General features: G+C 46.1%; 7 protein-coding genes across 13 annotated transcripts in view; 2 read left to right on the top strand and 5 right to left on the bottom strand.

Annotated features, from left to right (window-relative positions):
* The window catches only part of LOC133118930 (aldo-keto reductase family 1 member B1-like), a 10,163-nt gene extending 9,090 nt beyond the window's left edge, over positions 1-1,073 (bottom strand). For both annotated transcript variants that reach the window (XM_061229234.1, XM_061229233.1), the window contains exon 1: positions 924-1,073. In XM_061229234.1, coding sequence (XP_061085218.1) covers positions 924-989 — 66 coding nt within the window. In that variant the 5' untranslated portion in view covers positions 990-1,073. The remainder of the gene's footprint in view (positions 1-923) is intronic.
* A 13,702-nt stretch (positions 1,074-14,775) lies between these two features.
* On the bottom strand, positions 14,776-20,435 carry si:ch211-59o9.10 (uncharacterized protein LOC561841 homolog). Its single transcript, XM_061229227.1, has 11 exons — positions 20,310-20,435; positions 19,170-19,361; positions 18,482-18,554; positions 17,492-17,870; positions 17,150-17,268; positions 16,470-16,553; positions 16,273-16,375; positions 16,019-16,134; positions 15,682-15,803; positions 15,445-15,544; positions 14,776-14,910 (listed from the first exon to the last, which is right to left on the bottom strand). The coding sequence occupies exons 2-11, from the start codon at positions 19,355-19,357 to the stop codon at positions 14,842-14,844; spliced, it is 1,353 nt and encodes a 450-aa protein (XP_061085211.1). The 5' UTR covers positions 19,358-19,361; positions 20,310-20,435; the 3' UTR covers positions 14,776-14,841.
* LOC133118919 (myosin-binding protein C, slow-type-like) lies at positions 19,576-74,871 on the top strand. 2 transcript variants are annotated; one of them, XM_061229220.1, is made up of 32 exons: positions 19,576-19,650; positions 39,683-39,709; positions 41,521-41,565; positions 47,788-47,838; positions 49,221-49,262; positions 50,141-50,263; positions 50,669-50,817; positions 51,910-52,027; positions 52,112-52,163; positions 53,760-53,816; positions 56,077-56,243; positions 56,668-56,800; positions 57,402-57,410; positions 58,332-58,456; positions 58,633-58,738; positions 59,036-59,202; positions 59,623-59,788; positions 59,903-60,009; positions 60,924-61,060; positions 61,874-62,033; positions 62,516-62,620; positions 62,778-62,966; positions 63,058-63,192; positions 63,635-63,802; positions 64,223-64,311; positions 64,523-64,718; positions 65,646-65,785; positions 65,901-66,060; positions 66,495-66,631; positions 68,668-68,854; positions 71,262-71,295; positions 73,865-74,871. In XM_061229220.1, the coding sequence occupies exons 2-31, from the start codon at positions 39,688-39,690 to the stop codon at positions 71,273-71,275; spliced, it is 3,456 nt and encodes a 1,151-aa protein (XP_061085204.1). In that variant the 5' UTR covers positions 19,576-19,650; positions 39,683-39,687; the 3' UTR covers positions 71,276-71,295; positions 73,865-74,871. The 2 variants fall into 2 exon arrangements, with proteins under 2 accessions (XP_061085204.1, XP_061085205.1); XM_061229221.1 differs by lacking the exon at positions 71,262-71,295.
* On the bottom strand, positions 23,493-28,067 carry LOC133118934 (ADP-ribosylation factor-like protein 1). Its single transcript, XM_061229240.1, has 6 exons — positions 27,951-28,067; positions 26,546-26,683; positions 26,120-26,201; positions 24,925-25,036; positions 24,450-24,628; positions 23,493-24,126 (listed from the first exon to the last, which is right to left on the bottom strand). Exons 1-6 carry the CDS (start codon positions 27,952-27,954, stop codon positions 24,096-24,098), a joined length of 546 nt encoding a protein of 181 aa, XP_061085224.1. The 5' UTR covers positions 27,955-28,067; the 3' UTR covers positions 23,493-24,095.
* A 2,381-nt stretch (positions 74,872-77,252) lies between the features above and the next one.
* On the bottom strand, positions 77,253-96,108 carry gnptab (N-acetylglucosamine-1-phosphate transferase subunits alpha and beta). 3 transcript variants are annotated; one of them, XM_061229216.1, is made up of 21 exons: positions 95,813-96,108; positions 93,883-93,968; positions 92,905-93,024; positions 92,172-92,222; positions 91,312-91,514; positions 89,809-89,873; positions 89,399-89,533; positions 87,868-88,029; positions 87,015-87,194; positions 86,512-86,682; positions 86,212-86,335; positions 85,795-86,010; positions 84,487-85,529; positions 84,034-84,233; positions 83,683-83,902; positions 83,172-83,285; positions 82,900-82,985; positions 82,581-82,679; positions 81,514-81,681; positions 79,870-79,960; positions 77,253-78,680 (listed from the first exon to the last, which is right to left on the bottom strand). In XM_061229216.1, the coding sequence occupies exons 1-21, from the start codon at positions 95,942-95,944 to the stop codon at positions 78,609-78,611; spliced, it is 3,738 nt and encodes a 1,245-aa protein (XP_061085200.1). In that variant the 5' UTR covers positions 95,945-96,108; the 3' UTR covers positions 77,253-78,608. The 3 variants fall into 3 exon arrangements, with proteins under 3 accessions (XP_061085200.1, XP_061085201.1, XP_061085202.1); XM_061229217.1 differs by lacking the exons at positions 91,312-91,514; positions 92,172-92,222; positions 92,905-93,024; positions 93,883-93,968; positions 95,813-96,108 and adding an exon at positions 90,124-90,145; XM_061229218.1 differs by lacking the exons at positions 91,312-91,514; positions 92,172-92,222; positions 92,905-93,024; positions 93,883-93,968; positions 95,813-96,108 and adding an exon at positions 90,091-90,105.
* A 1,758-nt stretch (positions 96,109-97,866) lies between these two features.
* dram1 (DNA-damage regulated autophagy modulator 1) lies at positions 97,867-106,693 on the top strand. Of its 2 annotated transcripts, XM_061229236.1 has the most exons (7): positions 97,877-98,489; positions 99,940-100,007; positions 101,588-101,730; positions 103,685-103,862; positions 104,382-104,428; positions 105,347-105,445; positions 106,427-106,693. In XM_061229236.1, exons 1-7 carry the CDS (start codon positions 98,359-98,361, stop codon positions 106,469-106,471), a joined length of 711 nt encoding a protein of 236 aa, XP_061085220.1. In that variant the 5' UTR covers positions 97,877-98,358; the 3' UTR covers positions 106,472-106,693. The 2 variants fall into 2 exon arrangements, with proteins under 2 accessions (XP_061085219.1, XP_061085220.1); XM_061229235.1 differs by having other exon boundaries at positions 97,867-98,489; positions 105,347-106,693.
* A 1,093-nt stretch (positions 106,694-107,786) lies between these two features.
* On the bottom strand, positions 107,787-115,037 carry LOC133118932 (WASH complex subunit 3-like). Of its 2 annotated transcripts, none has more exons than XM_061229238.1 (7): positions 114,898-115,037; positions 114,697-114,795; positions 114,526-114,591; positions 114,264-114,398; positions 112,227-112,322; positions 111,355-111,419; positions 107,787-110,828 (listed from the first exon to the last, which is right to left on the bottom strand). In XM_061229238.1, exons 1-7 carry the CDS (start codon positions 114,946-114,948, stop codon positions 110,741-110,743), a joined length of 600 nt encoding a protein of 199 aa, XP_061085222.1. In that variant the 5' UTR covers positions 114,949-115,037; the 3' UTR covers positions 107,787-110,740. The 2 variants fall into 2 exon arrangements, with proteins under 2 accessions (XP_061085222.1, XP_061085221.1); XM_061229237.1 differs by having other exon boundaries at positions 112,227-112,325.
* Between the last annotated feature and the right edge of the window lie 27,312 nt (positions 115,038-142,349).

The raw sequence follows: 142,349 nt of genomic DNA on the forward strand, positions 1-142,349 counted from the left end.
GGTGAACCCACCTGAACAGGGCGTTGTAGTTTGTTATGACTGCAGATTAATTATAATAATCACAGAGCTAAATAAGGGACCATCAACCGTCCCTTATGTATCGAGGCGGATCTGTGGCTCCCGGCGGAGGGAGAGGTTCGGTGGGCTCATCTCCTCCAGTTAATCTGCACAAGTCGCACACAAACGGCCCGATTTTACGTAAGACCATCAGCAGGAGAAAAAAACTTTCAGCACGAGCGAAACCAATACCACTCGTCTTCGTTTTGCACCGATAAAAAGCTAAAAAAAAAAAAAACTATGGCCAGCCTTACAAAAACAGAGAAACGCACAAGGATCTATTTCATTGTGACATTGTTCACTGCAAGCAACCCCGCCCAAAAACGAAATCAGTGTTACATTCTTGAAAAGATCCTTACAATAAGTTTACACGCATTGGCATAAACTAAAGAACGAACGGTTTACTATGAGTTTATCCAAATTTGCTACAGTATAAGTAATATGTTAGTTCTTAACAAATATATGAACTAATGAAACAAACTAACTTATACATCAATGAATTCATGTTAGCAACTTCATTAATGTATGCCAGTGGACGTGCACAGCCTACGTTACTCCACTGGTCAACTCTTTCGGCTAAATCCCTGGTTTCGCTTCTGTCGCAGCACAGCGAATTTTGCAGTTACCACCTGCGAAGTGTCACTCAGTCAACGCGGCAATGTTTCTCTCGAAAAGCGATGGAGTGGACCGGGACAGCAGCTAATGTGTACATGCAACCCGTATAAAAGCCAACCATTCGCAAAAACATGCGAGTTATTTTAAAAAAAATGTAAACCCAGATACGGTTACAGTTACAGTTAGTTACATTGGCACTGTAGGTTTTCCCAAAGCGGCCGGACGACTTTCAAACTTGGAAACGGACCAACCTTCCATGTTCCGAGACCGACAATCGGAATGTTTGCCCCGGTGTTCAGTTTGACGCTCAAGGCCATAGTTAAATTCCAGGAGAGCGACCTGAACCGACGAGGCCTGTGTTCATTTAATTGTGACGGAGCTCACAGACACGACCGCACATGTATCATATTTCTGGCCATATGGAGAGCGCTGGCAGCCTTGCACGCTCATTGGACTTTAGAGGTCATCTGACTATTTCCATAAGCAAATCCCCTAGTGAAACTTCACATCCATTTATTTTTATTATTATTATTATTATTATTATTATTATTATTATTATAAGATATATTTAAAACTAATTTCTAAGTTTCCTGAACAACAAAATTACCAGAAAAGACAAGAAAAAGCTATATGACAATGAACACATTTAATTTGTTCTTCAGCAAGGACACTCCCCCATCTGGCCCTATAGAAGAATTGGTTGAAGAATGCTGCCTCAATCTCAGCCCTGAAGTCATCTCCCTCCTACAACCGGCAGAATGCGTGGTGCCATTTGCATGGTGCAGCGCGAGTCCTGTGGACAGGTGTGTGTCTCTGCAGCTCAACTTTGAATCGGCATGACTCGCCCACAGCGTGGGTTCTCAACCAGGGGCACGTTCAATCGGAAAGCGCTTCGCTACGGTTCCTGTGTCGAGCGATACCATACGCTTTCCCGAGAATGTCAGAAAACGCTTCGTGATTGAACGTGCCCAAGATGGGGCGACCTTTCCGTTCTTTTGATCGTTCTTCTCTCGGTCTCTCCCGGCCATTTCTTCCTCTTTTCCAGACACTGCGCGCTGAGTCCAATCCCTTATTCTTCTCCTCTTTTTTCTTTTTCTTGCTCCCTTTCTTGGTTCGGGATAGGCGAGGAAAAGACGACGTAAACACAGAGAAATTGAGAGCGTCAGTTGGAAGCCACCTCAGTTACAGACGTGGGAGATGGGGAGAGGTGGACCCACAGGTCAGTTGCAGATATGGCAGATGGGGAGAGGTGGACCCACAGGTCAGTTACAGACGTGGCAGATGGGGAGAGGTGGATTCACAGGTCAGTTACAGACGTGGCAGATGGGGAGAGGTAGATCCACAGGTCGATTACAGATGTGGCAGATGGGAAGAGGTAGATCCACAGGTCAGTTACAGACGTGGCAGATGGGAAGAGGTAGATCCACAGGTCAGTTACAGACGTGGTAGATGGAAAGAGGTGGATTCACAGGTCAGTTACAGACGTGGCAGATGGGGAGAGGTGGATTCACAGGTCAGTTACAGACATGGTAGATGGTGAGAGGTGGATCCACAGGTCAGTTACAGACGTGGTAGATGGGGAGAGGTGGATCTGTGTGTACGTGGCTCTGTGTATTTGTACGTCACTCTGTGTGTGTGTACGTGGCTTTGTGTGTGTGTACGTCACTCTGTGTGTGTGTACGTGGCTTTGTGTGTGTGTACGTCACTCTGTGTGCTTGTACGTGGCTCTGTGTGTTTGTACGTGGCTGTGTGTTGGAGACACTTTGTGTGTGTATGTATGCAGGGGGCGGTGGGCTGTTGCTGTTGCTTTGGGCTTTATTCCCAGACATCCGACACGTGTCTACAAGTGCTTTGGTAATAGAGCAAAGCTCTTTTGGCTTGCAAATATATTTGAATGGGTTGTTTGGCTGTGCCCTACCTTCAGAATCTGTGCCGTGTAGCCCAGTTGGGTTTTAGTGTGGGACTGCTGACGGTCATTGGGAGACGCTTTAAGAGGGAACTGGTAAGAAGACAAACTAGACTTTTTTTTTTTTCCTCACATTGATTCCGCTGTCAGTGTAATGGTCGATGATTCGTGAAGAAGCTGAATTCTCTTAGCAAGGTCCAGGAAACTGTAGACTGACTGAAAGCACTGGTCATTTATTCGACCTAGATGCTGCAAGACAAGCAAAGGTAGTGTGAAGTAGGTAAAGGGTATGTTCGTATTTGTAACTTTAAATATCTTTTGTTTATTCACAGAATACTGTTTATTTAAAGGTACATTATGTAAGATTTTTGTATTAAAACATTGTTACATGGTTATGCTAGCGGGGCATATACTGAGAGTGTATGGTCATGCTAACGACACATATTCTGAGAGTGTATGGTAACGGTGTTAGCACAACTCACAGTGGTCCATCTAACAATGAGTCAATGAGATCACAGAAATGCAACGGGACCCAACAAAATCTGGGTGAAATATCTTTTATTTTTATATATTTTTTGATGTTTCAAACTAGACTAGTGATTATGCATTGTTGTTGGTGTTCTGGAGTGGCTCAAGGTAAATGCACTGGTCAGCTCAGTGGTCGAAAGCCACCATGTTGCTTCGAGATTTTTCATTCATCTTTATTATGTTCTCTCCACTATTTACAACTTCAACAGCACACATTTAGCTGTATAAAGACCGGATTGTCAGTTCAGTAAAGGGTGTCTGGTATAAATAACACTATTGTATCGCTCACTGCATCACCGCTGTTCAAGAAAGCACTCAAAAGTTTTTCATATGCTTTGATTTTGGCTGGATGCGGAATGGCGAAGGTGTGTTTAATTCTCAGGGTCTTGCTGGCTGAATGGAGCCCATAGCAGAGAGGCAGAATTCTCAGGAGGAGCTCTGTGATGTCACAAAGACAGAAGGTCAGTTATCAGAAGAGTACACTTGTCACTCATTAACTCATTAAAGAGTCAATTCTTTTGCATTGTGTTCTAGAACACCATTGCGGTCAGTTACTAGTCATGATTGTGACATCAGCATTAGAATGTTCAGTTAACCTTCTCAACACATATTTGCGACCTCCCCCTTAAAGGCCCACGCAGTAATTTCCACAGAATGTTCGGGTGCTTTTTGAGGAAAATTACTCAGATGAAAATTACCTTGGTGCATCGTGGTACTCATAGTATTTAACGTCTTGCACTGGCATCTCGGACGACAGACTATACAGTCTCCCAACCAGATCAGAAAAACATCATGAATCGAAACACAGAATCTGTTCGCAAAACCTCTCTCACCTGACGATTTCAAGTCAATCGTGCCCAAATTATTTTTGATGTCAGAAACCAGATTCCAGTTGACCAATCCGGAGGTGATTCAGGAGGTTTAAAAAAAAAAAAAAAAAAAAAAAAAAAAAAACCTGGTTCAGAGTTTCGTTTCTGTGGTTATCCGATTGGTTGTCACAATCGGGCCTCACAAAGTGTGAGAGGGCATCCCGGCTTAAAGGAGGGAGAGTACTGGCCTCACACCTCTCATTGACAGATCTTTGTATGGCTCTCCTCACCTCTCTCAGCTTCCACAGATGATACCCCTCGACCCTCTGAAGACGTGGAAGGCAGCTCTAAGGAAGACCAACACAGGCAAGTGTGCTCCAACCACACGCTCACACTACCATCATTATCACTGTCAGGCAATAGGAGGTGTTGGTTGCTGAATTCGGAATAAGACTCTTTTACTTTTTTTTTTCTAGTTTGTCTCCATGTGGTGCAGAGACTGAGGTGAGTGGATTGTGGGTCACCCGTTTGTTTGTTTGTTTGTTTGTTTGTTAAGCCTTTGGAGAGTAGTGTTTTTTGGGATGTGTCCTCAAAATTCTCATTCGGTGTTCTAGAACTCCAATTACCAGCAGTGGTGATTGTGACGTCAGCATTAGAGTGTACAGTTAAGAGCATTCTAATCACACATTTTGTGACCTCACACTTTAAAGGGTTACATTAGCATGAATGAGTAAAGGCCCCATCCACAGCCAAAACGATAACTATAAATTATCCTTAGTTTAAAAAATCTAGTGAATGGCCACAATTATAATGACAGCAACAGTGATGAATGATATCAGATCACTTTCAGAGATGTTTTCCAGCCGCATGAGCAATGAAACAGCCTGTCCAAACCCATCCAAATTTACAGGGTGTCAGAATGGCACATAGCCGAGAGACTGCTTGTGGGTGGCGGGGGGGAGGGCTTGTGAGTCTCATCCGAAAGACGGCACAGTACAGTGCCTTGTGGGTGGCGGGGGGGAGGGCCTCTTTCAGGGCACGCTGACGGTGGGGTTCCCTCCCGGGTCAGTCACAGGCGTTCCACCTCCGGGCCGGACCTCTCCGGCGGGACCTGGCCTCCCTGGAGCAGCGGCTGCAGTGGGAGGAGAGCCGCCGTGACCAGGAGGAGGAGGAGGTCAAGGAGGAGGTGTCCCGCAGCCAGGCGCTGCTCCACGTGAGGGGAAGGGCTACTGAAAGAAACTGCTCAAGCTATGATGTGAAACAGCTGGTAGCTTAGGCATGCTGCCAGCACTAGCTTGGCTGATCAGCTCAAATCCACCTAGACCAGCTTCATGATCAGCTCAAACCCACCTAGACCAGCTTCATGACCAGCTCAAATCCACCGAGACCAGCTTCATGACCAGCTCAAATCCACCTAGACCAGCTTCATGACCAGCTCATATCCACCTAGACCAGCTCCATGACCAGCTCATACCCAACTAGACCAGCTTAATGACCAGTTTGGCCATGCTGGTTGACCAGCTCATATCCAGCTAGACCAGCTTAATGACCAGTTTGGCCATGCTGGTTGACCAGCTCATATCCAGCTAGACCAGCTTAATGACCAGTTCATACCGCATATTACAGCAGGGGGGGAAGCTCGAGGTATGGGGGTGGGCAGGGTCTCAGACGTCAGGATTAAACAGAGCGCAGCGCTCCCTCTCTGTGTTTTGTGTCGGAAGAGGACCTGACAAGGCTTAGGAGACCGTTCCACAGTGGAGGGATACTCAATCTTATCCAGAGTGGAAAAGGGCCGGTGTGGGTTCAGGCTTTAATTCCCAACAAAGCAGCTGCACTCCTGATTCTACATATCGACCACGAGGGCCTTTGCTAAGGACCTTGATTAGTAGAGTCCGGTGTGTAACTGCTTGGCAGGAGGGAAAGCCTGCCTGCACACCGGCCCTTTCTAGGTTTGATTGAGGACCCCTGCCTTTGGGGGTATCTGTGGATGTCCCCTCAACACCCCCACCCCCCTAAGCACTGGCCCCCTCACCCCCCTTGGCTGTTGCAGACGCTGGTGCCCCTGTGTGAGCAGAAGCACCAGACCATGGAGCTGGTCCAGAGGCTGCAGAGGGCCCTGGGCCTCCTGCCTGCGGCCATGATGCGCATGTCTACCCGCTCTGAGGGCCTGGGAGCCATGAAGGAGGTGGGCCCTGAGAACTCACTGTGTGTGTGTGTGTGTGTGTGGTGTGTGTGGTGTGTGTGGTGTGTGTGGTGTGTGTGGTGTGTGTGGTGTGTGTGGTGTGTGTGGTGTGTGTGGTGTGTGTGGTGTGTGTGGTGTGTGTGTGCGAGCGTGCATGTGAGCGTGCATGCGAGCGTGCGAGCGTGTGAGCGTGCTGACCTGACTCTGCTCCTCAGGAGAAGCGTATCTCCCAGGAGGTGGCGGCCATGTTGCAGCATGTGGAGAGCCTGAGCAGGGTCTGCAGCACGGAGCACACGGAGCTCCAACAGTCTCTGGAGGAGAAGGAGAAACCACCCCCCGAGAAAGGTACTGCTGACACACACACTATGCACACACACTCACACTCATACACCACACACACTACGCGCACACACTCACACTCACACACACACACCACACACATACGCACACATGCACACACACGCACACATGCACACACACATGCACACAGGCACACACACACACCCACACATATTAAACATTACTGTACAATCACTCAGCACACACACATTACACATTACACATTCCAGCCCTGGTAAAATCCAGCTTTGACCAGCTTGAAATTACCAGCAACCAGCTGTTCCAAAACATAGCTTGAGCTGGTCAACCAGCTGCCAGCCGTTTCAAAATCTAGCTTCAGCTGTTTTTTCAGCAGGGAATACAATCATTTAGCGCACACACCAACACACAACTTACAATGCAGTCACTTTTAAACTTATCCAGAGCAATGTACCGTATTGTGAACATCCACGTTACTCTTTATATTTTGAAGTATCACCAAAGTGCATTTATAATCATTTATAAGGGCCTTTAGGGCATGAAACACCTTTTAGCACATGCTAAACCAATAACATGACCAATAATTAAATGGTCATACTATTTGTTTTGCTCCAATCATTTGTTTTGTTATTAATTGCGTGTTCTAAAAGGTTTTGCTTATGCAAAGTAAATCAGGTGGCAGCACGGATTGTGCAGTGGGTAGCACTGCCGCCTCACAGCAAGGAGGTCCTGGGTTCGAATCCCGGTCGGCCGGGGCCTCTCTGTGTGGAGTTTGCATGTTCTCCTTGTGTCTGTGTGGGTTTCCAATGGGTACTCCGGTTTCCTTCCACAGTCCAAAGACATGCAGGATAGGCTGATTGGAGAGTCTAAATTGCCCATTGGTATGAGTGTGTGAGTGAATGGTGTGTGTGCCCTGCGATGGACTGGCGACCTGTCCAGGGTGTATTCCTGCCTTTCGCCCAATGTATGCTGGAATAGACTCCAGCCCCCTGCGACCCTGTTCAGGATAAGTGGGTTAGGATAATGAATGTTGAAAAAAAAAGTAAATCAGGCCCTAAGTTTAATATTAACTTAACAAACAACAATTTGTATTGTAACTGAAGATGCACACAGAATGAGACCCTGCTTTATGACTAGCTTGGTCATGCTGGTTGACCAGCTAGACCAGCTTTATGACCAGCTTTACCAGCTAAATTTGTAAGTGCCAATAGGTGGCCATCTTCCCTCTGTGAAATTATCCTCAGTGCAGTGATGAGGGCACTGTACTGAAGTCCTGACTCACTCACTGGGGTCATTAAAGATCCCACGACACTCTCCGCAAAGAGTCAGGGGTTCCCTGGTGTCCTGGCTAAATTCCCAACCCTGGCTCTTTCAACCTGCCACCTAATCATCCCCCGATTCAACTGACAAATAAATTGTACTCTCCCTCTCCGCCTTAGCTTATGCATGTTGAACGTTCTGGTACAAAATGGCTGCCGCTCCATCACCCAGGTGGGTGCCACACATTGGTGGCGGTTGAGGCGGGTTTCCTCATCACCGTAATGGGCTTTGAGTGAAAGCTTATATGTATCTTTCTTTTTCCAGATGATTTCAGCAGCCCGCAGGCGGCAGGATCTCCGTACTTCACGGTCAGTAGCATTCCCATTCCCAGCATTCCCGCTTCCCTCTGTGTGGAAGACCTTGTCGGAGAAAAAGCCTCAGGAAGTTCAGGACGGCTGATCCGTGCTGGGTGGCCAGGAACACCTGTCCTTGTGACCGTACTCAAATGAACAACCTCTGCATCAGGGGTGTCAAACTCCAGTCCTGGAAGGCCGCTGTGTCTGCTGGTTTTTGGTGCGTTTCAGCACGAGAGATGCATTTCAAAGTCTTTCATTGGCTAAAGGCCTTAATTGGCTGCTGATTGACAGGAAACCACAAATACCAGCATGCACTGCTGCCCTCCAGGACTGGAGTTTGACACCCCTGCTCTACGTCATAGAACAGACTTTACTTAGGTTCTCAAGTGTTACACAGAAGCAGACAACGACCGAGACAGAAGCAAAAGGAAGGACACACGTATCCTTCAGTCTTCAGCTGATTGAGCACAGTGATCTGCGCGCCTTCTGAGGGGAGAGCTAGATCCAGCATAACGTGTGCTCACTCACTTGTAAACAAAACAACCAGCAGAAGATGGAAGGATACATGTGTGTTCAGCGGTTATAGTTCCAACCGTCAAACTTCTCCAAAAACAACGACTCTTTGTTCCCCGTACGTGTATTTCAGATACACATGATACCTTGTGTAATTAAGACAGCTACGGAGTTGCTGGAAGGTGTATTTCTTCACTCTGAAGGAGGGAGGCTACTGACTCCTATGGGCGTCAAGTCCTTATGCTAAGCTAACATCATGCTAACATGTAAACCGAGCCAGTGAATGCACAAAAATTAAAATGAAATGAAACATCTCGTCCAAGTCTGGGCAAGTCGGAAAAAAGGTATTTCACAAAATGTTGGTGTATTCCTTTAAAGTGCAGACTGACAGCTTTAATTTGAGGGTATTTACATCCATATTGGGTGGTCGGTTAGGGAATTACATCCCTTTCATACGTTATATATATATATAACGTATCTTATAACGTATCATATATATATATATATATATATATATATATATATATATATATATATATATATATATATATATATATATATATATATATTCCGTCATCTCTTTGTCTCTCTCTCAGTGTGAAGAGTTTTACCATCTATCTGGAGAGTTTCTCCATCTCATTCTCTCTCTGTCTGTGAAGGAGTTTCTGCCTTTTTTCCCTTGTAGCTCTGGGGTCAGGGGGACGCTGAGATTGATCTGGCCGGGCTCAACAGGAGGAACACCTGGTAGGGCTTTACCTGGTAGGATTGGGCTTTACTTCCCCTTCACAAGGAGGGCTTCCTTCAGACGAACGCAGAGGGAGTCGGATATTTTCAGATGAATCCACTGCCAAAAAATAATACATCCTGGAATGATGATGTACCGTTATCAGGATCTGCCAGCTCCCTTGGGGAGTCATAATCATATACGTTCCTGTCATCGTCATGTTTAATGTAAATCATAATCAAGACGTCATCATATACCATAGGGTTTTTTTTTTCCAACTTGTATCTTTGCCTAAACTGTGACATCACACCTTCTGTGACGTCATCACTGTGACGCCGTTGCAGGAGAGGAGCAGGGTGGAACGCCACACAACCCGCTTTGCAGCGCTTGATCAACTCCTCTGCCTGGATGGAACTGAACGAGTCCTCTCTGATAAAGAGGTAGGAGGAGGGGCGGCCTGTAGCGTAGTGGTTAAGGTACGTGACTGGGACCCACAAGGTCGGTGGTCTAATCCAGATGTAGCCACAATAGGATCCCCATAGCCGCTGGGCCCTTGAGCAAGGCCCTTAACCCTGCATTGCTCCAGGGGAGGATTGTCTCTTGCTTAGTCTAACCAATTGTAAGCATGTAAAATTTATATGTAATGTAAGGAGTCACCATGGCTACAACTCGCCACTCCACTCTCAGGCTTCCCTGCTGAAAAAAAAGAAAAAAAAAAGCTCAAGCTTGGTTTTTAAGCGGCTGGAAGCTGGTTGACCAGCTCAGACCAGCTCCCTGCTCAACATGGTTTGACCGGCTCAAGCTTTGCTTTGAAACTGCTGGTAGTTGGTCATTTCGAGCTGGTCACAGCAGGGTCAAATGAAACACTGGTGCTGACATGTGACAAAATCCAGCAGACACTGGGGTCTCCGGGACCCGGTTCTGACACTCTGAAGTGGGCGGGTTCAGCTGCGAAACTAATTTTGAAGCTACAAGTCCACTCAACAAACTTGCTTTCTAAACCTCCCTCTAATTTTCACTCGGATGCAGTTGCGAAGGGGAACGTTTCAGCTGTCCGCTCGCGACTCCTCACCCGTCCGCCTGGGTGTGATCCGCAGGTACGAGGACCCGGACTTGTCCCCGGCGGAGAAGGAGGAAGAGGACGCCAATGAGAACTTGTCCAGGCTGACCAGGCTGCGAGGAAAACTTGTGGCGTTCGCCAAGGCTGCCAGGACGTGCGTGAAACCTCGATGCTGGCTTTCTGTTCTGGTCTGGCATGTCCTTGGGGTGGAGGGTGGGCGGCTGCCAGCTGCCCGAAGTGCTTCAACTATGTCTTAATGTCAAGAGTAAATGTTCAGTGTAATAATATTGTTTTAAAGGGTTTAACACATAAGATGACAAGTTATAGCCCCAGAGTTTCGTTAGCCCAGTGTCGTTAGTCTCCCAGCCTCGTGTAACTCTCACAACGAAACTTTAACTTTGAAGCAGTTTTTCCCAAAAACATGGTTTGGCGGCACTTAAAATTAAACTGGATACAACTCCCTTGATATCTGGAGTACAGCGATAACTTTGATATTGTTAGAAAGTTTAAATTAGTAAATTAGTAACACAATGTTTTGGGGTCAATGCGGCTGATTTCAATAGAGCAGGTCACAATTTAAGATTTAAGATTCATTAGGATTCCCATTAGCTGATGCAAAACTTCAGATACTCTTTCTGGGGTCCACACAAAACATAATAACATGACAAGAGATGAGGCACTTACAGACAAAACAACCACATGAAATAAAAAACAGAAAAAGTATAACTGACCGTATTCTAACTTGCAAACATTACGATACAGTCGTGTTAAAAAAAATAGCAGTACAACACGTCAGTAACCTGATGAACCACTGTTATTAGTAGTAGTGATATTTCTGCAAGGCAAATCATTTTACTTGTAGATGTAGTAGTGTAATAGAAAAACAACAGACCCAACTGTCATGACATGCACGCTGCTTGTTTTGAGTAATTGACTCATTCATTGAAAGGGGCGTGTTCAAAATAATAGCAATATGGAGTTTAATTTGAGAATTCATTCATTCTGTGAAAAAACAGGTGTCATTAATTGTCCTTTATTAAGGAAGAAGGGAAGCAAATGTTTCACACATTGTTCTAAAATATATTTCCTTCTGAAAGTAAAAACACAGTTCAAAACATTGTTTGATTAAAAGCTTGATTGGAGAGGGGAAAACTTATAAAGAAGTGCAGCAAATTATTGGATGCTCAGCTAAAACTCAAATGCTTTAAAATGGCAACAAAAACCCGAAACACGTGAAAGAAAATGAGCAAATACTGTTGAAACGGATCGAAGAATAGTCAGAATGGCAAAGATTCAGCCATTCATCAGCTCCAGAAAGATCAAAGATGATCTAGAATTACCTGTAAGTGCTGTTACAGTCAGAAGACATTTGATCGAAGCAAGAAGCCCCCGTAAAGCAGATTAATATTCCTTTTCTTTGATTCCTGTAAAAGAATAATGCAGACTTGATAAAATTGGTTAATACTTTGATTTGGAATTGAATGTGTAATTTTGAAACATTTGAAATATGGAACTAAAAGCTATTAAAAAATAGTTTCACTTTATTCACTTTTTTAACTGCTATTTATTTGAATAAAACTGTACATGTTCCTATTTGTATACACTTATATATTAACATATTAATATATATATATATTAATATACCGTAAATGTCAAGAGTTGGAATTGGAAGACCATGAACTCCATGAAAAGTTGAACATTCTAAGTCAGACTAGGTAAGGGCGAGCGATTCAGATAATGGACAAAAAAAAGAATAAAAAGTATGGGCTTGGTATTGGGTCTTGGCTCTTGTGAATTCCATGCCAATTCCAGGAGGTTTCACCAAAGCGCCTCTCGGATTTCTTTCCTTTTCTGTGATGGTAGATAACGAGATATAGATACATGAATTTCTCTGGGTGTCACGATGAAGAATGCATCGCGTTCATAACTTTGGAAGGAAAAGCCCTAAATCTGTGAAGATTTGTATGTGCAGGTGATGTTATACGTAGAATCCATATCCAGCCATGTATCTACTAGTTTAGGAGCTATCTGGCCCTAGAAATGCACGTTTTTCACTGGGGACCATTTTTAAGGGGTCCCATCTCCAAAAGTGTAGCAAGTATAAATAATCTGAGAGCACTTTCCCATTGTGTAACAAAACATTAGCTGAGATATGACCCAGGACAAAATTGAATTTCACCCGCCCCTCAACTTCAGATACAGTATGTTGAAGTTACATCCTTAATCAACTTTTCCAGAAAGAATTAGCTTTGGTACTCTGTGTATTTTGTTTATACACTTACAACTATCCTAACTTCATACACCTGTACATCCTTCCCCTCCATCATCTAAAATTAAAGAGTCTGATTGCAGTTACCAGTATAGCCACTGTGGACTATTCCACTTTTAAATAGGGGTGTCTATTACTGCCTAGATCCTTGATCAGCTTAAATAATCTGTTTATTGGGTCTTATTCTTGAGTATGAAGCTCAAGTTTTCAGGAATTGTCTATCAACAAAAAAGAGAAAATCTGAGAGGCGCTGTGGCTCAACCTCCTGTGCTTGTCATGCATTTCTGCCACATCGTCTTCCACCTCATCCTCCCTCTCTCCCTCTCTCCAATGTTCTCACACCGTCCTCCAGGAGGGACAGCGGGGTGTTGCGCATGGTGCGGGCGTTCCCAGCGATGGTGCGGGACCGGAGCAGCTGGGAATGGTGGACGCCGCTGGTGCTGGCGGTGATGCTGGCCTCGCTCCTCGCTCTCCTGGGAACGCTGACGTTCCGGCCCGCCGTGGAGACCGCTCCGGCCGGGAGCGCCGACTCGTGGCGCTCGGTAACCGGTCGGCCCGGCAACCGGTGATGGGGGGGGGGGTGAAGAAAGTGACCCAGACACTCATCCAGAATATTCTTAGCGTGAGAAGGGAAAACCATCTCAACCAATAAGGTCTGCCGGCCTTGAAAAGTAAGGTCTAGTGGTATAGTATAGCACTATATAACAGGTATAGTGACTGGTTCTTTACCATACAAATCTTGCAGTAGACTACTTCAATAGACAATATTTCAAAGGCGATTTAGAAGTAATATTTCAAAGCAATAATTATTATTTTTTAAATCTTTTTCCAGGATAAAAAATGACAAATGAGCCTACTGGTGTTTATTATTCAGTATATTATTATTCAGTTGAAGTTGAATTACTGCATGTGTAATATACGGGATCCATTTGTTCCTTTTTCCATGTAATCGTGTAAAAGCAATGAGTTTATATCCAAACAAAGGCCCAGATTGACTTTGCTTGTGCATGTTTAAATTCGCCCAATGTATGCTGGGATAGGCTCCAGCCCCCCTGCAACCCTGATCAGGATAAGCGGGTTCAGATAATGGATGGATGGATGGATGGATGTTTAAATTTGCCCAATGTATGCTGGGATAGGCTCCAGCCCCCCTGCGACCCTGTTCAGGATAAGCGTGTTAGGATAATGAATGAATGAATGCCGGTAAATTAGTTTTGTTGGAATATAGTTTTCCCGAAATGAAACATTTGTCTTTAATGTGTGTTCTGTTTATGAATTGATTGTTCTGTGGCTGCACTCATGATAAAATATGAAAATGAGAATTTAATTTCAGTGTTCCCCAGAAACTAAGAAAATGGCCACTCCATACATTGAGCTGTGATCACTTCTAGTGCTTTCCCTTTCAATTTCAGCCAGACCTGGATCAAATACATAATCGCTTTGGACTCAAATGCTTTTCTGTGGTTGGTTTTGTTCTTGCCTGGTGCAACTGGCCAATCGATTTTCCACTCCAAGTGCAGCTGTCACTGCGATTGCAAATATGTACAGAAATATGTATTCGCAGAACAGTGCAACTGCTTCGGTTGAGAAATCTAAGACCGTTCTGGAAGTTTATTTTTATTGTTTGTTCATACAATTATATTATTTGTCCATACAAAAGCATGTATTAAAAAAGTAGACCTTGATTCCTTAAGAAAATATTAACAAACACTATCCATCAAACAGCATCCATCAATCAACTAACCCAATTGGACGGATGGCCAATCACTCGAACAGAAAAAAAAAAAAAAAAAAAAAGCATTGGTGACCACATTTCCTTAAGACCAGCATAAAATATTGTCCAACAACAGAAAAGCGTCATAGACCGAACACCGTCAAAATGCGATACCAGCATACCAGGCAAAATAGGTTCCTTTGGGGTGAAAAGGTCCCACATGACAACACTCACACAACGAGAACTAAACGAGTAATGTCCAGTGAATGTCTTGGATTCCCCCATTTTGACCTTTTTCTGACCCCTAGTGGCGATGCGGGTCATCGCATCTGAGGGAGACCCAGCCGGGCGACCCCAGGTTTCGGCCGATCCGAGGGCTGTTTTGCCACGTCCAATCAGCCGCTGCCACCTGGGGGTTCTTCCTCTGCCCACTAGCTCCTGCTGGACTCGTGTCACATGACGCACGTGTCACATGACGCACGTGTCACAGTGACGCACGCACTGTGACACGGACGAGAGCCACTGTGAGGTCAGAACGTCTCCTTCAGACTGCCACCGTCGGACACATCGCCTCTGCAGATAGGACAGGTGGAGCTTTCCTACAGGCACAAACATGGGAGTCTTAAATATGACATCTCTACATTACATTACATTACATTAATGGCACTAAGCAGACGCTCTTATCCAGAGCGACGTGTAACAAAGTGCAAAGTGCATACCCATAACCAGGGTTCCAGTGCGCGATAACACCCTAGAGGCAAGTACAATTTCAACTGCTACCAGTCCAACAAAGATATGGGCCACGGCCTATCAGATTTTTTTTTATATAATAAAAGCTCAAAGCTCTAACCTCAGCTGTTCAAAATGGCAATTTAAAATCCGTACATTGCCGCGTCTAGTGGAACGGCCTTCAGCGATACCAACACACCCGGTTGAAATAATGCACTCTGCCCATCCTGAGTCTTATATTTACAGGGTCCCATATGTACCGGGGCAGCCCTTCATACAGGACTACAACTGACCACATATCGCAGTCCTTGCCTATTTGGGGGTAACCTCAAGGACTTTACCCAAACAATCGATACGGGACAGGACAGAATATTCAACACCCCCCCCCCCCACGGCGTGCTCACCTTTAACCAGCGGTCGATGCACTGCACGTGGTAGTCATGGAGACAGGGCAGCATCCTCAGCTCATCTCCTTCAGTGTAGGTTGAGAAGCAGATCTGACACCTGAGGGGACGTGGCATTTTACGGTAGTTACACTCGAGCGCCAAATGGCACTCCCGCGACTGAAGGGGTTAACGACATTGAATTGTAAAGCATTCTAAAAAATGAAGTTTCCTTCTGAGGGGGCGGGGGTCACGTACTCGTTCTTCCCGGCGCTGTAGGCTGGGTTGAAGGCCTTGGTGGGGAGCCGCTGGATCTCTCTCTGGCTCAGGAGGTTCTTGGCGACGGCCGGGCCCTGCCTCTCCTCGAAAGCCAGGAGCGCCTGCGGACAGAGCGGCCGATTGCAAGAGCCTCGGTCAGGGCCTCAAACGGGGCAGCGGCGTGGGCGGAAAAACTCTAAATAAAAGCGCGCGTGCGGGAAACTTAAAATAAAAGTGCGCGCACAGGAAACCCCTAAATAAAAGCGTGTGCATGGGAAATTCAAAATAAAAGCGCTTGCACAGGAAATTCAAAATAAAAGCGTGTGCGCTCACGCACCTCGTAGTTGTTTCCCAGGCTGTCGTCGAGCTGGGAGAGGGCCTGACGACGGGGACGACGGCGGGAGCGGGGGGGCGTTCGGGCGTGGCTGCCGGGTCGACCGGACCTGCCTGAAACTGGAGCGTAGTGTCACACACATGCATGCACGCCTGCATTCGTCAAAACGTTTACGTCCGTTTGCTTCAGTCACGCTCTGTGGCGGGCAAGTTTTCTGAGCGCACGTTTGAAGCCCCGAACCTGGGCGGGAGACGTACCCTCCGCTGCATGTGGAAAGCTGCTCAGGATGGAGGCCGCGGGGTCCATCACGGCTGACAGAGAGGACATCCAGCTCCAGCCTCCACCGTAATCGCACCGCGACTGGAAGGCACACGCACGCACACGACCGTCACACTTCAGCAGGAAACCACCACCAGGAAATGCAGGGTCACGGACGCAAGGCGGGGATACTGACCGGATGTGAGCTGGAGCGGGCGGGGCTGTTGGCAGGCCCGGCCTGCGGTCCGCTCCGGTCCACCTCCTCTCTGTCGAACTGAGCCTGCGGGTTAGCGTTAGCACCATTAGCCACACCTGAAACCGGGTGTGTCCGGCCCATACCACGCCCCTCGGTGGGCGTGGCCAACCCAGCATCACATTCTAGTGTAGGGATGTACAACCCATGGACTGTAAATTAATCTGGACTAAGTGCCCGTTTCATCACCCACTGACTATCCTTGGACTAGTGAAAAGCGCTTTGAAGCCCAGGAAGTCGGGGTTCACCGGCACCGCCATTTTGTGCAGTTTGGAGCCAGAGACTCCGCAGTAGGGAAGCCGATGCGGCTCCTCCACTAAGCGTGAGAGAGAGAGAGAGAGAGCGACGTAACCTGCCCCCGATTTGTCTGCAAAGTATTACTGTATTGTTCCTTGTGGGTAAAAAATGATTGTCTTTGTATTTTTACCGGAATTGTGCCGTTGACGGGTCAAAATGGCCGACACCGGAGCCGACCGCAAGTGAGCACCATCTCTCAGCGCGACCGGGAAACGACCTTCAGAAAGGAAGCCCGGGTTCGGCCGCTTGGTCCAACCCCATAGCAGGCCTGACGGTGAGCGTGTTAAACGACAACAGAACAAGGGGAGGGCCGCCCGAGGACCCACCTGCAGACTTCGAGCGAAAGCCTCGTCTTCCTCCACCTGAGCGGCCCGCACCACGGCCTCCGTGCCGTCATCGTCTTCATCGCTGATCACGATTTGCTCCTCCTCCTCCTCCAACTCCGCTGTGGAAACGCCCACAGTCAGTCTAATCTCATAGCTCCTCCCCCTCCACTATGGAAACGCCCACACAGTCAGTCTAATCTCATAGCTCCTCCCCATCCACTATGGAAACGCCCACAGTCAGTCTAATCTCATAGCTCCTCCCCCTCCACTTCTTATAATACTAATAATAATAATAATAATAATAATAGTTTTAATTACTATAAGAATCATAATTATTATTACCGCTGGTAGGGCGGTAGTCCTGATGGAACCGGAGTGAGCTTGTGCCCTCCGCACTGCTGAACTGTAACCGGGCCGTTGTGTCCTTGTTAATCCCGGCATGTCTGGAGATTTTGTCCGAGAGCTCGGACGGACGAGCCTTCCTGGATTTCTTCCCGCGCGCGACCGGTTCGGCGAGACTTGGCGCGCTTCTCCCAGAAGCGACGTGGGAGCAGGAGGAGGAGGAAGAAGAGGAGGAGGAATCCGTTGGCATCAGAGAGGAGGCCGGAGCGAAGCCGCCCATCTCCTCGGGGACCGGCAGGTGCAGCTTCCGTCGTTTTGGCTGATGGCGAGGCAGGGCTGCGCCGGCGACCTCACTTCCTGTCCGCCCAGAGGCCGCTTCCTGAAAACAGAACCGATGGGAAGACTGACCACGGGGGCGGGGCACACCCTGTCTTGCCTGGGACATCTGAAGTGAGAACTGTGGTCTTTTCCTTCGCGATCTTTCAAAATAGCAGTTCGATACAGCGACTTTTTAAATGCACATGACGGCTTCGAAATTCACGGTTGAGATATGAATGGATGCAACAAAATGTGTGTATTATTATGATTATTATTAAGCTTAGTGGCCAGCCTGTAGTGTAGTGGTTGAGGTACATGACCTAGAAGGTTGGTGGTTCAAGCCCCTGGTGTAGCCACGATAAGAGCCACACAGCTGTTGGGCCCTTGAGCAAAGCCCTTAACCCTGCATTGCTCCAGGGGAGGACAGTCTAATCAACTGTAAGTCGCTTTGGATAAAAGTGTCAGCCAAATAACATGTCATGTAATGTAATGCTTATTCTAACCACCAACCTTATTTTCGGCAGAATCTTAAATCCCAGAGGGCTAATGTCACAAATGAAGTGGCAGTTTGTGGTGTTAACTCGTCAGGGCACAACACAGAACATCTCTGATGAAAACCTCCTAACACACAAATACTTTAAAACCACTGCCGAAGGTCAGTACATTTCTCACCCGCTCACAGAATTTTCCACCGTTTCCCCGCTGCTCCGTGATCTTACGCCGTTTCCACCGGCAGTATTCCGGACTGGAAAATGGCGCGCACAAAAACACGGGTTATTCACTGCCTCCATATTCGGTTTAGGGTGTAAAAAAAGAAAATAATACCCGACATATTTAAAGATGCACGGTATCGAATCCTACATCAGTTTCACCCTTCTTCCCTCCATTGGAATTGCATGGCACTGCATGCGGTGAAACTTACGTAGGAATAGATCCCATGCATTTATAAATGTGGTGGGTGGTCTTTTTTTTCTTCTTTTTTTTTATATGAAAGATTCTACAGGTCCTGGAGCATGTGTTAGATGTGATCAAGAACACCAGTAGATACCAAGATATTTAAATAACAAAACAATGCACCCTCCCCTTCCCTCCCATCCCAATGAGCTTACAAGATTTCCATTTCCATTTAAACATTAAAAATTAAACTTTTGAATGTAATTCGGTTATGATTATATATTCACTTATCTGCTTATATAAGTACACACATATAATGAAATATGAAGTATTGAAAGCATGAAAAAAAACTGCTTTAAACAGGTGGTTTTAATGTTGTGGCTGATCAATGCAGCCCTAATATGAGGGTGTCTCGTGTAAGGATGCAGTGGTAAGGAACGGCCCTGGTAGCTAGTAGCAACATTACCTGGGCGTTTCCGGAACGATGATATTGGGTGAGCTGCAATTGCCTTCGTATCCGGATTGGTCAAAGAGTAGGTTTCTCTTGCCCAAAGTACTGGTCTGATCCAGGGTGTTTGGCGTGTCAGGCTCACCTGCCAGCCAGCCTACCCTACTCCTGCTCATACCGGCCCCGAAATCGCCATCACTGGCCATCAGACTGTTAGACGATCCATACGACAGGTAAATAAACACACTCAGAACAATACCACAAATCAGCGCTTCTCAACTCCAGGTCCTGCGGGCCGTAGTGTCTGCAGGTATTTGCTCCCACCGTGCGCTACACCACCTGATTTCAATTAATTATTTTACCTGCTTGGTTCAGATAAGCCAATGAGTGAAATCAGGTGGTGTTGCGCACGGTTTAAGTGCAGGCAGACACTGCGGTCCGCAGGACGTGGAGTTGAGCAGCGCTGCCAGAAATGAATACTGCGCGCACAACAAATGTGGTAACTAATTTACTTTTCATTTGAACACAACGAACAGAAAATATGAATTATGCTTAAAATGTAATTGCCAGCGGATATTGACAGGTTAGCCTAATTTAGTGACTTTAACTTTTCAATCCAGCAGTGACCGGCTTGAAATTACCAGCTACAAATTGTTTCAAACCCTAGCTTTTTTCAGCAGTGAAGTCAGTTCAATAAAAAGAGTAACCGAAGCTTGTGTTCTCCCGTGCGGTATCCGTAATTGTAGACAAACATCTCTGGCCAGCTATCTCCCGAAATGTGCCTGTTAATCGTGACTCCGTACAATTTCCACGATCACAAGGCTTTCTGTTTGCAACTACGCAGTGTGCATCAACGGATGCATAGTTAGCTAACCTAGGTAACGGTTGTTATAAGATTGCTAGCTTGCGTTCAAGTGCGTGATTTTGTAAATTAACTAAACGTGAATTAACTAAACTTGTTTGCTAACTATAGTTTCAATTTAACGTGATCGGAGACCGTTCCACGGCGAGACAATCAAGATTCCCTACTATGGCTAACCGGCTTAGTCACTTCCGTCCCGTCAAGATATTGTCAACTGAAACTCCGTAAAATAACGTTACTGTTTGGAATAGGGAAATACTCTCTCAGAAAAGAAGTGTTAAAAGTGCACTACTTACCAGATTATGCAATAAAATACGTAATCATAATACTAATGTAGCTAGCTCAGCTTCGTCAGGAAAACTAAAAGTACGAAACTGAACAGAAGCCGGCTTCTTCTTTGGTTTTTATTTGAAGTGTGCGCCTGTATGGAGCATATCGCCACCCACTGGATGACATACACATTGCCTTACTATCCTTTGCTTTTATGAGATGAGCATTGGCAAGTTATACAGGTGTATCTAAAAAAATTAGAATATCATAATTTAATTAAATATATAATTCTAGATTCATTATACACAGTGAAATATTTTTAATCTTGACGGTTACAGCTTACAGCTCATGAAAATCAGAAATCCATTATCTCAAAATATTAGAATATTACATAAGACCAATTTAAAAAATGATTTATAATACAGAAAGGTCGACCTTCTGAAAAGTATGTTCATTTATGCACTCAATACTTGGTCGGGCAATCAGAAGGTCATTGCTGAAAGGGCTGGCTATTCGCAGATGCTGTATCAAAGCATAATCATGGAAAGTTGACTAGAAGGGAAAAGTGTGGTAGGAAAAGGTGCACAAGCAACAGGGATGACCACAGCCTTGAGAGTATTGTCAAGCAAAGTCAATTCAAGAACTTGGGAGAGCTTCACAAGGAGTGGACAGGCTGGAGTCAGTGCATCAAGAGCCACCACACACAGATGTGTCCAGGAAATGGGCTACAAGTGTCGCATTCCTTGTGTCAAGCCACTCATGAACCACAGACATCAGAAGCGTCTTACCTGGGCTAATGGAAAAAGGAACTGGACAGTGGTACAATGTCTTTTTTTCAGATTAAAGTAAATTTTGAATTTCATTTGGAAATCAAGGTCCCAGTGGAGGAAGAGTGGAGAGGCACAGAATCCAAGTTGCTTGAAGTCCAGTGTGAAGTTTCCACAGTCAGTGATGATTTGGGGTGCCATGTCATCTGCTGGTGTTGGTCCACTGTGTTTTATCAAGTCCAGAGTCAACGCAGCTGTCTACCAGGAGATTTTAGAGCACTTCATGCTTCCTTCTGCTGACAAGCTTCATGGAGATGCTCATTTCCTTTTCCAGCAGGACTTGGCACATGCCCACAGTGCCAAAACTACTAGTAACTGGTTTGCTGACCAGGGTATTACTGTGCTTGACTGGCCAGCCAACTCGCCTGACCTGACCTGAGATTCTCTATGGGGTATTGTCAAGAGGAAGATGAGACCAGTAAATTAACATACTTTTCAGATGGTCGACATTTCTGTATTATAAATCCTTTTTTTGATTGGTCTTATGTAGGATTCTAATATTTTGAGATACTGGATTTTTGATTTTCATGAGCTGTAAGCTGTAAAAGGCTTGAAATATTTCACTGCGTAATGCATATAGAATATATGAAAGCTTCACTTTTTGAATTAATTTTGAGATGTAATATAATGTAATATAATCAAAAAAAATTGTTAACTGCAGGATCGTCATAAATCTTTCTTAAATACATCTCAGCACTTTCGCTAACCATTTTATGTTACTGCAAAGTGCCACATTGGGTTAGTCTCTGAACTGAAGCAAACCTTGCTCTCTTGCAAAATAATATTTTGTCACAAATGAAGTGGCAGTTTGTGATGTTAACTCAAGCTAGTCTGGGCAGGGGTCACACACTCAATAAGTCCGGTGAAATGGACCATATTTTACACCCTACGCCCTACCCTATCTTTTCCAGAAAGGGCCGGTTTGGTTGCAAGCTTTTGGTCCGACCGCACACCTGATTCTACTTATCAAGGTCCTTTGCAGACTCTAATGGTTGACTATTAGAATCAGGTGTGTAAGTGCTTGGTTGGAACAAAAGCCTGCACCCAGAACGGGCCTTTCTGGGAAAGATTGAATATCCCTGCCCTACCCTATTGCCTGTTACATCTTGCTCTTCTATGAAAGTAGAGAACTGTAATTCAGAATCAATAGAAGGGAGATGAGAAATAAGACTGCATTCTGTACATTAATGTAGGGAACTGGTTTCATTCCCCAGCTTGGCAGTCTTAGGAGGATTCCTCTTCATTTGGCTTTGTGGTGTCAACCATTTCAGTCCCAAGAGTGCCATATTCCACTCAATGGCGCTCGACCTCATCAGCCAATCAAAATGACTGCTATACTGTTGTTTTGAGCCTCTCTTAAAACTCCATGAAAAAGTTTCCTACATACGTTTCACCACATGCAGTGCTGTGTAATTCCAATGGAGGAGGAAAAGGTGAAACTAATGTAGGATTAGATGCCACGCTTTTTCTTTTTTCTTTTAAAGATATTTTTTAGGCCTTTTTTCAGCTTTTATTGGACGGTATATAGAGACAGGAAGAATGGGGGCGAGAGAGAGGGAAAGACATGCGACAAATTGTCAGACGGTCGGATTCGAACTGTTGACGTCGCGGCTCACAATGAGCATGCGGTCAGTACTCTGCAGGCTGCGCCACCGAGATACCCCATGCTTTTTTTAAATATGGCGGGTGGTCTTTATTTATTACAGGCCCTGGAACATCCGAGTAGTACATACCAAGATATTTAAATAACAAAACAATGCTTTCCATTTTCATTTAAAAATTGAACTTTTGAATCCAGTTCACTTACGATTATCCGCTTGTATAAGTACTCATCATAAAAAGAAATATTAAGTGTTTATTTATAGGCTATTTTATACAGTTTAAAGCAGGGGTGTCAAACTGAATCCCCAGGGGGCCGCAGTGTCCGCCGGTTTTCGCGGTTTCCTTTCAATCAGCTGCCAATTAAGGCCAATTAAGGCCTTGAGAACAAGGCGTGTGGATACTTTAACCAATCAGTGACTTGAATGAACCCAGAACACCCCAAAAACCAGCACACTACGGCCCTCCAGGACTGGAGTTTGACACCTGTGGTTTAAAGCATTTTCAACCATGAAAAATCTGCCTTAAGCCGATGGCTTTAATGCTGTGGCTCAGGAGGTAAGAGCAGTCGCCTGACAGTCGGAGGGTTGCTGGTTCGATCCCGCCATGGCTGTGTAGAAGTGTCCCTGAGCAAGACACCTAACCCCTAAATGCTCCTGACGCGCTGGTTGGTGCCTTGCATGGCAGCCAATCAGCGTGAGTGTGTGTGTGTGTGTGTGAATGGGTGAATGAGAAGCATCAATTGTGCAGCACTTTGGATAAAGGCAATATAAATTCCAGCCATTTACCATTTACAGTGCACGTTTATTCATTTCAGCTTGATTACATATTTATTAAACCGTTTTGAACCAATGAAAGCTCATAAATAAATAGGCAATTAGGAATGGATCCCGGAGAAAAACACTCAGGCACTAATGTCAGTTACCGAAATTAAGAACATATCAAAATCAAAATTCTGCAGCCGGTTTGAGAGCGGACGACAGAAATGTGGAAAAACAACGCAGGCCCGTCTTAGCAGCCTGAGAATAGAAAAGAACAGTCTGAATACAAATCACCACACAGGGCCGGAAAGACCAGTTTGGCCAATAACTTGTCAACAGTCCACCATACTGGGCCACCAATCAGGGCGTCCAATAAACTGGGTAAATGATTGGAGAAAAAGAAAAAAAGTCTTGTCTTCAGTAGATGGCTCTCTGAATATGAGAGTTGTTCACTGTGGATGTCCACCTCGTGCTGACTCTCTCCTGGCCAGGTGAAGTGTAGGGGTTTGGAGCTGCCACCAAAATGGGGAGGGGGTACAGTCCTGAGCCAAAATGGAGGAGGGGGGGGCTCAATCAGGAATATGTACATGGGGAAGGAGGGTGGGGGTTAAGGCCACAGGCATGATTATTGCCTGCTATTTAGGGCCTCCACAAGCCTGCAAAGGAAAGGTAACCGAATGGTTAGCAAGCAACACACAATTAGCTGTCGAAGTAGCATCATAGAAACACAAACAGTGGTGCCGGAGGAGTGTGATGGTGAGGGAACCGGGCTCATAGCCCAGAGCTTGCAAGTTTGACTCCGAGGTGGACCACGGCTCTTGTAACCTTGAGCGGAAATACTCAAACTTAATCGTCGAAATATACGCAACAAAGCTGCAAGCGGTGGAACCTGGCTCTGGATCATGCCAAATTACCCGCCGACGAAGTACCTCGCGGTACCGAATTAGGAGTCGCTGTTCTTGAGCGAGATGGGGCTTACCACTCCATGGCCTCGTCCAGCCCCGTGCCTTTGGTCGCCGAGGTCTTGAAGATCTGCCACTTCCTCTCCTTGAGGGCGGCCAGGCCCAGGGAGCTGGCCACCTCGGCGGGGGTCATGGCCTGCTCCATGTCCTGCTTGTTGGCGAACACCACCAGGATGGCCTTCTTCAGCTCCTCCTCCTGCCAGATTCAGACAGCCGTCACCACTCTGAGATGCCACCTCAGCTAGCGCAACCTCATTATTGTCCTTATCATCCAAAGCGACTTACAGTTGATTAGACTAAGCAGGGGCTATATACAGTTCTGTAGGTTTTCACTCCAACCCTCCAACAGTTAAAGATCCCACAGAGCTGCTAACTGGTAGAATCGGGCGTGCAAAATCAGGGTTGAAGTGAAAATAGGCCTCAGCTGATGCACCGTGAGCATTCTGGCACAAAATGGCCGCCGTCGCCATTTTGTGGCAGCATTAGCCCCACCTCCAGCATGGCCACCAGCTCGGTCTTGGAGATTCCCATGCGGTCTCTGTCGCTGCTGTCCACCACGTAGATCACGGCGTCCGTGTTCGAGTAGTAGCACCGCCAGTAGGGCCTGAGATGGGTCACGGGAGAGGAAGAGAAGCGGGGAAGGAAGGGGATGAGGACAAGGAGAGGGGGAGGGCATCAGAGAGCTGTACAAAGTGGGTGCATTGGGCACATAAAGAGAACCTGATGCTGCATGTCACACAAATTTAAACCCGAACAAGGGTGAAGTATGCCAAGGCTATGTACGCTGGCATAGCGATATACACTTAATCAACTTGGAGGAGAAAACCTAGTACACTTCATCACATAGGAAACCCTATTATGTAAAATAATAGTTGTGGAAAATATTGTAGGCCAGAGTGCAATAGAACATGCATACATACATGATCTACACTCACTGAGCACTTTATTAGGAATATTTAGTCATCTACTCAGCCAATTGTGTGGCAGCAGTGTAATGCACACAATCATGTAGATACAGGTCAGGAGCTTCAGTTAATGTTCACATGAACCATCAGAATGGGGAACAAATGTGATCTAAGTGATTTGGACCGTGGCATGATTGTTGGTGTTGGTGCTTTGAGTACCTAGAAACTACTGGGATGGGCGACATGGCTCAGGCAGTAAGAGCAGTCGTCTGGCAGTTGGAGGGTTGCAGGTTCGATCCCCCGCCCGCGCTGTGTCGAAGTGTCCCTGAGCCAGACACCTAACCCCGAAATGCTCCTGAGGAGCTGGTCGGTGCCTTGCACGGCAGCCAATCGCCATTGGTGTGTGAGTGTGTGTATGAATGGGTGAATGAGAAACCAATCAATTGTACAGCGCTTTGGATAAAGGCACTATGTAAATGCCAACCATTTACCATTTTACTGGTCTCCTGGGATTGTCACACACATTACTCTCAAGAGTTTGCAAAGAATGGTGTAATAAAAACTTCAGACGTCAGAGGAGAATGGCCAAAGATGACAGGAAGGTGACAGTAACGCAAATAACCACGCATTACAACAGTGGTATGCAGAAGAGCATCTCTGAACACACAACGTATCATAACTCTAACTGGATATGCTACAGCAGTAGATGTCTAAAATGCCTAAAAGTGCTCAGTGAGTGTATATTCTTATAGCGAAACGGCTGATCAGTAATGCTTCTCTACCTGATGCTGGTCTGTCCCCCTAGATCCCACACTTGGAATTTCAACTTCTTGTACGTGACCGTTTCTACGTTGAAACCGATTGCTGGAAACAAAAATAAATGGAGAAGCTGAATTACAGAATTAGAAGTGTGCGATGTAAAGAGAACTGTCAGCAAAAGACAACAGTGGGCGCGTTCGAAACCGCATACTGCTCGTACTACGTTTCGATGAAAATCAGCCCGAAGTTTAGTATGAGCAGTATGCTAGTACACAGTTTCGAACACAGCCAATGCCTTGTGAATGGTGGTGCATGTACTGGACAAAGTGTATAGACTGGTACTGACTGATACTTCACCAGTGGTTCATCGGAGATAAAAAACAAATGGTATGAGTGTGAGTGTGAGTGTGCGTGCCCACGCTCCACCGAACACCGAAGCTGATACATACTTGGGATGGTGGTGACCACCTCTCCCACTTGTAGACGGTACAGGATGGTGGTCTTCCCAGCACCATCCAGCCCCAAAATCAGTATCCGCATCTCTCTGGTCCCGAACAGTCCCGAAAATATGTTGGAGAAAACCCCCCCTGCAAAGAGGCAATCAATAACCTCACATCTGTGAACTCTGGAGGGAGGAGGTGTGTGTGTGTGTGTGTGTATATATACACATGTTCCCCTTCTTGAGATCAGCCAATTCCATATTTTGAAGACAGGTACTTTGCGGCAGTCTTACTGGAACACGCAGTAACTCGCTGTAAATATGAAGTCCATCGGGATAGAGTTTGATGCCTCTGGGACATACACTCATTGATCACTTTTGGGTAGACCTGTACACCAGCTTGTTAATGCAAATATTTAATCAGCCAATCATGTGGCAGCAACTAAATGCATAAAAGCATGTAGCCGTGGTAAAGGGGTTCAGATGTTGTTCAGACCAAATGTCAGAACGGGGAAGAAATGTGACCTAAGTGACTTTGGCTGTAGAATGATTGTTGGAGCCAGACAGGGTGGTTTGAATATCTCAAACTACTGATCTCCTGGGATTTTCACGCACAACAGTCTCGAGTTTGCAGAGACTGTTGCGAAAAGCGAAACATCCAGTGAGCAGCAGTTCTCCGGGCGAAACCCGGAGTTAATGAGCGAGGTCAGAGGATATGGGCTCAGACTGGTCAAAGCTGACAGGAAGGTGACTGTAACGCAAATTACCACATTACAACAGAGTAGTGCAGAAGAGCATCTCTGAACACGCAACGCATCAAACCTCTAAGTGGATAGGCTACAGCAGCAGAAGAGAAACATCAGCCTAATACGCATAGAAGTGCTCACTGAGTGATGATATTGATGATATTTCAACACAGTTCGACGACAACCAACATGAATTCAACCAATGACAACATGTTTGCGCACGTATTTTCCGATTGCTTTTACAATACTAAAGTCGCTTACTGGACCTGGCTCTATCGTCCCAACTATTTGACCTATAAGATTCGACTTACTGATGACAAGTACTCGTCTGCTACAAGCTATTCGTTAATCTGATTTATGTATTCTTATCCTTGTCAAAATTGAAATGCATTATTTTTAGTTGAAACCGTAACTTATGTTGTGACAACCGTCAACATTGAGGAATTGAGCCGGCTAGCATAAGTTGCATTGCTAACCATAGCACGCGTAATTCATCGCCTAGTTAACTTTTTGCACCTAAAACATGCACTTAATTTAAGGGAAAACTGACAGTATAGCAAGCCAGCTATCAAGCTAGATGGACCGAAACGACATCAAAGGCAATGAGAATTACATGGCAAGAAAAATAACTATTTTATCGTTAGCATAAAAGTATATTGATAGCCGTACCCATGTCGGTAGATGACGATAATTCTGCGTTTGAATCTTTCAGCGTTACAGTTTTTCCTCCGAGTGACGTGTCACTGACTAAAAGAAAAAAAAAATTTGTCTGCGACCTTCAGATTCCAGTGTAATTTTGATGACGCTAAAATGTACAAAAGGTCGCTTAATAATTTACATATAATTTCAGTCTTCCTATAGTTTGTGTACACGTAAATATGACACATCAAGTTCTCTAGTAAATAAAATAATATATATGAAGGAATGTGCTTTGGCTTTTCGTACAGATAAATATTTACTTCCGTAATCGACGACGTAACCTCATCACGTGATCCATCTAAGTTTTCAGCACAGCGCCTTTATTGATGCAAAACGGTAGTGCAATTTCTCTCCCTGAGTTCATTTCCATCCAGATTTTTAACTGTAGTGATTTCTTCACAATGTTTTTGCCCATATTATTTGTATACTTCGTATATTTTTGACCTTACGTAATTTGTGGAAACGATTTATTAGACCTTATCTTAGACCATGTCGGTGGAGGTAATATGAAAGTACGTGTCCGAAATAGACACTTTACCGAACTATTTTCCATTCGGTAATGTTAATCGAATCTCCTTGCTGTCTCTGGTAATGTGGGACACTCTTGACCAGCTGTATTTATTTCGCGAAGCCTCTGTGTAATGCGAAGACTGCAGCGCGGCCCATGAGGCATGCGCACATGAAAGCAGATAGAGGCTTCCACGCTCCATTCTCAGTTCAATTCAGGGAAAAGATTCTTCCGCGATTGGAGGCGTTCTAATTCAGAGTGGCGTTATGGGATCTTTTTCCTTTCCTGGTATAAGCACACGATTAATAATATATTCCGTTTCATCCCGTCAATTACTGTAATGCCAAATGTACAGATTCCTCGCAAAGACATTCATCAAATCATTTTTGAGGAATCAGGTTTTTAAAATTATTTTCATTTTCTTTGTAGCTGACGATACGTTATTATGAGCAACCACACATTTGCAAATATTTAGCGAAGACATTATTATATCGGTAAAATATATGGATAATTCAAAAACCAATTTGTCAATTTTAGGGTGAAATGAAACGGACAAAGTCGATGACCAATGACGAACTACTGTTGGCACATGCAAAGTTCTGATGTAAAAACTATTCAATACGCTGTTAAAATTGTCTCAAATATCCATATAATCTATACGAATTTCCCCTCAACCCAGAAAGAAATTAGTTCTTCCATAGTCCCATTTCAAGGTCAGAGGTTAGATCCGTTATCGTTTCCGGTGGGTACCAAGTAGGTACACTGTTTGTGTTCTCTCGACATTCTGTTTCTCTAAGAATCCCAACAGGATTTATTAGCGTGAAAAGAGACCGCCAGTGTTGCTAAATCACATCAACGACTTGACAAAAGCCATAAATATAGCCCGCAACAATAAATTACCGTAAAAATAAAACAAACACCCGTGTCTAACTCTCGTTGTCTACCAGCAGAGGGCGCTGCCGGACATCAGAGGGCTCCTTATCCGTTTCGCCGCGGTGACCTCATGGCTAAATCTGCGACATGATGCAAGCGCTCGACCAGCGCAAGCACTCCTCAATGGTTTTGCGTGGCTTTGTGACAGGGCCACATGATCCAGCTTAAGCCCTTTCTTCATTTCTGCGGCCCAGCCTGAGTTATATATGGCCTGTCACAGCCCTTTGGGTCAACTACCAGGAAAGGGCACGCGTTCCCTTCTCACCCGGTGAATGTGCGTGACAACACGTCTCTGTTGGGCCGCCGCGTCTGCGTTTATCCCGACGAAAACCATTATCAAAGGGAATACCGTCTGATCTAGATGTAAGCAGGGTACGTACCGTACGCGACGAAAGCCTGGTGCTGATCTCGGATAAACCGTAATGCCTGTACATCACTGTGAACAAAGGCTCTGAATTAGGCCAATTAAATATGGATCTCAGGAAGTGGATATCACCATTTCCATACTTTAACTCTTCTGCAGGAATATTATGTTTTCCAGCAAGGGGTCATGGTAGTTTGTGATATTTTGCTTAGTGATAGTTTGCTTTCTGGGTTTTTTAGCATCTGTTTTCAATTGGCCCAGCCAGTTTTGCTCGGAGAAGTCTCATCCATCCGGGACTCTGCTACCGGAGGTGCGTGGGGGGGGTGGGGGTGGGGGTGGGGGGGGCCTGCAGGTGAAACTGAGCCCTTAAGGGGCGAAAACAAGCCGGAAAAAAACGCCGGACGGTTGTCAGATTAGAGAAGTGATTTTTTTGGAGGGAGCAACGCCGCGCTGATATAGCAGTTCACAGTTCGCCCGTTCGTTCGTTGTGGTGCGGCACGGTGATGACATCGTCTCGGGGAGAGTGTGTAACCCCCCCCTTCTGTCCCCTCATCAGCTGCCTGGGCTGCCGCTGTCGCCAGGCGTTTGGGCTAATCCCGCGGATAACAGCCGGGACACATGATCCGGACCTTGCCCCGTGATTGCCATCAAAGTTTTAAAAGGAGGTCCCCCGACACTGCTTCCCCCCCCCCCCCCTGCCCAAATAAATCCATCAGTCTGGTGTGTTAACGTCAAGTGGTTCTGTGTGTGTGTGTGATGGTAGGGGAGGGGAGTGTGTGTGTTTGTGTGTGTGTGTGATGGGAAGGGAGGGATGTGTGTTTGGTGGTTGGGGAGGTGTGTGTGTGTGTTTGGAGGTAGGGGAGGGGAGTGTGCGTGTGGTGGGGGGGGGATGTGTGTGTGTTTGATGGTAGGGGAGGCGAGTGTGTGTGTGTGTGTGTGTGATGGGAAGGGAGGGGTGTGTGTGTGAGTGTGTGTGATGGGAAGGGAGGGGTGTGTGTGTGTGGTGGTAGGGGAGGGGAGTCTGTGTGTGTGGTGGTAGGGGAGGGGAGTGTGTGTGTGTGGTGGGAGAGGAGGGGAGTGTGTGTGTGTGTGTGATGGGAAGGGAGGGGTGTGTGTGTGATGGGAAGGGAGGGGAGTGTGTGTATGTGGTGGCAGTCAGGGTGTTGAGTGGCAGTGCTGTGGACCTGCATTGTTTGTCAGCGGGGAGGAGCAAGCCCCCTCTTATAAAGTCCAGGGTCTCATCTCCCCAACCGTCACTGTACTGGCCTGATTCAGGGTCTTGTTCTGTCCCAACCGCACGCCCCCCTCCCAAACGCCCAAATCCCTGCGCTCCACCCGCCCCCTCCACAGGCCGGAGGATCCCTGCTCAGAAATGCCTGAGCCCACGAAGAAAGGTGAGTTCCGGCAGAACATTCCAGAAGGGAGACATTAGGCGGCTACGGCCAATCGTAAATCTCAGCGCTCTCGATGCACGTATCGTCTTGCGTGGGCCCACCGAGCTGCCGTAGCAGAATATCCGTATTTCTGCATGAAATCATCCCAGTCTGATTATTGCGCTTTTATTTTGACGGTTTTTGGAGAAACCGAGGCGCATCCGTAGTCCAACAACTCGGCTGGTTGAGCGCTGCGCTAACAGAGCAACGGCCGGGGGTTTGGAACCCAGGGGACTGCATACCGGATAAGACGTCTAACGCGAAGCGAACCTCCGGCTCGCGGCGACCGCGTTCGGTTTCTGAAGTTCGCTTTCGCCTTTCTGGTGGCACGGATGGTGCAGTGAGTAGCACTGCCACCTCACAGCAAGGAGGTCCTGGGTTCGAATCCCCGTCGGCCGGGGCCTCTCTGTGTGGAGTTTGCATGTTCTCTCTGCACGGGTACTCCGGTTTCCTCCCACAGTCCAAAGACATGCAGGTTAGGCTGATTGGAGAGTCTAAATTGCCCATAGGTATGAGTGTGTGAGTGAATGGTGTGTGTGCCCTGCGATGGACTGGCGACCTGTCCAGGGTGTATTCCTGCCTTTCGCCCAAAGTATGCTGGGATAGGCTCCAGCCCCCCTGCGACCCTATTCAGGATAAGCGGGTTCAGATAATGGATGGATGGATGGGTTTCGCCTTTCTCCTCGGGAATCTGGCGATCTTGGCGGACCCCCCCGTTTTGCAGTGAAACGCGGTCCCGTCCAAGTGAGGTCTGCATTCTGGGAGGATTTGAGAGCGGATCGCCGGGGCTTTGGCCGGGGCTGTTTATGGGCCGGCAGCTTCGGGTCTCTGTCTGCAGGGGGATGTCTGGAATCCTGAATGTCACTTTGGCCTTAGAGTTGTATTACTGGCCAATGATGCCGGATCAGGCAGCGGCCGGATGCCATTGTTGTGTTCATTATGTTCAGTCCGCAGTCGAGCCGGGGCTGTAGTCATGGCATCCGCCAGCGGAGATTATATACATGAATACTGCTGATCCCTCGGGTTATGGGCAGTTTTAAAGGACAGCCATTTTTCTCTGAGTGGCTCAATGCTCTGTGGTCGCCTTATGGTCCCCTCACTGTGAGCACCAGGCGGTCGAGCTGCTCGTTCATGCCTGTTCTCTGTTCTGGTTCCTCAGTGGTGGGTGGAATGACCTGCCTACCACTGTCAAAACTGCAGAATCCCTAAAAACACACCTTTTCAGACTGTAACCGTAGTCCTCCCTCCTGATCTGCACCCTATATTTAAAAAAAAAGAAAACCTTGCACATTGAAAACGATGAATATTGTTTTTTGGTTCATGTGTGTTTTGCTATTCATGGATTTGATGCTTTTCACTTGTCGAAGAACTTATGCACTTGTAAATTGCCTTGGATTAAAAGCGTTTTCTCAATGACTAAAATGTAGAAATGTATGACTAGTTATAGGGGAGACTGGGGAACAACCTCAAACGGTTTTCGCTGAATTAAAAAGCATATACACGTATTGGAGCAAATATTTAGAATCAGCATGACTGTAGCACATCAGTACAGTTTCTATGATTATCCTGGGGATGACCGTTCAGTCCAAAGTTGGGGAAGTGTTGCAATGTATTCCGACTGCGCAGAGAATGTAAATAGAATAACAGCGAGTGCTATATAGGACAGAATAAGTGCATACATTCATATGGAAAATGCAATGTTACATGAAAGATTATTGTGGCTCATGCATGTATAATCGGTGGGCATTCTTGCTGCATTAGAATTTCAGGGGAAGTGAACTTGAGAAGACAAGTTATTCACACAAAGTTCTCAAGTTGCCTTCTCATGTTCACGTAACTTACAATCCAATGCAGCAAGGACACTGACATTTTTCAAATTTGGCCTGGTATAGCTGTTGTTATAGTCTCTCTCCGTACTCTGGAACAGGTACAACAAAAATGGTTTGACATTAAACTGGAGAAAAATAAGGAAGTTCTAGTCCACAAACGAAGCACATAAGCCACAGGGATGCTGTTTACATTGGATGAACACGACATCTCTACAATTACAGTAGAGATGTCACTCTCTGGAATTACCCTGGAGGGCGAGAGCGATATGTTGTGCCAGTTCCCCAAGAAGCTGAGGATGGAAGAAAGTTCGCACAGGAACAGCATGTGGATCGTCTGAGTACTGGCCTCAGTGTGTTGCTGGAGGTTGTCTGGGAACTGACTAGCCTCACCAAACAAATCGTCTCAGTCTTTGAAGATGCGCGCTCTCTTCGAATAAAGCAATAACTGTAGTCTAAAGAGCGGTCGGCCATAGCAACAAAGCCCAAGCCATGACTCCTTCGCCATATTTATGGCAAACGTTGACGTGTTTTATGGAATTTATATTAAACTCAAATGAATGTTAGGATTATGCAAATGAAGCCTAACCCATTTTAATGTGTCATCTAGTTTGGATTTTGATATGATATGAACAATTATGATATTCAATGAGCTTATTCGTTAAAATGTAAAATAAAAAAAAAGATGAATCTGAATAATAAAAGCACAAAACAAGCGTTACAGTGTTTTTTTTCATTTCACACACGTGATAGAAACAGGTCAGAGCGCTAGTGACATCCATTTTGGTCCTGTGGATTTCACGTTTGCTAAATGAGGCCTGTGAAAGCAGTGTGGTTATTCTCTGTGAGATCAGGGTGGTTATACTCTGTGAGATCAGGGTGGTTATTCTCTGTGAGATCAGGGTGGTTATGCTCTGTGAGATCAGGGTGGTTATTTTCTGTGAGATCAGTGTGGTTATACTCTGTGAGGTCAGGGTGGTGGGATCAGGGTGGTTATATCAGTGAGATCTGGGTGGTTATTCTCTGTGATCAGGGTGGTTATTCTCTGTGAGATCAAGGTGGTTATTCTCTATGAGATCCGGGTGGTTATTCTCTGTGAGATCCGGGTGGTTATTCTCTGTGAGAGCAGGGTTGTTATTCTCTGTGATCAGGGTGGTTATTCTCTGTGAGATCAGGGTGTTTATACTCTGTGAGATCAGGGTGGTTATGCTCTGTGAGATCAGGGTGGTTATACTCTGTGAGGTCAGAGTGGTGAGATCAGGGTGGTTATTCTCTGTGAGATCCGGGTGGTTATTCTCTCTGAGATCAGGGTGGTTATTCTCTGTGAGATCAGGGTGGTGAGATCAGGGTGGTTATTCTCTGTGAGATCCGGGTGGTTATTCTCTGCGAGATCAGGGTGGTTATACTCTGAGATCAGGCTGGTTATGCTCTATGAGATCAGGGTGGTTATTCTCTGTGAGATCAGGGTGGTTATGCTCTGTGAGATCAGGGTGGTTATGCTCTGTGAGATCAGGGTGGTTATGCTCTGTGAGCTCAGGGTGGTTATTCTCTGTGAGATCAGTGTGGTTATTCTCTGTGAGAGCAGGGTGGTTATTCTCTGTGAGATCAGGGTGGTTATACTCCGTGAGGTCAGGGTGGTTATACTCTGTGAGGTCAGGGTGGTGGGATCAGGGTGGTTATACTCTGTGAGATCTGGGTGGTTATTCTCTGTGAGAGCAGGGTGGTTATTCTCTGTGAGATCCGGGTAGTTATTCTCTGTGAGATCCGGGTGGTTATTCTCTGTGAGATCCGGGTGGTTATTCTCTGTGAGATCCGGGTGGTTATTCTCTGTGAGAGCAGGGTGGTTATTCTCTGCGAGATCAGGGTGGTTATTCTCTGTGAGATCAGGGTGGTTATTCTCCGTGAGATCAGGGTGGTTATACTCTGTGAGATCAGGGTGGTGAGATCAGGGTGGTTATTCTCTGTGATATCATGGTGATTAAGATGTTCTAAGAATACAGTATTGCGGATCAGTGCTACAGTGAGCTCTTTTCGGATGCTTAGGAAACGACAGGTTCGGGAAAGCAACATCGGGATTGGCTAGCAGATGATGAAATACCTCAAGCCCACGTGCCAATGATGTACTTAGCCCTTTTCACTAATGTCATTTCCGGCCCCTGTGTTCAGGACGGGAAGTGATAGTTAATTGTCTTCTTGCCCCTTGCCTCTCTGCTTTGAGACTGGGGGCTCTGTCTGGGAACACACCAGGAGAGAAGTACCCCCTTCCAACCCCCCCCCCCCCCACATCAGGAATCAGGGACAGATGCCAGCTCCCCTCTCCCCCTCTGCCTTTTTTGGGCAAGCACTTGAGGGGTCCGATCAGCATTGGGCATTTGGGCAATTTGACAGCCCTCCATAAAAATTGCACCTCTAAATGGGTGCCGTATCCTGGTCTCCTGTTTCACACGAATGAGCCAGAGGCACTCTGTGACCACGCCCTCTTTCCCAGGGCTCTCTCAGAGCCAGTGCCACCCAAGGAGCCCCCCTAATTACTCTAATATCTGTATTTTTTCCTTCTTTTATTCCCCTATTTGCAGTCAAGAGCTCAAGCATACGCGCTCTCTCTCAAGATCCATATCAACTTATCCTTTGTACCCTGCTGAAAAAAACAGCTGGTGGCTGGTTGGCCAGTTCAGACCAATACCCAGCTGAACATGGTTTAGCTGGTTGACCAGTTCAAACCAGCTGCACCAGCTTTATGACCAGCTTGGCCATGCTGGTTGACCAGATCATACCCAGCTAGACCAGCTTAATTGACCAACTCAAGCTTCAAACTGGTCAAGCTGGCATAGCTGGATTTCACAGCAGGGTAGTTAAACGCGAATGAAATGATTAAGAACGTACATTAACTTTCAGAGTGCCCAGTCTCTTGCACCTCCTAAAAACACATTTGATACTTCTGCATTCAGCAGGGACTGGTTGGTCCAGTTCACATGAGAAATGTCATCGTTTGAGCTCTGGCGTACTGCATTGTAAGCCTCTCGATTGTACTGTAACCGTCTTCTCCACGGGCAATAATAACCGTCACAATGGCACAATTTTTCATTTTAAGGACCGAGAGGGTAAAACTGGGAAAGCGCCCGAGACGGGAACGAGTCCCGTATCGTAAAAGTGTCTCCGTTTCGGTCGCGGGGGTGAAATGTTGAAAGGGCGCCCGGTGTCGAAAGGTAGCCGAGACGAAGCGCTGAATATCGCCCCGGGCGACACGCGACACTCGATACGGCCGCTAACAGCTGAACCTGCGCGGCACAATGCAGCCGCGGCCCGTTTTGGGAGCGACAGAAGCGTGGCAGACGCCGAGCGCGAAACGGAGACGCCCCGGAGGGGCGAGAGGGGCCTTTCAACAGCAGCCTTGATTTGTTGTAACGGTGTGGTGTTCATTTCAGGGCGGTTCTGGTCCCTCGTTTGGGTTGCCGAGAGGTCCCATGCAAGGTTGTGTTGAGGCCGGGATCCGTCTTGTTGAGCTTGGAACAGTTGTCGTGTCCCTGTTGCGCTTCGGTGACACTGCCCGTATTGATGGTGTGTTGTGTTACAGTATCCATTTTGTGGTCTTTTTAGTTGCAGCCCCTCCCCACTTATACAAACACACACACACTCTCTCACACACACACGTGCATACACGCACCCATGTGTACTGTAAATGTTGTTCACAGTGTGAAAATCCCAGAAAAGTCATGTTCTCCACAGTAAAATACATCCTAAAATTCTGCACCGATAATATTAGGAAGTAATTTTTCCCGTACAGAGAGTGGTGACTGTGTGGAATAGCTTTCCAGTACATGCAGTGGCATCCTGAACACAGGGTGTTTCTGCCATGATTAAGTGGTGCTAGATACTATTTAGCGTTTAGACAAACTAAGCAGTGCGTACACATCAGTGGTAGGAAAAGCGAACATTGCTTGGCTGAATGGCCTGTTCTTGTCATTATGTTATGTCTGTTAGCAAAACTATAATATATATATATTTTTTTGTCTTCGATGATGTTCACCGAAGATCCGGCATCGGACCCAGGGCACAGAGAACCTGGCAGACAGAACCCCCCTGACCCTTAACAGCAGTGTACTGTAGCGGGGGGGGGGGGGGGGGGGGGAGGGTGTCAATGGCAGGGAGGGGGCGGGGGGGCGCCGCGTCTTCACCCCCACGTATTTATGACCTCCGTCTGTCAGCACTCCACCCTCATCTGTCCCCCCCCGCCCGGCGGGGCCATAAATCGTCCCCGGGATTAACTGCTCCTGGATGCCAGGCCCCTAGGGGCCCCGAGCCACGCCGTCCCAGACATGCCCTGGCTTTGATGGGGCCGTTGCCCCGAAACCTGTCAGGCTGTCAAGGAGGGTCTATATTAAGCTAATGAAGGTGGTGGGGGGGGGATACAGACTGAATGAGCTCGTCGCTCAGCACCGGGGTACAGAGAGTTTGCGACCTTTCGAAGCTCCGTTGAGACCCCGGTTAAACGATACGCAGTTCCTCCCCGCGCGCGGGTGACCTCTGCCATGCACCGTGTACCCGTGGAAGAGCGGTTCTCCGTCACTCGCCACACTGCGTGTTTTTTTTTTTTTACATTTATTTATTACCTTTTTTTTGTAAGCGTTTGCAGTTTAGCACAACGTGAATGCGTAGCTATTTCTGACCTACTATGGCTCCAGGACACCCATGAAAACGTGAAAAGCAGAATTTTGAGCAATGACCGGCTTGTTCAACCAGCATCCACAGGGAAAGCCCATGACTATGTCTGAGAACCAGTTGTGTATTCTATTCAGTCCTTTGCAAAAAAAGGTTTGTTCTCAAACGGCTGTTCCTGTCACCTCCGCGATAAACCGTCAGACGTTTTCCCTATAACTTTCACTGGGGTGGTGCATGAGAAACACAGGCTTGGTCGATTCTGATGACGGGGAAACGATTACCAAACCTCCAATGGAAAAACTCGTCCCATCCAAACAGGGCATTTGGGAGATCATGCAGGTGGAAGAACCCAGTGAGGGCTTCGCATTAAACAACAGGCCCAGACGCCTTTGTTTTCGATGGGCGAGGTCGAGCACCTCAGGCACAGGCAGAGCTGAACCAGAGGTCACGCTAACGTCCTGCGAGGCGCCAAGGCTAGCGTTGAGGTCATCCAAACGGGATAAAAACGATGCGGAGGCGCAGCGCGTTTTAATCCGCGGTGTTGTAATTGCACTCAGACAAACGGGACAGGGAGCACGACTCCCATAACGGGACGCGCGGGGGGGGTGCGTGGGGTGCCATCTTACTGGGAAACCTCGCCGAGGGGGGTCGGATTTTGCCTAGGAATAGCAAGAGTATGAAGTATGGCATTTTCCTTTGGGCGGGTAACAAAGAGCCTGTCGTGGCTGGCACCTGGAATGTTGGCGTCCCTGGAGAATTCAGAGGGTAGTGCCAGCTGATATGGGGGGGGGGGGGGTAGTAGGGCATGGGGGGGGGGGTACTAGTAAACATGGCAAGGACATTTTCAGGCACCCCCCCCCCAACGCACGCACACACACACACACACACGCATCCACCCCCAACCCTGTCTAAGAACAGCCTGCACTTCCCCTTTCTGTCACCAGGGCGAGGGGGTTGAGGCGCTTGCAGAGAACGTGACTGTTGTCCCTGCGATCCAAATGGCCCAGGATCCCAGGCCCAGTGATACTGTTTTTCAAGCAGCAAAACATACAGTTTGGTTGTTCACTCTTCTCTAACCCTATCAACTCTGCCCCTTTGTGGTTGAGTTGTCGATGTCCCAAATCATTGTTCCCTTCGTATTTCTAAAATAATAAACTGTGATGCAATTAAAACCGCAAAATGGCATGCCACGTTGTTAAAAAGACTCTTCAGTAGCAAGAACAGCTGTTTTTAGATGTTTGTAATTTTTTTGTATTTTAATGTTGAATCTTTTGTGTACGCTGTATGTACATACAGCGTACACAAAATTATTCTGACATACAATTATTCTGTCTGAATTTTCTGAATGGTCCAAGCCTCTTCTTTGGTTTAAGTGTTCAACAAACCATGTGTGTGCAGTACATCGTTTTTGAGATATAGGACTCGTCCAAAATAGGTGGCGATTGCCCTCCAGAGGGGAAAGTGGAAAGGGTTAAGTCCAAATGTAATATTATAAAAATAAAATAAATAAACTACTACGTTTGTCCTTTCATGTTAATGCAAATGTTTACAAGCAAAGTGCTGGGCTGGGCATGGTTCTATAATGAGGGGTAGCCTCTCCTGTGACTGCCTTGAGCGATAGCAGCTAAAGTTGCTAGCTCCATGGTCTGTGGTGGCCATTTTGTCTTCTACCACAGTTCTGAATGTGGAAAATTGCGACTGGCACAGATAAGAACTTCTGTAACTATCAGTACGAGTGCATGAAAGACAAGCAGACCCGTCCCCTGGGGTAAAATCCAGCTTGACCAGCTTGAAGTTACCAGCTACCAGCAGTTTCAAAACACAGCTGGTCAAACCGTGTTGAGCATGGAGCTGCTAAAATGGCTACCAGCCGTTTCAAAGCCTGGCTTCAGCTGCTTTTTTCAGCAGGGTTGATTTCAGCTTCTGAGATAAAAAGTGTTTGCTGGTATGTAAGTTGTCTCTCTCCATCTCTTCTCCAGATGAGATGGCCAACGGCCCACCGGAAGGTAAGGGTCATCTCTGTTTGTGTGTCTGACTGAGGGCGTGCCAGAGGGTGAGCAAGGGTCAAACCTGGGCCCAAAGTTTTAACCCTTTAACCCAAGGGACACCATTAAAATACCTGCGTATTACCAACCCTTTTACAAGAAGCCCAGAGTTTATGGTGCATGTTTGGTTGGTGTTATGTTTCAGTGAAAGTTCTCTGGGACTTTCACAGGCGCTTTCAAATGTTTTCACAAAAATGTTGTACCGTTTTTAGTCCCTGAAGTTTTAAATATACACTCAGTGAGCACTTTATTAGGTATTTATTTAGACTTCTACTGCTGTAGCCTATCCACTTTGAGTCATGATCCGTTGTGTGTTCAGAGATGCTCTTCTGCATACCACTGTTGTAATGTGGTTATTCGCGTTTCTGTCAGCTTTGACCAGGTTGGCCCTTCTCCACTGACGTCTCATTAACGACGCCTTTCTGTCTGCAGAACTGCTGCTCACTGGGGTTTTTTGTTTAGTTTTTTTCTCCATTGATTGCAAACTCTAGAGACTAGTGTGTGTGTGTGTGTGTGTGTGTGTGTGTGTGTGTGATGATCCTAGGAGATCAGCAGTTTCTGAGATACTCAAACCACCCTGTCTGCCACCAACAATCATTCCACGGTCATTCCAAGTCTCTTAGAGCACATTTTTCCCCCATTCTGATGGTTGATGTGAACATTAACTGAAGCCTCTGACCTGTGTCTACATGATTGTATGCATTGCACTGCTGCCACACAATTGGCTGATTAGATCGCATGAATAAGTAGGTGTAATAAAGTAAAAATGTTCCTAATAAAGTGCTCAGTGAGTGTACATTTGGCCCAGAAGTGAAGGTGAGTGCTTCTGGATATGAAAGTAGGGAGTGCTTAAGGTATTGCAACTGAAATGCAGGAGGGGGAGAAATTGGTCTTATCTCGAGGTGAATGAATGTGTGTGAAACATTGGAGCTGAATAAGGCAAGCGGACAATCAAAGTTGGTGTGTGTGAGTGTGTCACCGCTGGTATTTTCTAGAATCTTCCGTGCACCAGCTGCCACTCTCAACAGGTTCTGCTGCCCCCGGAGGCAATAAAAGGGAGGTGTTGTTTACACTCTGACCTTGTTGAAAGTATACGAGGTGCCATTTAGTGGCCAGTGTTTTTTCGAGCACTGACGTCAAGCTGGTGAACGGAATGAAGTTACATGCCGTATACACTGCCATTTTCACCCCTGCTATATCACATATAGCCTCTGTTACAGTGACCCTCATTCTACTCGAGGGTGTTTTGTAAGGCTTGAAGTATAAAGGCTGTGCATGAGGATGCTAATTTATTCAAAATATTTGGGCACACCCTGTGGTGCTGACTGCTGAATGTGGCTGCTGTCAGAGTAGCTGCGGTGTTTCGAGGAACCTGACCAACCTCAGTGTCTTCAAAAGCAGTCCGGTCGTTACGATTTGTACCATGAACATTTCTTCCATTGGAAGGCGAATTATCCAAATCTTGCGGCCCCTGGTCTGTGTTTCCTGGACTTTTTTGCAGTGGTTCTGTGTGTGTGGCTGTGGTTCTTGGCCCCTCTCACCCTCTCATTTTGCACGTTAATTGCAGTACATCAGAATGTCGGTGCCAGAACGCCATAGAGCGGCGGCCATTTTGTCTCTCTGTAACAAACACCGTGCGCGTTTCTCCGTAAAATGGCCGCCGCTCGTACTGTACCTGTGCACTTGTTATTGTGAGCATGTCCACATCCCATTGCTGTGTCCAGGCTGTGATGAGCAGCAGTGGTGATGTCACTGTTTTGTCATGTGCTCAGAGGCCCCTTGTGATGCCCCGCCCCCTGTGACTGTCACACCATCAGGTGAGCGAGCGCCCTACTGCTGTCATGTCCCCACCCGTTTGCTCCACTCTAACTGTACAAGCCATTATTCTTTCCTTGCCCAGTTTTTCCACGTCACGTGAGTTTGTTGACACTTCATCTTTCAAAGTTTATGTCACCTTCACTCCACTTTATTATAATTTTTTTTAAACTTTTTTTTTTTTTAATGAGTTGCATAAACCTTGTCATTTTGTCTTCACGTGGTCTAACCAAGGGAAGGGTGGGGGTGGGGACTTATCACATGAGATACTGAGGTGAATCAATGGGCTCCAAATTGGTGAAAATGTGGAGACTTGGCTGCTAAAACTAACCATTTAATGAAGAATTGAAAGATGAGGCAAACGATAACAAACCAAACCTGCATTGTGTTAAAGGTGACAGTTATGAAAGGACTTGAATGCATGTGTTCAACAACTTCATCAAAAGTGTAGGTGTTATATATTCACTGCACTGACATAGCTAGTCAACAAGAGCATTTGGCGCTTTCTGACATTTTTCGCAGGTTTAAAATTCGTGATGTAAAACATAAATTCAGGCCATTCAGTTGACGGCCAAATGCATTGTACACCTGGCAATAACCTTTGTCAGCTAGCGAACTACCTTGCTTGCTTGCTAGCTAGCATGATTGGCTAACTAGCCAGACTTGGGTAGATTGGTAGATGGCTTGAGATGTTTCCCTTGAAAATGAGCTATATATAGCTACCTTGATAATGTGAGCTATGTCTGTGTAGTCATTCAACCCTCAAATGGCAGTTGAGAAACTGGCATTTCGTGACGGGGTTGCCCAGCTTATTGCGAGCTCAGTGTCCACACATCCCTGCTGTAAAATCCAGGTACAGTAAATCCTCAAATTGTGTCCGGGATTCTATTTGAAGCCGGGCCTCGAATAATAGCTGGGGGCGTGGCCGACTCGGACAAATAAAAGCTGGCCCCCAAATACAAGCCGGGGTAATATTGCCTACCAGTAGGGCTATCAGTCCATGAGCACTAGAAGACATTGTTTCGATTTAACTCAATGAAATAAAAGAGCTCTTCTTAATATTTTATATTGTTGGTTGGTTTAATACTGTTGCCAATGAAAAGTCGTTGTCCTACACCATGGGTCTCCAACGCGTTGCTCTCAAGCTACCAGTCGCTTGCCGCCCCCTTCTAAGTAGCTTGCCAAAGGCTGAAGCAGTATACATTTAAACACAATTGTTGCCGCGAGGCATTCCAGCCTACAAATTTAATAAAAAGTAAATCAGGCAAAATTAAAAATTAACTCAATTTAGGCTACTTGGCTACGCAATAATGTTTCCATGTATTTACAGCACAGCGCACGTTCAATGAATGAATGAAAGCGGCTGCCTTGGCTCGCAATAAACAGACGGGTGGAAATCCCGACACTCTTTCAACGACATAAAACTTAACAGTGAACCATCAAATACCCCCCAGATTTCAGTGCCCATCAGTCCCAACATCTAGCAATAGAATCAAACAGTTAAATTAAATCCCAAACCAAAGCGAAAATCTTTTGATAGCCTACCGGTATGCTGCTCCAAACGAAACGCATGTCTAACAATAAAACGCACTTTAGGAAAAAAAGATCCTTAACTTGTTGTTATCTACGCTAATTTGTTATTGTTCATGAAGGCGTGTCTGGCAAGTTGTTATTTTATGGATTCTGGACTTGCATGTGATTTATTGTGTTTCAGAATATTTGCAATAAACGAAGTCTGTTAAGACTGACACTATGACTTACCAAACGGTGTTTCCTACACTAATAGATTTCTGAACGGTTACAGGAAGTGTTGAACAGTGTTGGCCCACTTTAAGTGTAGCCTTTTACTTTATTTCTAAGAATAAAATTCTACAACAGAAGCCTAATAAGAAATAAAGGCCTGCCTCGAATACAAGCCTGCCCCAAATAAAGGCCTGTGCTTTGTGCAGCCTAAGTAAATAAAAGACCCCGGACACAATTTGAGGATTTACGGTATGCCAAATGGTCAACCAGCATGGCCAAGCTGGTCATAAATCTGTTCTAGCTGGCTATGAGCTGGTCACCGTAAATCCTCAAATTGTGTCCGGGGGTCTTTTATTTACTTAGGCTGCACAAAGCACAGGCCTTTATTTGGGGCAGGCTTGTATTCGAGGCAGGCCTTTATTTCTTATTAGGCTTCTGTTGTAGAATTTTATTCTTAGAAATAAAGTAAAAGGCTACACTTAAAGTGGGCCAACACTGTTCAACACTTCCTGTAACCGTTCAGAAATCTATTAGTGTTCCAAAACATAGCTTGAGATGGTCAAACCATGTCGAGCTGGTCTGAACTGGTCAACCAGCTAAACCATGTTGAGCTGGGAGCTGGGAGCTGGTCTGAACTGGTCAACCAGCTACCAGCTGTTTCAAAATAGTTTTTTTGTCAGCAGGGTAGACACGTGATGGACTAGAAATATGGCCAATCAGAGAGAAGTTCTCTTAGGGAGCAGCAGCAGGCTGAGCTGGCCCTGTGCTCGTGAAAACTAATTCCCAAGGTCCTTGCTGTGCTTAACTAACACTGTGTCCATCTGTCTGCAGCGTCTGCACAGCTGTGTCTGAGGCCTGCTTGGCTTTAGCCCAGGTTTTAATGCTTGCTCTACAGAACCTGCGGATGCTAAGAAGGAACCTGTGGACGCTGAGCTGAAGGGTCCTGTAGATGCTGAACAGGTCCCAGTAGCTAATGGACAGGCCCCAGTAGCTAATGGACAGGCCACCGTAGATGCTGGTGAGGCCCACGTAGATGCTGAAGAGGCCCCCGTAGATGCTGAACCGGCCCCCGTAGTTGCTGAAGAGGCCCCCGTAGTTGCTGAACCGGCCCCCGTAGTTGCTGAACCGGCCCCCGTAGTTGCTGAACCGGCCCCCGTAGTTGCTGAACCGGCCCCCGTAGTTGCTGAAGAGGCCCCCATAGATGCTGAACCGGCCCCCGTAGTTGCTGAAGAGGCCCCCGTAGTTGCTGAACCGGCCCCCGTAGTTGCTGAAGAGGCCCCCGTAGTTGCTGAAGAGGCCCCCGTAGTTGCTGAAGAGGCCCCCGTAGTTGCTGAAGAGGCCCCTGTAGTTGCTGAACCGGCCCCCGTAGTTGCTGAACCGGCCCCCGTAGTTGCTGAACCGGCCCCCGTAGTTGCTGAACCGGCCCCCGTAGTTGCTGAAGTGGCCCCCGTAGTTGCTGAAGCGGACCCCGTAGTTGCTGAACCAAAGCTTCCTGTAGCTCCTAAAAAGAAGCATCCTACATTTGTTAAAAAGAAGGTGACTGTAGATACTAAGCCGAAGCTTCCTGTAGCTGCTAAGAAGAAGGCACCGGTAGATACTAAACAGAAGCTTCCTGTAGCTGCTAACCAGGCCCTGGTAGTTGCTGAACAGGCCCCTGTAGCTGCTAAAGAGGCTCCTGTAGATGCTAACCAGGCCCCTGTAGTTGCTGAACAAGCACCTGCAGATGCTGAGCAGAAGCTTCCTGTAGATGCTGACCCTACCCCCAGCAAACCCCCTCACACTGGTAAGCAAATCCCAATCGCAAAGATCTGGCTGTTAATTTAATTACATTTCTTTCTTTCTTTGTTTTCTGCATGCCCTGCGTGTGTGTTCTATTCACCTTCAGCAAGTTAAGTTCAAAGATCCATTTTAAACCAATTTTGAAGCTTCCTATTAAATGAGTCTCAAGGCTTAACACTGAAGATGTTTTCTGTACAATTCATTGCACGTCAGCAACCCTCTTCAGTTGATTGGGACGGTCGGCAATGTACTCATCGGACGCCGACTGTGCTGCTATTAACCACACCCACCATAAAATCCAGGCCAAACTCAAACAGACGCAACGACAAAATGAATATGCCAAAATGAAAATCGTGTCTTTTTTCTTTTTTTTTCTTTCTGGGTATAATAATTCTTCGTGCTTTTGACTTTCTTTTACAGCCCTGTGTCAGCTTGTTTGACTTTGCGAATATAGCAAATGTTATATTATACTCTTGTGTGTCAACGCTTTGAAATTTATGCTCTGTATCTGCAATCAGGCACTATGTAAACATGACCTTTTTCATATCTGTGCTCTGAGGTAAGTATGCAGTGGACGAGGGTACAGTAGATTTTCCCAGAATGCACGCTGAAATTTCAGGTGCATGGAATATCAACATAAAATGCACTCCAGTTTAGATTTGAGATGTGTTTTTCATTTTATTTTTGTATTTCCGTGCATGCACTTTTCAAAAATATTACAAAGCTAAAGATGGAAGATTTTGATAATTTGGAGTGGTGAGGGTGAATGTGTGAGATGCAGAAGAGAAGTGTCTGTGAACGGGAGCTCCAGTGTAGTGTTGGTGCGTGTGAGTGTGTTTGCGGTGTTAAACAGTGTGTTTGCGTAAGTGTGGTGTTGTTGAACAGTGTGTGTGAGTGTGGTGTTGTTGAACTGTGTATGTGTGTACTTGGCATTGTTGAACAGTGTGTGTGTGTGTATTTGGCGTTGTTGAACAGTGTGTGTGAGTGTGTGGTGGTGTTGAACAGTGTGTGTGCGTTTGCGGTGTTGAGCAGTGTGTGTGAGTGTGTGGTGGTGTTGAACAGTGGGGGGTCTTTGTAATGTAAGCCAGCCTTGTCCCAAACAGAGCCGCTCCCGACGAAGGAGGCAGCGGAACCAGTTATTGTGGTTACCCCGTCGGAAGGTGTGTGTGTCTGTGTGTGTCTGTGTGTGTCTGTGTGTGTCTGTGTCTGTGTGTGTGTGTGTGTGTGTGTGTGTGTGTGTATGTATGTATGTGTGTGTACTTGTCAGTTACCCCTCTGTACGGAGCAATTAGGCACTCATCAGTGGGAGTAGAGGGGTGCTTCTATTCCTGGAAGACCCCTGTCACGAGAGATGCCCCTCATTTGTAGAGCTGAAATATCGCAGTCATCGTTTCCCCCTTTAGTAAGGGCCAGTCTTTAGAAGAACTGAGACATTTCTTTAAGCAGGGCTGAGATTACCACATCAACAGTATTAAGAATCTTTAGCAGGGGTGAGGTGTCCTCCTTTAGCAAGGCTAAGTTATCCATATTTAGCAAGGCTGAGATATCCATCTTTAGCAGTGCTGAGATATCAAACTTTAACAAGGTTGAGATTACCTCATCAGCAGGTCTGATGTTATACAGTATTTCATTGTCTGATGTTATTCAGCATTCACAGATTATCGTCCAATTATGAGTTCCAGTTCATTTGCATTTAAATGTAAGCAATTCAGTAACTGAGGGTCCCCATAGATCATTATGGGCTGTTGTGAATTCATTAATTGAATTGACTGAATTTAGTTGAAATGGAATTCTTCCAAGTCTGGAATGTTATCTTCCATTAAGAGTCTTTTGGAAAAAAATTCCCCCCCCCAGAATTCTGTCTGTTCTAGAACTCCATTGCTTACATTTCGCAGTAGTGATAATTACTTAATCATTCAAATGCTCAGTTATGAATGCAGTGCAGTTCGTAAATATTTGGACAGTGGTGCAACTTCTGTTCTTTTGACTCTGCAGTCCACTGCAGTGAAATGAAACGGTGAATATGAGGTGAAAGTGCAGACTGGTAGATTTAATTTTGGGTGTGATCATCCCTATTGGCTGATCCATCACTTTTTATGGATAGTCCCCCCCCCCATTTTATGGGACCAAAAGTAAGTGGACTTCTCAGCTGATTTTGATTAGTCGGGTATATTCAATCACTTCCTTAGTGCAGATATAAGAAAGCTTTCATTCTCAATTCTTGATTCTAGGCAGTTGTTGTTTGAGCCAGGAGAACGTGGATTGCAGCACTGCTCAGTGCTTGCGGACTGCACTGCGTATGATCTGGTCTCCCACCTGAAAGGGTTACGGCTGATAACGCTCCCCGAGGGCTCCGGTGACAGCAGGGGCTCATTGTGCTCCTCCCCCCCCCCCCCCCCGTGTGCATTCTTGTGATGTCATGCGCGTGTCGTCTGTGATGTCACCCGGCCCGGCCCATCTCACGCACGCACGCCTGCGCCCTCCATTGAGTCCGTCCGTGTGCTCGTACGTGCTTCCCCGAAACGCCGCAATGTAAATGCGGGCGCGCTGCTACACGCGCATCACGCTTCCCCCATCGAGTGTGTGCGTGCTACGCTAAGCGCGACGCTACGAGCTACGCTACGCGCTATGCTAAGCGCTATGCTACGAGCTATGCTACGCGCTACGGCACTGCCGCTGTGTCAACCGTGCCTCTGTTGCAGATGTTGCGGACGACGACGCCGCCAGAACCTCGTCCCCTCTGCTGCCGACAGGTTGGTCATCGCAGCTACCGCCCCCCCCCCCCCCCCCAACAGCCCACCCCCCACGCGGACACCGTCGCCACGGAAACCAGGCGGCGACATTGTCACGGGAGCGCTAGGCAGCGTGACGGCTAGTTAGCGACTTCTATGATGGTGTACTGATGGTGCTCCTATGCTCCCAGTTTTACAGGACAGTTCATCAACGGAACAGGCTAACAATGAAAACTGCCCATTCAAATTGCGTTTGTGGGTGGGGGGATTTTTACAGAATCCAAGTGACTGAAAGGTTACCCCCCCCCCCCTTCCCCAAAGTCCTTCAAATGTTCGATCCCAGCTACATTCTGTACATGAATATAAACATCGCAATTTCATGGGAAGACCGATCAGTCAATCACTTTTCCAGAATAAGATGTCAAATCAGTGCAGCAATATGCATACGTACGTGTTTCATGTCTTTCCATGTGTGCGCACAATGTTAAAAATTGATGTATTTACACGTGTACACCTTTATATGCTCCCAAATTCATATAAAGGCACGTCTAAGGCAGCACATGTAGTATATGTGTACACATTCATTACATGAGATGTGTCACATATAATATTTGTGATGCATATATGTTTGTACCATTGCATAATCTCTTTGTGATGCATACATGTTTGTACCACTGCATAAACCGTGATGCATGTATATTTGTACCATGTTTGTAGCGTATATGTTTACTTTGATTCACTTCCATGGCAGCCTGGTTTCAGACTGTATCAACACTGTCTATACAGTACACTATTATGGCAGTTTTCTTTTTATCAAAATGAAATGTACATTGCAAATGCCATGCTAGTCTTTCACAGTGACATACTGTAATTAACACTGTAAAAACACACACAACAAATAATAATTTGCCACTTCAAAGGCAGCACAATTGACTAAAAATACAAAGTAGTCTCAACAGTAAGACTCCAAATATCACGTAGTATTAATATTCCAAAACGGCACATCAGTCTCACGATACAATTCTCAGCCTGTTGACCACGGGGGCCAAATCGTGTGGCATGGAAGGCCGAGAGTATGCAGGTTTTCCTTGCGACCAATCACCACACCAGCTGGTCTCACCAATGAACTCACCTTAAACCGGAGCGGAGGGAACTAATTGCTGAAACCAGCTGGTGCCGTGATTGGTCCGGATGAACTCCTCCATGGCACGCGATTGGCAAGCAGTGCTGTCGAAGCCTGCATGTGTGCGAATGGGGGAAGCGTGTGTGTATTTGTGCACATCTGCGTGCAGTGTGTGTGCGTTTGCACGTGTGTGTGTCTGCAGACCTGCGTGTGTCGGCTGTGACTTTGTGCTTTTCGAGTGCTCCTTCACATAATGTCCTGTGCGTTTGTCTTTGTCCAGATGATAGTGTGTTCCATGCAGACAAAGGAAGGAAGGACTCAGGTAATGCTATGAACGCTATGGCCGCTATGAACACAATGAACGCTATGAATGCCATGTTACCATGGTAACTGAGGGGAGTACTGGCGCGGTCAGAGAACAAGACTGACTCCTCCGGTAGGCCGACCGACCGCCTAACCGCCCGGACCGCAGAGCGAACGGGGTCACGGGTCGGACGCGTACGAAGACGCAAGCTATTTGCGTTGCCAAGCGGTGGAAACGCAAAACGCGCCCTCTGGGGCAATGGGCCAGAGAGTCTGTGGTAGAGGGGTGTGCGCTGGAAGACTTGCAGAAAGAAAAGGGTTCTGAAAGACTTGCGGAGATGGCTGTGTTCTGGATGGAGAGGCCTGGCCAGGAAGACGTTTAGCATCTTTTTCGTTTTACTGAGATGCAGAAAGTTACCTCTCTCACTCGGCCAGATGTGCTGGATGGCGCCAATATTACCTCCATGTTGTTTGTTCCATGCTTTTGTTGTTGACAAATTGCTTAGTTTGTGTATGCAAATGTGCTCGGGTCAAAGGGTCTGTGCCCTGTTTGTGAAACTGTGTGTGTATGTTTTAGCTGACCGAATGCGTGTTGTTCTCAGGTGGGTAGTATTTGGTGTGTGTGTGTGTGTGTGTGTGTGTGTGTGTGTGTGTGTGTGTGTGTGTGTGTGTGTGTGTGTGTGTGTGTGTGTGTGTGTGTGTGTGTGTGTGTGTGTGTGTGTGTGTGTGTGTGTGTGTGTGTGTGTGTGTGTGTGTGTGTGTTCTGCTCACATGCATTGTGTGTGTGTGTATGAGTGACTGACCGCGTAGGTGTGTGTGTGTGTGTTCTGCTCACATGCTGTGTGTGTGTGTGTGTTTGCATTCTGCTCACATGCTGTGTGTGTGTTGAAAACGCAGTGTGGTCTCTGGGAGAGGCCCCACCTCTGGAGGAGGTGGAGAAGGTGGAGAAGCAGCCGGAGACCAACTCCCAGCCCTCCACTCTGCTGATAGAGATGCCCCAGGGAGGATCCATCTCCGTGGGTAAGAGCCTCCATGCTGTACCCAACTGGGAGAGGGGGTGCCTGACCTGCTGTAAAATCCAGCTATGCCAGCTTGACCCTCTTGAAAATTGAGCTGCTCAAACTGGTCATGAAGCTGGTCTAGCTGGGTATGAGCTGGTCAACCAGCATGGCCAAGCTGGTCATGAAGCTGGTCTAGCTGAGTATGAGCTGGTCAATCAGCATGGCCAAGCTGGTCATGAAGCTGGTCTAGCTGAGTATGAGCTGGTCATGAAGCTGGTCTAGCAGCTGCACTGCATACGTTGACATAATTACATTGCACATGGCTACACGCTGCTGGAGATTATTCCGAGGCGGACACACAGCTGTCCGTGCCTGTTAGCTCCCAGCACAGGGAGTCGCAGTACTGACGCAATGTGTCCACCAGGGGGAGACATCACATTCGTTGCCAAGGTAGAGGCCAAGGACCTCCTGCGCAAACCTACCATCAAGTGGTTCAAAGGGAAGTGGATGGATCTGGCCAGCAAGACCGGCAAGCACCTGCAGCTGAAGGAGAGCTTCGATCGGCAGAACAAGGCAAGGCCAGAACCCTCGCCCACCCTCAAACACTTCATCGCCTCGGAAACGACAGAGAAGGGTGCCACAAGCTAGTGAAAGTAAAACTGAGGTTCAAGGCGGGCGGCCTGTAGCATAGTGGTTATGGTGCATGACTGGGACATGCAAGGTCGGTGGTTCGATCCCTGGTGTAGCCACAATAAGATCCGCACAGCCGTTGGGCCCTTGAGCAAGGCCCTTAACCCTGCATTGATCCAGGGGAGGATTGTCTCCTGCTTAGTCTAATCAACTGTACGTCGCTCTGGATAAGAGCGTCTGCCAAATGCCATTAATGTAATGTAAAAGGCACACATAGAGGAAGGAGTTGATTCAAAATGATTAAACTGGGATTAACGCCCGATGAATGTTTTTGAGGCCATACTTTGGACATACCATAAAGGTATTTTACTTTGACGGAAAGCACCAACATTTTGGGAAATGTGTTATCTTAGCATAAAGACCTGTCTGAGTCAGTAGCCTACCTCCTTCAACGTGAAGAAATGCACCTTATAGCAACTCTGGAACCGTCTTATTTACACAAGGTGTCGTGTATTTGAAATACATGTGCGAGAGACGTTTTCGGAGAAGTTCTCCCTTTTAAAACTATCTTCAGAAGGCGCACAGATCACTGTGTTCAACCAGCGGAAGATGGAAGAGGATACATGTGTGTTCATCGGTTATAGTTTGAACCGAATAGTTCGAACTTCTCCAAAAACGTCTCATTTAAAAAACATTTTTCCCCCAAACTATCAAAACTAAATTATTTTCATTTAAATGTAGTAGGAATAGTATGCTAAGTATGCGGTTTTCAAACAGCCTTTGCTGAGAATAGGCCCTTTCCTGTTCTGCAGTTAAATGGTTCCCCTTCCTGTCCGACCGAGATACGATACCGACTCCTTCCTGTCCGACCGAGATACCGACTCCGTCCTGTCCGACCGAGATACCGACCCCTTCCTGTCCGACCGAGATACGATACCGAATCCTTCCTGTCCGACCGAGATACCGACTCCTTCCTGTCCGACAGAGATACCGGCCCCTTCCTGTCCAATGATTTCAGTTTTTTTCCGCTTGCAGATTCATACGTTTGAGATGCACATCATCAAGGCCAAGGAGAACTATGCTGGGAATTACAGGTGTGAGGTCACCTACAAGGACAAATTCGACAGCTGCTCCTTCGACCTGGAGGTCAAAGGTGCGTAGCCGTTGTTGGGACGACGGGGAGGCAGTTTAGTTTCGGCAGAAACGGAAAGTAACGACCTGCTGCGCTGTTTTTCAGAGGTCGCAGATGCCTCGTCCACCGTCGATATCCGATCGGCTTTTAAGAGGAGGTGAGAGGACTCGTGAATGAAACCTGTATCCTTTTTTCACCCCGAAAAACACTCAAAGACCTGCAGTCCATGAAAATTGTTTCATTGTTTTAAGGCTTTAGATTGTGGAGATTGTTGTGTTTGGTTTAATGGGATTTTTTTTCAGGATTATTTCCTGTTGGATTATTACGGTAAACCTACCAGAATTATTATTTTAATTTGAGAAATAGGCTGCTAGGAACCATTTCTCATTAATAAGTTATCTGTAATATATACACTCAGTGACCACTTTATTAGGTAGACCTGTACACCAGCTTGTTATATATATATATATATATATATATATATATATATATATATAATATTTAATCAGCCAATCATGTGGCAGCAACTAACTGCATAAAAGCATGCAGACATGATCAAAAGGTTCAGCTGTTTTTCAGACCAAATGTCAGAATGACGAATAAATGTGATCTTAAGTACTTTGATCATGGAATGATTGTTGGCACCAGACAGGGTGGTTTGAGTATCTCAGAAACTGCTGATCTCCTGGGATTTTCACACACACTGGTCAGCAGAGAATGGTGTGAAAAACATCCAGCGAGCAGCAGTTCTGCAGGCAGAAAGGCCTTGTTAATGAGAGATGTCAAAGGAGAATGTCCAGACTGGTCAAAGCTGACAGGAAGGTGACCGTCATACAAATAACCACACATTACAACAGTGGTATGCAGAAAAGCATCTCTGAACACACAATGTGTCAAACCTCCAAAAAGTAGATGGACAACAGCAGAAGACCAGTAAGTCAAAAAAAAAGAAAAGTAAAATGCCTAATAAAGTGCTCACTAAGTGTATAATGTCAATTTAATTACTTTAAAATCTCAAGTAACATTTTTGTTTTTGTACAGACTATCTGTTTTGGTATATTTGTATTGTGTTAATTATAAGGGAATAATGAAATGCTTATTTGAGAAATTTCATAAGGTTGAGTGCCACCGTACACGATGAACAAGTATGAAGGCCTCATGACGGACATTTTGTGAAAATGACCTGCGATAAATTCCCTTATAAAGGTCTACTCTGGAAATGCATGGCACACTTGGTAATGACCAGAGAGATCAGTGACATCCTGTTTTCACTTGACTTTCATCAGGCATATTAACAAACCACCGACACAACGGCGTTGAGATGTTTCTACGGCCAACACTTGCATTTGGAACTTCCATTCTAGCAATGTCTCTGAAAGCAACGCGAAACATCTCAGCTACTACGTAATGTTCTTACAACATGGCCGCCGCGGTGGGGCTAGGCTGCCGCGTTCCGACAGTGTCGCTAACCTGCTGTCAGAACAGACCACTACGTGCTAGCTGGGAAAGCTCTCGATAGCCCCTTACATAAATCCATCGGTTTGCATCCTGATGTCAAGGAAACAAAGCAAACCGTGTTTTTGTAAGCCTCAATCAAGCATTAGATCCACTGAACTTACTTTGTTCCGTGGTTAGTCTGGACCTAATGCTGCGTCGATTGCGTTTCAGATTTGCGTTGCTATCTCAGCATTGTTAGCCCAGTGCCTGTGTATGATCTCATTAACACCTGTGAATTTCTTCTTGTTGACAACAGCAATGAAGGACAAGAAGACGCAGGCGAGCTTGACTTTAGTGGTCTTCTTAAACGTAGGTGAGAATAACAGCGCCCCCTACAGGATGGAGACCTTTTTAACCTTCTACACACCACTGCCCTTGGACGATTGTCCTCCAGCTGGTTTTTAATATAATTTTTTTTGTTTACCTCTTCAGTCACAGAGTCTCTTTTTCCTCCCAATTGTCTGAATACTGCTATGTTAATGTTAACATTCATGACATGATGTGTTGTGTGTGAATTATTGCAGTACATTCAGATTAGAATACTACAAACATGTACATTTGACAATCTGAAGTGCTAAGTGAAAAAGGGCATTTAATTGTCATTGTGATCTGTATCAAGCTGTGGAAAGAACACATCAGAACATTTAGTTGGGCTTATTTTTTATGGCTTATATTTAGATATTTCCATCATATTTACGTATTTTTACATTGGAGATTATTAGTAGTCTGTGTTGGCATACAGCAGCAACACCAACAGTCAGAAACATTTCCCACATTTAATCGAATAGCAAGTTTCAAAAACAACTGTTACTTTCTCGTAGCCATTTTGTAACCTGACTTCTCCAGCATTGTCCATTTCTCCCAGGCTGTTGAGGTAAAAATAGCATATAGGCTGTTACATAGCGCACAGGCTACAGGCTGTTACATAGCGTACAGGCTGTTACATAGCATACAGGATGGACGGACTGTTCTGCGGTTTGCTTCCATGCAGTGACACCTGTATCGGTGCTTGTCTTTTCTGTTTTTTGCATTCAGAATGAACAGGTTAGTAAAAACGAATGAGTAATTAAAACATTAGACCTTACTGCGCGGGTAAGTAGCACAACCCTGTAGTCTCACTGCAACTACAGGAACATGGACGAAACCAGAGTGTTGGCCTACAGGCTGGTAACACTTGATTGAAAAGCCACATTTATAAATGCTTCATTAAGTGTGATAAGCGATGGAAATGGACTGTAAGTCTCGCATAATAGAGATGCACAAAGTTCCATTTCCAAATCCTTCATTGACACATTAATAAACCGTTTATAAATGAGGTTGTAGAATCGAGTTACCACTACACTGTCATTGTATCTGAATTGAAAGTGAAAGTCTGTTAGCTTGAGTGTTCTTTAATTCACTTTGGTAAGCAACCGATATCTTATCTATGTTGCTTGCCTCGATGTGTTCCAACATCGAGAAGTAAGTGTTTTCAAAAAAGGAGTGCGGGGAAATCTCTGAGCGATTCCGATCGATCGATTTCCATGTCACTGACTAATGTCTGTATCTGAATGACTAATTTCTCATGTGACAGGGAACGCCGCTCAATGGCTTTGAATTTGCATCCGAAATACCCCGCCTCCCCCGTGGTTTTCTGTGTCTGCGAGGATATGAAGGTTAAACCCGTATGTTCAAAGGGATGGGCAGGTTAATTCAGCAGGGATAGAGAGAGCAGGAATCACCCCTCAGCCGCTCAAACTGATCCCAGGTCAGTGCATTCTGCCTTCGCCTGGCTCTTGAATCCAAAATTCAGCCCTGTTTTTTTTGTTTTTTTTCCAGTTCCAAATAAAATGAATCTGCATTGTTTCTAGTCACTTATGCGGTTGTCAAATGTCAGTGCTGGTTACTGTGAGGACAGGTGCAGTGCAGACTACCCATCCCTTTGTGCGACACGTCCTGAGGAACTCAAAAAACAAAGTCACGGCAGGAAAATGTCTCAGAGCCCCAGAGACTCCCCCAAGTAAAGATGCCAATCTCAAAATCACTTCAGAAACTAGTGCCATTTTAGCGTGTTTATTTATTTATTTTTTGGCTCAAAATTTGAAGTCGGTTATCAGTCGCGATTCTTACATTGCCAGTTAAGAGCATTCTAATCACACATTTGTGATCGCACACCTTGAGGTCGGTGTAATACGCTAAAGCTAAAGCTTCAGCCTACACCTTTTCAGTCAATTCATTGTTATTCATTATTTCTATGTGCATTCATTCTGTAAAAATTGTTAATCAGGGCCGAAAAATGTTACTACTACGACTACTAATATTACCTTAATGGGCGCAAAACACCAGTGTTGGACACACAGCACAAACTTGGTCCTAACAGACACCGGCTCCAGGGTCATAGAAACCTAGCAACGTTAATGTTTGCCGTTTTATACATTATGCCGTTATATACATCAACGTTAAAGACAGCAGTTGGTTTGATTCGTAACCCGTTCCTCAGAACGCGTCGCTGCCCCTTCTCGCTATCCGCCCTAATACCCCTTCCCTCGTTTTTTTCTTTCCTTCTTTTTTTTTTCCAATTGGAAAAACACCAGGGAGCCGAAACAACAGGAGGAAGTCCCGGAGGTGGACGTTTGGGAGATCCTGAAGAACGCCCGCCCAGACCAGTACGAGAAGATCGCCTTCATGTACGGCATCACCGACCTCAGGGGGCTTCTGAAGAGGCTGAAGAAGACCAAGAAAGTCGAGAAGAAAAGTGAAGGTTCGGACATATGAAATAAAATACGCTCAGCTATACTTTCCGGTTTTCATTTGTTTGCAGGTCTGCCGCATTAAATAAATCTCCATGCATCTTTTCTGATTCATGTTACTTCATAGGTTGAACGATATTCATAACATAACAAAAAATGTTATGTAAACTAAAGTGTACCGACTGCTTAGATTGCTGAAAAGAAAATGGTTTTCCTAAAAGCACATAGTTTTACACATAGCTGCTATTTCTTTGAAGATCTTAATATATGCCTGCCCACCAACTGTGACTGTCTTGATCAGGCATATAACCCGGACACTGTAGATCAACAAGACCCTCTGACTTTCGGCCACCATTTTGAAATAAATCCCGACTACTGAACTTTCCCGTCCGAAGAACATCCCTCGATAAGCGGCTTCTGTGCCTTTTTCGAAAGCTTTCGCCAAGAAGCTGGAACCGGCTTACCAGGCTGACAAAGGCGGAAAGATCCGGATGGTGGTGGACCTGGCTGACCCCACGGTGGAGCTGAAGTGGTACAAGAACGGCCAGGAGATAAGGCCCTCGCCCAAGTAAGGTCCCCGCCCCTTCATGCTCTCGCCTCATTCGCTCCTCACTCACTCTGCTTCCACCCTCCAGTCTGTCACGGATGAAAAACATTTTTTGGGGGCGGTGGAGGTCCTCATTTTTGGGGTCTCCCTGTCAAAATGGTTTTCATTTATGGTTGGATGCCCATTCTTGGGAATCTGGTGTTTTTTTGGTTGAGTTTTTTTTTGTTCCATTTTGTAATGGAAAGGTCCTTCTGTGAGCAGGAAAATGGCGGTACCTCCCTTACAGGCCTTTAACCCAGCCCTGTAGTTTTTATTACATGCTATTGGGCCTCCGCGGGGAGGTTAAAGCCATCTGGGAGGTTATTGCACCTTTCCGCTTCCTGATCTCTGGTGGCCTACATTTCCCAGGATTCCATGTCCTCTCTGTTGCTCTCGTTGTTGTTGTTGTTGTTGTTGTTGTGGCTAATGGCTTTTCCAGTCTGCTCCAGGCATGATGTCACTCTGTCCCTGTGTTCTGTGTCTGTCATGCATTGCCATGACGACTCCTCTTCCTCTCTGCTATAACCTCCACCCCCCCGTCCGTGCCACATCCCTCCGTTCCGGCTCCTCTGCCAAACCCAAGTCAAAGGAAGTAAGTTCCCTCGGGCCCTCAACCCTCCTGCTGGACTGGTTCTTGCCTCCTGTGTACATGATTGCTGGTAGTTAGGGGTGGCATGTGGTCAGTTAGTTATGAAGTTACAGAGAGTGGGGCATCACCTTCTTTGTCAGTAACCCTGTTACTGGTGCTGGAGCCTAACCTCTACGCCCAGTAAGTTGGTTACTATAGCTGCACATCTGCCATCCAAAAGAGTCCCTCTGATAGATTCAGGCAATTGCTCTCAGAAACTGTGGATGCGAGTGATGGATGTGTGTGTGTGTTTGTTGGGGGGCGGGATGTTGATGGGTGCTGGATTGAGGTGGATCCAGGTGGGTTCTGGGTTGAGTTATAGTTGAAATACTGAAATAATGGTTGATGTTTGGGAATAAATTGGTTTGGGTTCCAAGGCACCTACAAGGACAGAATCTGATTAAACCTCACATCTTTAATTTCATCAGTCTAACCTCATTTCTGAGAATATTCCTCTTAACTACACTCACTAGAACTTCACCAGTCTCAGACACCTTACATATTGTACCCTATTCTTGTGTGCATAGGGTTTCCATGCTTCTGTGCTCTAGCCACTATTGTGTCGAGCAGTGTACCAAGATGCCAAGAAGTCAGACCGGGGTCAAATACATCGCTGTTTTGGATTCTGTGCTCAATTGATCTTGCCTGGTGCAATTGAGCCAACCAAGATGACCAGAAGGTGGAATTTGCACTTTTTGAGAGTCTTTCATAGGTTCCAGAAATACCTCTAATCCGTACACCCAAGCAAGCTCAGTAAAGCGTGGGAAAAGTTACCAGAACAACTGTGTATTTGACCCAGGTCTGGTCTAACTGCCTGCTGTCGAAATGTAAACTCGCTGTGAGGTTGCCGAAGCAGGGGTTTTGACTGATGGGTGCCCTCCACAGGTACATTTTTGAGCACAAGGGCACCCAAAGGATCATGATCATCAACAACTGCAACATGCAGGATGATGCTGCCTATTCAGTCTCCGCCGGAGATGAGAAGTGCTCAACGGAGCTGTTTGTGAAAGGTACAGTCTCCCATCCAATCCGAGTATGGTGTCTGTAGAAGGCACCGCCTCCCATCTAATCAGAGTTTTGGTGTCTGTAGAAGGCACCGCCTCCCATCCAGCACTGTTCCCTGTGCTGTTCACTATTGCCTCTTTGTTGTTCTGTCCTAATGAGGTCACTGTCTTTCCCCTGGCAGAGTTACCCGTGACAATAACCAAACAGTTGGCAGACGTTCACACGACAGTGAGTGAGCGAATTGAGTTGGAATGTGAGGTGTCTGAAGTCGGAGCAAAAGTGAAATGGTACATATTCCCCTTCTCTACTCATGTTCCCATCCATCTGTGTGGTTCTGGGAGTTTGGTCGCTGAGTTCCTGTCTGTGTGGCTCTGAGAGTTTAATTGCTGAGTTCCTGTCTGTGTGGTTCTAAGCATTTCATTGCTGAGTTCCTGTCTGTGTGGCTCTGAGAGTTTCATTGCTGAGTTCCTGTCTGTGTGGTTCTGAGCATTTCATTGCTGAGTTCCTGTCTGTGTGGTTCTGGAAGTTTGGTCGCTGAGTTCCTGTCAGTGTGGTTCTACAGTGGCCCTTGTTTCTTCCTGTAGGATGAAGAATGGTGTGGAAGTTCCCACCGGAGTGCGGTCACGGTATCGCGTAAAGAGCGATGGGGCCAAGCACTGGCTGATCATCGAGGACGCCACAAAGGACGACACAGGAACGTACTCCATCATGGCCTCTGGGGGAACTTCCGAGGCCCGTATTCAGGTTGACCGTAAGTTCCTTTGATCTCTCTCTGTGACGGTGCAGATCCACATGCAGTCAGAGCTGTGATGGGCTGACCTCTCTCTCTCTCTCTCTCTCTCTCTCTCTCTGGGCTGATTCCAATCTCCTATTTCTCCCTTCTTATTTCTTACTCTTTCTCCTGACCCAGAAATCGATTGAGGTCCGCCATCTTTAAGGGCATTCCAACCCGTTAAATGTTCCTTCTGTGTCTGAAGGCGCAAAGACATTCCATTTGCTTGATTTTTCTCAATTTCTCCCCCTTCATTTGTTCTTCTTGCCACTTTTCCTAGCCTCTCCCGATGGGTGGAGCTAGGAGGAAAAAATTTTAATGGAAAGAGAAAGAAAAGCGATGAGAAAATTAAGCGAGTGGAATGAGCCCTCCGTCTCCCCCACTCTGTGCCGTCCTCAGTCCAGCCCCTGAAGATTCACCAGGACCTCACTGACGTGACGGTTCGTCTGGGGCAACCCCTGAAGCTGCACTGCGAGATCTCCCCGGGAAACGTCCCCGGCCGCTGGTACCGGAACGGCCAGCTGCTCCAAGCCCACGACCGCTTGAACATCCAGCACAGGGCCAGGTGGGTCGTCCAGCCAAGAGCCGCAGAGTTCCTCAGCCAATCCGGTGTCATCACCGCGTAACGAAACCGCTTCCCTTCCCCTCCCCCCCCCCCCCCGCCGTCTTGCTGCCACAGGAACCACAGGCTAGAGATTGAAGCCACCACCGTCCACGACGCTGGGGACTACACTTTCGTTCTGGAGGGCTATAACGAAGGCCTCTCCTGCAAAGTCCATGTCATAGGTACAGCGCCGACATCCGCAGCACAGACACGACAGTACTGATCCAGAACAGAGACGACAGTACTGATCCAGAACAGAAGCGCCGACATCCGCAGCACAGACACGACAGTACTGATCCAGAACAGACACGACAGTTCTGATCCAGAACAGAGACGACAGTACTGATCCAGAACAGAAATGACCCAGGAAGCCAAAGCTGGGATGGAGATGTGCAGAGGGGTGGCAATGCAGGTTGAGAGACATTTTGACAAAAATATTGTTTTTCTATTAATTGGTTGCTAAATAAAAAACCAAAATATTACCAATGGAGTGAGAGAGTTTGACTAATTTCAAGATTTGCCAATGGGGTAAGAAAATGTAACTTGTCAAGCGAAATGTAGCTTAAAGATATTATAGGTAATTTCGGACTTCCAACGGTCAAGAGAGGAATAGTACCAACAAACACCTTCAAACCACAACAAGGTTTATCCCTCCCCCTTCTCTGTAAATGCGCTGACATTGAAACACCATTGCATAGTACTTACTGGCAATTAGAACCAATTTTCAACCAATGAACTTGAATTATTGTACCGTTAGACAATGTTGGTACAGAGTGTCGTCACCTGTATATTTTGAAACCTGAATTTAAGGGCTATAAACACAGGCAGAGGGTGAGTCAACATGTCAGTGAGCCTTTTTCAATGATAAGAAGGGATTTACAATAGTCTTGTAACAACATTTTAAACAAAAATGACCTATTATTCCTTTAAAACAAGGTAATATTTTTCATTACAAGACCAAAACACTTGTTAAAATGTGTAGATTTTTAAAAATATACTTTTTTTGCAGCGAGCGGACTAGGCTATTATAGCCAAGGTTTTACCCAGATACAGGGAACAGGGACGAACATTTTATCTTGTGGTCCTGCTCCTCCAGATCCTCCAAAGGTGCACCTCGACGGCCTGAACTTACCCGACAACACCGTCACCATCGTGGCGGGAAACAAACTTCGCGTGGAGGTCCCCATCTCCGGAGAGCCGGCCCCCAGGGTGGTGTGGATGAAGGGGGAGAGGGTGAGACTGGACGTGTGTGGGGGGTAGCGAGCGAGCGGCTCTGTGTAGGACAGTGGTTCTCAAACACGGTCCCGGGGGATCCTGGCGTACGCTGGTTTTGGTTTCCGACCAGAAATGGCTGTTCATTTCTCTTTACCCGTCCAGTCCCAAGCCCGATATTAAGCGGCTCCGTCCAAATCACAAGTGGTTCTGGCTTTGGTTGAGAAAATCAAGAAAGTTTAAAATATAATAGGGGCTCAAAACCAATGTATAGCAGCCATTTTGATTGGTTGAAAAGGTATAAGGTTGAGAGTGCCATAGGGGACTCTTGGGACTGAAAGGCTGAATTACATTATTTTCATGTTTTGAGGGATTATTTACCCTCTTTTGGGGTAAATTACAAAAATTACTAAAAACTAGCTATGCATACCATGAAGATTAAAAGTGTCATGTTCAACTTGTGCTTATCCTGTTATTCTACTAAATATTTAAATATTTAACTGATGAAATAAAGACTAGGTTAATCAATAGGCACCTAATTGGTCAAACTGTGGAAAAACCCTTTGGAACAAGAGATGTATTGCATACATAGGCCAGCATACATTTTGCGTGTTTTGGTAGTTATGGATTTGATGCTTTTAACTTGTGGAAGAACCTATGTGCTTGTAAATCGCTTTGGATTAAAAGCGTCTGCCAAATGACTAAAATGTAAATGCATCCCCCAGGACAGGGTTTGAGAGCCACTGGCCTTGCACAATAGCGATAGAGGAAGAGCATGCCAGAGGAGATTTCTGCTGCAAGCCTTAGCTGTAAGTGTGTCGGCCTCGTTCGAAGGTGATCTTGGACACCGGTAGCCGGGTGCGTGCCGAGACGTTTTCAGACTGCACCAGCCTCACCATCGACGTGACGGAGCGAGAGGACACTGGGAACTACAACATCGTCCTGCAGAACGAGGCGGGAGAGGACAAGGCCACCGTCAAAGTCAAGGTCGTGGGTACGAGTCAGTGCTGATGTCAGGGCTGTGTAATCGAGTCTCAGTGCTGATACCAGGGTTGTGTAATCGAGTCTCAGTGCTGATATCAGGGTTGTGTAATAGTCTCAGTGCTGATATCAGGGTTGTGTAATCGAGTCTCAGTGCTGATATCAGGGTTGTGTAATAGTCTCAGTGCTGATATCAGGGTTGTGTAATCGAGTCTCAGTGCTGATATCAGGGTTGTGTAATAGTCTCAGTGCTGATATCAGGGTTGTGTAATCGAGTCTCAGTGCTGATATCAGGGTTGTTTAATCGAGTCTCAGTGCTGATATCAGGGTAGTGTAATCGAGTCTCAGTGAAGATATCAGGGTAATGTAATCGAGTCTCAGTGCTGATATCAGGGTAGTGAAAATTCTCCACAATGATATTGGAGTGATGCAAGAAGACTCAGCACTGAAATAAAGTTGTGCATTAGGGTGCAGAAATGTTCTCCTCACTTTCAGACATCCCCGACCCTCCTGAGCCTCCACTGATATCTGAGATTGGAGGGGACTGGTGTTCTATGACCTGGGAACCACCCCACTACGATGGAGGCTCACCTATCTTGGGTACATTGTGTGCTTGCCATATAACTGGTTAATTGCTTGTATTTTTGTGTTTGTTATAAATGCAACTGTGTGCGTAATATAAATTAATGTGTGTGTGTGTGTTTGCGTGTGTGTGTATGTTTGCGTGTGTGTGTGTTTGCGTGCCTGTTCACTGCAGGGTACTTCATTGAGAGGAAGAAGAAGCAGAGCTCCCGGTGGATGAGGCTGAACTTTGACCTTTGCAAGGAGACCACCTTCGAGCCCAAGAAGATGATTGAGGGGGTTCCCTACGAGGTTCGAGTGTTCGCTGTGAACGCCATCGGCCCGTCCCGGGCCAGCGAACCCTCCAAATCGTTTATACCCCTGGGTAAGGACCGACTGCCCTCAATAAGGGCGATTCCATGGCGATTGTGTACGAACGCCTCCTAAACTTTGCCTGTCCCCCATTTGCCCCTCAGCGGTGACCAGCGAGCCCACCATGCTGGTGGTGGATGACGTCACCGATGACACAGTGACGGTGAAATGGCGGCCCCCAGACACCATCGGCGCTGCCGGGCTGGACGGCTACACCGTGGAGTACTGCGTGGAAGGAAGTAAGGAGACCGCCATGGCAACGTCGATCCGATTGGCCAGGCCATTGTTTCTCAACAGCGCATTAGCGATCATTGTGCAGGTTTGCTAATGCTTTATTTTACAGCCTGTTAATTACATAGTACTTACTGGGTAAGTATGCCACTATTTGTGTAATTAATTGGGAAGTACTTTAATTTCAGTGATAAGTACTGTGAAACAAAGTACTTATCTAAGTTCTATACAAGTATGTTTTACTGCCTGTTTTATAGTATTTAACGCTGAAATTAAAATGGCAACCTCATAAGCGTTGCTGCAGGTTTTCACTGGAAACACTTCTCACAAATCGGCCGAGTTTTGTTTTCCGATCATGCTTTCACAAATCCTGCGAAGGCCTTTGCGTTGAGTGAGACAGAGGGGATTGTGAGTAAATGATCCTCGGTGTGATCTCGGCCCCCCCCGCAGCGGACGAATGGATTATGTCTACCAAGGAGATGATCGACAAAACAAAGCACACCATCACAGGGTTGACCCCGGGGAGCAGGATCAAAGTGAGAGTGAAGGCCATCAACGCCGCCGGGTCCAGCGAACCCAGGACCCTTCAGCATCACGTCCTGGTCAAAGAGGTTGTAGGTGAGATCCCGCCCCACCCTGCCAACACCTTGCAAGTACACAAATGTAAATGGTAAATGTTTGGCATTTATATAGCGCCTTTATCCAAAGCGCTGTACAATTGATGCTTCTCATTCACCCATTCACACACACACTCGCACACCGACGGCGATTGGCTGCCATGCAAGGCACCGACCAGCTCGTCAGGAGCATTTGGGGGTTAGGTGTCTTGCTCAGGGACACTTTGACACAGCCCGGGCGGGGGATCGAACCGGCAGCCCTCCGACTGCCAGACGACTGCTCTTACTGCCTGAGCCATGTCGCCCCATGTGCAAGAATGAACCGATAGGTGTCTCACACGCAACATACTCGCTCCCGAGCAGCTGTTGAAACACGTTGTGATCGTTTTGTTGACCTTTGACCTTTGACCTTTTACCGCAGAGGCTCCCAAGATCCGTCTGCCGAGGCATCTGAAGCAGACGTACACTCGCAAGGTCGGAGAGGTTGTGAATCTCGTCGTACCCTTCCAGGTAAGGTGACGTCGTGGGCTTGAGCTTTTATTGTGGAAAAAATGCCCGTGTCTCGTTTCACCTCTTCCTGCATGGGTGCGGGTGGCAGTAAAATTGAGCGGGGCTAGGCTAAATTTTGATCCCGAAGCGCTAATGTACTGCGAGAGAGCCGGAGCCGTTGCCTTTTGACCGTGCTACTGAGGTCGTTGCGTGATTCGTTGCTGGTTGCTAGGGGAAACCACGGCCTAAAGTCAGCTGGCTGAAGGATGGGAAGGAAGTGGATCCCACACAGGTGAACATCCGCAACACGGACTGCGACAGCATCATCTTCATCCGTAAGGCCGAGAGGAAGCACTCCGGGAAATATGAGATGACTGTGAAGGTGGAGAACTATGTGGACACCGCCATCTTGGACATACAGATTGTGGGTGAGTCCATCTTGGACATACAGATTGTGGGTGAGCCCATTTTGGACATAGAGATTGTGGGTGAGTCCATCTTGGACATAGAGATTGTGGGTGAGTCCATTTTGGACATAGAGATTGTGGGTGAGTCCATTTTGGACATACAGATTGTGGGTGAGTCCATTTTGGACATAGAGATTGTGGGTGAGTCAATTTTGGACATACAGATTGTGGGTGAGTCAATTTTGGACATACAGATTGTGGGTGAGTCCATTTTGGACATACAGATTGTGGGTGAGCCCATTTTGGACATACAGATTGTGGGTGAGTCCATTTTGGACATACAGATTGTGGGTGAGCCCATTTTGGACATACAGATTGTGGGTGAGTCTGTCTAAAGGCTGATTTATGCTTCACTGACTAGTCTGCTTGCGACAAGTCTGCGGCCAGGAAAGTCTAGCCGACACTAGGCGACAGGTGCCCTGTACATGACGGTTTTTGGGACGGTACCAGGCGCTCCTCAGAAGTGTTGCTTGGCGTGATTGGTTGCCTGAAACAAAGACAGAAGGTTGCCATGGCGGGGATACTAGTTCATGAGGCGACTTGTTTTTATGAATGAAGACTTTTTGTTTATGTAGCTAGCTAGCAAAATGGACGGGTTTGCAGAGAAGCTGGTTTCTGTAGTAACAATGTGCACTGCCGCTATAAACTATAAATGCGAAACGTAGTCGGACTCAGTTTTGTCTGAAGACACTTTTGCAGCATGACACTTTCTCACCGAAGCATAAATCAGACTAGAGATGCAGATCATGGGTGTCAGACAGCCAGCACTGTGAACTGAGCAAATAATTCTGTAAGACACAAAGGACAATTTGTTGTTTTGAAATTTTAAACCAGATTTAATTGTAAATTTTAATTGTGCACAACCCCCCCCCCCCCTCACCCATACAGACCTCCCTGGACCCCCGAGCACTGTGAAGATTGAGGACGTGTGGGGGGAGAACGTATTACTGGAATGGACCCCTCCAAAAGACAATGGCAATGCTGCAATAACAGGATACACCATCCAGAAGGCTGACAAGAAGACTATGGTGTGTGTGTATGTGTGTGTATGTGTGTGTATGTGTGTGTATGTGTGTATGTGTGTATGTGCTCAGTGTTGTCTCTCTGTGTAACAGGAGTGATGTGTGTCTCTCTGTGTTACAGGAGTGGTTTACGTATTTGGAGCACTACCACCGCACCTGCATCACGGTCACAGACCTGGTGGTGGGGAACGAGTACTTCTTCCGCGTGTTTTCCGAGAACATGTGCGGCTTGAGCGAGAGCGCCACGCCAACCAAGAACAGTGCCCTCATCCTCAAAGAGGGTAGGCCCGACCCCGGAGGTTGTGGGTTCGAATCCCGGGCCAGCCAGTCTGCATGTTCTTCTCATCTTGCTGTGGGTTTACTCCGGGTACTCAGGTTATCTCCCACGCTCAAAGACATGCATGTCAGGTTAGGTGTAGCCACAGACAAATTAGAAAAATGCAGAGGACAAATTACTCCACGGGTAATGAAGTACAGTGAAGTACATCTTATTTTATCTTGGCTGGGACACATAAGGTCGGTGGTTCTAATCCCGGTGTAGCCACCATAAGATCCGCACAGCCGTGGGGCCCTTGAGCAAGGCCCTTAACCCTGCATTGCTCCAGGGGAGGATTGTCTCCTGCTTGGTGTAATCAACCGTACGTCGCTCTGGATAAGAGCGTCTGCCAAACGCCAATAACGTATTGTGCCGTAATGTCCCTTCCCTCTCTTGCAGGGCTCAATCTGAAGATTCCGGAATACAGGGATCACGATTTCAACGAGGCGCCGCATTTCACCCAGCCCCTGGTCAACACCTTCGCCGTGGCCGGATACAACGCCACGCTCAACTGCAGCGTCCGCGCCAACCCGAGGGTACGGTACCGCGGCCGAATTCTCTTAAACTGGACAGCGAGAAACACGTCCGGCCAGTTTCACAGACGTACTACAGAGGAATTGCACTCGTTTTTACAGCCTGGCTCCTCCTTCTGCGTAATTGTAAAAACGTCCGTTCTGGGGTGGGTAGAGAGGGTGTGTCCATCTTATATGCAATTTGTGGGCGTCAACAATTTGGCAACTGGATAGCTGATCGACATCTGTATGTGACAAAGAGGTAGCCTGGGAAGGGTACGGAGACGTCACAATTCGGGGTGGGACCAGAGTGCACTGCAGATCGCATTTTTCCAAAATGATATTATTTCGTATTTCGTGTTGAAATAATGGCATGGATTAAAATGTTTTACTGTAACGTAGGCACAAAAAAAAAAAGAAAAAAGCTTCATCTAGACACGGATGTCAAACTCCAGTCCTGGAGGGCCACAGTGTCTGCAGTGGTTCATTGATTGGCTAAAGAATCCACACGCCTTGTTCTCGAGGCCTTAATTGACAGCTGATTGAAAGGAAACCACAAAAACCCGCAGACTGCGGCCCCCTGGGAATTCAGTTTGACACCCCTGCTTTTGAAATCAATTCAAAATTGAATATAGTCTAGGACTAGGCTTTGCCTGTAAAACTGGCCTTGTAAACCTTCAACACAACCTTTTCACCTCATGCTTTATAAGGCAGGCAAACCCAGGAAAGGATTTGTCCAGGCCTGTACACAAGTAGATGTACTGACAGTGAGGTCCATAAGTATTCGGACAGCGACACGAATTTAAAAGTACAATGGGTAAGGTATAGTTTTCTGTTAAAACATTGTTTCAAGACCATTGTAAATCCCTTCCTATCATTGAAAAAGGCTCACTGACATGAGGTTGACTCAACCTCTGCCTATGTTTATAGTCCTTAAATGCCTCTCTTCTCCATTAGAAGTCTGAAATTACCTATTGTACCTTTTAAAAAGGGTGCCATTCCGACGTGGTTCACTCAGTACCATGTCGATAGCCTCACTTTAATTTGAGGGTATCGGCTTTGATGTGAGGACTTTGATTTGAGGCCATTTGCCTCCATATGGAGTAAACCTTGAAGGAATTACAGCCCAGTCCAAATAGCTCACTGTATGCTCTTGCATTGTTCTCTTCCTGGGTCTCTGAGGGTCCACTAAACAAATGTAATTTAATGTGATGTCAGAGAAAGTCCCTCTTAGCCCTTTCAGTCCCAAGCCCAATATGAAATGGCTCCACACAAATCACAAGGGGTTTTGGCTTCGGTTGAGAAAGGTGAGAGAATTTAGTTGGGGCTCAGAACAGTAGTACAGCAGTCCTTTTGATTGGTTGAAAAGGTGTAAGGTGGAGAGTGCTGTATGGCACTTTTGGGATTCTACGGAAGTTACACTTGAGTGAAGTACGGACCGAAAGGCATAAAACTGCCCTGTGTAACGCCCCCCCTGTGTAATGGCCCCGGTGTGTGTAATGGCCCCCCTGTGTAATGGCCCCTGTGTGTGTAATGGCCCCCCTGTTTAATGGCCCCAGTGTGTAATGGTCCCCGTGTCTGTAATGGCCCACCTGTGTAATGGCCCCCGTGTGTGTAATGGCCCCCGTGCGTGTAATGGCCCCCGTGCATGTAATGGCCCCCGTGCGTGTAATGGCCCCAGTGCGTGTAATGGCCCCAGTGTGTGTAATGGCCCCAGTGCGTGTAATGGCCCTGTGTGTGTAATGGCCCTGTGTGTGCGTAATGGCCCCAGTGCGTGTAATGGCCACAGTGCGTGTAATGGCCCCCCATATGTGTAATGGCCCGTGTGTGTAATGGCCCCCCTGTGTAATGGCCCCTGTGTGTGTAATGGCCCCCCTGTGTGTGTAATGGCCCCCGTGCGTGTAATGGCCCCCCGTGTGTGTAATGGCCCCCGTGTGTGTAATGGCCCCAGTGTGTGTAATGGCCCCCGTGTGTGTAATGGCCCCCCGTATGTGTAATGCCCCCCGTATGTGTAATGGCCCCCCTGTGTAATGGCCGCCGTGTGTCCTCCTGGCCGGCAGCCCAAGGTGATGTGGATGAAGAACAAGGTGATCATCATGGACGACCCGCGGTACCGCATGTTCAGCAACCAGGGCGTGTGCTCGCTGGAGATCCGCAAGCCCAACCCCTTCGACGGCGGGACCTACTGCTGCAGGGCCACCAACGACCTGGGCGAGGCGCAGGTGGAGTGCAAGCTGGAGGTCAAAGGTCAGTGTCGGAGGCTGGCGGGGGCTCGAGCTACCGGCCTTGTTTCCGGAGGGTTCTCCCGGAGCTCCACGGTCCAGCCAGCGTCGCCAAGCCTGCCCCTCTGAAAGTCCCCAAAACCACCCCCAAAAGTCTCATTTTAACAAAAGGTCGCGGAAATATTAAAGTACAACCTGGGGGAAGTGTTACACGTGAATAAATAAATAAATAAATATAAAAAGAAAAGTAGGCTGATTTGGAGACAAATTCCTCTAATTCGGCCGCTCCTAAATGAGACGCTGTGGGAGAATCTAAGACCGCCGTGTTCCAGCTTCATAGCGGCGGTCCCGTGGAGTCGGACATGCACGCTCTGAAATACTGTGTTGGTGTTAGCGTCTTTCCCCACACCTCCAGGACTCAGTTGGAAAAATATAATTTCTTACTGTATTATATATTTTTTTTTAAGTGAGCAAAACAAAGAGGGGAAAAAAAGGAACTAGTCAGCGTTGAACCCTGGTCTTCTGCTTGAGAGACAATCCAACTGAAATAGGTCCATTGGAGCAACTCTCAGTTTAGAGGGCAGAATGCTTTGGTAGTAACATCAAGCAAAACATGGCTGTCTGGCCCCAGGGTGCTGTTGAGGGCCAAAAACAAACTGTGGGCCAACTGTGGGTCGAAGTAGGAGCTGTGATTTAGGATAAGTTGTCCGGATAAGGTCGACCGCCTAAACTTCTCCATTAGCATCGATATCATTTGTGTGGTTTACTTTGGCTTAACTACAATCATGTCGCTGGTTATTGGGCTTCATGCAAGAACAGTGGACAGATTTGTTCTTAAATCTCTTGTACGATATGTGAGTTAAGAGAACTTGGCACATTGACCAATTCTCTTTTATTTAGAATTTTTTTATTGGCAGGAACAACATTTATTGAGTGGTCCTGACCTGTCATATGAGTCATGTAAGCAACACATTTATTTTCCTATGGACAGCCTTGCAGTGCATGCCAGCTCGCCTGGCACACACAACTCAGATCAAACTAGGCATTGCAGATCAAATATGAAACAACATTCCACAACTGCATCGCTTATTTCTCACCTCAATTGTTTTCAGAAATGTATTTTAGTGGACTGTTTTGGAGAAATAATTGAAAGTTTATCAACGGTCACCATATTAGTATGTTTTGTCAAAAAGCAATGAACTGCAGTCTACCCAATCAGGTTACATGTCCCTTGTTCTTCTTAATCCCATCCCCACCTACAGTTCCATATATACTGCATTCTCTTAATTTAGGTTAGGCACACTAACACGAGCCCTTTGAAAGATACATTTATGAAAAGAATACAGAAATGTTCTTGCATGAGGCCCATTGGCTGTTTAAAATGGACCAGGAACTGGCCACTCCTCATGAAGGGGATGCATTGCACCATTCTTTTCGTCCAACCAAGAGCTTTCCCAAGGCTTATTTTGTGGGGGGATAAAATGTTCTTTTATAATCAGTTTCCTGTGTAGTTTAATTTGATGTTTGTTTTGATGTCCTGACATAATTGATGCGTTTTATGTTTTTCTTAAATGTTTTCAGAAGGGTCTAATTCATTTCTGAAACTAGATGTGCACATTTGTCCCTTTCGTCAACACTGGACATTACCCATTCATATGTATATACTGATCTTGTGCGCAAGTCATCAGTAATGACATCATAGTCATGTGATATATGTATGCTAACTGCTGGATTCCTTGCACCCTTCTTTAACGTACCCACAATCCACCACAGAACCCTGAATGCACACCAACTCCCACAATCCACCACAAAACCCTGAATGCACACCAACTCCCACAATCCACCACAAAACCCTGAACACACACCAACTCCCACAATCCACCACAGAACCCTGAACACGCACCAACTCCCACAATCCACCACAGAACCCTGAACACACACCAACTCCCACAATCCACCACAAAACCCTGAACACACACCAACTCCCACAATCCACCACAGAACCCTGAACACGCACCAACTCCCACAATCCACCACAGAACCCTGAACAGACCAACTCCCACAATCCACCATAGAACCCTGAACACACACCAACTCCCACAATCCACCACAAACCCCTGACCACACTCAAACTCCCCCAATCCACCATTGCTCCTTCCACACCACCAGAAACTGCCTCTGTTTCCTAAACACAATTTCCCACAGTCCCTTCGGTGCAATAATGTGTTATGTAAGTCATGTGAAATCAGTCATGCCCTGGAACATGTATACCTCATGTGTCAGGCACGATGGTTACTAAAAAAAAAAAACATGAAATCCCTTAAAATGCTTATTTTCTACCTGCAAATACGGCTTTAACACTCGGGTAGCGTGGTCGTCCCTCCCCACTCCTGTAAAATCTGTTAACCCCTCTTCTCTTCTCTCCCCCCCAGTCACCCTGGAATGAATGTTTGTTCTCATCCCAAGGTAAGCTTTCATATGGATTCGGCATATGAAGCTTATGTGCATATGTCATTCATTCATTGCCCCAGCAGTGTGGGGGGTGGAGGCAGGCCAGCTCCAGTAGGGGTGGGGGGTGGGGGGGGGGCTCTAAAGCAGGCCTACTCAACTCCTGGTCCTGACTGCGTGCTACAGCACCTGATTTCACTAATTATTTTACCTGCTTGTTTCAGGAAGAATAAGTAAAAATCTGGTGGTGTAGAGCACGGTCGGAACAAATACCCTTCGACACTGCGGCCCCGAGGACCAGGAGAAGCAGTGCTTCTCAAGTCCAGTCCTCGGGACCCGCTTGCCAGAATGTTTATGTTGTAACCAGGTACTCACACACCTGATTTAATGACTGAACCAATCAAAACCACCAAAAATTCCCTTGATTATTGAAATCAGGTGTGTGAGTTCCTGGTTGCAACAAAAACCAAGTTTGGCAAGTTGGTCCCGAGGACTGGAGTTGAGAAGCACTGCTCTAAAGTGATGGGTTTTTGGGGGTGTCTTTGTCTGGTTTGGCGATTCCTCAGCTGGGATGCCCAGAAACTTTGCTAGGCTTATTTTTCTGCCATTGATTATTTTTGTAATGGAAGTCCGTCCTCGGTCAGAGAGTTGGTTTACCTGGCGGAGAGTCCAGGGGTCAGAAAGTAAAAGTGTTTCTCCTGACCATTAACTCAGCTGATGTCACTGATAAGCTCTACCTCCTGGCTGAAGAATTGTGCTAATTAGCTTTTCCAGGCGACTGGAACTGAATGCTAGGGATGACTTTTACTTCCTGAAGCTGGATTGACCACCTCAGGTTACAGAATGAAGGCCCACTCAGTCGGTTGCTAATATAATGCTAATGGCTTATTACGAGCTAAAAGACAAAGCTATGGTATAATTGTATGGAATTATTCTAAATAAATTCTAATAAAGATCCTCATAAAAATCCACGTTTGGAATCCTTGCTCAGCTCACCACCATGGAAACCGTGGATATCGAAAATAGTTCACCAACATTTTGCCAAATAGACCATGCATAACTACCTCACATGTGCTTGATATCGTATATGTACTTCATAACGCCACAGTAGCCTTATGCAAAGTGTGATAGTAACAAACCCTGGTGTAAAATCCAGCTATGACCAGCTTGAAATACCAGCTACCGGATGTTTCAAAATCTAGCTTGAATTGGTCAAACCATGTTGAGTATGACACTGGTCTAACTGGTCACCCTGTTTCAAAACCTAGCTTGAGCTGTTTTTTTTCAGCAGGGAAGGCTCAGTGTCATAGATTTCAGTGGGTTAAGCAAAGCTGTTTCCCTGGTTACCTAGACGCCAGTAATACTACGAGTACCATGATCCACCGAGGTACTTAATTTAGCTGCCATCCAGGTAATTAAAAGCACCGGAACGTTCTGCGGAAATTGCTGACTGGGCCTTTGAAAGACCAGCTTCTGATGGAAATCGAACTTAATGAGTTAACCAATGGACTGCGGCCTCCCAGGATGGGTAATCGTCCACCCCCTTTTTGCGACAAACAAGGTCGTTGCTGCAGCTGTGGACGGTTGCGATAAGTACCGTTTGTGTGGTCTGTGGGCTTGTCCTGTCTGTCTGCCGCATTGCCTTCCTGTACTCCCCCGCTAAATGCTTTCCGTTTCTCGTGAAAGAAACGGAAATTTGTTCCCGCTGAAGGTGAGTAACCTCCGGCCAGACCCGAATAAACGACCACAGATCTCACTAGCTTACTTTCATGGATGCTGGAAGGTCACGACATTTCACCGACAACTTCTCTTCAGCTTCTTTTCGCAGATATTTATATACTTATTTTTTAACTTATGCTGTTATTCCTGCTTACACTGTTTACACTTCACTGACAAAATCCAACAGACATTTAAATGAAAGTAATTAGAAAGTGCTCACCATACTCCAATGAAGGTCTTCTAACCGAAATCTAATCTCAGTGACAAACAATCCCATATTTTTCATTAATATCACAATTAATTTCATCTGCCTTAAAAGTTCTGTCAGACCTACATATGTTCCCTCCACTGAAAATAGCTGATAAGGTTCCTACAAGATTTTAAGTCAAGAATCCATGCTTTTTTAATGTAACAATCAGTACTGATCATTGAAAGTAATTGAAATGCTGGAGTTCTAGAAGACTGGATTAGAACTCTGAAAAACATTTGAAAAATAAAATAAATGCTTTAAAATTTGGGGAACTCCAGACTTGTTGGAACACCAACATGTAGGTGTTACAACACAGCATAGCAACACACTGTAGGTATTACAACCTAGCATAGCAACACACTGCAGGAGTTACAGTACAACACAACTGTAGGTATTAAAACCCAGCGAGTTCTAGAACACTGGGGTAGAATGTTTTTTAAAAAGCCCAATCCTCCGGGGGGTTAAACGCTTAAAAAATTTGGGGAACTCCAGATGCAATTCCCGACACATTTGTCTCACTGAGGTGCTACTGTACGGCAGCCCTTTCCATCTCTGACCAGACCCAGCGTTCCTCTCGCCCCGACCGCAGCCTGACCGCCTTTCTCCTCTCTCCCCCAGGGACCCTCACCTTCTGTGACCTGCTGAAGAGAGGGGTGCCCTTAAATCTGATCGACAAGTGCATGAGCGAAGCCCAAAGCCCTGAACCGGAGAGGAGATGACCGCGCCCAGACCTAAACATCCGCAGTTTAGGCAGAGGAGTTTTGGCTTGACACGCTATCCCTGCTGAGAATTCCGGCCTAAACTGGCCAAAGCTGGTTTGAGACGCTTTTTTCAACCTTTTTAGCTGGTTGCACAACATCGTTGGCTAGTCCACCAGTTTGACCACCAGCTTACTCTACCAGCTTAACCAGCAACCAACCTGCTCCTGGAAGTGCTGAAAAATACACCTCAAACCATCTTCGACTCCCAGCTGGTCTTAGCTGGAGTTATCAACAGGGATGATGGCTAGAAACCATAGTTACCAAGGTGGAATCCTTCCCTCATTGGCTGTTACACCACCTGCATATTTGGAGTGAAGATTTGAAGGGCGGTCCCCTATGAATTAGCTTTGTTCGTAGTGTGGCTTGATGTTCATAATAGTAGGAAATGCTCCCTTTCATGGCCTATTCAAGCTTTTCAAAGATCGTCTGTGAAAAGGCAGGAGGGTAGCTAAATGGTGCCGTTCGTAGGAAAACGAAGCCGCAATTCGGCCCCATATCTTCAGCATTTCATTTCTGGTTCTCATTTGAATTGTGATTTTTCAGTTAGTCTTCAGCTTTCTCTTACAATTACAACAACATTGTGAGTTTATGCACATCTAAAACGTGCATTCATAACTTTGAAGAAACGTATGCTGCGATTGTGCCAATTTTATTACTTTCTGCTGTTCTAAATAACATAGCCGTGATGGTACTGAGGTTTGAACACTTAGGCAAGTAGAAATGTTTCATTTGAATAATTAAGACTTTATTTTCTCCAGTTGCATGACTTGTGTATACAAGTTTCCCCAGTGCCTCCCCATGTCCTCGAGTTATTCTGTTGTGGATGGGGTGGGTGGGTGCTGTAGTTCTTACGGTGCTGTAGGTGCTGTCATTGAGGTTTCATGGCGTAGCCATTACTGATTCTGGTTTAAGAACGGTCACCTCACCTGGGACACGAAAGTGTGCATTTAACCTAACAGATCCCTGTGTAATTCATACTAATCAAAAATAATAAAAAGTGTACATTAAACGTATATACAGAATCCTTTTTCATTGTGAATTGCTGTTCCCAGTACAATTTGTCCACATTTGCTTGCCACCAATGAAGGGATGCCTTGTCTGCTGTTTGTTGTTGAAAGTTTGAGCTGCTTGTCAACAAAATAAATAATAATAAAGCAAAACAAAATTCATTAACTGACTGTGACGAGTGTCAGGAAATGTATTACCACTTCTTCTAGTGTAATTATGTTACTATTTATTGTAAAGGTGGAACTTTTCCTCCAGGAAAATTGCATAATAATGATTATTTAGCAGTTCAGGTTAAGAGTTAGAGGTCAATTTGTTGTAGTTACCGACTGCCTTTCTTATGCCTCCTGACAACACAAGCCCCCATCTTGGATATTATTCACTGTGAGTAATTACACTCCTGCTTCATCTCTGCTCCCATTTCTGCAGTCAGGCAAGTACAAATGTTACTTTTGAATAATTTAAACTATATTTTCTCCACTTGCATACTGTAAATACTGAATCGGCATCAGTTGGTCGTAGAACAGCCCGTGTTTGAAGATTAACAAACCGACGATCTAAAAGCAGCACGCTTCACCAAAAAGCGCCAGGGCCGTCGTGCAGCCCTCTTTTTAAAAACTAACTGACGTTGTTCGGCCTTCAGCTAAAGTTACAGGAGGGGGACGCAAATATAGCACCCACCCCCCCGTGCCACTCCTTATTTCGACCGTCGTGTCAAACATATCGGAATCGGGCCGGTACAGTAAATCCCCACCTGAGTCGCACCCAACATGCTTTCTGGGGCTCCAGTCCTAAACATACACATCGTCACGACAACCATCCCGCTCTTCCACCATCCCCTTGGCAACAGACCAGGCCAGCCGGGGTCAAACTGGCGGGCACTTCCCCCCCACGCTTCACCATGGAGACGCAGAACCACATCCCTGTGCTTATGCCATTTCCCGTATTGCTTTACGTCGAGTTGGGAAAGACCCAAGCTTTTGGTCAATTACCGTTATAGAGCTGAGCTTCTCCTCTCGTGCAATTCATCTGGTCACAGGGCCACAGGGCTGCTACAGAAGTAACTCACCTGACAGAGGGCTAACTTTTCTGCTGTAGAAGAAACTCACCTGACAGAGGGCTAACGTTTCTGCTACAGAAGTAACTCACCTGACAGAGGGCTAACTCTTCTGCTATAGAACTAACTCTTCTGCTACAGAAGTAACTCACCTGACAGAGGGCTAACTCTTCTGCTACAGAAGTAACTCGCCTGACAGCTAGGGCTAACTTCCGTTATAGAACTAACTCATCTGACAGAGGGCTAACTCTTCTGCTACAGAAGTAACTCATCTGACAGAGGGCTAACTCTTCTGCTACAGAAGTAACTCATCTGACAGTGCTAACTCTTCTGCTACAGAAGCAACTCATCTGACAGTGCTAACTCTTCTGCTACAGAAGTAACTCTGGTAGAAGGTTACATGGCCACCTCTTTTGTTAGAAGGTCAGGTCACCTGGTACAGCAGGGATCAGAAACTCACAGGTCCCCAGGGCTGCTGCTGCTGTTCCACCCTCCTTTTACCTGCGTGTCAGGTGTGAAGGCAGCCTGCACTAATCGGTAGCACTAATTACCCAGGAGAATAGAAAAGCAGGGCTGGAATTGGATTTGAGGGTCAGAGATGATGATTCCGGAGATACAGAGACAAGTGGCACAGGGCTAACTGTTGTGGAACTGTTCTGGTGCTCGAAAGGCACAATTGGCAAATTAAAACGGGAAAGAAATGGTGGAAAAATTACTAAAAGCTCCCATTGCACACTTCTCCAGGGTGTTATTTTAGGGCCTGATATTTATAAGATGCTTGTCCATTCTCCAGCACCTCTCATGTTCTTTACCAAGAACAGGCCGTTTTAGTGACCGTGCCTTTAAGGCTCATTGATATCAATGAACCGCTTGTCTGATGGGCTCGCCGTCTGTGCCTAGCGCTCGGTGTCGATGCATGTTTTCTTAATACGGATTCTGTGGACGTATTTCGAGTTTTTAATATTTTCGCAGTGTTTTATAACACCTTGAACTCCTTTACAAGGCAAAGGACATAGCAAGGGAAATGTCATTTTCCACAATATGGGACCTTTAAAAAAAAAAAGAAAAAGAAAAAAGAAATATTCTCTGAGCTGATGGTGTGCGAGGCTGAGAAGGAACCTTGTTTTAGATATGGTAGATATGGTGTCCCAGATGAACAAATAAAAACACCAAAACCAAAATGTGCAGAAAATGCTCTATTTTTTTAGTTTTACTCCCCATTCAGCTGGATGGGTGCGAGACAAACACCGACCATAGAAAAATGAATTTCACATAAATCAGTCAAGGATTTCATGGCATACAATCGCAATCAATTTATGGCATTCAGATTATTATTATTATTATTTTTTTTTTCCAAACGATGCATTCATCAAATTATTTCCCAATACCGTGACCGAACCAGAAACTAAGGAAATGTTAAATTGACATGCTTTGAAGGTCTGACGTTAGTGCTTTCCACAGAACCGAGGTCAGAGCGTCCCAAAGCTGAGGCTGCGGGCCGAAGAAGCGACTGAAATTTAAAAACGTTTTTCATCGTGAAGGTACATCCATGGACGGCGGGGTCGGCTCCCGTGAGGTCGTGCGTGCGAGGGCTGGAGCCGGCGGGATCGCACCGAGACTCACCGAAAGGCACTTGTGTAGAAACAAAACAAAACGAGCAACACACCCTACCCACACACTCCCGTACAGGTGTACACACACACACACACACACACACACACACACACACACACACACACACACCCTACTCGCACACTCCCGTACACGTGTACACACACACACACGCTCACAGACATGTACATGCAAACACAAACGCACATGCACTTATAAACTGTGTGAAAAGAGTAACAGACCCAACCCGCACGCTCTTAAACACACTCACAGACACACACACATACTCACACACCCTACCCGCACACTCCCGTACAGGTGTATACACACACACACACACACACACACACACATACTCACACACCCTACCCGCACACTCCCGTACAGGTGTATACACACACACACACACACACACACACACACACACACACACACCACCTTCCCCTTCTCATTACAATCTCTCACTTTTAAGCCTCACTTATGGAGTCCTTAAGGGCAGGTGATATTGGCGTGTCACAGACGGCTCCCTCTAGAGGTGCACACAGAATTGCGACCGTGCTTTGGTCTCAGGGCAGACTCCATAGGAGACTCAGCACTCCGCTGTTTCGGATCCTGGGGTCAGGGGTCAGGGGTCGAGGGGCGGGGGCAGTGTCCAGCTTCAGGCCCTGTTTTGTGATTCGTCCAACAGTCTTTCGGATCGGGCGAGGATCCACCCCCCAGCCAGGGACGACAGCCAATCAGGAAAGTCTCCGCCCCCTGCCAAAATGTATTTCGGATTTTTCGATCCTCTTCCCTTCTTTTTCCCAATGCCCTCGAGGGTGGGGGGATAGCAGGAGGGACGGATGACAGGTTGAATAGGGGGATGACAGTGATGGAGGGAGGAAGAGAAGGATGGAGAGCGGGAACCACAGACGAGGGGGCCTGTCCGTCAGACGCGCTGGGGGTTGGCCTCCTTGCTGACCCGCCTCCTGGGGAACAGCCTGCGCTTCAGGAGGATCAGCTGAGAGAAAAAGGGGGAGGAGCATGGGTCAAGTGACTGAATCGCAGCACGCTATTGGCCACATGCGCGCACAGCACATCACCCATGACGCCACGTCCCTGATGCGTAATGGCGGTCGCTTTCTCCCAAAAATTTATTTAAAGGCCCACACACACACTTTTCATGTTTTTGACCTTTTCGCATCATCCCGGAGCTATCCATTTGTGTTCCATACTGCTTCAAATAAAACAATTGGAGTTTTGGTGGAAGTATTCGTATTTTAAAGTCTGCTATTTTCCCTGAGTGGTTTGTAAAAGGATTTCCCATGTGACTCAGCATCAGAGCTGACTGCAGGAGGTGGAGGGGGAGGGGTAAGGGACTTTTAAAGAAAACCTACATCGCTGCTCTTTGTGAACGTTTTGTGGGCGTTTTAGATGCTAAACCCAGGAAGAGAGCGCTGATGAGTGTGGGCATTTAAAGGACGAAAGCTTTTCTATTCCTTGGTAGTGTTATATTAAAGACTGTCAGTCGTAACTGGTAAGTATTCAAGCCCTTACATACAGGCCACACTAGAAAACATAAGGTTACTATCCTTCAAGTTGCTACCTGTCGACCTCAGCGAGAGCTTACCTGGGCAGCACATGCTACCTCATACAGAGAACGGACCTGTCAATCATACCGAAGAGGGGCGGGGCTTGTCGCACTAAGCCACGCCCCATGCCTTCTGAAAGGCCAGGAAGCCCCAGGCTCCTCCCTGACACGGCAGCTCATCTGAACTCGACCGACGGACCGGAGACCTTGACCTTCTGGTAGGAAGGTTCTTCAAAAACCTTAGACCTGACTTCACGCTGAGCTGCATGGCTTCAGAAACCTTAGACCTGACTTCACGCTGAGCTGCACGGCTTCAGAAACCTTAGACCTGACTTCACGCTGAGCTGCACGGCTTCAGAAACCTTAGACCTAACTTCACGCTGAGTTGTGCGGCAATGTGAGGCGCTAGCTCTCGCACGCGCTAACAGCAACTCGTGTTACAGATGTGCTCCACAGTGCCCATCTTCCAGTATGAGACTTCCAGCATCACTCTCAGCGGTGACCTTGGTCCAGTTGACCGTAGATCTGAACCCTGTTTTTCCCCCACAAAGATGTGTGAACCATGTGCCCCTCGTAGGCCTGCGCTGCTTCAGTGGAGCTGCGGACCGGAGAGAAATACCTGTTCTGCAAAGAAGGAGATGATGGTGAAGACCACCAGGGTCACCAGCACGCAGTGAGTCCAGAACTTCAGCCTGTCCCTGTACGCACGCCTGTAACACACACACGCACGCACACACACACATACACACACACACACGCACATGCATGCACACACACACACATACACGCACACGCATATGCACGCACGCATGACAAAGTGTTAAAAGGATCGACGTTAGTGATATTCACATAGCTAAAGTTCACGTACGGCCATTTTAAAACCGTGGTGCAGACACACGCGTGTGTACTGTACAGCTGCCGTTACATAAATGCGTCTGTCCGTTTGCTCATATATATTCATAAGCAGTTTGCTGTTGAAAGCCAATGCTTACAAAGCAGATACGCGTTCAAGACGGCAAACTATGTTTGCAGAAAACCGTTCCTGTTGAGCAATTTGAAATACACATTCCACTTTAAAAGCCGTTGGTGGCGAACAGTTTTAAAAATTGCTCAACAGTAGCGGTATGCTGCAAACATAGCCACCAACGCCTTTTTAATACGAATAGATGCGATTTAGGACTAAAGACGGCAGCAAGCTGATTCCTTGCTTACTTGGGATTTATTTTTGAAGGCAAGAACAATTATTACATTAATTAAAGTTTATTATAACTGGCAAATAGTTGTCAACTTTTGTTCTCTCGCCGTCCCCCCCATCAGCAGCCATTTTTGTTCGCTGCGCACTAACGTTACCTTTTCAAACTGTGCGCTAAAGTTAGCCAGCGAACAGAAAACAAGTTTGAATACAGTACAAAAGTCTTAAGCACATGTAAAAAAATTCTGGACAGCAAAGATGCTTTCAACAATAATGAAGTCAACTGTTTTAAATATCGATACATTTATCAGTATAAATGTACTATAAAGAGCAGTGAACAGTCAAAAACGAAATCAAATCAATAATTGTTGTGACTACCAAACTTATTGAATAATTTGGCACAAATCTAATGCAGAATTTTACTGTCTCGCTTGCTTCTAGCTCTCCAGGTAATCCCAGACAGCCTCGATCAAGTTTTTTCATTGGACTATTACTTCATATGTTACTCTCTTAACAAAATGTACTGTAACATTACAGGAAACATTTTTTGGAAAACAAATCGCAAATTTGCTATTTTCTAACTGAGAATGCAGAAACCAAAAAACATTCATTCATTATCCTAACCTGCTTATCCTGAACAGGGTCGCAGGGGTGCTGGGGCCTATCCCAGCATACATTGGGCAAAAGGCAGGAATACACCCTGGACAGGTCGCCAGTCCATCGCAGTGCACACACACCATTCACTCACACGCTCATACCTATGGGCAATTTACACTCTCCAATCAGCCTAACCTGCATGTGTTTGGACTGTGGGAGGAAACCGGAGGAAACCCACGCAGACACGGGGAGAACATGCAAACTCCACACAGGCCGAACCCAGGACCTCCTTCCTGTGAGGCGGCAGTGCTACCCACTGCACCATCCGTGCCGCCACCCAAAAACAACTTAGACCAAATTTATATAGAATAAATCTATCACGCCTAAGACTCTTGCACAGTACTGTATGTTGGCTAACCTTAGGGAACCCCCCCCCCCCCCGGTTACCCACAGTGCCCCAGGGCCGGGCCGTACCATGCCTGCAGCTCGCCCATGTGGAGGAAGCGGTTGCGGTACTCCCGTGGGAGCTCGAACTGCGAGGGGACGGGGAACATGGACTCGTAGAAGTCCCGCAGCACCGCCTTCACCGTGCCCGCGTCCTTGTGGGCGTGGTCGATGTTGTCGTTCAGGCAGATGAACTTCCTGTGAGACAAGGCCCGCGCACGGTCACGGGGGAGGAAGCGCAGTCAAAGAGTGACCAAAAAGTCACACTGAACACACATACTTGCACATATACATGCACATATACATGCACATATACATGCACATATACATGCGCATACACACATACATATACATATAAACACACATACTTACACACACACACACACACGCATACACACACATATACACACACACACATTCATACATTTATACATACACATATACACACATACATACACACAAATACACATACATACACATATGCACACACATACATACACCGATTTTAATACTTCTGTGCATGTCCACATGCCAAACTAACATCAAAGGACATAAACCACATAGACACAGTACAGAATAATGACAGGGACACTTGCTGTGTGCGTGCATCTTAAAAAACGATGGGTGTTACAACACTGCGCTCAGGTGTTTCTGCTTCCAGCCACCTGCCGCCAGTGACACATACGCACCTGGGACAAAGGCAACCTCAGATTTTAACCCAGGCTCAACCAAATGAAGTACGTTAAAATGGTAAATGGTAAATGGCAGGCATATATATAGCGCCTTTATCCAAAGCGCTGTACAATTGATGCTTCTCCATTCACCCATTCATACACACACTCATACACCGACGGCGATTGGCTGCCATGCAAGGCTCTGACCAGCTCGTCAGGAGCATTTGGGGGTTGGGTGTCTTGCTCAGGGACACTTCGACACAGCCCGGGCAGGGGATCGAACTGGCATCCCCCCGACTGCCAGACGACTGCTCTCACTGCCTGAGCCATGTTGCCCCACCAGCTGGGTACTGCAATGTTCTCTTCCTATAGGGAACAGGCGCCAGCCTGGCCACCCTGTAATCGACGTCCACCAGACCTCACCTGGGATTCTTCCTGATGTCATCCAGCTGGCCCACCACGTGAGACACGTTGGTCCGCACCATTTTGAAGGCGATCTCCTCCTCCCCCATGATCTCAAACCTGACCGCAAGAGACGGCTGCTGTCAGTGCAATGCACAAACGGCAACGCGCAAACACACACACACACACGTCAGATAAACGTGCATTGTGAGGACCGCCCCAAACACACATGTCCGATAAACATGCATTGTGAGGACCTGCAGATCTTGGGAGAGAACGAGAGGAAACCTCAGCTTTTGGTGATCCCATGAAACGAAAAGTTGCAGGTAGAGGAACATACTTGTACTTGTTCTGGTCCTTGAAGGCTTTGTGGATGCGCTCTGTGATCGCCTTGCAGTTGACGACCAGTCCTTTCGTAACTGGAGGCTGAAAAACCCACAGAAAACACGCTGTACAATCCAGAGGAAGTACAAGTACCTCATCACCCTCCACTTCAACTCTGCGGTCTCTGCAGGATAACCACCGTCTGTGACAATGACCCCGTGTTGCTGGGAAATGGGGAGAAACCTTGGTTACAGCTTGTTGCTGGGAGGAAAGGGGGCGGGGGCTTACCATGCTGGGGTCGTAGTAGGCCTCCTGGGTGGGGCTGACCATGTGCAGCTGGGTGAGGTTACTGGGAAGGGTCTTTGAGCAGTTTATCAGCATCTGCTCTAAGCCTGTGAGATCCTGTAGGAAACACAATGAAATCCTGTTGGATTAATCTCAGAAACATTAAACCATGTTAGAATGTGAGTCTCGGAAACATTAAACCCTGTTAGAATGTGAGTCTCGGAAACATTAAACCCTGTTAGAATGTGAGTCTCAGAAACATTCAACCCTGTTAGAATGTGAGTCTCAGACATTAAACCCTGTTAGAATGTGAGTCTCAGACATTAAACCCTGTTAGAATGTGAGTCTCAGACATTAAACCCTGTTAGAATGTGAGTCTCAGACATTAAACCCTGTTAGAATGTGAGTCTCAGACATTAAACCCTGTTAGAATGTGAGTCTCAGACATTAAACCCTGTTAGAATGTGAGTCTCTCCCACCCCCAGGGCGGACAGTCCCAGGACCCTGGACCGACCTGCAGGCTGAGGGGCAGCTCATGGATGCGTGTGGCCAGCGTTCGGATCTCGCGGTCGGACAGGATGCCGGAGCGGTCGGTATCGATTTCGTCGAACACCTGGGACACATCCAGCTGCTGCAGGGCGCTCATCAGATAGTAGAAGTAGGAGAAGGCGAACTGCATGTCCTCTGAGTGACGCACCTTATGACAGGACGTCTTATCAAACTCCCCAGGAAACCTGGGATCGAGAGGGAGAGTGGGAGAGAGGAATATTAGCATGTTTTATTAAATGGTACCTGCTCACTATAGTTGAAATGCTTGCGGTGTAATGAACGTTTTCCCCTGGAGCCTCCGGGGGGCGCTGCTCACATGTCCTGCAGCTCCTGCATGACGAGCCGGTCGATCATGTGAGGCATGTGGGCGGGGACCTTGCGGGAGGTGAAGCCAAACTGGCCATTCAGGATCTTGTTGACGTGCCGCAGGGAGTCTGCAAAGGTGTCATGGAGCCTCCGGCCAGAGGGGGCGCTGTCCGCCTGGTAGGACAGCTCTGTCTGCAGGCGCTCCTCCTCCTGCCACACACACACACACACACACACCAGGGAAACGGTGTTCAGTCACTATGCAGTGTGGCCCACTACACGTAGCCAGGGTAAGGCATTAACCAGGCTGTGGACTGTGGTTTGTGAACAGTACTATGTCTCCTGACCTGGAGGGACTATGTCCCTGCACAGGTGGAATTAAACAACAGCAAAGTAGTGCGACTGTCTATCCACAGAAGACACACACACACACACCCACACACACACACGATGCAGGGCTGACCTCCAGCAGGTCTCTGAAGTACTTCCTCCTCTCCCAGGGGAGGAAGCCTCGGTCTGCGGAGATGTAGTGCTGGAGCTTCAGACTCAGGAGCACCCGGCCCCCCGCCCCCTGCCCAGGACCCCCCTCCTGGGGGGCCTCACCCTCCCTGGGCTGCCCCTCCCCGTCCTTAGTCCTGGAACTGCTCCCCACGAGGGCGTTGAGTAGTTTTGGCAGTTGGGGGCTCCTGGTCCCGGAAGGGTGGTCTTTACCGGCCTCGGGAAGCGCTGGAGCATCTCTGTCTGGTTGGTCGTCGATTCGAACCGGGACAGGAGTCGGCAGGACCTTCTCGCTCTCATTCTCCCTCTTGGAGGCCCCGGCTATCCCAGGGTCCTCCGCTCCCATGTCTTTGTAAGGTTTGTGGGCGGCCGGCTTCGCAGGGGGAGTCGAGGCTCGCAGGGCAGGAGTGTCGAAGGGTTGGAGTAGAGCGGCTTTGGTGAGGTTGTATCCTTTCGGGGTGATGTCCCCCATCTGGAGCTTCAGGTCCAGTTGCTGGAGCTCGCTCCGCAAATTGGCGGGAAGCAGAGAGACGTTCAGCTCGGGCACCCTTACCGCCATCGGCCCCGCGCCCAACTTATGGACCCTGGGGCCCCGCAACTCCGCCGGGATGTCCTGGAACCGAAACTCAGGTTCCAGGGTGGGCTTGGGGGTCGCCGTCCCTCCTCCTCCCACCGGGGCAGTGTCCCCGGTGGCGTTGCCGCCGGTGACCGCGCGGGTATCCACGGCGACGGTGAAAGCCATGTTGAACGGGCGGTCGTCCTCGCCCTGGAAGGTGAGGTTGTAGCGGATCTGCGTGGCGTTCATGCCGGCTAGCAGCAGAAGGTGGACCGTCTTCCACTTGTTGGCCACGGAGGTGTGGCGCACAGCAGTGTTGTCGCTGACCTGGGCCTCCGAGACACGCTGGGCCAGCCCCGCAAAGCTGAAGTAGGGCCTGGTCTCACCCACGGGGAGGACGTAGTGGGTCACGTTCCTCCGAAGGGTCACCTTGTAGAGCTGCCCGAAATGATCTGAGGGACACATGGGGGACACATTGAGGCATCAGCATTAGAATGTTCAGTTAAGTCATTCAAATGCCGTGCATTTTGACACACTTAATTATTCCCTCTTTGTACCTTGGAGCTATTTATCATAGAAATGCTCCCCAATTCCAGTACTTTCCAGAGAAAGATATCCACTAGGATTTTCAAGAGTCAAAAAATAAAAAATAAAAAATCACAGATAGCCTGTGTTTCTTCCACAAAGGAACGATTAGGATCCTGCAGCGATTCTCACCTTTCCCACAATCGCCTACGTCGAACCCACAGGACAGCACGTTGCAGGCTTGGTCGCAGAACTTGTCTGCCAGCCAGGAGTTGGCACAACCCTGGTTACAGTAGGACACGCCTCCCATGCCACCTAAGCCGACTCCAAACTGCCAGGGCTGACCAATCCCACCCCCTGTGCCCCCAGCTCCGCCTCCTGCTCCAAACCGGCTGCTCCCCGCCGTTCCTATGGAAACCACACGACGGTGACGTGGAGGTGAAATTAGGTGTGTAAATGAGGAGGGGGTAGTTTGATATCAGGTGTGTAAGTGAGGAGGGGGTAGTTTGATATCAGGTGTGTAAATGAGGAGAGGGTAGTTTGATATCAGGTGTGTAAATGAGGAGAGGGTAGTTTGATATCAGTTTCGTGCAGATAGGTAATGCTCACCGAGGCAGTCTCCTCCATCCCAGTCACAGGCAGAATTATTACAGGCTTTGTCACAGTAACCATCTTTGATCCAGGAGCCGGGACAGCCCTCTGCACAGTTCGGCACAGGCCAGGTGAGGTAAACCTGTACAGACAGTAGACACAGGTGAGATACACCTGTATAAAGATGGATACATCATGGATTCACCAGCAGAGCCAGCCAGGTGGATGCATGGGAGACTCAGATACAGACTGAAGTTAAGTTAACACCAAACTCGAAGCACAGAACATCCCATCCACGAGAGAGGACCCTCCACCCACCTTCTGCCCTTTAGAGTGGCTGTAGAAGTCGTCAGGCCAGACGTCCTTCCCGAACATGACGTCGTCGTTCAGGTAGATGAACTTCTGCGAGAGGCCCGGGATGCGGTGGATGTGGGTCTCAATGGCGGGGGAGCTGAAGGTGGGGAGGTGAGACTCGTTCTGGAATATCTCCTGCGAGGACGTTTCACGTCAGTTCAGCCCGTTCATGGAAAAAGAGTCCAAGTTCAATTCATCAGCTGAAAAATGCCCATAAAGTTCAGGGGTTCAGAAAGTAAAAGTCATGCCATGTGTTTCTTCCACCCATGAACTCACTCATTAGTTCTACCTCTCGACTGAAGAAATGCAGCAAATCCAAGTTATTGGAACAAAATACCGGGGATGACTTTTACTTTCTGGACCTGGATTTTCCCTCTCGTTCCATTCCAGTTCAGTTCATTCAGACATCCGAACACACGGGGGCAAAGGGGAAAGCTCAGGGGTCATATGTCATCGACGGTGCTCACATGGTGCGTTACCACGGTGACGCGGGGGTTGTCCAGGTTGAGCCAGGACGGGATCTGGCCGTTGGTGACGATGAAGACGTGCCGCACCCAGGGGGCGTGTCTCTCCACCGAGCGCAGCGAATAGCGGAGCTCCTCGTTGTCCTCGAAGCGACTGGCCGAGACGTCCTCGTCGTGCCGGGACTGGGAGGGGGGGGCAGGGCGTAAAAACGAAATATCTACCTCTGGCCTCTGACCTCTGCTAAGCTCTGCGCATACCGTTTAATCGCATCTTCATGCATGTTGATGTGGTCAAATTATTAGTACATATTTATCATAGTTACATTTGAAGGCTGCATTATACTGAATAATGGTACACAAATAGGTAAGATATAAATTGTAATGCAAATAGATACACTACGACCATTATTGCTACAACAGCATTGTGGCCAAAGCCATTCTGGACATTCTGTCAAAAACCGCTCCATGAAAATTCAAAGCCTGTGAATCAGAACATGGGATTTCAACAATAGTAGACAATAGTTCGACAATATAGAGCAGAGGTTCCCAAACCTCTCTTCGAGTACCCCCACGCGGTCCAGGAATTTGGTAAATGGCCTTTTTCCAAAGCGCTGTACAATTGATGCTTCTCATTCACCCATTCATACACAGACACTTCGACAGGGCTGGATCGAACCGGCAACCCTCCGACTACCAGACAACTGCTCTTCTCAATGTCACCCAGTTTTCCACCTCAGGAACACCTTCAGGTAGAACACGTCAAACACCAGGACTGGCTGGAGGTACTTGAGGAGAGGAGAACCCCTGATATAGAGTATCTATGGTGCTCATGGCTGAGACAGGAAGTGGCTGAGACCTGGCTGATGGCACTGAGGTCCCAGAACAGGAAGGCGGGGCTAACGGTCAGCTCTTTGCCGTCCAGGGTCAGGTTCTTGCGGGCCTGCTGGGTCAGGTCGGCGAAGTCCTGCGGGCCGTTCAGGTAGAGAAGGGCGATGCTGGCCTCTGAGTACAGCTGCAGCTGGAGCGCAGAAACACAAAAAGTGCAGACGTGAGACTTACGTTATACCTCACAACTGTAGGGGTACAGTACAGTCACGACCGACGAGGTACGAAAGGGAGAAGGATGCAGAACTACAGTGCAGTAGACAGAGAGATGGGGCTATAGTGCAGTAGAGACAGAGAGACAGTACTATTGTACAGTAGAGACAGAGATGGGGCAGTAGTACAGTAGAGACAGACAGGGTGAAAGAGTGACAGAGAGAATGAGGGAGGGGGGAAATGGAGACGGATAAGGAAAGTGGTTGAGAGAGAAACAAGGTGAGAGGGTGTTAGGGTGAGAGAGGGACAGGGGGACGGGGGGCAGGCAGGGTTCCTGGGACCTGTCATGATGTCATTCCTCAGAAAGGCAGCTGTGTGGTGTGACTGAGGATAAGGTTTACCTTGCTGTACCCTGATGCACTATGCGCACACACACACATACAGATTCTCTCTCTCACACACACACACACACACACACACAAATTCTCACATACACCCACCCACACCCACATGCACACACACTTTATTCCGCCTCTCCTGTAACACTATACTTGTGAGGACCTTCTATCCTGTATTCTGAGCCCCTTGCAGAACGCCCATGGCCTTAAAACTCCACATCTGAGTCACTGCTCAGCCCTGTGCTGGCCAGGGCAGAGACAGACCTTTCCGTCTTCACCGCGTTGAGAGGAACGGCCTTCCTGCCCCCTTCACATGCCCATAAATGCAGGTCTCTCTCTCTCTCTCTCTCTGTCTGTCTCAAGGGGGCGAGGGCTTCGCCGCAGTGCCAGCTCCGGCAGACTCAGCGCCCCAGTGTCCCCATCACCTGACACAGGAACGTGGTGCCCCACACGATTCCAATGCCTACAAGCCCATAGCTGTCATAATAAAACAGCAGCTGCTTGCAACAGTCGGAGTGAAAGCATTGTTTTATGCCCTTTGGCAGTCGCAGGTATAGTCCCAACAACCTTACCGTCACTTTCTTCGACAGCCAATTGTGTACAGGCTCGACCAACGACACACAAGCTGGCCTCGCATGGCTTCCACATTCTGCATTTTACAGCGAGTCTGAATTATTTTCTAACGGCCATGTTGCAGTGTATCCCACACCACCTCCATTGCAGCTGCAGTTCAGTCGACTTCTAACTCCTCTTGGAAAATTCAGTTAAAAAATATCTTTTTTAAGTTAACTTCTAGTTGTTGGAGACCGACTGACACACACTGAATGTGCAGAGTCTGAGCGGAGGGATTTCTCAGAGCAACACTCTACTGCCCTCTACTGGCCAGTAACCTGAATTACGCCGAAGTCCGTGGTTTGGCATTTCTGAGCAGAGACTAATCACAGATCTTACTTGTTTGATCTTGCTGGTGACGGTGGATGGCAGTTTGGCCCTCAGCTGCTCCGTCTCCTTGAAGGAAGGGGGGAAGCCACTTAGGTAGGCAAGGGTCTGCATCCGCACCAAGCCTGGGGCCTCCTTATCTGTAGTCTGAACAAAGGTCAACAAAACTCAATTTCCCAGGGGCCTTTGCACAAGACTCATTATATACCATGGTGAACCAAGGAGCCGATACCCTAAAACAGGGACCATACATGTCTCTATTGTGTAACAGTGGTACGATGGGGCTGTTTTCTACAGGACTGAACAAGTGAAGGGGGAAGCTAAGAGGATGGGGGGAGAGGGAGAGTGGAACAGCAGCAGGGATAGAGGTGAAGGAGAGGGGAATGAGAGGAAGGAGGTGAATCATGACTCATGGCACTCACCAGGTAACCGCGGGAGATGGTGCGTTTCAGAGTGACGTTTGGCACGTCTGCATGGGCCTTATCAGCTGAGAGAGCAGACAGAGACAGGGTTATGCACAGCATCAGAATGGACGTGTGTGCGTGTGTGCATGTGCCTCCACTGTACCGTCACTGTGTTAGTGGAACAGGTGTACTGTACCTTCACTGTGTTAGTGTAGTGGAACAGGAGGACTGCACCTTCAGTATGGGAGTGTAAGAGCAGGACTGTACCTTCAGTATGGGAGTGTAAGAGCAGGACTGTACCTTCAGTATGGGAGTGGAACAGCAGGACTGTACCTTCAGTATGGGAGTGGAACAGGAGGACTGTACCTTCAGTATGGGAGTGGAACAGGAGGACTGTACCTTCAGTATGGGAGTGGAACAGGAGGACTGTACCTTCAGTATGGGAGTGTAAGAGCAGGACTGTACCTTCAGTATGGGAGTGGAACAGCAGGACTGTACCTTCAGTATGGGAGTGGAACAGCAGGACTGTACCTTCAGTATGGGAGTGGAACAGGAGGACTGTACCTTCAGTATGGGAGTGGAACAGCAGGACTGTACCTTCAGTATGGGAGTGGAACAGCAGGACTGTACCTTCAGTATGGGAGTGGAACAGCAGGACTGTACCTTCAGTATGGGAGTGGAACAGGAGGACTGTACCTTCAGTATGGGAGTGGAACAGGAGGACTGTACCTTCAGTATGGGAGTGGAACAGCAGGACTGTACCTTCAGTATGGGAGTGGAACAGCAGGACTGTACCTTCAGTATGGGAGTGGAACAGGAGGACTGTACCTTCAGTATGGGAGTGGAACAGGAGGACTGTACCTTCAGTATGGGAGTGGAACAGGAGGACTGTACCTTCAGTATGGGAGTGGAACAGGAGGACTGTACCTTCAGTATGGGAGTGGAACAGCAGGACTGTACCTTCAGTATGGGAGTGTAAGAGCAGGACTGTACCTTCAGTATGGGAGTGGAACAGGAGGACTGTACCTTCAGTATGGGAGTGGAACAGCAGGACTGTACCTTCAGTATGGGAGTGGAACAGCAGGACTGTACCTTCAGTATGGGAGTGGAACAGCAGGACTGTACCTTCAGTATGGGAGTGGAACAGGAGGACTGTACCTTCAGTATGGGAGTGGAACAGGAGGACTGTACCTTCAGTATGGGAGTGGAACAGCAGGACTGTACCTTCAGTATGGGAGTGGAACAGGAGGACTGTACCTTCAGTATGGGAGTGGAACAGGAGGACTGTACCTTCAGTATGGGAGTGGAACAGCAGGACTGTACCTTCAGTATGGGAGTGGAACAGCAGGACTGTACCTTCAGTATGGGAGTGGAACAGCAGGACTGTACCTTCAGTATGGGAGTGGAACAGGAGGACTGTACCTTCAGTATGGGAGTGGAACAGGAGGACTGTACCTTCAGTATGGGAGTGGAACAGGAGGACTGTACCTTCAGTATGGGAGTGGAACAGGAGGACTGTACCTTCAGTATGGGAGTGGAACAGGAGGACCGTGACGCTGGTAGCAGGATTGCGGGGCTTGCCGAGCTGCAGCAGCTGTTTGGCAGGGGTGAAGGAGGGCGAGAGGGACGGCAGCTCCTTCAGGGTGACGTTGGCGGGAAGGGCGGGGTCCAGCACCAAGACGGGCGCCACAATGCAGTGGGACAGGAGGCACTCAGGCTTCTCACTACAGGGGAACGTTAAGAGAACATCAGGGCAACATCAGGGCAATGTCTCGGCAAAATCCGTACCTATGTACGTATCCAATAACATTAAGGACCAAAGCTGCGCTGCTGCTGCAATTTAATTTCTACATTTCAGTACTACGTTGTTCTACATTCTGTCGCGTGACCTCAGCAAACATCTCTACTGTCAATCTGAATCCTTGTATTGAGCACAGCCATTTACTGGCTATGTTCTTCACTGTATATCATGACACAAATGGAATGATTTTTTTTTTTTTTTTGTGAACCAGCATAATTCAATTCCAGTTTTTTTCCAGAAGTCACCAAGATGCATTACAGAGCAGCAGAAGAGCAAACGCCAGACCTGAACCCCCAAAATGGCCAAAAGTTACTGTGAGCACACGACTGCTGCGTCTCTACAGTGACTTCTCTGCCCCTTTATAGACTTCAACGAAAACTCTCAAGTGTGAACACGCCCCAAACTCCCATCAACCACATCCTGAACAATACCCCCTTCCTCCACTGACCGATGTCACACTAAACTTTAACCACGTCCTGCTTCCTGTGGTGGGGAGACTGCAGGGCCGCCCAAGCCAGTTTGTATTCGCCCCTCGCCCCCTCATTGACAGCCGCTGACGTCTAGCGTGCTGCAAGCTCACCTCTTCTTGGGAGCGTCGGTAGTATCGCTGGCGTTCTTTCCCAGTCGTTCCCTACGGAAGGAGGAAATGATTACACGCTGTCTGTGCTGCTTAACAGCATCAGTGAGTGCTACACTGTCTGTGCTGCGCAACAGCGTCAGTGAGTGCTACACTGTCTGTGCTGCGCAACAGCGTCAGTGAGTGCTACACTGTCTGTGCTGCGCAACAGCGTCAGTGAGTGCTACACTGTCTGTGCTGCGTAACAGCGTCAGTGAGTGCTACACTGTCTGTTGCGTAACAGCGTCAGTGAGTGCTACACTGTCTGTGCTGCATCACAGTGTCAGTGAGTGCAACACCGTCTGTATGTCTGTGCTGCGTAACAGCGTCAGTGAGTGCTACACTGTCTGTGCTGCGTAACAGCGTCAGTGAGTGCTTTATCGGTGCATGTCCTGCCCTATCTGTGTGACACACTTGTGTGTTTCAGAGTACTGTTGAATTCAATTAAATCAATTAAATTTTATTTGTACAGCGCTTTTTACAGAAGACTGTCACGAGACACTTTACAGAGTTAGAGAACACTACAGAAGTGAGCAATAATTTATGTGTATCCGCATTAGTGTTTAATAATTACAGGGTAACAGCATAAGTATGTAATAATCAGTGTGTAACAGTATACTGATGTGCAGTGCTGACAAGTCAGAAACAAAATGGCCGATCAGAATCCACCCGCGGTAATTGCACTGTGCTGCTGTACCTCCGTGCTCTCAGCTCCTCTTCCAGATGTTCCCTCACAGCCCGCAGCTCCTTCATCAGGTTGGTGTCTGTGCCATTCACCCAGGTGTATACCACGTCAATGGGCATGGGCAGGCACAGGCTGCGGCGGGAAGAGCCAGCACAGAGCAGCACACGTTAACACAGCACAGAGCAGCACAGGTTAACACAGCACAGAGCAGCACAGGTTAACACAGGACATGTTAACACAGCACAGAGCAGCACAGGTTAACACAGCACAGAGCAGCACAGGTTAACACAGCACAGAGCAGCACAGGTTAACACAGGACATGTTAACACAGCACAGAGCAGCACAGGTTAACACAGCACAGAGCAGCACAGGTTAACACAGCACAGAGCAGCACAGGTTAACACAGGACATGTTAACACAGCACAGAGCAGCACAGGTTAACACAGCACAGAGTAGCACAAGTAAACAGTACAGAGCAGCACCATGACGACATGAAAGGCAACTTATCCTGGCAAAATGGCAACATTACAACATTTTTTGTTGAGAGCTGTGATCAACAAACTGAATCTACAACAGGGGTGCCCAATCATGTGCCATGGAGGGCCAAGAGTATGCAGGATTTCATTCCAACCAATCACCACACGTGATTTCACTAACTCCTCCCTTCCTCAGTCCTTCTGTGACACACGATTGGGCACCCACAGCAACACGGCCACTAGGGGGCAAGACTCTGACTGCAGGCATCAGGAGAAGTTTAATTCACCAATCCATGCCTATTCACTGCATGTCAAAAGTCACATCAGCTACAATACAGGGTTAGTGCTACAATTAAGCCCCGCAGAATTGGATCTGAACCCTGCAACCCCTTCACTCCACCCCATAGCCCCACATATACACTGGATTTACTTATGGGAAGTAGCACAACTGTCTCTCCTGTGTGTGGCCTTGTGGCCTTTGCACGCTCCAGCACTCTGTGGGGAAAGGACTCACCGGTTCTGAAAGGATTTCCCAGCCACATTGTCTCTATAGGAGTCAAACAGCACATGATACTGATCCCTGCTCCATTCCACCAACACCTGCAGGAGAATTACTTCATCAAACAACCAACCATCTGTCCCAGCACTTGTCCCTGGTTATGGGTATGCACTTTGTTGTATGTTGCTCTGGATAATCTGCCAAATGCCTATAATGTAATTTAATGTAATTTGCCAATATGACTGCAAATATCTGAGAAACACGCCTTTCGAGAAGTATGGCTAACTGCTGAAGAACTGAATATTCTTCATTCCTACATCGTGACTCATAAAGTAAGAAAAGCTATTAATTGCTATTAAGGAGACCTGTAAATTACCCTTATTTTGACGAATTATTTATTTTCAGTTTGTTTCCACATAAGAACGTTGTCCGAATTTACACTGCCTGGTAAAAGTGACCCAATTCCTTTTTCTTTTCTTTTTTTTCATGTGCCACAGATCGGTTATGTACTATGAATGTGCAAACAGGGAAAAACATATGGAATCTGATATTCTCTGATGCGTTTCGGGCGTCAATTAAATGTGAAAATAAATCGGATATTAATCGGATATCTGCCAAGGCGACAATCGTCTAAACAGATAGATTGGACGTCACTGAAAACACATTTTAATGACGTATAACGTTACTTTCACGTGCAGAACTGGCAAAACACAGTGGAAAAACTTTTTCCAAACAACGTTAAATGTTAGTTTTGTAAATTGCTTTAGCACCTGGCTGATAAGGGCACAAGGTTTGTACATTTTTTGTTTCACATTGTAATTAATGTTGCGTGTCATTTTAGTGTATAGTTTTGTTTGATTTATAAACGAGCGTTTGAAAGCTAGGAATTCATATTCGCTCACTGCATCGCAGATTTATACGCGCTGTTTACAAGTGAAGTAAATGCTGTACAATTTCAAATGATTTTTGCTTTCATTGCATTATAAGCTACATTTTGCAGTATTTGATATTGCATAATACATTTAAGTAGCTCGATTGTAATGGTTTTATCGGTTTCAACTTTTAGCTGTTATAGTGTGTTCATTGAGCTAAAATATATGTAATAATTCCAATAAACACTTTCTGAACCATCAGCTGAAAAGTTAGACCATCTATCGGTCAGGTACGCTACAAGACCCTTTTAATGTTGAATGATGGATGATGTACACTCCTAACGATACATTATGTAAGAAATGTCAGAAGGAATATGCTGTATTCAAAAATACTTCTGGCGATTGTTTTCAAATCTGTAGCCTACACACAATGTGGTAAATAATTCCTGTTAAAACATATTTCATGTTTAATTAATTAACAGCTAACAGCTAAAATCAGTGTAGCTAGTAGTGTGAAGACCTGGTCACGGACGCTGTCACATTTGCATCAATAGACAATTCAAATACCAAGCAAATGGAAATGAGTCAGACTTGCATTGTGTTGAAAGGTAACGTCAGATTACCACACGTCACAGACAGTTAACAAACCATATGTCATATTGGTTAATTGCATACATTACGCGGCACAAAAACAAGGCAAACGTTAACTGAAGGCATATATGGAACCATCAACTCGCAAGCGGAAACGACTAGGCTACATGTAAAGTAAATTGCGAAACATTCACGTGACGGAAAATGTATAGACTTAAAAAAAAAAAATTAATCCATAATGAGGTTACAGACGTGGCTTCACAAAACAGCTCGATTGAAGCTGTCAACAACTGTTGCAAAATGCAAATGTAGGTACAGTTATCGCAGTTCTGTGATGGTAGGAATAGCTAGATTGCTAACGTTAGCCAACAGCTAGCTGGCCAATAAGTAACCACACTTCAACACGAAGACGTGGAGTTGGAAGGTCCAGGGTCCCCTGGATGTTTCGGTAGATCACTTGAATTCGGAGTCACTCTACTAACCTCCCCAAACTGAAATGCAGACACGATCATGAGGACAAGACCTCCGAAGCAAAGGTAGAGCCCATATCGGTGAGACAGGCAGGTGTAGGTCTGTCTCTGCAGCAGTTTCAGTACAGAATTGATAAGCACCATGGCTGTCCTCAGCGATCCATGCCTTCATATCCATTCACCATTTGCGCAAGACGCGTTACGTGGATGCCAACATATAAGAACGCAATATTAGCGAGACGCATATGTTATTGCTGTGTGACTGTCAAACTCATGACAGCCCCAGTCCGAATGTCTTACTTCCTCAGTGGCGCCGATGATGACGAACACGTCATTGCAGCGCACATAGAACATATTAGATTTTTTTTTCCACACAGTGCCCTCTACCGTCTGGGAGGCTTACTGCTTCCATAAATCTTCCCGGTAATTTACGGAGCAGTCCGGAAGCATTTGGACAGTGTTACAATTTCTGCACTTTTGGTTATGTATTCAGCACATTTGACGTGAAATTAAGGCGCGATTATGATTTTACAGTGCAGACAGCCACCTGTAATCTGAAGGTATTTACATCCATATTGGGTCATTTTAGCGGGTCAAAAGTAATTGGACAGTTGGCTTCTCGGCCAATATATCTGATTACTTGGGTATATTCAATTGCTTCCTTAGTTCTAGTTTAAGAAAATTTTCAGTATCTAGCGTTGATTCTAGACTTTTGATTGCCTTTGGAGTCTGTTATTGGCATTTGTCAGCATGAGGAGAAGGAGCTGTGCCAATGACCGTCAAGGAAGCCATTTTGAGGCTGAGAAATAAACTGTCATGTCTGTGAAACGTGGTGGTGGAGGTGTTATATTCTGGGCCTGAATAGCTATTGACAGCAGCAGGAGAATCAATTCTGAAATATACAGAATCTTCTCAAGTTCACTTAAATGCCACCAAACTCATTGGATGGTGCTTCATCCCACAACAAGCCAATGATCCCAGACAAACACTTGTGCTCTCTCTTCTTAATCATGTTCCAAACAGTCTGTTTTAGTAAGCCTATTCTTTGGCTTATGTCTTTGATGTTTTTTATATATTTATTATATTTATATTTGTCAGCCTCATAGTGGCTTTCACTGGGACAACTCTGGTCCTCATGTTGACAAATATCAGAACTCTGAGAGCTACTACTGAGAGCTTTCTCATACCTGCACTAAGGAAGCGATTGAATATACCTGACTAATCCGAAACAGCTGAGAAGCCAACCGTCCAATTACTTTTGGACACTTAAAATTGGCGGGGACTATGTATAAAAATGTATGCTCAAATGATATATCAGTGATATTGATGGGCTACTATACTTCACGACAAGAAAGAGGATGTTATCTTGGGCTGGATATCTGGACCTCCGATCAATCAGAATGCCTTCAGGGATCTGTAATACAGGTGCATCTCAAAAAATTAGAATATCATGGAAAAGTTCATTTCTTTCTGTAATTTAGTTCAAAAAGTGAAACTTTCATAGATTGTGGGTTACAGCTGATGGAAATCCAGTATCTTAAAATATTAGAATATTACATAAGACCAATAAAAAAAAAAAACTATTTATAATACAGAAATGTTGACGTTCCGAAAAGTATGTTAATTTATGCACTGAATACTTGGTCGGGCAATCATAGGGAAGACTGCTGACTTGACAGTTGTCCTCATTGACACCCCCCACAAGGAGGAGATTTTAGAGCACTTCATGCTTCAGTCTGCTGACAAGCTATATGGAGAGGCTGATTTCCTTTTCCAGCAGGACCTGCCCACAGTGCCAAAACTACTAGTAACTGGTTTGCTGACCATGGTATTACTGTGCTTGACTGGCCAGCCAACTCGCCTGACCTGAACCCCATAGAGAATCTATTGTCAAGAGGAAGATGAGAGACACCAGACCCAACAATACAGACGAGCTGAATACAGGATATCAAAGCAACCTGGGCTTCCATAACACCTCAGCAGTGCCACAGGCTGATTGCCTCCATGCCACACCGAGGTCAACATTTCTGTATTATAAATCTTTTTTCTTATGTAGTATTCTAATATTTTGTGATACTGGATTCATGAGCAGTAAGTTGTAATTATGAAGAACAAAACCAAATTAAGAAAGAATACCGGAAGGAAGGGCGAAGAGCAGAAGTACTCCGAGGAGCAGGTGTCAATCGGCAAGCATCCTCAGTGTGCCTACGTTTTGCAATCACATTTATGACTGGCCAGGGCCTGTAAAACAGACATTAAACAGAAGTCAGCAAGCAACTATCAGGAAGTGGTTGATGTGGGTGCTGTCAAACTCTTCTGTGAATTAAAACCGACACACTAAAAAAAGGTTCACTCAAGTACAGTCCCCCCACGTGACCGTTATGTTATGTTTCTTGGTTAAGAAATTATCTGTAGGCGTCATCCTTCACGGTATTTCAGTAGGAAAGAACACTAATTGTTCAGATGGACCCATTCTACATTTCTCCGTTATTGCGCTGTGACCTCGTTCCCTATCCCGAATGTAAGTGAAGCGATCCCGCGTCGTACGGGCAGGTACAATGTTCTGGTCATTGGAAGGAACGAGTTTTTTACCAGTTTTTCTGGTAATCTGGTCATCCAGCACGTTTATTATTCCCTATGTCACTGCGGTGCTAGAAGAGCACGTCGATGTAATCTTCCCATACATAAGGTAAGTTTTCATGATTCACAGCGACCTGTTGGCTACACAGGATTATAAATGATAAAGCAGGGATTTAATTAATGCACAATGATTACATTGTCCGTTATCGACTTTATCTCATCAGCCTATTTCAGTTACGATTGACAAGATTTAAAATCTCATGCGCTGTAAAATAGACCAGTTTTAGGCTTACTCAATGGCTTAGCCTATTAATATGACCTACTAATGTGAAATAAATATGGAAATATGGTTCTCCATATTTCGAGGTAAAACGCATATCAGTTTCGTTTTCAGGCTACGGGAGTAGTCGAGTTGTTTCTGTTCAGGCTAAGAAGTTTCTGCGAATGAAATAACTGCAGACGCGTCCGAAGTTTCTAAGCGAAACGAAGGCTTTGCATTTAAGTATAAATGCCAGGCATATACTTGAAAAACTACAATAAATAGCCTACGTTGTAGGTTGTAGTTCTAATAAGACTTTAATGAAGTTACATTTGCGAGCAGATAACTGGCCTACCACTGGTGAATAAAAATACAAAACCATTCTTGTAATGTGATAAAATAACGGAATATTTGGTAATCGACAGGTTTATTAAAAAATATATTTTTTACGTAAATATTACGAAACCAATAACCAACTTCGAAAAACTTTTCCAACTCCTGGTTGTATAGGAGTTAGGAGCTGTATTGTATAAAATAGATTTTATCAAAAGGAATGAATAGAAATGAATGACAGCAGTAATAATAATAATACGAATATGTATTTTTTGAAATCAAATCAAGACGTTGGCCACTAGGTTTTCTGCACTTAGCTATGTAAAGGTCTTCTGCACTTAAATATGTAATTTTGTGCATTGTGTACAGGGCAGAGATAAAAACCGAAATTCTCCTGTGGTAGCTGATCTGAAAGCTGAGTTTGGATGGCAGAAGAACAAGGCTTCAGTTGTTCATGTTGAATAAATATTTTTTATGTTTATAAGAAACATAATTAATAAGCCCTGTATAGGCATATTGCTTGAAATTGTAAAACTGTTCTTTGCATGAGCAATTTTGAAATGCAGTGTACAAAAACTTCATGTTTCAACGTACAAAGTTTGTGTCCGTGCTGCCTGGAGTCAATCTTTTGGATTTGAGCAAACGGCCAACTTCAAAGTGATTCATGGAAGCTTCCAGCTGTTAGTCATAAGAGGCTTTTTACAGTGTTGTTGTATTGGGAATGTAATGCTTGTATTTTGTGTATGTGGTCATGTGGTGGCATCACCACATCCATCCTTCCATCCATCCTTCCATCCATCCATCCATCCATCCTTCCTTCCTTCCTCAAGTGCAATTCACTAAAAAAAATGTAAGGCTGCCCCGGCACTAACCTTTTAAATTGAAACGAGAAAAAGGTAATTGTAGTATTCGTGATAAATGCCCAAATGGGCTACGATGCAGTAAAGCGTCTCCTCCTCGTCCACAGCGACACGGGCAGAGATCCACCGGAGAGCGGCGTGTTTGGACTGATGACTGCTATCACAGCGTTTACCAGTGAGTTCAGACCACAAACTGGGCCCCCAATCGAACACACCGTCGAACCCGGATTTAAAAATAAATAAATAAATGAATTAATTTAATTTAGCCAGTTAAGTTGGTCACAAGCTGGTCTAGCTTGGAATGAGCTAGTCAACCAGCTAATGCTGGTAGCTTGTCTGAGCTACCAGCTGTTTCAAAACCTAGCTTGAGCTGGTCAAACCATGTTGAGCTGCAAGCCGGTCTGGACTGTTCAACCGGCTACCAGCTGTTTCAAAACCTAGCTTGAGCTGGTCAAACCATGTTGAGCTGCAAGCCGGTCTGGACTGTTCAACCGGCTACCAGCTGTTTCAAAACCTAGCTTGAGCTGGTCAAACCATGTTGAGCTGCAAGCCGGTCTGGACTGTTCAACCGGCTACCAGCTGTTTCAAAACCTAGCTTGAGCTGTTTCTTTCAAGCGGGGAAGAACCCTGGTTTAGGCAGAGTCCCAGACACCATGAAGACACCCAGACACCACAAAATGGCCCCTGTTATGAGTCACTCACTGTACAGTTGGGGTGGCCACACACTGCATTCTCAGAGCAGATGTTATTTTGATGAGTCATAACCGAGGCAAGGCTCGCCGAGTTACTTCACAGCTGAAATTGTGAGAGTCTCGGTCCTGCTGATCCAGGCTCTGTCTGTCTGGCCTGCAACCCTCCATCCTCTTATTATTCTCATTATTATGTGTGGCTAACCCAGAAGGGCTCCTGCTCAGTCTAATCAAAAAACAAGTAATAATAATAATAATTATTATTATTACTATTATCATTAGTAGTAGTATGAGTAGCCATGGGCTTTAGATGTGACATGTTTTATCTAAAGGAAATTGTAAACTGTCCAAACATTTTAGGAAAAGTATTCCTCTCAATAAAGGAATACAGCGAAGAGTGAGTGTCCAATATCCTTCCTCACACCCCCCCCCCCCCTCCCCCACCACACACACACACACACACACACACACACACTTCCTCACACGAGGTCAGTAAAAACAGGAACCAGTACATTGACAGACAGCTGGGAAATACAGTCCAGGGTGTATTGCCTCATTTTACCATTCGTGTATGTGATACATGTTGCATAACTGAGGCAAATCCTGAAATCTGAGATTGAAACTGCTTGTACAGTGCTTAGTTTTCTTATGAAAGGGCTTTCTTCTGCTATTGTCAGGGGAGCCCAAATCACATGTCTCCAAGTAATTGTGAAAGGCATTTTGGGAATAAATTTATAATTTAAGAATGTGTTCTATTGGTTGATCTCCTTGACTCATGAATAAACAAGGATAGTAAACAGTAGTAGTATAGCAATATTTTCTACAGTATTTTTTGTGCGCATTGTTTTCAATGGTACCAAACATTTTGGACCTGACTGAACCTACCTACGTCGCTATTTTTCGAATGCTTCAAATGCAGGAGAACAGCAATTGAACCAGGTCTTCTAAATCTAAAGCGGCATTCTTAGATTGGAGTAGATTGGACCTTGATCTTCTGCCACATGATTGCTTAATCATTAATATCCGCTGTATCCGCTGATGCCGTTCTCCCGTGGTTGTTTCCTAGGCATGGTCACCATGTTTGCTCGCTACAAATACTTGCAGAAGTTACAGGAAGTGGTCGCTGAGGCCCGGCCCGGCCTGAACCTGGCAGCCCTGGTTTGCGGACTGGTTTCCTGCCTGGGGATGTGCATCGTCGGTACTTTTCAGGTACCGGCCGCGTCCGCTTTTGAGATCTTCCGGGACTTTCCCTTGAAGAAACGGACGAGAAAGCAAGTGCGGCCAGTTTCACGGACACAGGTCCCGGGCCGAATTCGAGTTTCGTTCGGAGGATCTTCCGTTTGAAATTGAATTTGTCCGAGGACCGGGCCTTAATCCGTGCCTGTGAAACTGGCCCATTGCGTTCAGCTTCATCTTCAGGGCCATCACCATTCACCAAACGCAACAGCCCCTAACACTGTCATTTTTTACGCTGGCAAGACCCAGGGTAAATATGTCATTGTTTTGGACTCAAATGCTTGAGCTCAAAAAAAAATAAATACAACCTCAAAAGTTGAGCTTGAAAAGCTGACTTTGATCATGCCTGGTGCAGTTCAGTTGAGCCAACCAAGAGGATGGGGTTTACATTTTTTTTGAGAGTACTTCATAGGTTGCAATACACCAGACAAGCTCAGTGAAGCGTATAATTATTATTTTTTTTAGTCCAAAACAATGAGGTATTTGACCCAGGTCAGACTCGCTGAAGTCACTTTGCATTATTCTAATAGTACCAATAATAACTTTGCCTTTTTTCATAAAATAAAATAAAAAATGTTGCTCACCAATTTCATGTAAATATGACAGAGAAACTGTGCTGCAGGAATGAATAAAAACAGAACCAGGAGGCTTGTCAGCCAATTGTGATTCGGGGCCGAAATGTTGATTTTTGAACGTGGTGTCATAATGACAATTTAGAATTTACCTGATTTTCAGTTAGATTGCGTGTATAGTGCATCTCATGACACGAGACGCACTTTTGGTTGATCGGTGGGAACAGGGGAGGAACTGAACTCAGCGGCCATCTTGTGACTGCCGAGAATGTAGTTCCGCTTCAGTTTTGTTTCTGGGTAAATGCAGTTTTCACGAACCTCTCCTCTTGTGACTTTACGAAAGCCACAGACCAGCTGCTGAGTGTACCAGCCGTTCTGGGTCCCGCTGGAGTATCACATCACCACAGCAGCAAAACAACAAAGCAACAATGATAACTTCACTTAGAATGCACTTCATAGAGTGTTTGCAGCCCAGAAATACACGCAGTAAACCAATATAGCATGTAAACAAATATAGCATGTAAACCAAATAAGAGGAAATAGTGGGAAAATGAGAATAAATAAAAAGAACCTGGAAAAATATTGAAAAATAAGAGGTAGTCAGAAGCAGCTGATGATCTAAAGTTTCACAGCCACAGGTTAAGCCTTGTCCTAGACCAGGGATGTCAAACTCAATTCCCAGGGGTCTGCAGGTTCTTGTGGTTTCCTTTCAATCAGCTGACAGTTAAATTTGAATGACTTGAATGGACCACAGGTGCTGAGAACAACCCAAAAACCAGCAGACACTGCAGCCCTCCAGGACTGGAGTTTGACACATGTGTCCAAGACTATTATTTATTTATTTTTTAATCCAAAGTGCGTAATTGGAAGAACCAGTTTACTTGCTCCAGACCCAGAAATCGATCGAAGGTCCACCACCCATTAAATCTTCCTTCTCAGAGCTAGAAGTAGAAGTCTTGTGAGGACACATGAACGCATCCTTGGCCAGAAGTGTGACGTGCAAATAATCAACCTGTGGGTTCACCTCTGCCTATCTGCCACGCTTTTGCCACGTCTGTAACTGACGCGGCTTCAAACTGACGTTTGAAGGAGCAAAGGCGTTCCGTTTTCCTAATTCACGTTTTCCCTGCCTTTACTTTTTTCTTCTATCTTTTCCTTGCCTCTTCCGACGGGTGGAGCTAGGGGCAAGAAAAGGATTAAGAAAAAGACAAAAGAGGAGGAAATAAGACATCGGAATTAGCCTATTACCAGCAGTGGCGCTGGACTACGTTACCCAGAGTGCTTCACCTGATCTCAGCTGTTGAGCTTAATCCGTGACCGTGTGACCAGTCGTCTGTTCCTTTTGCTGATTTCAGGAGTCGGTGCTGGAGAAGCCCCACCTGGTCGGCGCGTTTCTGTTCTTCGTGTGCGGCGTGGCGTACATCGTCATGCAGTCCGCCATCTCGTACCGCATGCAGCCCCACGGATCCTCCCTGTGCGTGTGCCGTGCCCGAGCCGCCATCTCCGTCATGTCCGTGCTCGTTGCCATTCCCAGTATCCTTTGCGGTTTTAACCCACTCCAGGGTCACGTGACTGAAAAAGCATCACATGACCCCCCCTTCCCAATCCAGCCAGCCGGCTTCTGTCAACATTTGCCCTTTGACTTTTAAATTCTCAATTTAAGAGAATTCTCTACTTAACCAAAGTTTAAGCAAAGTGTTTTTCTGAGTTCGGTGAGCATGGAATAGCCAAACTGAGTTTGTGAAGAAAATTTATAGTTAAAAGTCATCGTGAAGGTAGTTAACATATCGGCCTATGTATTCTATGAACACAGTTGAGAATACATAGGCTGATATGTGCAACAATAAATATACTGTATGTAATTTGTGACAACAGACAACATGGGTTCACAGTAGTTCCCATGCAATAATGTTATATACCTAATTTGTAATAACCCATAACCCGATGTGCAGTCAAAAGTAAAGGCACAACAGTTTGCAGTATCATTCCAATAGAGTCATATCTGTGCGCTGATCTTGCAGTTATATGCCTGTTTAACAACTACTTCATCAGTGATTGTCTGTACAGGGTTACTGAAAATGATGGACGAGTGGGACATGGTATGAACAACCTTAAACACTGACTAATACGCACATACTATGATCATACAGCACCCCTGAGTCAGATACAGGCAAGAAAGTATGACCATAGGACCACTGACTCAAATTCAGGCATGTATGTATGACCATACAGGACCACTGACTCAAATTCAGGCATGTATGACCATACAGAACCACTGACTCAAATTCAGGCATGTAAGACCATAGGACCACTGACTCAAATTCAGGCATGTATGACCATACAGGACCACTGACACAAATTCAGGCATTTATGACCATACAGGACCACTGACTCAAATTCAGGCATGTATGACTATACAGGACCACTGACTCAAATTCAGGCATGTATGACCATAGGACCACTGACTCAAATTCAGGCATGTATGACCATACAGGACCACTGACACAAATTCAGGCATGTATGACTATACAGGACCACTGACTCAAATTCAGGCATGTATGACCATAGGACCACTGACTCAAATTCAGGCATGTATGACCATACAGGATCACTGACACAAATTCAGGCATGTATGACCATACAGAACCACTGACTCAAATTCAGGCATGTAAGACCATAGGACCACTGACTCAAATTCAGGCATGTATGACCATACAGAACCACTGACTCAAATTAAGGCATGTATGACCATAGGACCACTGACTCAAATTCAGGCATGTATGACCATACAGGACCACTGACACAAATTCGGGCATGTATTACCATAGGACCACTGACTCAAATTCAGGAAACAACATAATATGACCGAAGAGGGCCGTAGCCATATGCACGTGACCAGAAACGGCTACGTAAAACCACTGGCAGGACATGGTCAGGACAACCGTAGAAATCGTCTAAATATTAACTTCAGGGAATGTTGGCAGCCATTTTGTGACTGACTTGGCCCTCTCTCACAGTCTCGATTGCACAGCATCGGGCTCGCCGGGGCCTCCTGCGAGTGGATCGTGGCCTTTGGCTTCATCTTCTTCTTCTTCAGTTATATCGACGAGTTCAAGGTGGGTCGCCCTCTCTCGAGACCCGTCTACGGCTTTATCTCTCGACCACATTTTGCTTTGCATCTGCCTCTCAGCGTCCGCCACCATGTATTAGCCTGGCTCTGCTGCCCGCCATTTTGTTCACTTTGTTGTTCTCAATCGGAGGCACCGTGCCATAACATTTTGTAGCAAATGCTACACCCCGGAGAAGCACTGGAATCTGTGGCCATCGAGCTCATAATCCTGTTATGCCTCCCGCACTTTCGCATTCACCTTCTGCAAGTTTTCATACGCCTCTTTCCTGCCCGAATTGGGATCGGATCGCCGTGTTTTTTTAATCTCATCCCATGCCCGTAATTTCGGGTGAGAAACTGGGAGGCATCTGCAATAGCGCGTGCTGCCACCCCCAGGCCGCTCTGCGACAGCCCGTCAGCGAGTTACCACAGCTGAAGCTCTCCAGGAAACAAAATGGACGCCGTGTAAAAAAAATGTTACCAGCGTTTTTATTTTTTATTCATTTAACCTTCATTTAACCAGGCGAGTCCCACTGACATTACAAGATCTCTCTTTCGAGGGAGCCCTGGGCGAGACAGCAGCAATGCAGTGTTACAGACGACATGAAAGAAACATTAAAAACATATAATAACATATACAGTTGAAGGCCGCAATCCCATGCCAAAAAGGCAAACGGGAGGAAACGGAAGGCGGAATTACACGTTCTCATCGATTACGCCTCCAAACCCTTCACTACATTTCCGAGCGTCCTGATTGAGATCAGCTCATCGAGCTGCAAATATTTGTGAATGGTTCCAGGCTGTAGGGGCAGAGAACAGGGAAATGTAACCCGTGTGACCGTTCGAGAGGACATCGCAGGGGGACACCCTGTGGACTGGGGCGACTAGGAGCACCTGTAGAACTGGTGTCCCATCTCCTGCCTCGGTGCAGGTTTCGAGATTTTTCGTTTGGGCACTAACAGCTGTCCTTTTCCTTGTCCTCTTCCAGAGATTCAGGCTGACGCTGAGTCTGGAGATGCTTGCCTTCAACTGACAGTATTTTCATCCAAGTGCTAATATTTTAATATTTATTTTTATACAAGCTGTTCAAAGTGTTTAATTCATACTGAATATGGGCTGGATAATCAAGAGCACCGCTTTTACACAAGTGATTTTTTAAAAGATTTTTTTAATCACCAAAATCCAGGTCCACTGGTGGGCCTTCTCCTGTGTAATAAATGTAATAAAATGTAATAAAATATAATTATTTCTCCTGCTTTGTTGGAAGTCCTTTTCCCTCGATGACAGTTGTCATGGTGATGGATCACACTCAGACAGTAGAACTCTGTCCTTAGCTGCGTCACACCCACAGAGACAAACAGCAGGTATCTTTATGAAAATGTGAGCGGGTATATTTGGGTAATAGATCAAGCCAATGCCCAAACCGTGGAAGAGTAATGATTGCACTATGAATCATTGTTTGGGAGTGTGTGTGTGTGAGAGAGAGAGTGTGTGTGAGTGTGCGTGTGTGTGTGTGAGAGAGAGTGTGTGTGAGTGTGTGTGAGAGAGTGTGTGAGTGTGTGTGTGTGTGAGAGTGTGTGAGTGTGTGTGTGTGTGAGAGAGAGTGTGAGTGTGCGTGTGTGTGAGAGAGTGTGAGTGTGTGTGAGTGTGTGAGTGTGTGTGTGTGTGAGAGAGAGTGAGAGTGAGAGTGAGTGTGTGGGGCAGTATTCCCATAACGGGTTGAAATGGCAGAAGTAAGAACGAGGCCACGTCCGTTAAACCCTACAGGTGCATCACTCCAGAAACAGCCCCACACAGCGAACATGAAAACAAGCTCACATGACCGCTCTCAGACATGCCAGAGACAAAAAAAAAAAGAAAAGAAAAAAGCCTTTGATCGATATTTGCATTTATATCGCACTTTTCTCACACTCAAAGCGCTTTGCTGATGAGGGGGTAGCTCCACCCCTGTGCAGCACCCACCTGCAGCGGCAGCCATTTTGTGCCAGAACGCTCAGCACCCACCTGGGTGATGCAGCGGCAGCCATTTTGTGACAGAACGCTCAGCACCCACCTGGGTGATGCAGCGGCAGCCATTTTGTGCCAGAATGCTCAGCACACACCTGGGTGATGCAGCGGCAGCCATTTTGTACCAGAACGCTCAGCACACACCTGGGTGATGCAGCGGCAGCCAGTTTGTGCCAGAACACGCAGCACACATACACATAAGCTAAGGTGGAGAGGGAAGACAACTGTGCTTTTGCCAATTGAATCAAGGGGTGATTACATGGCGGGTTGAAAGAGCCAGGGTTGGGTATTTAGCCAGGACACCGGGGAACCCCCTTCATGATTACAGACCAAAAACAGTATTTATTGTATGTATTATGCCTTTTTATTTATTGACCTATATTACACACACTTAAAAGCAGTAGAAAAGACACATTAAAAGAGCTATATGTGAGTGTATGTTATCGACCCCTCCGTACTGGTTTTAAAAGCACTGTGACTGTTTATCTCTTATAAGGAAATTCAGGACCACAGCAAAATGTGCTTCATAGTAAAGAATAAGTGTTAGTTGTGTTGCAATATGCACATTTCCAAAAAGGGTGGGGGTGGGGGAATCACAAAATTCACATGAAATGGACAACACCACCACACCCTCCCCATCCAAACAGCTGTGGCTGTGGCTACACAGAAATAACTGACTCTGAACTACTTACAGTGGGCTCAAAAATTATTGGCACCCCTGACAGAAAATGAACAAACTATACTCAAACAAATTCTAAACAATATATTTATAGACAAACTCGAAATACCAACATGTGATAAATACTGTGCTATATTAATGTTTCAATGGAACCAACAAAAATCATTTACTGATTTAATTAAAAATCAATTTCCTCCAAATCAATGTTTCACAATTATTGGCACCCTTAAAGATTATTGTAAATAACACCTACCAAAATTAAACCAGGTATTAAATTCCACTTATTTAAGTTTATCTATGAGTGAAGGAACTGTATTGAGTGATTACATCACTTCCTGTTTCACTAGGGTATAAAAATGAGGTAACACACACGCAATATCCCTTTGTCATCCAACACCATGAAGAAAACAAAAGAATTGGCAGTTCAAAAGAGGCAGATGGTCGTAGACCTTCATAAACGTGGTAATGGCTACAAGAAAATTCACAAACGATTGAATATACCACTGAGCACTGTCAGAGCAATTATAAAAAAGTTCAAAAGATATGGAACTGTTGAAAATCTCATGGGTAGAGGACGCAACTGCATTTTGCCCCCCAGGATACTGAGGAGAATGGTGAGAGAAGCAACAAAATCCCCAAGGATCACAGTGAAAGAATTGCAGGCCTTGGTGGCATCTTGGGGTCACCAGGTTTCAAAAAGCACCATCAGACGCCACCTCCATAACCACAACCTCATTGGAAGGGTTGCCAGAAGAAAGCCTTTTCTGACCACAAGACACAGAAGAAAGCACTTGGAGTTCACCAAACATCATTTACATTATGACTGGAACAAGGTTCTCTGGTCAGATGAGACCAAAATTGAACGTTTTGGTCAGATACAGCTTCGGTATGTTTGGCGTAGGAACAGAGATGCATACAAGGAGAAGTACCTCATACCCACAGTGAAATATGGTGGTAGGTCAGTCATGTTTTGGGGCTGTTTTAATTCCAGAGGTCCAGGGGCACTGGTTAGGATTGATGGCATAATGAATTCCAGCAAGTATCAGGCAATTTTGGCAGAAAATCTGGTTCCCTCTGCCAGAAGTCTGGGACTTGGTCGTAGGTGGACTTTCCAACAAGACAATGACCCAAAACACACCTCAAGATCCACACAGAAATGGTTCCGTGACAACAAAATCAACGTTCTGCAATGACCATCTCAGTCACCAGACCTCAATCCAATCGAAAACCTGTGGGCTGAGTTGAAGAGGTCAGTTGATAAGCACAAACCCAAGAACGTGAAGGATCTTGAAAGGATATGCAAAGAGGAATGGTCCAAAATCCCTCCAAATGTGTTCCTTAATCTTGTCAAAAATTACAGGAAGAGACTCCATGCTGTTATCCTTGCCAGAGGTGGTTGCACTCAGTACTAGGTGAAGGGTGCCAATAATTCTGAAACCTTGATTTTGTTGAAATTTATTTTTTATTAAATGATTGTTATGATTTTGGTTGTTTCCATTGAAACATTAATAAAGTACAGTACTTGGCACATGTTGGTGTATTACCTTTCTCTATAATTATATTATTCTTTATTTTTTGTTTGTGCATTGCTGGTGAGGGGTGCCAATAGTTCTTGAGCCCACTTAACAGACTTACCACTTAACACTTAACTCTTAATTTAAATTGTGAATATTTCTGTACTGAAAAGTCGATGAAACACTGCCTAGGTATTCGTGATTCGGGTGAAAACCCGGTAGCATTTGAAAAGTGAACGTTTTCTGGCCAGCTAGGACATAGTTCGGCTTTATTTGGGTAATATTGGGTTATATTGGGGTTAACCTAATGTCGCCCTAATGTCGCTCGGCCGAGATTTCCCTCAAGACATTGACGTTCCGGCGAAGGTGCGAATCACGAGACAAACAAGAAGTCCGTCTCGCCAGAGCACGGGCTTGTGGGGGGAAATCCAGATTACATTTCCATAGTAATTTCTATGAAATACAGTACATTCCCTCAAACTTGCCAGACTTTGGGATGTGTGGTCAAATTAAGCTTGGCTGCTTAAAACTTTGGTGCCATTACTATCGTGTATATTAACCAATGTTCACTTCACTTCCCTCATGTTGGTCACCTCTTGGCCATGAAAATATGGTATAGTTACTGTCCTGTCCTCAAAAATCAAAGTGCAAATAGGGGTCATTCCTTTAGTGCAGCGGCGGACAACTCCGGTCCTGGAGTGCCGGTCTGCGTACTGGTTTTTGTTCCAACCAATCGCCTTGTTTTTAATTTGCTGACGGCTCTATAAATGACCCTGGTTCAAGCCTGTACTTGAGCACAGTAAAATCATCAGGATACACTTGCAGCCTGCAGCTGTAGCCGGTACTCATGCACATGTCAGATTATTAATGTTATTAATTATTTAATTGACTCAATCGTATCTTAAGACCAGAGGTTGACACAAAATCCTGAAACGGATCGGCCCTTGTTGCGCACCCCTGCTTTAGTGTTACCCCCACATCACTGCACTGAGCTGTGAGATCCGTGCCATCCCAAGGGCTTAAAAGATGTTTTTCCCCGTAAAATACCACTCTTGTCCTTTTGAGTCACTACAAACGGGCGGGACTTCCTGTCCCGGATTGTTCAGTCGCTGAAAGATGATTCGCTGTCAGAGCTGTCATCGGCTTCCTGCGAGGCCTTCCCTCCGTCGGGCACAGGGGCGTCAGGAGTGCTAGAAAGCGGGCAGAAGGACCTGTCACTCAATCAGACAGTCGGCAACAATTCACCAACTGACACAATGCCGTCCTGCTGGCAGAACTTAGCAGAGGCGACCCGTCCAAGTTAGAGAGGAAGTGAGGGAGGGTGAGAAGTCGAACACGCTAAGTGCCTATAGGAGAATTAGGGCCGCTCCATTCCAATTTCGTCCGTTTGGGGGCAGCTTGTAAGTGGCTAAGGTACATGACCAGGACCCGGAAGGTTGGTGGTTGAAAGAGTTAGATAAATAATAATAATAATGTATAATAATAATTGTACTCCTCTTTGCATCGTGCCTAACCACCCTGCTAGCTGTGCCAATATCCACGATATACCATAGGTTCTCGTTCTATAACGCTAAATTAAAGAATTTTTAAAATTCCATTCCTGATTGAATTGACTGAAGTGTAGTGTAGAGAGAGAGAGAGAGAGAGAGAGAGAGAGAGAGAGAGAGAGCCCAACCCCACTCAGTGGCACAGACTATGGGAAGCACGCAAACTCACTCCAGCAGATTGGGGTCCAAGCCCTCCTGGATCATCTTGTTTTTAATGGCCATAACCGGAACACCCTGCGGAGCGAACACAAGACCTGAGTCTCCGTCCAGACCTGAGGGAAAACAGGTACACTGTGTGTCTGTGTGTGTGTATGTATGTATGTATGTATGTGTGTGTGTATGTGTGTGTGTGTGTCTCTGTGTGTGTCTGTGTGCGTATGTATATGTCTGTGTGTGTGTATGTATGTATGTGTGTGTGTGTGTGTGTGTGTGTCAGTGTGCATGTGTTTTCTGTGTGTGTGTGTGTGTCTGTGTCTGTATGTCTGTCTGTGTGTGTGTGTGTCTGTGTGCGTATGTATATGTCTGTGTGTGTGTGTATATGTCTGTGTGTGTCTGTGTGAGTTTTCTGTGTGCGTGTGTGCATGTGCTGGTGTGTGTCAGTTCCATCTCTGTGAAGGCACTCGCATCCCCAGATACTCAATCCAAACCAGTGCTCCTCACTCCTGGTCCTGGAGAGCCGCAGGGTGTGGCTTGCTTTCGCCTCAATATCAGCAACCAATTCCCAGGAAACCAGGTGAGGTGAGTTAACTGTAATTAACCGCTTTAATCGATTCAACTAGGTGCTGAGTAACAACAAAAACCAGCACGCCCTGCGCCTGTCCAGGACCAGGAGTGAGGATCAGCGATCTAAACCATCAGGGAATAGGAGTCTCAGCTTGTGGGTCAGGTTTCCAGCAATCCGCACCAAACGAACACGGCTTGAGAAGCACCCCGCCTTCAGTTAACCCAGCGAGCCTCCGAAAACTGGGCGACGCGTGAACAAGGGGGGGATTTCACTGTGACCCCCTTCCTGAACTATAACCTCTGACCTATGGCTCTCACCACTTGCACCATTTTCAGGTATCTGGCGTATCGGGAGTCTGTGGCGACGGTCAGGACGCTCTCTTTCGCCGCCTCCGTTCCGGGCTGTTCTCCTGGCTCCTGTGCAGGCAGAGCGGAGCAGAGCAGAGCCTACTGAGGTCACATACAACTCAAAATGCACTTAACTGCACACACAGTTAACACACAGGCCCCGTGCTAGTTCAGCTCTAACAGAGTACTGACGGCCCTACTCTGGACCACAGCAGGGCCTTATGTCGGCCTACTTTGTACGAGTTGATTTAAAGGTACAATAGGTAAGATTTTTGTGTGAAAACATTGTCACAAGGCCATTGGAAACCCCTTATGATTGTAAAGCTCATTGGTTGACAGTTGGTTCTAAGTTCTAGAACATTCCTGGTGCTTACAATTGAGGCAAAAATAGCTGACTATGGGGCACATTGAAACGTTTATTTGAATGTTCTGTACAACATTTTTTATATATATATATATTTAAAAAATATATATATCCTCTACTGTTGTGTGTCTTATCCTGGTTCCCTGTAAAGTGATCTTGCGTGTCCTCAAAAGCGCTTTATTGTATTGTTTTTAACAAGTATCTATTTATTAATTCATTAATTTTTATGAATATTTTATTTCATATTCATTGTAACTTTGCACGTTTGTAAAAGAGGGCGCTTGTCCGTCAGTGTGTCTTTCCGAGTGTAAATAAAGGTTGAATGATTGGGTAAAAAAAACGTACTATTACAGTGTCGGCGTGTCATTTATATGTATCATATTAAAAATGCTAAATGTTTTGTAAAATGAAATAAATAAATTTAAAAAAGCAGGAAAATAAATAAATAAAATCAAATAAGAACACTTGACTTGTCGGTCATATTTACATTACGTGAGGTCAAATTTCAGGAAGTCTGCTCATTGATGTGGTACTTGACCGATCACATCGAAATAAGCGCGGGCACTGACCAAGTCAGACGGCGTTAATACCTTTGAGAGCAAGCGTACATCCATCCATGTGATTGTCAGACTACACTTCAAGATAAAGATAGTGGATATAAGAAAATGGCTTGCGATCGACTGTAAGTGATGCATAGTACGAAGTTACAAAAACAATCACAGCCAATCGAGGGGAATTGGACTAAACAGCACATTCTCTCAAACGACCACACACACCTGATCGCAATGCCCAGCGTAGTGCCTGCTTTCAAACATGCCTCAACATTCGGTGCCTCCACAGCAACGTGCGAGAATGAATTCTCCACGCTGAGAAACGTTTTTTCGGACCATAGACGCACAGTGCTCCACAAAAGAAAGGCCCAGTTGGTCTGAATTTATTCGGTAAGAGAGAAGGCCTGTGTAGTCTATAGCCTTTTTAATTTCACCAATGCTGTAGTGACGCGTCGAGTGTGTGTTGAGAGAGAGAGAGAGAGAGAGAGAGAGAGAGAGAGAGAGAGAGAGAGAGAGAGAGAGAGAGAGAGAGAGAGAGAGAGAGAGAGAGAGAGAGAGAGAGAGAGAGAGAGAGAGAGAGAGAGAGAGAGAGAGAGAGAGAGGTTATGGTAGGGACACACATTCCTATTAGTGAGCCCAATATGTTTAGTCTAACAGCATTACAAATGCATGTGCGTGACTTTGCGCTAACGTTTTGAGATTGGAGCTGCGTTGGGGCTTGTGTGCGGGTTGTTGATGGCAAACTCATATTGTCAAGCAAAGATTATCTTCTCAAATTGATTGAGGCTCTGGGTGTTCAGGCTCCTACCAGGGGAACTAGAGCTGTCCCTCTCTCCCCACTACATTTATGAAGGGTCAGACTATATTTTGTCCCGCTCCCCAACGGTTAAACGGATAAATCAATTAGTTGTGTAAACTGAAAATGTTGATTAATGTGCACTCTCCCTGATTTACAATTATTTTTTTAAAATCTGTAGCCTACATTAGTTGTCCTGCCCAGCCATAATTTCAGGCTGTAAAGTTCATTGCATATATGAAAATGAGGTGTTCGTGTTTTGATTTCATGTGTATTAAAGTCGCGTTCCCTTGTACCTCAGTGGAAGCCCGAGCCGCCGCCTCTTCCAATTGGCTGTTGGACATCATCACTGAGCCGTTGACATCGGCTGACACTTGCGTGGGACACGCCGCCTCGACCGTCACAGCCTCCAGACCAGGTATGGAGGAAAGCTTGTAGCGAGGGGCACACACGTGAGACTTGCACACCTCAACAATGTAACAATTCCGAAATCATTCAACTATGTTAAAAAAAAAACAAAAAAAAAAACAGTTTGTCTAACGTTTAATTACAACCAACCTTTGCTTCCAAAATGCTAAGCGTAGTTTCAATCTGTTGGATACGAAGGGATACATTGGCCAATTTCTGAACGAAAGAAAAGATTGTGTTAATTTAACAGTCCGATTGACCTACGACACACTGATTTACCACCGACAAGTGATCCATTCATAGAGAATGAGAGGACGTTACTTCTTCGCAGACGGTGGAGAACCGGTTCAGGAAGCGGACTGTGTGCACTATAAACTGATTAAGATATGCCACGATTCTCTTCTGCTGGATAGCTGGTACCTGGAGGACGACCAGAAACACAATTAGCTAGTAGCTAGTTAAACTGTATGTCAGCTACCTCTAGAATACGCGGTATTACACATTATTAGCACGTTAGCTCACTTTTGTAAGATCCACCCCGGATCCTACTATTGGCAATCCGTCCTCATCCATGGATCTGTCCTTTCTGTATTATTATATAAAAATAGAGAAATTTATTTCCAGAGTATTATTTTGGTGTAAATTCGAAGCTTTTCCGACAGTGTAAAGGAAACCACAATAAAGAAAGACTTCCGGTGACCAAAAGGACAGAATTTCAAAATAAAAGTGAAAATGGGATCTGTCTCATTTGTGTTTTTCTTTTTATTACTTGAACAAAACTAAAGTATTTATGTCTGTTTGATCACAAAATGTATTCTATCGTAATGAAACAAACCTGTGAGCCTAAATGAATCTCAGTCCTGTGAACCATCACCGATGCGTTATTGCAATCGCTGAGTATTTCAGCCAGTACAAATCGTGCCTTTCTGAGCAACGATTAAGTGCGGGATTCGTTTCGCTAATAATAAGTCGGGTTTCAGTTGTGTGTTTTTATAAATGTTGTTTCTGGTGTTTCAGTGCCACCATTGCCACAAAATTGAATTCTGGCTGCACATGGTTTCAGCGTGACATGAGGAAACTTGTGCTCAGACGCTTTCAGTTTTCATAATTAATCAATAGGTCAGTTCAGAAAGAAAGTCTGGGGTACTCCAGGACCAGCCTGACAATATACATAGTAGCACCCAGGTGGTAAGCTGGTGCTGTAGGCTGCAACCTAAATGTCAGAAACCATAAAACTTGTATAAACTGAAATGGTAAAATCATCTTTTCAATAAAAAGAGGTAGTTTCTGTACCAAAACAGACTGCTAGTCCCTTGATATTGAACATTGTATATATATATATTTTTTACATTTTTGTCATTTGGCAGACGCTTTTAATCCAAAGCGATTTACAAGTGCATAGGTTCTACCATAAGTCAAAGCATCACATCCAGAAACTAGCAAAATACACATGAAATGCTGTTCTTTTTTTTTTTTTTTGTGTGGGGGGGGGGGGTTAGACAAGGATAGGGATATCAGAAAGGAGGGGCAGGGGAAATCAGGAGGGAGGACTAAGGTAGAGTTTAAAAAGGTGGGTTTTGAGTCTGCGTCGAAATAGGGGGAGGGATTCTGCTGTTCTGACAGTGGTAGGCAAGTCATTCCACCACTGAGGAACCAGAATGGAAAACAGGCGTGAACGTGCAGCTCGACCGCCAGGTGCACGTAGAGAGGGAACCATAAGGCGACCAGAGCTGGCAGACCGGAGTGGTCTAGCTGGGGAGTAGGGAGTGATCAAGGATTGTATGTAAGGTGGGGCAGTCCCCTTAGCAGCCTGAAATGCCAACACTAGGGCCTTGAAACGGATGCGTGCGGCAATAGGAAGCCAGTGGAGGCCAATGAGAAGCCGAGTGACATGAGCCGACCTGGGCTGACTGGTGATCAGGCGGGCTGCAGCATTCTGGACCAGCTGGAGGGGCTTGATGGCACACGCTGGGAGACCGCCTAGGAGGGAGTTGCAGTAATCCAGACGGGAAATGACGAGCGCCTGGACTAGGAGCTGGGTGGCTTTCTCAGTCAGGAGATGACGGATACGGCGTATATTATACAGAAGGAACGTGCAGGTTCTGGCAGTGGAGGATACTTGTGGAGCCAGGGTGAGGCAGTTATCAAGAGTCACCCCAAGATTCTTTGCCGTACGGGAGGAGGAAACTACAAAGTCCTCAACAGTCAATGAGAGGTCGATTGACAGAGAGGACTTAGCAGGGATGTAGAGAAGCTCAGTTTTGGCAAGGTTGAGCTTCAGGTGGTGGGAAGTCATCCACGCAGAGATATCAGCCAAGCAGGCAGAGATCCGTGTGGTGACTTGGGTGTTGGGGGGGAAGGAAATGAAGAGTTGGGTGTCGTCAGCATAAGAATGATAAGAAAAGCCATGGGAAGAGATAACAGAACCAAGAGACATGGTGTATAGTGAGAAGAAGAGAGGCCCAAGAACTGAGCCCTGCCAAGTCACCTGGTAGGAGCGACCAGAGAGGTAGGAGGAAAACCAAGCGAGTGCAGACCCTGTGACACCCATCCCAGACAGCGATGAGAGCAGAATCTTATGGTATGTTCATCCAGGAGCACTCCCTGGGGGTTGGTTGGCCATAAACGTCGACCGTACGTGACCATACGTGACTGTACGTGTTTCAATCAATTTGATGTTGTCTACGTTACAAGCGGCTGTTGACCGTAAATCAATTCAATCAGTTTCAGGCACAGATGAACTGATGGATTTTAAATGCCAACTGGGCTTGCGTGATGCAAATAAATGACTTTCTCCCCACAAATACCATCTTCGATGCTCAAAAACTGCTGCTTTTTATCATCAGTAAAAAAAAAGAAAAAAAAAGAAATTGACACAGACCTGCCATAAAATCCCTTTTAGTAGTCATAGTAACAGGGTTTAGGGCAGAAGAGGATAAATCCGGCACATTACAACCCTTCATTAATTCATCACAGAGCCATTAAAATCGCATATGGTCTACGGAGCTAATGTCGAGCTTCATGTAATGTAAGTATCAACAAGATCAACAAGAATGTGAGCATTCGGAAGTCACAGAGAAAAAAAATACACACCGTGGCACTGGGTCTTCATGAATTATGAACACAAGGTTACACAGTTGCCAGATCATAATTTTATAGGCCATTACAATATGTACATTTTAGGTTTCTCTGTGTCCTGGTGTTGAGCGTAAGAATATACTACAGCTGAGACAGCTGAATTGCTGACAGCTGAATTGTCCAGTACCACTTTCTACCAGCAGATGGCAATGTTACCTTTCCAAACCTGTCTGTGCGGTTCGTTTCACTGGTTTCACCAGGTAAAACTTTATTGAGGTCGAGTATTTTATCGAGCGTGACCTGGTCAACACGCAGAAGAGCATCCGCTGAAATTGGTCCTGTAAAAAAAACTAATATATGCATTGCAGTCCGTAAGTATTTGGACAGCGGTACAGTTTCTGTTCTTTCGGCTCTGTACTCAAGCAGGTTGGATTTTACGTGATGAAATCAAAAATGAGATTAATTCAAACTGTCACCTTTAATTTGAGGGTATTTACATTGGGTGATCTGTCTGGCTTTTTGTTTGGTCAATGTCTCTGACTGTTTTTTTTAATTTATTTCTCAGCCTCATAATGGCTTCCTTGACTGTCTTTGGTACAACTCCGGTCCTCATGTTGACAAATGCCAATAACACTGAGTGTCACTGAGTGAGTCCAAAGGCAATCAAAACCCTAGCATCAAAACTAAATATTGAGAGCCTTCTCATACCTGCACTAAGGAAGCGATTGAATACGCCTGGCTAATCATAAATGTCTGACAAGCCAATTGTACCTCTGTCCAAATACTTATGGACTGGTGTCTAAAAACCACCTGGGAGGTGAGATGTTCATTGAAAGCATGTTTGCGATGCTGCTTGTATTTGTAAATAAATTACTAACCACAAAAAAAAAACGTCCATTTTGTTTTGGTTTATTAGGATTGGTTGGGCGGAGCATGTTCTCAAGGTTACTCTGTGTTTGGTTGGTTTAGGTTAGTCATCTCCATTCAGCAAGGACTTCTGTCATGCAACCGAGTAGCTGTGCCTAAGTTTGTATTATTGATATCGTTTTTTTGCCTTGGCTTTGGAAAGTAATTCATGTAGTAATAACAAAAAATAATATCTATATTTGTCGAGCACGTTTCGAGCATCCAGCACAAATTGGTTTACAGATGTGAAAAACAAAGACCATACAAATAGACACAATGCCAAACAACACATCACTTAAGATCAAATAAAACTATAAAATCAACACATTTATAAAAAAAATAAAAAATTTAAAAGACAAAATATACATAGTATAAATAAATAAATAAAAGAAAAAAAACATAGATTTAATGTAATTGAATTTCACAGACACCCCATAGAACAACAGAGGGGAAAAAGGTCATACTAGCCCAAAGCATGTATACACTCAGTGAAAAATGTATTAAGTATTTATTAGACTTGTTGTGTGTTCAGAGATGCTCTTCTGCATACCACTGTTGTAAGGTGTGGTTATTTGAGATACTATCTCCTTCCTGTCAGGTTGAACCAGTCTGGCCATTCTCCTCTGACCTCTCATAACCAAGTTGCTTTTCACCAACGGAACTGAATGTTTTTTGTTTTCACACCCTGTAAACTTGACAGACTGTTGTGTGTGAGAAAATTCCAGCAGATCAGCAGTTTTTGAGATACTCAAACCACCCTGGCACCCACAATAATTCCACAGTCAAAGTCACTTAGATCACATTTCCTCTCCATTCTGATGTTTGCTCTGACAGCTAAGCCTCTTGACCATGTCTGCATGCTTTTAGTTGCTACCACATGATTGACTGACTGGATACGTGCATTAACATGCTGGTGAACAGGTCTACCTAATAAAGTGGTCACTGAGTGTATGTGCAGTGCCCCAAGAAAATACGCAACCTATTGAAGAGTTTTCACATTTTCTTGCGTTGGATCAGCCAAAAGACTCCCAAAAAGGGCCGGTGTGGGTGCAGGTTTTGGTTTTAGCCCAATACAAGCACACCCAACCCGATTGCAGTCTTCAATTACATTACATTAATGGCATTTGGCAGATGCTCTTATCCAGAGCGACGTACAGTTGATTAGACTAAGCAGGAGACAATCCTCCTCTGGAGCAATGCAGGGTTAAGGGCCTCGCTCAAGGGCCCAACGGCTGTGCGGATCTTATTGTGGCTACACCGGGGATCGAACCACCGACCTTGCGGGTCCCAGTCATGCCCTTAATCATTTATGTTATTGCTCGGAAAAAACAAAAACCTGCACCCACACCGGCCCTTCCTGGATAAGACCTGACTCCACTGCCTTAGATCTAAAGATCAGGCTTTTCTTTAATCTGAACTGCATACTCTAGACTGGTGAACACATTATACATTCATTCGAACCCAGGACCTCCTTGCTGTGAGGTGGCAGTGCTGCCCACTGCACCATCCGTGCTGGCCGTTATACATTCAGTGTATGTAAAAACAAATTGCACCTTTTGGAATTTTTTTAATTCCACTAATCCCTTAGTTGATTAATTGCACTGATTAATTAACAAGTGAATCATTTTCATTTTAGCCCTAATATTTGCAGCATTCCTGTCCAGTGTTATGGCTGTTGTGTTGCTTATTAGTGAAGGAAGCAAAGTGAGGTCCAGACAAAGTTTTGGGACATAACCTCAGGACATAATTGAAACAGTCTTATTGTAATATTTATGGCAGCTGCTTAAATTAAATGGTCTGTCTTTGTGTGCTCTGCTGAATCCATGTTCGGTCATGTCACGAATCGATTCGGTCATGTTCATTTGTGAGTCTAACTATTGGAGCAGATGCAGATATTGTTGATTCAGGCTTGTGGGTCCATTAACAATGAGCAAAAAAAAAATAGAGGGTTTTCAGAAGTGGGGATAGTGATTGAAAACTATTCTTTTGAGCACCTATTAAAGCCCAATGAAGTTCTGTCTTACCAAAGCCCAAACGCCTTGGGATTTGTGTGGAGCCGCTTCATATTGGGCTCGGGACTGAAAGGGTTAATAGATGAGACTAACCGGTAGTGTAATGTCCAAGGGGCTACGATCGGATCCTTCACAGTGAAGGGTAAACCGCTCGCAGCCTGCAAGCGGGAAAAGCAGAAAGGTCGACGATTCTTTCCCAAATCGCACAGTGGTCGACCCTTTGGACGGTCGATGTCCAGAAACGAGACTGGACAAGTATTTTCCATTGGACGGACGCCGCTTGCGTTAACCGAATGAACCACCTCCACACTGTTCACTTACTCTGGCATTCTTGAAAAAGCGCAAAAAAAAGAAAGAAAGAAAAATTAATATAATATATTATAATAATTCTGCTCCCTCTAGGTAGCTATTTTCGATCGCAGCAGTGGCTTGACAACATATAATTTCCTCATGTAGACCTTCAGGCACTCATCATTCTAATTGTACTCATTAAATACTACTTCTTTTTTTATGAATAGAGGCATTGTGGGATGCGGCGCGCTTACGAACGGGCAGCCGGCAGTATAATTTGGTATAATTTAAAAGGTTACCGCGAATACAGTCCACCGCCTGCTATCGCGTATAAAAACTCCCACGCTCGCGAAACGGAGTCCGCTGGATCGCCTATTTACGGGCGTCGATTCTGCCCTGTGTCGCAAACATCGCAAACACCGATGTGCAGTTTTCTAAAATACGGAGACAAAGAGATATGTACTAAGTTTTTAGTTTTTAAGCAAAAATTCAAGTTCTATGCGGAATGAGCTGTGAAATTCAGCATAAGACAGCGGTTGTCATTCCCAGTCCTGGGGACCCCTGTGCACGTGTTTAGGTTTTCATTCAATTTCCGGAATTTTCTTTGAAACGCAATGCAGGTTTGGCTTGTTATATGCGCTCGCTTTTTTCATTCATCATCCAGCAAGCGCTTGCATTTGTGGCCTGGTGTCCGCACTTTCTCCAGTCATGAGGAACCTGTTGTTTCACCTCAGTCTTAAATAGTTCAATTAAAGGAATTGGTAATTTCGGACTAACTAACGGTCAAAAGAGGAATTGTGGCAACAAACACGCCGCTGTTTATCCCACCCTGTCTCTGTGAACGCGCCGACGTTGAAACGACGCCAATTGGAACCAGTTTTCGACCAATGAGCGTGAATTATTCTACAGCTGTACAATGTACAAGGACTATAAACACAGGCAGAGAATGAGTCAACATGTCAGCCGCTGTACCTCTCTTATGTAGGCCTTTTGTTCTTCACATCCCGCTATTTCTAGCACGTGGCTTCAGAGGGTAAATAGTCCTTCAAACCGCGAAAAGCGTACCCAGGACCAATGCAGAAGGCCAGAACCGCTGGTCGATGCTACTGGACTGTTGCGCGCCTTCCTTTGTGCATTTCACGTTAGCTAAAAACTGACGGCTCGCTTTGGTTTAACAATGACTCTGCGGACTGGAAATTGCCCTCGATCTAAAAAACAAAACAAAAGTCAGCCAGAGGTAATGTTTGTCAATTTATTGCACCGTTTCAGCACTTATACATACAAGGCAACCCTCCAACTGCTCTTACTGCAGGAGCCGATGTTGCCCCAGTTTTGCCATCAAGTGACTGCAGGTATAAGCCTGCTTATTGAAGGGTTTGAAGCGACCTTCAGTATGCACTTATTGTACCGGCTTGGATAAAAGCATCTGCCAAATACATGTAATGGAATATTCACTTTGACAACTTTGACTGACATCTTACACATTTATTACTAGCACATGTTGGTCATGCATACAGCTTGCATCCGTTTTAACCGCATCCGCCGCTGCCTGCTTGGAGAAACGCAAGTTTGATTTCTGGATTTTCATCCGTGAATTACAGTGGCATCGCACGCAATCAGCACTAGGCGCTTTTTGCTGGGAAGATTTTTCGCAGGAATCTATTTATTCCCAGGCTGCTGCGCCTTGCGCCGAAAGGCGGCAGATTGGCTCGCAGGAGCGGAAACAAACGCGCTTTTTTTAACGCGACGAATTACAGCGGCGCCGTCACTGCCTCTCGCGCTTTTAGGCGGCATTAGCTGAGCCGTGCCTTTAATTCTTATCCGTTAGAATTTCGCGGCTCGTCCAACTTTCCGCGCAAGAACGCCTCACTTATAAAATTTCACAGCTACGCGGCAGCATTTTCCTCGCGATTACTCCCTGACAGCCGCGTTTTTTTTGTTTGTTTTTTTGTTTTTTTGTTTTTTTTGGCTGAGAAATTGTCACTGCTCTAACGCGCGTAGGATGAGGACGGGATAACCCGAGTTTGACGGGAGGTATTTTACTGGAACGTCCTAATCCTCTTTCAGCACAATTTAGCAAACAGCTACTGAGGTCAGCGTCTCTCCCCACGCGTGCCAGAGCTGATGTAAATACGAGCAATAAGTAATTGTTGTCAGCCAAATGTGTGTGTGTGTTTAGGGTGGTCGGAACACAACTCTCCCTTTCTCTCTTCCTCTCTCCTTCTCTCTCTCTCTGTCTTTTTCTCTTTCCCTGTGCTGATCCTTTCTTTTTTCTCCCTTGTTTCCCTTTTGAGAGAAGAGAAAAAACTAACTGGGGTGTGTGTGTGTGTCTATGTGTGTGTGCCAACGTCCTAGCAATTTTGTCTCCTTGTAAGAAATGGCTTGGCGTTTTGTAGTGTTTTGGCACGTACAAAAACTGCAGAATTAGAACTGGGGCTGTGATAGTTACATCACAGTTGTTCTATGATTGGTCGCCTGCTCATGGTTCCAGCACTTTCTGACAGACTGAAGAAGTGACGAGATTGGATTCCAACTGTTTAAATTTGCCCATCATGGCTCATCTTGAAAATAACTTCAGCTCGGTCTTTAAAGGTACAATAGGTGTAATTTCTGTTTCAAGACATTGTTACAAGACCATTGTAAATCCCTTCCTATCATTGAAAAAGGCTCACTGACATGTTGACTCACCCTCTGCCTGTGTTTATAATCCTTAAATTTTGGTTTCAAAATATGCAATTGACGGGCTGTCACTCTGTCCCAAAACATCATATAGCTGTACAATAATTTGAGCTCATTGGTTGAAAATTGTTTCTAATTGCCACAGCCAATGGTGTTTCAACGTCGGCGCGTTTACAGAGAAGGGGGCGGGATAAACAGTGTTGTGGTTTGAGGGTGTTTGTTGCTGTAACTCCTCTCCGACCGTTAAGAGTCTCGTCGTTTTCATGTGCCGTAACACAACGCCATTCTCGACCGGTATTAATTCAGGAGAGCTAACGGGGTATCACTCTTCAGGGGTGCACAATAACATCCTCACAAAACTCATTCCGCTTATGTCGATTGGGCCAGGCTTGGGTTAGGTTAACTGAACATCAGTTTGGCCATATCGCCAAACAATTAAAGCCATCAAGGCAGAGAGAGGGAGAGAGCAGAGAGCTCAAACTTGTCCATCGTAAAACAACTCTCAATCCGCCATCGTTGACTCCGACGGTTCAACTTTCGACTTTATTGGGAGGTCCCCAAACCATGGCCTGTGGTTTCAGCTGTTGACGCGTACGCATGGATGTCAGTGTCTGGCTCAAGAAGGTTCTCTGTACTGCTTGCAGTGTAGATTTTTGGCCTCCACCCGGGCTGCTTTCTTTTGAAACAAAGGCAGCAGTTCTCAGATCCAAAATGGCTGACTTCATTCACATTGATTCAAGTTCTTGTGTATAATACTGTGGGGGAAAAGAGTTAGCGTGGTAGCGTGGGGTGGCAACTTGATATGATTCATCCTGCTGGTGGGAACTGTTACAGGCAAGGCTACAGTTCATTGGGGAGGCAATACAGCGCTGCACCCAAGTATTGGCATCCTGGAATGGGGACGGAAAACAGCTCTGCACTGAGCGTCGTTCCATCACTGATTCTCTCTACAGAGGATTGGTTGGAACAACCATATTGCAATGCTGTCCATTGCACATATAGCACAAAGCATGACCGTTCATTCCGTGTTTTTCCGATTTCCGGAGTAATTAAATTCCCAAATTTTCCAGTTATGAAATCCGCAGATCAGACCATTCTAAGTTTTCCCCATTTCCAGGGTAATTAAATTCCCCAATTTTCCTGTTCTGAAATCCACAGATCAGACCATTCCATGTTTTGCCGATTTCCTGAGTAATTTCCCGTTCTGAAAGCTGTGGAATGTGGCCGACACACACGTTTCCCTTCAGCTGCTCACTGCTATCTGTGACCGCCGCAGGCTTTTCCCAGAAGTTGTTTTCCGGAGATAGGGAAACGGATTCGTCTCGTGGCTTTTGAGCCTGACGTGGTCATCAACACGTTTGAGGACAGGAAGCCGCTCCTGATTGGAACCGTACCCGGGGAACCTCGCGAATGGATTTCAACTCCTCTCACTGACCGGAGAAATGAAAGAGTAGAGAGGAGGTTAAGGGACTCAAGCGAGGTTAAGCTCGGACAGAACAAAAACCAGAACCTGTCCTGGCACGGTTTGATCATCAGGCCTCATGTGAGAGCCACCCATCCGCACAGATTTGTTCTTAAGTCTCTTAAATCTGAGCCCGCGAGCCCGGAAGCCTTTTAGATCCGCCTCTGTGCTTTCCCCCCCTCCTCTCCTGGATCCACACGGTCTGCTAAGAGATTGAGAGATTGAGAGACACAGCCCTCACCCTTTTATGTGCGACATCAAATGCGTGGTTAGAATGTTCAAAACATTCTAATGCTGATGTCACAATCACGACTGATAACAGGAAGCAGTGGCGTTCTGGAACACCGACTTGGAATAAAAAAAATAAGAAAACCCAAAACGAAACAAAAAAACCCATTCAATAAATAAATAAATAAACAAGGGTGTCTCGGTGGCGCAGCCTGTAGAGCACTGACCACATGCTCATTGCGAGCCGCGACGTCGGCAGTTCGAATCCGACCATCTGACATTTGTCGCATGTCTTCCCCTCTCTCTTCTCCCATTCTTCCTGTCTCTCTGTACTATACTGTCCAATAAAGCTGAAAAAGGCCTAAAAAATATTAAAATAAAATAATAATAATAAACGACTCTTCAAAGCGTGAAATGCACGTCTTCTTTACAGCCTCCCCCTTGGGCTCAAACACAAAGTACAAAGTGCCACAGGCGCACGGCGAGCACGGCCAGGGGAGTTGGACACGCTCCAGCCGTATCTCTCCTGAGCTCATTCTTCAAAGGGCGGCGGGGAATGAGTCTCCCGGCTTATTGCGGTGAATTCAGAGGGATGCTTTCGCCACGTGGAACCCCCTTACGCGCCGTACCCACAGAGCCCTTTCACTCCCTCAGCCCGCCGACGAAAGGGTTTCTGAATCTGCAGTTCAGCTGCTGCCGTCCAGTGTGGGCGCAGAGAGAGATGGGAGCGGGTGTGTTGCGCTGGAGGCACATGCCCCGGAAGACACTATGTTCATATTTACCGTTTCCCGTGATTGCCAGTTCGAGTTCAGCAATCATGCAATGAGATAGTGACCTAATGAAGAGGACTTGGTTTAGTGTAAAAAATGCTTGATTCGTTTCCCTGGGTCATTACTCATTAATGCGCTTTTAATTTGAAATGTTTTATGTGTAGTAACCTGTTTAATGCCCTGATGCACACCAGCCTTGTAAACAAGGTGAATGCCGATCGCCGGCATAGCCACAATAAGACCCGCACAGCCGTTGGGCCCTTGAGCAAGGCCCTTAACCCTGCATTGCTCCAGGGGAGGATTGTCTCCTGCTTAGTCTAATCAACTGTAAACTTGGATGAAAGTGAATTTAATGTGTAGGCGGAGCTTTCTCACAGTGCCCATGTGTGATTTGGGTGGAGCCCCTTCGCGCTGGGTTTGAGACTGAAAGGGTGAAATGAATCGTCTTCAGTGAAGCACTCTGCCGCGTTTAAGCACTTCTCTCGTCGGGAGGGTCCACTGGGTGCGCTCGGCGTTTGAAGAGCCTTGCGACTTGAGTCCAGGACCGAGCGTGCCTGTCGATCGCACGGAAACTTCCGGAAGGCAGAAAGCCGGCCCGTGTGTGAGCTTCCCCTGCACAATAAGCACATGAAAACTTAATGTGCCTTCAGACAGGACCTGCCTTCCTCAGGAACCGCGGCTGGTTCGCCATCGAATGATCTTTTTGTCGGACGCAAGGTTTCGTTCCGTTCGCCGATGAAGTGGCTCCAGTTTGACGCGGCGAGGAGGAGGAGGAAGCTCGTCGCTGCGGACTGTTCCTGGAAGTCGGGAACAAACACCGCGTTCATTAACCACTTTCCGATGCAGAAGGCAATTTAATCCTCGTTTACACGGCTCTTACATCAAGCCTCATGACTGCGGCAACACAGAGAGGCGTGGATGAGGGATGTATTTACACAAATGTAAATAAGTCAATAAAAAAGGGTTTGACTGCAACAGGCCATTCAGCAATTAAAATTTCTCATTTTATTGGTTTTTACATACTTTTTTTTAGAAATTAATCTAGTGATTTGAAGGGCACAAGTATGGTTATCAAGGCAAATTTCAAAACCTATGGAATATGAGAAGAATTATTCATGGTACACATATGTACTTAAACTGTTCCCACAAAAAAGTGTGTTTAATCCTGGTTCTGTCATTTATTTCTCTGAATCCACTTCAGGCATTGGCAAAATTATGGGTCCCATAATAAGAAAATATAACATAGTGTAATTACGAGAACAGGCCATTCAGCCCAGCAATGCTCACCTTTTCCTACTCCTAAGTGGACTGCCTAGTTTACCTCATTACATTACATTACATTATTGCCATTTTATCCAGAGCGACATACAGTTGATTAGACAATCCTCCCCTGGAGCAATGCAGGGTTAAGGGCCTTAAGGGATCTTATTGTGGCTACACCGGGATTAGAACCCCCGACCTTGCGTGTCCCAGTCATTTACCTTAACCACTACGCTACAGATAAATGGTATCTAGCACCTTATCAAGCCTGGTCTTGAAAATCCCCAGTGTTTCTGCCTCCACTACATGTCCTGGCAAGCTGTTCCACACAGTGACCACTCGCTGTGAGAAAAAAGACTTCCTAATATCTGTACAGAATTTATGCCCTCTCTTTCTGCTTACCAAACTCACCCTGAAGAATTGCCTATAATTCACTTTGTTAATCCCTTTAATGAATTTAAAAGCCTCAATCAAATCCCCCTAAGTCTCCTTTTACGAAGCTTAAAGAGATTAAACATCTTCAGTCTATCATCATAACTGTTATCTTGTATACCAGGAATCAATCTGGTTGCATTTCTCGGAACCTTTCCCAGCGCCTCAGCGTCTTTCATATATTGCAATCCCCAGAATTGCACACAGTGCAGTCTAATAAGAGTATTGTATAAGGCCAGTATTGTATAATATCCAACATGTCTCCCACCACTGGACAAAAATGTGAATTTATCTAAAAGCTGTCAACAAGGGTTTCTCAGGAAATTTCTCCTGAAATCAGAGGTTCTGTCACGTCGACGGTGCGTCAAAGCCTCGCATTACCAAGAGGACGGGGGACCTTTTCGGCAGCCTGGACTCCTTTCTAAATAACAGTGCAGAGTGCAGTTCCTGACATGCTCTTTTGTCCGTCTTTTTCCAGCACAATGAAAACTGCTTCAGCAGCATACTCCATCAGTGTTTTTCTGCCATTCATGTCAAAGGTACGAAAGTGGAGGCACTTTGAGACATTTTAAAATTTAAAATTAAAATTTAAATAAAAAATAAAAAAACCACACTTGATCCTTGGAGTGCCTCTACTTTCTCACCTGACCAGCGTACCTGACCTCCCAGACCTGACCAGAGTACCTGACCAGAGTACCTGACCAGAGTACCTGACCAGAGTACCTGACCAGCGTACCTGACCAGCGTACCTGACCAGCGTACCTGACCAGCCAGACCCGCAAGCGTACCTGACCAGTGTACCTGAGCAGCGTACCTGACCAGTGTACCTGACCAGCGTACCTGACCAGCGTACCTGACCAGGACCAGCGTACCTGACCAGTGTACCTGACCAGTTGTACCTGACCAGTGTACCTGACCATCAACTGTCAAGTCCCTTTGGATAAGTGTCAGCTAAGAAACAGATTATTATTATAGGTTGTGTCATTCAGCCCCCCCCCCCCTTCACATAGAAATCAGTGATTACAGTTATAGCCAAGAACATTTCTGCTCAACAGATTTTTTCTAGCAGTGGCGCCTCTTAACAGGGGTCACGGCTGCATTGGCGTTAATGCAGATTTTAGTGCCGTTTTGCTCATTTCAGTGTGGGATAATGTGTAATTTCTCTGATGTAAGGCCTGCTCTTGTGTGTAAATGGGTTAGCCTTGAAAGTGGGCATGCTACGTTGTAGAGGTTGAGAGTAACAGACAAACTCTCGCCCAGTCCTGCTCCGTTATGCAGCAGGTAGAGGTGACTGAAATCTTGTGCGACTCTCTCTCTCTGATTGTCCGACGGACTGCAGGGGTTGAATATGGGTTAAATTTCTGAATTTCGATCTTGGTGTTCTGCAGCTGAGAGTCTGTATGAATGAGATGGTTTCTTTGCAGTGTGGTGGCATTTGTGTGGACATGTGAATTACATTACATTACATTAATGGCATTTGGCAGACGCTCTTATCCAGAGTGACGTACAACAAAGTGCATACCCATAACCAGGGATAAGTGCGCTGAAAGACCCTAGAGGGAAGTACAATTTCAACTGCTACCAGTACAACAAAGATAAGGACCAGGGCCTATTTGATCATCAAATTTAAAAAATGTTTTTTTAAAATAAAAATAATAATATTGCGACACGCAAATGTATGAATAAACAGCTTACCTAACGGAACAAAACTAGCAAAGGGATCATCCTAATGACACAATGTCTATTCTTGCTCATGAGTGACTTCAGAATCAGTCCCTCAAGTGAGATTCATTAACACTTGTAATACAAGCCACAGGGAATCTCTGTCTTTCTCTCTCTCTCTCTGTCGCTCCCTGACTCTTCCTCTCTCACTCTCCTTCCCACCTCTTTTACTTCTTTCTTTCTCTTTCTCCTCTTCCCTCTCTGCGAAGATAAAAACCCAGATAAAAACTAAAATAATAAATAAGCTTATCGTTTTACACTCCCGGTGGGAAACTGAGTCAGCGGAAGGGGTCAGGGGAACAGTGGAACAGGATAAGAGGGGAACAGTGGAACAGGATAAGAGGGGAACAGGAGAACAGTGGAACAGGAGAACAGGGGAGCGCTCTCAGGTCTCAGTCTGCTGAAAGACGTGAAATCAGAACGATGAGCGACATGCCAGCACATCCCTTCATTATTTATTATTATTTATTTATTTATTTATTGTTAACCTTTATTTATACAGGGAAAGCTGACTGAGTACAGATACTCTCTTGCAGAACCAAAATTGAATTTGGAGGACTTGTGGTAATGATGAGTAAGCTCTAGTTAATTGCACACTTCAGTAGATACTCATTTCTCCACAAGAATGGGAAGGCATTTCCTCAGAAACCATTTTGTTGCGGGCCGCAGTGGCGCAACAGGCTAAGACGCAGCAGACTTGCGGTTGCAGTTTGCTGCTGTTACACACCGGGGACTGGGGTTCGATTCCCGGTCCTGCCAAAAGCCAAGCTCGCCAATTAGCCAATTAGCTCCAGAGGGAGGGCCTTGGCAGGGTTAGCTGATCGGCGTACAATAAGCGCCTTGGTATCATGGACACGGTTAGAGAGATGAGATGTCTTGAAGAAGGCGTGTCGCTCTTCCTTGGCCGTGTGGACGGTGTATCTAACACTAACTCTTATTGAATTAGAGGGGGGTACAATTGGCTACTGAATTGGGAGAAAAATGGAAAAATCCGAAATAAATTAAGAAAAGAAAATAAACCATTTTGTTAATTACTTGCATTGTTTCTCCCTCTATTTTAATCCATGGAGCAAACACCAGCTCCCACACCCCTCCCTTTCGTAAGACATCTACGTATTTAGTGACCTATTTTAGCAGGAAACCCCACTGAGATTGCCATCTCTATTTCAAGAGGGATGTACACAAAATGTTCAAACAATGTTTGTGGCGAACCGAAACATATTGGCGAGCGTTAGCTAACATTGTGCCGGACAGAAAAACGTTTGAACGGGTTGGCGAGCGTTAGCTAATGTTCGCCGTGTTAAAGGCAGGTCTGGTGTGCTCAGGGGTGTGTACAGTGCAGCTTCAGCTGCCCAGGGACCTGTTCATGAGCACGGTTACCCAGCTCCAGATGCAGAACACTCCGCTTAACACGGCCCCCAGCTCTGCAGTGCATTATGGGTCTGTAGGTGTGTATGGTGGGGTGCATGTGTGTGCACGTATCTCTGTGTGTGTGTGTGTGTGTGTGTGTGTGTTCCTGTACATTGCTCATCTTCAATACAGTTCCCATTCCCAGGGGAAGTGTGCTTATTTAAAGTCCTTTATTGTCATTAGTGGGACCCCCCAGATGATGAGTGGGGAGGGGGTGTCTCTAATGCCGGATGAAAGGGTCATCCTCGTTTACCGCTGCCAGTTCCCCGTCCCCGGCATCTCCTCCCCGCCAATCAGAGGCCAGGACACGATGACACAGGCCCTCACTGGAGGGATTCCACAGGAGCTGCCACTAAACAGCCGAGAATCTCTCCCCTCTCCCCTTCTCATCGGTAGATACACGCGCTTACGCACTCAGTCCGACGCCAGATAAATCCACTCTGTGGTGTTTTTTGGTTTAGTCGCCATTCGCTCATCGTCGTCAGCGGGCGGAAGACGAATGCGGCGGGCGTGAGCTCGAAGGAGCGTCAGGAGATTTGGGCTGAGGGAGGGGGAAGAGGACATGACAGTGGTACCGATCAGAGAAGTTTCTTTGCCAGGATTAGGGGCATGACAGGGTTGAAGATCAGCCAACTACAAGGTGACATACTTCAGGGCAGGTTGACTGTACTGGACTTGGCTCCCATGTTTTCCCACAGATGGTAATCGCAAGGTGGTCATGTAATGGGTACCAAAAAAATACTTGTTATTTAAATATTTGTTTAATATAATTTATTTTCCTTGACTGTAGGTTGCTCCAGTGTTTTATGTCCAAATTCCACCGGAGGACGTCATGCGTCTCGCAACCAGATCTCGGCGGCAAACACACGACGCGGCATTCGTCCATTCAGCCATTTCGGACATGGTGCATTATGTAGCCGATTCTATCAAGCAGCCGATTGGCAGACGGGGCTTGTTCGGAGCGGCCTGGAGTTTTCTCACCTTTAGAAAGTCCCGTTTAAACATCCTGCTGGAGCCCACAGCCCTGCAAACCTCTCTCAGGTCCTGCAGGGGTCTGTTGGTTTCGGTTTTCACCTTGAATACAGCGACCGCTGAGACTCACGAAGCCAGGCGAGGAGAGATGACCCTTCCGTCCCAAGAGTGCGATACGGCACTCTCCACCTGATACCTTTTCAACCAATCAAAATGGCTGCTGCGCTATTGTTTTAAGCCCCTATTAAGACTCATTTCTCTCAACCGAAGCCAAAACCCTTTGTGATTTGGGTGGGGCTACTTCAGGCTTGGGACTGAGAGGTAGTTACAGTTACGCACGGTTACGGTTACGTATGGTTATGGTTACGCTCGGTTACTGTTACGCACAGTTACGGTTACGCATGGTTACAGTTACACACAGTTACGGTTACACACGGTTACAGTTACTCACAGTTACGGTTACACACGGTTACAGTTACGCATGGTTACAGTTGCGTACGGTTACGGTTACGCATGGCTACGGTTACACACAGTTCCAGTTTCGCACGGTTACGGTTACGCACGGTTACAGTTATGCATGGTTACGGTTACACACGGTTACGGTTACGCATGGTTCTCCCCCACTCCGTGTCCGTGTTGGCGGTCATGCCGCGGCGGTTAAAAAGGCCAGTAGCGTGTCGGGCTGAGCACAGCATGAGCGTTCCCTTAAATATGACCCACATCTTCCTCGTGTTTTCAGAGCTTGCTGCCATGGCAACGAGTTCAGACTCGAGTTCAAAATAGATATTTGGTGTCTGTCATTCGGCAATGGCACTTCATCAGTGCTGAGATTCAGTAAGGCACCACATGCGTGTTATATTATAATATGTTATAATACACATATTGTGTTAGATATTTATCAGCGTTGATGCACAGTAACACACCACGTGTTTTTGGGGTTAGCGACACAAACATTTATGAATGTTCACTTTGTGCTTGTATATAAGCTAACCCTGCTACGCTTATGAAAATGGCAGGTACAGCTTATGAAGGAGCTATGTAGCTCTTCTTAAAGCCTATTTATAGGTCTTGACCCCTTTTACATATTTCTGGAGCTCTAAACCCTGGCAGCTCATGGTCATAAATCATAAATAATTTAAATAACTTATTATTTAACTTGTTATTTAACTGATTCTTTAATCCAAATTGACTTACAGTTGATTAGACTAAGCAGGGGACAATCCCTCCTGGAGCAATGCAGGGCCCTATAGCCGTACAGATCTTATCGTGGCTACACTGGGGCTTGAATCACTGACCTTCTGGGTCCCAGTCACATACACACGTACATACACACGTACATACATACACACATACACACATACACACACACACACACACATACATACATACATACATACACAAACTATCACACACTCTCTCACACACACCCTCACATACTCACACTCACACACACACACATACACATACACTCTCTCTCACACACACACTCACACACACACTCTCTCACACTCTCACACAAACACACACACACTCTCACACACTCTCACACACTCACACTCTCACACAAACACACACAGACTCTCACACACTCTCTCACACATACACTCTCACACAAACACACACACACACACACACTCTCACACAAACACACACACACTCTCACACACTCTCTCACACATACACTCTCACACAAACACACACACACACACTCTCACACATACACACACTCTCTCACACACACACACACACACACACACACACACATGCTGGGTGGACAGGCACGGGAGGGTGCCGGGGATTAATTATTACTAAAGGGCAAACGGCCCAACCGCGGCAGCTTGGAGGACATTTTGAATATTTTATGAGCGCAATAACGATCACCACACAGCCCCAAGGAACACAAGTCCCCTCCTTCTCTCCACTCTCTCCAGAACGCTCTCTCTCAGAACGCTCTCTCCAGAACGCTCTCTCCGGAACGCTCTCTCCAGAACGCTCTCTCCAAAATGCTCTCTCCAGAACGCTTTCTCTCCAGAACACTCTCTCTCCAGAACGCTCTCTCCAGAACGCTCTCTCTCCAGAACGCTCTCTCCAGAACGCTCTCTCTCCAGAACGCTCCCTTCAGAATGCTCTCTCTCCAGAATGCTCTCTCCAGAACAAGAATTTTTCCGGAAAGCCTGACTTGTCGAGCCGTCGATCGACCTCTCCTCTCCTCACGTCTGTCCAACCGATGTTTGAAGGAGCGAAGGCATCCCGTTCACGTTCAACAACATTTCAACACGCAAACCTGGGAGAAAATTGCGCGCGGCTATCTTAGCATACGGAACCTGTCGACTATTTTCTTCTTTCGCATAATCTGCGTAACAAGCGAACACGTTTGATTGTGACAGGCCGTTTTTGGGGGGATTTGCGTTTCCCGCCGGTAAGACAGCATATGGCATCTGCACGAGGCGCTGGGGAACGTTTCGTCTCAAAGGGTTCACTCAACAGCACGGCGGAGATTGCACAGAAACGCAAATATTAGGCTTTCAAAACATATTAGTTATTCAAAACTAAACATCCGTCGGATTGAGCACATCTACGCACACCTTTGGTTAATCGGAGACGAGTTTTCTCTTTTTTTCTTTCCTTTTTAGAAAAAATATTATTTCGCTTATTCAGGGCGACATGGCTCAGGCAGTAAGCAGTAGTCTGGCAGTCGGAGAGTTGCCGGTTCAATCCCCGCCCGGGCTGCGTCAAAGTGTCCCTGAGCAAGACACCTAACCCCCAAATGCTCCTGACGAGCTGGTCGGCGCCTCGCATGGCAGCCAATCACCGTTGGTGTGTGATTGTGTGTATGAATGGGTGAATGGAGAAGCATCGATTGTACAGTGCTTTGGATAAAGGCGCTATATAAATGACGACCATTTACCATTTACCATTCTGAACGACTTCAGGGCATCGACGAAACCGTGTAAAGAAAAAGAAAAAAGAAAAAGAAAAATATATATATATATTAATAGAAAATAATAAATAAAAGGCATTAAAAGCAAATGGAATAAAAATATGAGATAAGATATGTGTACAAAGAGAGGCAATTGAACACGTCATTAAGGTGGCGTGCGGTCTGCAGAAGGCCGTCCGTCCGTCTTTACTCAGATGTGGTGGGATATTCTCCCTACGAATACATATGCGTTCTGCCACCTGGCTTTTATGATATTTTAATGTATTTTAGCTGCTCTCGCTTTACAGGGGGGACTGCACAGGGCTGCCAGCGTGGGTCAGACGCAGGGAAATTTCAGCTGCTGATCGGCTCGGCTGCTGGAGGACCGTGCCGAACAAGGCATTTGATTCTCGTCCTCTCCTGAGATAATGGGCCGGCTTGACCCCGGGAACACCTGGTTAAAGCCAACCATTAATCCAGCTTTTTCACACACACACACACACACACACACACACACACACACACACACACACACACACAGACACACATACACGCACACACACTCACACTCACACACACACACATACACACACACACACACACACACACACAGACACACATACACGCACACACACTCACACTCACACACACACAGACACACATACCCACACACAAACTCAGACACACACACACACACGCAAACTCAGACACTCACTCACACACATACACACACAGACATGCACACACACACTAACACACACTCACACACAGACATACATACACACACACACACAGACACACACACACACACACACACAAACTCAGACACTCACTCACACACATACATACACACACAATGTAAGACTAATATAAGAGACCGAACAAATCTACTTGTGAGGACCATCCATTTTAAATGTCGAGAGCAAAGTCGGCTCATGTAAAATGTTTCACATTCGGCACACATTCGTCTGCCGCCTGCCGTGCGAGATCGTGGGTTCACTGACGGGGCTTGTGAACATGTGAGACTGAGTATCGGCTGGGGGGAGAGAGGTGTGTTACTGTGACTTTTAGTGTGTGCGAGAGTGTATGTGTGTGAGAGTGTGAGAGTGTGTGAGAGTGTGTGTGAGTGCGAGAGTGTATGTATGTGTGTGTGTGTGTGTGTGTGCGAGTGTGTGTGTGTGCGAGTGTGCGAGTGTGCGAGTGCGAGTGTGTGTTATTGTGTGAGTGTGTGTGCGTGCGTGTGGGTTTGTGAGAGTGTGTGTGAGTGTGTGTGTGTGTGTGTGTGTGCGTGTGAGTGTGTGGAAGAAAAGCTCCAATGGTTCACACATCTCATTGGCTCACATGTCTTATTCACATTATACACACGCGCCTCTCTGACAGTGCTGAAGGAAGCGATGAGCTTGGGAGTGAGTCAGATTTGTGTCCTTAGTGCTTTTTCTCAACCCTTTTCTCAACCCCTCCACATGTTTTCGAAGTTTCTGGGAGAGAACTCCATCGCTTGCATTAGATCCAGCCGGTAACGTTATCATAACCCGCAAATTCAGACATTTCCGACATTCGCCACCAAATCATTTCTGCAGACTTTCCGCATTTCCCAGAACAACCGCAGTAAACAGACGCCCCCTGATTTTCCCCCTGGAGGGAAACTAAAATTACACGTCGACGTAAAAACGGCCCAATTTTCTACACTGTTGCTTCAGATTTAACCGGTCCATTTCAGACGAGTGCGCCAGGGAAAGAGCCGGAAACTAAAGCTGTTCTCGAATATCCACAGGGATGCTTAAAAATAACATCTGAGGGGGGTTTCCTTTAGCGCAGGGGTGCACAGCTCCGGTCCTGGAGGGCCGGTCTGCGTACTGCTTTTTGTTCCAACCAATTGCCTTGTTTTTCATTTGCTGACGGCTCTATAAATGACCCTGGTTCACTACCGGAAACGGCCTCCGACGTCGCCAACCACCCATTTCCCCCCTGACGGTCACTCGTGGCGACAGACGCCAGACGGGCCGGGCTGTGCCGAAGTGTCCCTGAGCAAGACACCTAACCCCAAAATGCTCCTGACGAGCTGGTCGGTGCCTCGCACGGCAGCCAATCGCCGTCGGTGTGTGAGTGTGTGTATGAATGTGCGAATGGAGAAGCATCGATTGTACAGCGCTTTGGATAAAGGCGCTAAATAAATGCCAGCCATTTACCATTTACGCCGTGGCGATATCAGCGGCGACTGCGTGGGGTACCGCGGAAATGGAAAGGTCAGTCCCGCCCGCGTTGAACGGACGAGCACAAAAGGGTCGAAGGGCTCTTCTCGTAACCGGGGGCGCTTCGGGGAACGCGATTGGCCGAGGAGGCATCACACGGCACTTTTCTAACGCTGTCCTTTAGGGTCGCCAGGTCCACACCATTACTTATGCAACATCCAATTGAAGGAGCGCCTTTGTGTGAGGGCTCATGCCCTTTTCTAATATTGATAGCGTGTCGGTGCTCTCAGGCCACGCCCGCTCCCGGAAAGTGTCCCCCACCCGGGATTCATATCAGCTCAGCACTGCTGATTCCTTCCCTTACGAATCCTTCCACCTTTCAATCTCTTATGAGCCTTTCCATCTCTGACAAGTCCTTTCACCTCTTATGAATCTTTAAATCTCTTATGAATCTTTGAATCTATGAATCTTTCAGTCTCAGGGATCTTTCAGTCCTCTATGCTTTACTGAGCTTGTCTGGAGTATTGGCTCAATCGAGCACAGGAAGGTATTTGAATCCAAAGCAATTACGTAATTGAGCAAAAACACACAGGGCGAAGTATCTCTTATTGGTCGCCCTGCTTTTATTTTATAAAAATAAAATAAAAGTTCCCCTTGTTTGCAGTTGTCCTGAGCGCCTCCATCAGCTCTCCGGTGGGATGATTTTACAGGCCCAATAATCCCCAGAATCGGTCTAGCACTGTTTCTGACCAATGCCACGTCAGAATCCATTTCTACTGCTGGGGCCAGGGCTGGTGGACCACACTTGCAAACACTCAGGTTAATAATAATCATAATAATAATCATAATAATACTGCCTGCTTCAACATCAATAATAATCATAAAATAATTACTAAATTATAATATACCTCATACATTTAGATTAAAATATGCAAAACAAATATGTTTGTACTACAACCTGATTGCTTTGTAGTGGGCCTGTGGTTTGATTAAAAATGGCACAGGATAGGTTTTTCAAGGATACAAATGCAAAAGGAAAAAAGTAATCTTTCTCTCCAACTTGATCACTGGCTACTTTCAAGGCGGTGACCTTGCAGAAGCAGTTTTTAACCCTATTTGTTTTTAACCCTTTCAGGTGTGAGGTCACAAATATGTGATCAGAATGTTCTTAACTGAACACTCTAATGCTGATGTCACAATCACTGCCAGTAGCTGAAAGCGGTGGAGTTCTAGAACACAGAATTCTGGGGGAAAAAAAGCCTCCTCTTCAAAAGATATAACATTACATTACATTATTGGCATTTGGCAGACGCTCTTATCCAGAGCGACGTACAACAAAGTGCATACCCATAACCAGGGATAAGTTCGCTGAAAGACCCTAGAGGTAAGTACAATTTCAACTGCTACCTGTACAACAAAGATAAGGACAAGGGCCAATTTTTTTTTTTTTTTTTTTTTTTTTTTTTTTGAACAAACAAACAAACAGAGCAAAAGTCACCAAAGTTAACTATCCAAACACTGCTTACCTAGCCAACTAAAATACTGATACACAAGTCACAGAGACAACAATTAAGGTTCACAGGGAGGTAGGGAGGGATGGGGAGAGGTGCTGTTTGAAGAGGTGTGTCTTCAGCTTGCGCTTGAAGGTGGGGAGGGATTCTATAGTTCTGACCTCAACGGGGACCTGAGAGGGGGCTTGATTTATTTTGAGGACAGACAGTTCCAGAAAGAGCAAACAAACGGCAAACCGAATACAGCCCAGACAGGACAGCAAGTCTGGAAGCACGGTCAGTAATAAATAACCCACCGAACGCCAGCATGATTGCCAGCACGACTCCTGGCCTGTGTGTCTGCATTAGCCTTGGCCAGATTTCTCAATCCATATCCACTTTGCCCCCATAAAAGCCTTTACCTTTTCAATCTCCGCGTCCCGCGTCGAGACGGGTCCTCCGCATCGACTCTCGTTAAGCCCCATTACCGCCGACAGGCCCGGCCGGGCCTCCAGGAGCCGGCAGACATTTAGCGGGCGGTAACGGCGGTCCGTGGTGGCCGGGAGGGGCCTCTTAGCGCCAAGCGGGCCTAGCGGAGAGTGGAGGCCCCCTCCGCACCCAGTCCTAATTCCCCCCGCTTGTCGTTTTCCAACGAAAGCTGCAATGATCTGTTCTTCCATCAGGCAAATTCACAACGTTTACGTTCGCCCTGGGGCTGCCAGGTCAGGGGACTGTAAGGGGGGCGGCCAGGAGAAAAAGAAGCCCTCTTCAGTGGACCGACTCGAACGGTTACCTAACATGGCCGAAGCTCTCGAAAAACGTTTCTCTTTAAATTTGGAGGGATGGTTTTTGGCTTGACCCCCAAACTACCGCCAATTGGAAATTACATACCGTATCATGATAATATATTTAAACACAGTCTATAAAACAATCGCAATCTGATTGGTTAATAGCAGTGATAAAATTAAAAACCACTGCTATGAGTTCTAATGTGTGTTCCATTACAGACAGCCCATCCTTGCAACAGCGTTTTTGGACGCAAAGCTACACTTAGCACACTGCCTCTACTTCCCCGTGATCCAGAAACTATCTGATGCACGTTTTCAGGTTCGAGATTTGTGTCCGCTGGTTTGCTCGCGAATGCTAGCTTGCTGACTAGTTAGCTAGCTGGTTGGAATTAAAATAAAGTAGCAACCTGTCCATCACTACGTGCGATCAGGCAGGAACTATTTTCTTGTAAATTATGATATTCCGAATAAAGGCTTTTCATCGGATTTTGCGTGTATTATCTATATTATTGTACTGGTTAACCGTTTTATAAAAGCAATAACCCACTCCAGGCTGTGGTATATTGTAATTTTATCACAGCTGCAGGGGTTGGGAGCCTCCGATGCTCGTCAGGCTGAAATGATGCCCCTTAGCTGTGATACAATCACAACGCACCACAACCTATTTTTATCAACCCTTTATAAATACGATCGCATCCCTGACCGCTTTTCTGTTGGAGGAATAACTGTAGCTTGCATAATCTTAAAAGCAAAGATCTGGCAAGAAAATCATAGTGACATGTGTATCACTACTTATAATGGGCACAGTGGATATTCCTGGAAAAGTAGAAAAGGGATGAGCTGTTGCTTAAATAGCCTTTCGCACAGTGGGCCGGTGTGAATCCACGGCCCAGTGTCGAGAAGAACGTTCCTTTTCTGCTGTGCCCGTTATAAGTAGTGATAATTTCAATGTTTTACTATGATTTTCTAGTCAGATCTTTACTTTGAAAATTATGCAAGCTACAATTATTCCCCAACAGAAAAGCGGTCAGGGATGCTAAAAGATTGGCTCGTATTTATAAAGTGTTGATAAAATTATATAAATTGAGCCTTGTAATCAAAGACAGACACTCGGGGAAGCTAATAATTACTGATGATTGACAGTGGCCGGTAATTATCCCTTTCAAGACTCCAGACTAAATGCAGGCTTTTGTGTAACTATGCAAGCACTCAACAGAAAGAAAAATGCAAATAATAATACAAAGGATCACATTTCAATGAATACATTCAATAAATTGTTTACCAAGCGAAAAGAAAAAAAGGATTGATGGGAATTGTATTTATTTATATCTATTCATTTGGATACGCTTCGGTTTGGCACTGAACAAGTTGGCCAGTAAGACCTTGGATTCTGTATGGTATCTGGGCCACAATGACTAACTCTAGAGTGGATGTAGATGGCAGTTGAAATGGCTTTAAAGCCTATTCTCAAGGTTCTACAAATAGGTTCTTCCCTTTAAAGGTACAACAGGGAAGATTTTTGTGTTGAATCATTGTAACAAGACCATTGTAAATCCCTTCCTATCACTGAAAAAGGCTCACTGACGTGTTGACTCACCCTCTACATGTCCTTAAATTCGGGTTTCAAAGTATGCTGTTGACGGGCCGTCACTCTGTACCAAAACATTGTACAGCTGTACAACAATTCAAGCTCATTGGTTGAAAATTGATTCTAATTGTCACAGCCAATGGCGTGGGGGCTTATTCTGATTGTTCGTGTGCAGCAGCCCAAATTTCACTCCAGACAAGCGATCACTGAAACTCTGTGAACAGTTACTTATTATCCAAGCGAAGACTATATCGAGTTATAAAACAGTATCAGTTTCGGTAAATGGCAATCGGTAGCAATGGATATTTGTAAATTCGGCATACTAACAAATAGCTAATTTGCTTGTTGCTACCGATAACGAACTGATATAATTTTATGACTAGAAATCAGTTGCTTGGATAATAAGCAATAGTTTACAGAGTTACAGTGATAGCTTGTCTAGACTGCAATTTGGGCAGCTGCACACGAACAATCAGAATAAGCCCCCACGCCATTGGCTGTGACAATTAGAATCAATTTTCAACCAATGAGCTTGAATTACGCTGTACGTTCTTTTTATCTCTTATCTTTTATCGTCTTCAATCATGTGTGTTTAGCTAAACTGTAAGTTAGCGGGTAGATACCTAGCACACTGTAAATAGATAACTGGGTAAAAACCACCTGGATCAAATTAAAACTGCTTGTCCACGCCATACTACACACTTTGCCTCTTGAGTCGCAACACAGCTGAAAGAATGGATTTAAGATGCAAGACCTTCTATGAAGTGTCCGTGACAGACTATAGATGCATTGTAGTACCTATGGAATCATGAACCTTATGTGAAATAAGCACATATAAAGGAAATACTGTTTGTTCTCCTGTGTTAATGTAGTACTTCTGTAAGACGATATTCAGATCACATTTAAAAACATAGTTGTACGCTATTCATTACATGTTAATAACATATCATAAGTTGAAAGAGAAAACTGAGCTGTTTTTGGCAATTTGTTCTTGCCATTTCGATTGTGACAAAACATTTCTTGTGCCAAAAAGATGTCGATTTTACACAGAGTGAAGGAATGCAGCCAAAGCACTCTTTCCAGCCCCCCCCCAAAGCCAGCAGTTGCAGAGGCTCTCCGGAACTGGATTCTGACACTGTCCAGCTAACACAAAATGTCCTCACAAGTGAGTGGAATGTCTTGTCGGTGTGTTAACATCGCCACCACATGGCACTGACATTGTGAGGACGTTTCGTGTTAGCTGGGGCCGGGCTCTGAGGGGATATTTATAGAACGCCTACTCCACTCTGGGTATATTCTGCCTTCCTTGCTCCCATGCAGTTAAACAGTTAACCTCTCTGATGCCACTGGCTCTTCTGTTCATTATCCCATCTCTCTCTCTGAGATAGAACTGATTTTCCATGTAATCACAGCCATTTTGATTTGAAGTACCTGAAGTAGGTGTATCTGTGCCCCGGGTTGTTCTGCTTATTGACACAAGGAAAGAGTACACACGAACACACACACATGCATACACACACATACACATGCGCAAACACACACTCCCACTCATTCTCACATTCACATTTTAGTATTCTTATCATAATACTCTAGTAAAATGCTCGGATGATTTGGAATTGCACCATGAGTGATGCTTTTTAAAGAAAAAGTAAAATGATGATATTATGTTCTCACAGCTGTTAAGCTTTTTCTTAAATGGTTTCTAGGAGATGTAGGGCTTTGTTGTGCTTGTTAATCCCAAAGATGCATTGTTAGTCTCGTCTCAGAACTGCAG

Source organism: Conger conger, chromosome 19 (assembly GCF_963514075.1).
Source record: "Conger conger chromosome 19, fConCon1.1, whole genome shotgun sequence".
Classification (NCBI taxonomy): domain Eukaryota; kingdom Metazoa; phylum Chordata; class Actinopteri; order Anguilliformes; family Congridae; genus Conger; species Conger conger.

What these genes read in the sequence shown, in the direction of transcription:
- LOC133118934 (XM_061229240.1), bottom strand. An exon ending in GGTGGTCACCACCATCCCAA is followed by an intron (nt 26,202 to 26,545) that starts GTATGTATCAGC and finishes TTTTGTTTCCAG; the next exon opens with CAATCGGTTTCAACGTAGAA. An exon ending in GGGGGACAGACCAGCATCAG is followed by an intron (nt 25,037 to 26,119) that starts GTAGAGAAGCAT and finishes GACCCATCTCAG; the next exon opens with GCCCTACTGGCGGTGCTACT.
- LOC133118932 (XM_061229237.1), bottom strand. Translation starts at nt 114,948, where the DNA reads ATGGATGAGGACGGATTGCCAATAGTAGGATCCGGGGTGGATCTTACA. An exon ending in TTAGCATTTTGGAAGCAAAG is followed by an intron (nt 114,399 to 114,525) that starts GTTGGTTGTAAT and finishes CCTCGCTACAAG; the next exon opens with CTTTCCTCCATACCTGGTCT. An exon ending in TTGGACCCCAATCTGCTGGA is followed by an intron (nt 110,829 to 111,354) that starts GTGAGTTTGCGT and finishes CCCGCTTTCTAG; the next exon opens with CACTCCTGACGCCCCTGTGC.
- gnptab (XM_061229216.1), bottom strand. Translation starts at nt 95,944, where the DNA reads ATGGTGCTTATCAATTCTGTACTGAAACTGCTGCAGAGACAGACCTAC. An exon ending in CCATCTCCCGCGGTTACCTG is followed by an intron (nt 89,534 to 89,808) that starts GTGAGTGCCATG and finishes ACCTTTGTTCAG; the next exon opens with ACTACAGATAAGGAGGCCCC. An exon ending in CGTAGGCGATTGTGGGAAAG is followed by an intron (nt 85,530 to 85,794) that starts GTGAGAATCGCT and finishes TGTGTCCCTCAG; the next exon opens with ATCATTTCGGGCAGCTCTAC.
- dram1 (XM_061229235.1), top strand. Translation starts at nt 98,359, where the DNA reads ATGTTCTGGTCATTGGAAGGAACGAGTTTTTTACCAGTTTTTCTGGTA. An exon ending in TGCTATCACAGCGTTTACCA is followed by an intron (nt 100,008 to 101,587) that starts GTGAGTTCAGAC and finishes GTTGTTTCCTAG; the next exon opens with GCATGGTCACCATGTTTGCT. An exon ending in TGATGGACGAGTGGGACATG is followed by an intron (nt 104,429 to 105,346) that starts GTATGAACAACC and finishes CCTCTCTCACAG; the next exon opens with TCTCGATTGCACAGCATCGG.
- LOC133118919 (XM_061229221.1), top strand. Translation starts at nt 39,688, where the DNA reads ATGGCCAACGGCCCACCGGAAG. An exon ending in GGCCAACGGCCCACCGGAAG is followed by an intron (nt 39,710 to 41,520) that starts GTAAGGGTCATC and finishes TCATGTGCTCAG; the next exon opens with AGGCCCCTTGTGATGCCCCG. An exon ending in CTTCGACCTGGAGGTCAAAG is followed by an intron (nt 52,028 to 52,111) that starts GTGCGTAGCCGT and finishes GCTGTTTTTCAG; the next exon opens with AGGTCGCAGATGCCTCGTCC.
- si:ch211-59o9.10 (XM_061229227.1), bottom strand. Translation starts at nt 19,357, where the DNA reads ATGGCCAGTGATGGCGATTTCGGGGCCGGTATGAGCAGGAGTAGGGTA. An exon ending in GGACTACCGCCCTACCAGCG is followed by an intron (nt 17,269 to 17,491) that starts GTAATAATAATT and finishes GCGTTTCCACAG; the next exon opens with CGGAGTTGGAGGAGGAGGAG. An exon ending in CCCGCTCCAGCTCACATCCG is followed by an intron (nt 16,376 to 16,469) that starts GTCAGTATCCCC and finishes TGTGCCTTCCAG; the next exon opens with TCGCGGTGCGATTACGGTGG.